This window comes from Dermacentor andersoni, chromosome 4 (assembly GCF_023375885.2).
Source record: "Dermacentor andersoni chromosome 4, qqDerAnde1_hic_scaffold, whole genome shotgun sequence".
NCBI classification, from domain to species: Eukaryota; Metazoa; Arthropoda; class Arachnida; order Ixodida; family Ixodidae; genus Dermacentor; species Dermacentor andersoni.
The window spans coordinates 179873477-180017655 of record NC_092817.1 but is presented as its reverse complement, the minus strand read 5'-3'; the positions used below and the strand labels follow the sequence as shown (position 1 = coordinate 180017655).

General features: G+C 45.9%; 2 protein-coding genes across 5 annotated transcripts; both read left to right on the top strand.

The window, feature by feature from the left end:
- Positions 1 to 24082: 24082 nt before the first annotated feature.
- On the top strand, positions 24083 to 76178 carry LOC126530652 (uncharacterized). 3 transcript variants are annotated; one of them, XM_050177912.3, is made up of 9 exons: positions 24083 to 24350; positions 37712 to 37913; positions 46151 to 46254; positions 50865 to 51067; positions 53999 to 54167; positions 62549 to 62824; positions 68021 to 68165; positions 69683 to 69952; positions 75777 to 76178. In XM_050177912.3, the coding sequence occupies exons 1-9, from the start codon at positions 24228 to 24230 to the stop codon at positions 75902 to 75904; spliced, it is 1620 nt and encodes a 539-aa protein (XP_050033869.1). In that variant the 5' UTR covers positions 24083 to 24227; the 3' UTR covers positions 75905 to 76178. The 3 variants fall into 3 exon arrangements, with proteins under 3 accessions (XP_050033869.1, XP_072144086.1, XP_054926654.1); XM_072287985.1 differs by having other exon boundaries at positions 62549 to 62828; positions 68025 to 68165; XM_055070679.2 differs by lacking the exons at positions 50865 to 51067; positions 53999 to 54167.
- Positions 76179 to 85924: 9746 nt separating this feature from the next.
- On the top strand, positions 85925 to 142877 carry LOC126532394 (uncharacterized). 2 transcript variants are annotated; one of them, XM_055070681.1, is made up of 8 exons: positions 85925 to 86076; positions 93894 to 94044; positions 99200 to 99309; positions 117787 to 117994; positions 120470 to 120610; positions 128530 to 128612; positions 134072 to 134291; positions 142755 to 142877. In XM_055070681.1, the coding sequence occupies exons 2-8, from the start codon at positions 93943 to 93945 to the stop codon at positions 142773 to 142775; spliced, it is 885 nt and encodes a 294-aa protein (XP_054926656.1). In that variant the 5' UTR covers positions 85925 to 86076; positions 93894 to 93942; the 3' UTR covers positions 142776 to 142877. The 2 variants fall into 2 exon arrangements, with proteins under 2 accessions (XP_054926656.1, XP_054926655.1); XM_055070680.1 differs by lacking the exon at positions 142755 to 142877 and adding an exon at positions 136977 to 137166.
- The last annotated feature ends 1302 nt before the right edge of the window (positions 142878 to 144179 follow it).

Below are 144179 nucleotides of genomic sequence, written 5' to 3'. Positions count from 1 at the left end.
AGAAGCATTCTGGAACGAAACTGAGCTGTAGTGGTCAATACAGTGCTCGACCAACTGTAGCAGCGTGTCATGCGGTAAAGAGTAGTACAGGTCTTTGGTGTCAACATAGCAGCCGTTGAGGCGCTTGTCATTACTCGAAATGTACACTATGATGCCACTAGAGTCTTTCACCAGAAAAGGATCGTCAGTTGCTAGCAGGTTAAGTTTCTCCGGTAGAAACAAGGAAAACACTTTCCGCCACGTCCCCCTTCTCAGAGATAAGGACTTTTAGTGGCCAGTCAACATTGTGGGTTTTTACAGTAAAAAAACAAATCCACGCTAGGCTTCTTGTCTTTGTCAACTGAGCTGGCCAACCGCTTTAGACTCGGCACGTTACAAAGCTTTTTCGCTTCCGTTCCTACGTTTAAAAACGACAAGTCATGTCGGCGGTTGAACACAGAATTAACAGCCTCGTGGGCTTTTCAGCCAAACATGTCATTGGGTAGAACAGCAAAGATCCCTTCTTTATAAGCGGTTAGCAAAGAAAGGGAATGCTCTGTAAAAAAACGCCACGACGTTGTTTACACCAGGTTAGTTTGTGTGGGGACTATTAGCCTGCAATAATAGCCTAGTGGTCTAATAGGCGCTACAAAATCTTGTGTGCCAGTGAATGGTTTGAAAACACCCTGTAAACGCATTCATACCTGTCTTCTTCCCGCAACGTTTTCGTGGAGGTTGGGGGCTCCCCAAGACTCACGACGCATTTGCGCAGTGAGTACTCCTTCGCTGCATTGGCAATGCCACCTCAAGGTGAGAACCCTTCGGGCACGTCGCCATCCGAGCCCACCGTCATCGTGGCAAAACCGCGCGACCGAGGAACCTTTTCTGGCACGGGTAATACCAACAATTTATGAATGGCTTCAACTATACGAACGGGTGAGCGCGAGCAATCAATGGGACCAGATTGTCATGGTCGCTGAGCTGATCTTTTGCCTAGTGCAAACGGCACGTGTTTGATTTGAGACCCACGAACAGGACTCCTCACTAGCTGGGACTTGTGCAAACAAAACCTCTCTGATTTGTTCCGCAAGCGTGTTGGCCACCAGCTTGTCGCGCGGAAGACTTTGCGTGCCGAATTGAGACTTGCACTGAGTCTTGTGTGACATATATCCAGGACGTGCTTGTGCATTGTCGCAAGGTTGACAAGAAGATGCCGGAAGCCGAGAAAGTCGCCCATATCCTTTAAGGAATCGCAGACGACGCATTGGTTCTCCTTATCTTTCAAAAATCTTTGACAGTGCAGGAAATCATTGCTGAATGCCACGAATAAGAAGAAACCAAAATTCGTCGCATTGCCCACCACTTTTCTCGCCTTCCCAACAAGGATGCAACATCTACCTCCAAAGACCACTGCCACCCACCCATGCCCGCTGCAGCCGACAGTATTGCGCGCATCGTCCGTCGGGAGATTGAAGCTGCCGTTCCAGTTCCGTCCCATGTTCGCGCTGCAGACGAGTCCTATGCAATCATATCCCCCATGCAGACCATTGTACGGCGAGAATTCGCCGATCTCGGACTCCAGTCACTTTGTCCAGTCAACAGACTCGCCTATCGCTCACCCGGCGTACCCGATCTAGCAAGAATTTTCTACGCTCGTCCTCGTTATCGAAATCCGGGAGAATGGCGCACTTCTGATGAGAGGCTTATCTGCTTCAGCTGTGGACACCTTGGACACAATTCCCGCCATTATCGCAGTTCTTGGAACTCGCAGCCTTGACTGAGCTTTCGAAATAACAAGCGTAGTCCCCACCCGCCCACACACATTGAAGAACACACCGCTAGAGTATCTCTGCCCGTACGACCAAACTTTTACCCTTCGGCACGCCTTCGTCCTTCCCGCTCGCCTCTAGCACATTGCCCTGCCCTTCGTAACAATTCATTATAATTCTTCCCAACATGACTCTGCAGGTTTTTCTCCGTTTTATTGTTTATAAGAAACCCTACGCTGACATTTGACACATTCCTTCCCGCCGTTCTTGAAATGTCGTCAGAATACGCCCGTGACTACATCTACAGAGCTGTAGAGGCATGCCGTATTGCCTGCCTGCGGCTCAGCACTTCGCAGTAAAGGTATCGTCGCTTCTATGATGCCCGCCACTGCGATGCCCACTTTAAGCATAGTGATATGGTTGTTCTTTGGACACCGTCACGGGGAGCAAGCCTTTCCGAAATGTTTATTTCGCCCTACTCTGGCCCTCACCATGTCTTGCGCCAAGTGAATCACGTCGTATATGAAATCACGTCTCTCGATCTCTCGATTCCACCATGTCTGGACCGTCCACCAATGTCGTTCACGTCACCCGCCTTAAACGATATCACTCGGACGATCTAGCGACCACCAGGACGGTGCCTTCGCAGCAGGAAGTTATCTTACCAAGCAGTGCGAGATACAAAGCAGAGGACAGTGCAGAAGACGACGACTCTCACTAATGTCGCGCGGACTGGCTTCCATCTTGTGTGTCACTGAATGCTTTGTGTATGCCCTGTAAATATAATTAAACCTGTCTTCCCCACAGGTGAGCTGGGCGGCGGTCGCCTCCGGAGGCGCACCTCGTGCGCCGCTATCGCGAACCGAGACTGCCATTAATAGAAACCCCGGAGCCACTAGCAGCAGCAGTAGCGCTCAGAGTAGCAACAACGGAACAGAAAGCTTGTTACAGAAGCGACTGGATCAGTTAGAATCCGTCATCAAAACACTCCAGCAGGAAAATGATAGGCTAAAGACCGAAATTACCACGTTAAAGGGGGCCCCAGCAACTCCCTCTCCTCCTCCTCTGACCAAACCCGTCGCCGCAGATGCGGCTGGTCGAACGGTCGAGAGCGTGGAGGAAGTCATGGAGGCGCAGGACGCACAGCCCGCTCCTACTAAACGCAAGGCGCTAGACCCGCAACAGACCGAGATCAAATTGCAAACGCGCGAGCAGAAACTCCGCGAGCGAGTGGACAGCCTCGAAGACAAGGTAGACGCGATGATGACGCAACAAGCGCATCAAACAACGCAACTGAACCGCGCAATAGCTCAGCAAACCGCGCAAACCGAACAGCTGAGCAGTGCAATAGCACACTCACTCAAATGGTCGCGACGCTCCAATCGCGCATAGACAATATTGAAATGCGGCTCCCGGGAGCAGCGGGTCGCCCGGTACGGACGACTGGGAAACCGTACCTTAGGCCGATACCAGACGAAGAGGTGCAGGATCAGCCGGACGGCAAATAATAATGCGAACAGTCACCATGGCTCTACACGACACCACACAAACACAACGCCCAAGACAGCGTAACACACACAGCACGTTCACAATCTGGCAGTGGAACTGCAGAGGGTACAGGAGGAAGCGGGGGCATCTTCAACAATTCCTGCGCAACCGAGAACGGCCCGACGTAATACTATTACAAGAAACCAACGACGCGGCCAAGCTGGCCGGTTACAAAGCGATCGACGAGGACGTGACCGCGGGAGCACCGCCGGCCGCTGCAACGCTAGTGAGACGCAACCTCACCGTGGCGCAACGCGAACTCATGAACGTTAGAATACCGCACGTACTGATTGAGCTTATTCCGACGAAAGGGCGCGGTCTGTTTGTATTGAACGTGTACAGTAGACCTAAAGACAAACACCGCTTTAACACGTTACTGCGAAAGGCGAGCGCGGCAGCCGGCGACAGGCCCTTAATCATCGCGGGTGATTTCAACGCGCCTCACGCGGCGTGGGGGTACAAGTACGAAACGCCGAAGGGTAAGCGCCTGTGGGAAGACGCGCAGAATGAGGGGCTGGAGCTCATTACGGACCCTTCCGCACCCACACGCAAGGGCAACAGCGTATGTGCGGACACTTCGCCCGACCTCACGTTTACGAAGAACGTCGCTGGCGCGCGGTGGCATAACACGCAGGAGGACTTGGGTAGCGATCATTCGGTGATCGAGATCCAGGTCGATGCGGGACCGCACGACCATCACCACGGTCATCGGGACGACACCAAGGGCAACCACTATCGGCTGGTAGAATGGGACGCGTTTCGCAAAGCCCGGAAAGAGCATAATCGTGGCAGCGAGGCTATCGACGACATCGAGAGCTGGACCGCGACGCTCAGGAGAGACGTTGAGGTGGCAACGCGGGAAGTACCGCAGGAATCACACCTAGAGGTGATATATAGTAAACTCCTACACATGTGGGAAGCCAAGCGCAGCCTACAAGACAGGTGGAAGCGTCAACGACACAATCGAACGCTACGCAGACGCACAGCACGGCTAAACAGAGACATAGAGGACCACGCATTGCAGGTATGCAAAACGCAATGGGAGGAGACGTGCAACTGTATGGAGAATCAGCTAGGAATGGCCAAGACATGGCACCTCCTCCGGCATCTCTTGGATCCTGAGGAGACCAAATCAGCGCACGCCCATAAGATCAACAAGCTAGTACACGACTACGAAGGCACGTCCGCAGACTTTCTAGAAGCCGTGCGAACCCGTTATGTCAAGGCAACTAGCCCCGTTGCGCATCCGGCGTACGCGGGGGAGAGTAACCCGCAGCTAGATGAAGACTTTAGCGTAGCAGAGGTGAGGGCGGTACTGCACAAGCTCAACAGAAAATCGGCGTCGGGCCCGGACGGCGTGACCAATAAAACGCTCCGCAACTTGGACGACGAGTCGATAGCACAGCTGACGGATTACATTAACGTGTGCTGGAATGCCGGTACGATACCGAGCTCGTGGAAAACGGCGCGCATAATTATGATCCTCAAACCGGGCAAACGGGTACAGATCGACAATCTTCGACCCATATCCCTGACGTCCTGCGTCGGCAAGGTCATGGAACACGCGGTTCTTACTCGCCTTACCAACTACCTTGAGGACCGAGACATGCTGCCGCACACGATGCTGGGGTTCCGTCGTGGCCTTTCCACGCAGGACGTCATGATTCAACTCAAACACCACATCGTAGACAATCCCACGCGATCCACAAAAGCAATACTCGGTCTTGACCTCAAAAAGGCGTTCGACAACGTTAAACACGCCGCGATACTTGAAAGCATACGAGCATTAGGACTGGGCGAGAGAACGTACGACTACGTACGGGACTTCCTTACGGGTCGCCATGCCCGCATAGTGATCGGCGGACTGGAATCGCAAGACATAGACATAGGTTGCACGGGCACACCGCAGGGCTCTGTCATCTCGCCCATGCTCTTTAACGTCGTGCTTCTCGGATTACCCCAGAAACTGGCAGAGATAGAAGGCCTCCACCACAGCTTGTACGCCGATGACATCACGCTCTGGGTTGCTGAGGGAAATGACGGCCACGTTGAGCAAACCTTACAGGCGGCTGTCGACGCGGTTCAGGAATATCTGCGTGACACGGGCCTCGAATGCTCCGCGGCCAAATCGGAGCTCCTGCTTTACAGACCCACGCGCAGGGGCCGCAAACCCAAGAACGCCGATTCCGCAGTCGAGCGCGCCGACAGAGAAATTAGAGTAGTCACATCTGATGGCACCGTCATCCCGCGTGTTCACAAAATTAGGGTACTAGGCTTGCACCTGTCGGCCAACGGCCACAACGGCGAAACCGTACGCAGACTAGAGCGTGCGGTCAATGAAACGATCCGGTTACTGAAACGTATCACGAACAGACATAGTGGAATGAAAGAAAGCAATACGATCCGCCTGGTACAGGCGTTCGTAACCAGTCACATAAAGTACGTCGCCTCCTACCTCAAGTGGCAGGTGGCCGAACGAACTAAACTAGACCGCCTCATCCGCAAGGCGTATAAACGTGCCATAGGATTGCCGATCAATACCAGCACGGATAAATTTCTCGAACTGGGTTTACACAATACCCTAGACGAGATAATAGAAGCGCACAACGTCGCGCAGTACGAGCGTTTGTCAAAAAGCAGAACCGGACGACACATCCTCGAGACGCTGGGCATCAGCTACCACACAGAGCAGGGCGAGAAGGTTGCGATACCCATACCGATTCGCGAGCGCATCGCCGTTTCGCCGTTGCCCAAGAACATGCACCCGACGCATCACGTTGGCCGGCGCAACAGGCGCGCGCGAGATTTGCAAAAGAAATACGGCAGCAACAAAGAAACTGTCTACGTAGATGCGGCCCGTTACGAGCGGCAACGTGGTTTCGCCGTCGCAATCACGGACCACAGCGGAACTTGCGTCGCGAGCGCGACGATACGCACGGAAGAGACGGAGGCGGCCGAGGAAGCAGCGATAGCCCTCGCGGTAGCCACCACGGATGCCGAGGTGATAATAAGCGACTCGCAGGCAGCGATACGCAACTACGCTAGCGGCCGGATCTCCCGGGAAGCGGCCCGCATTCTCCAAATTCAACAGGGCAATATTTGCCGCAAAAACGACCGTTTCCTCGTATGGACCCCCGCCCACACGGACCCTCCGCTCCCGGGAAACGAGACGGCCCGCGCCACGGCTCGAGGACTTACATGCCGAGCCGCGGCGCCCGCCGGCATTCCCGACGTCTCGCCCACCACGAGAGGGATGCGGGAGTGGACGTGGGGGGATCGCATGACCACTTTCAGAGACATCACGCAACACTACAGATTGAACAGATGTAAATACCCACCACCGCACGCCAAACTAAACAAGAAACAGGCGGTTGCGTGGAGGCAATTGCAGACACACACATATCCTAACCCGGCGATCCTTCACCTCTGCTACCCTGACATTTATCCGTCCGACGACTGTAAAGCGTGCGGAGCCAGAGCGACGCTGCAGCACATGCTGTGGGCATGTACCGGTAGCCAGCAGCAGGAGTCCCCGACTAACGGGATAGAAATGGCAGTCTCGAACCGAGGGGCGCGTTGGGAGGCGGCCCTGCTCAGCCACGACCTCGCCGATCAACTGTGGGCCGTCCGGCACGCCGAGGAAGCCGCCCGAGTCCAAGGACTCGAGGCCGTCACCTAGGCTGGGGTGCTTATGGCCCCACCCCGCCCACATCGCCGGACATTTGCAATAAAGTTTCACTCCTCCTCCTTCTCCACTTAACAATAATAACTGTGGACTGCCGATGAGCTCAGGAACGCCAACACACGAGTAATTCCCTTCAAACACCCAAGCAGGTGTCCTAAACGGGATCAGCTTCGAGGCAGGCCATGCCCGTCTGCTGCACTTCATGCTGCCCTCATCAATCCAGGGCAAACGAGGAGGCAGCGTCTTCCACGTCTCCACAATGTGGAGCAGAAAAGCTGACAAAGAGACCACGACACGCCAAGGTGAATACAAGCCCACCGACAGACGATGTTGCCGAAGACACGGGTGAGGCTGTCGCGTACAAGAAACAACGACCAGCAGGAATTACGGTCATATTCAAGCCAACGCAAGCTGTGTGCACGCTGTGGAAAGTAAACCCTGGCATTCCAGCATCATGGATCGTGTCGACCGCACGAGAAATAGTCCTCTGTCATCACTTCATTAAGGATGGCTGCCTCATGGGGAGAGTGTGGTAACTCACCGCGGCTTATCACCTGCTCACTGTCATTATGTTAGGTGGGACGGTCGCGCAAACTCGCGTCCCGTCATCGTACTCGGCCACTTATGAACATATTCAAGGAGTCCCTGTGGAACACTCTGACAAAGATCTAGAGGAATACCTCTCGGAACATGGCGTCCTGTCAGCTCGAAGGCAAGTTTCATACATCTCTGACGAGGAAGAAACCATTACAAAAGCACGTCGAAGATCAGGGATTCTAGAATTTGCCAAGGATTCGCGAAGGAGAACCCATGCCAAAACGTATGTTACTTGCATTCAGCAGCTATGCTATGAATGAGTACATGGAATCTGCGACGCAATGATACAACTGCCAAAGGCTCAGTCATATTGTACAAAACTGCAACACATTCCGCTGCAAGGTTTGTGCGGACCCCATTCACACAAAGGTTGCGCTTCGCGTGCCCAACCACGATTCGCTAACTGCGGTGGACCTCATCAGGCACAGTAAGGAAGATGCCCGAAGAAAAAGCAAGCTGCACTTGCACATGCAGTAAAACAGTACAAGAAAAAGCCCCATCGTGGCGAGAGTCCCCTATAATTCCGAGGTGGTATTTACGAGCCTGAATTCTGTCGACGGGAATGCGTCCCACCGCGCAGTGACGCAATAAGAAAGAGACTTGTCGAACCTAACATAATACAAGGTGGACAAACGCCAAAAAAGACCTATGCTTCAGCTGCTCTGGAATTACGAGAACCAACCAAGCCACTGCACAAGACCTCACAAGACCGCACATTTAGTCCACCTGCCACTGCGTTCCAGAACAACCCGGAAGTTCATATACATGCTTCGTCCCGAAAACAAGTGAACTTAATATCGCGAATTTGATAGGACTTATCCCATTAGGAGCAATCAAAGCTCTTCTTCGCGCTAATCCTGCAGTTAGCAATCTGCGTGAGGCTGAGGCTGGTATGGCTCTCGAGCCCCTAGTGACAGCCTCTTAGGCGTCCCACCGTAATTCTTCGATAAACCAGCAATTACTTCTTCGGGAACCTCAAAGCCAGCGGTGACCACACACAGTCATCTGAAATCCTGTAATATCTTAACTGGAATGTGTGATATCTGCGTTCGAATCTGTCTGATTTTCGACTCCTTTCAAGTACTTACAAACTTCCTTTTGTGATAATATCCGAGTCCCGTGTCGACCAGACCTTCGGATAAGCTGTTATCGTTTCCTCTATCCTCAGCGGATGAATGTTATCAGCCGGCTACAAGTTGGCTTCCGCAACGACGTTCCTATAACCGAGACAATTGTCTTCCCACATAACACGAACGAGTACACCTGCGGAAAAACAATCAATGGCAATCAGACGTTTAATTTATTAGCTGCCTACTTGGAGCCAGGAGCAGTTTTCGATGTGCTAAGACTGGAAAATTTAATCCCAAGAACTCCTGGTCCACACATTCTCTGTGACAATCTTAACACGCATAACATAATTGTGGGTAGCATGCGCACTTGTTCGCTAGGCTATAGGATAGATCGAGGAAATTAAACGATGCTATCATTATTTACCTGAACAGACCGCAAGACACCAGCTGCATTGATATATTATTTGTGTCAAGGTCTATTATTAAAAGACTAAGCCGATGCATTGACTTCAAGACAAGGGGCGGGGACCGCTATCGAATTCTTGTAACGGATTTTCTATTATAAATTCCTTCACTTAAAGTAGAAATACTGGCACGTTTTTAGAGATAACTCTAGCTGAAGTATTACATCTGCAACTGGAGACAGCGAACATGCGCCGACATTTCCTCATTGCATGAATAAGACATCGCGCAATACATTCCAGCACCCTGATATTGCTGCTAATGATGAAGAGTATGAGCGCCTTCGCGCTATCGGAAGACGTGTGGAGCGAAAAGCACTGCCTACTAAGGATCTTGAAGATCTGCCTGCTTCTCAACGAGTACAGTGCTGTCTAAGATGGTATCGCACAAAATAGTCTGCAACTATGGAGAGAAGTCGGCGCGCCGCTAGATGTACGTGAACCTGCGGCTAGTATCTCGCGTGTCATCAAACCATGCGGCTGCCGACCCAGCACTTATGCCCTTTCAAGGTGCTCTCATTACACGAAGGACTAACCGTGAAATAAACTGCAGAATATTACTATAGGCTTATTTCTGGAGCTGGGCATCGTGGTGCACACAACGTGTCTTCGGCTGATAGACATCCACTGCGAACGTTTATCAAGCCATAAGCGTCCCCTTCGCCATGCGATAACATTCAGCGGCTGTAGCTCATACCAATGAAAAGTATACTCCCGGCACTCATAAAGTCAACAATGGAGTTATCACGCACCTTTACCGCCACTGCCGCCTCCGACTGCTGGAAATGTGCAGTACATCGTGGACAAGTGGTACAAGGCCTGCCGAACGGAAACTCGCTAATATTGCCCCTGTCATTAAGCATTCAAAACAGCCGAGCAGTTACGCATTTTCCAGACCTATGGCTCTCATCACCTGTGCTGGGAAACTAATAGAAAAAAATATTCATAGGCGAATAACAGGGTTTCTTGAAATCCTAGGCATCTATTCCAGAAGAATGAATGGCTTTAGACAATTGATCAGCACTGGACAAAATAATATCCGTGATTTTCTCCATGAAGAGAATTTAAAGGGCCCCTCACCAGGTCTGGCCGTTTTGAGCTGACAAACGCCGTGCATAGAATCCACTGTAACGATTGTGTCTGCTAAGTATTACATTGCTACGCGCCCCGAAAAAGCTCGAATTTCAAACCGAACGCCATTTGCCTTTTTCCTCGGGGGCGCTGTGCTCCCAGCCGGGCAGTCGACGTATATCGCACATGTGCGGCTACGTAAATCGCACTGCTGTGACGTCACCCGTAGCGACAGGTGACTTCGCGAAATTTCGAGGCAACATCTGTATTTGGGTAATCTGGTGCTTCAATTGACGAATTAAAGGTGAGAAATAATAAAACACAAACCGAATTTACGCGTGTTCTTCTATTAGTTCGCACCGCAGCAAGAGAGATATATGTAATTCCGTTTTGTCTGCTTGTTCCTACGTCTTGCAGTCGCGTGCTCAGACAAAGAAACCATGCTATTTTTCTACCCTGTTAGAGGGAGCGACCATGCTCTCTGAACCACTTGTTTCTACCTCAGTACGGACGGACGAAAAAAAAAACACTTTATTGAATGAAGGACCTGCGAAGTTTCCAGCCCGGCGTAGGCCACCCGGGCATTGTGTGCGGTCAGGTAGAGCTTTTCCACCGCTGCCCGGGCCCGATGAATTGTCCATGGTTGATCGTGTAGTTACGAGCTAGTCAGAGCGCTTAGCCATCACTCCTGGGGAAGGTCCGGTTCTATGTTGTAATCTACGTATGTTGCTCCGATCTCTGTGCATTCCTTTAAGGTGCGTACATGCCGGCGTGCTCGTCCTTGCAGAGCTTGCAGCTCGCTTCTGGGTATTGTCTGGAATTTACTCTGTTTAAGTGTGCTGGGTTTCGGAAGGTACTGCTTTGCAACCTTCTACAAAAGCATAGAAAGGTGGGCGAGTTGGTACGGTAACATGATCTTGGATTGTAGCGCCAAGTGAACACGGACACAGAAAGGAGCAGGACCTTCTCCAATCTGTTTTTTGAGACCCGCCGAGTTGTTTGTGCGATTGTGGGTATGCTTCTCTTTGTTTAGTATAATGTGTCAGCATGTCTTGGCCCTTGACCAGTCGGTCCCTGTTGTCTTGTATCGCCAATTCGTTGTCATCGCCTCCTCCGTGTTCTCCGTCGCCACCACCACAGTGCTCCCCCCAACCGTGTGGTGTTTCGGGTTATTGGGCCGTCGCTGTCTGAGTTGCGGTGGGTTAGTTCTCGCGCGGCTTGGTGGGCCTTCTCGTTGAGGTTGGGAGGGGTGCTTGGACCTTTTGTGGTTACTTCCCCTATATGTGACGGGATCCATATGAAGCATTTGGTTGTGATGTTGCCGTTGTTGAAGTCTTGTGCTCTGCGTTTCAGAATTTCGGCCGCGTCGGTGGAGATTCAGCCCTCTGTGAAGTTCCTGATGGCCGTCTTGGAATTGCTGATTACTGTACTGTCTAGTTGCCGACCGTTGATTAGAGCCAATGCGATTGCCATTGTTTCTTCTGCATGCGATGATCTGGTCCTTACGGAGCCCGCAGTCACAGCCTTTCCTTTTGTGTCTACTAGCCCGCCTCTCCCTGTTAAAAATTGCGAAGAGGGAGGCACCTCGTCACCGCCAACATCCCCATTGTCGTCTCGGTTTCGGGGGTACCGGGTGGCGACTACGAAGAGCGCCCTCTCCCGCGCACCGTGATTTTTGAGGATCGTTTCCTTGTGGCACTTTGTCTTCTTGACATTGTGCACGGGGTGCGCATTCTTCGGGGTGTTTTAAGTGTTTATTGCGGCTCGGACGTTCGGGTGAATCTCCATCTTGGGGCCCTTCATTCCGTGGTGGTTATTGCGGATTTTCTCCATGATTTCGCTGCCCGCCTTGGTTCCGGAGAGTATTTCGAGTTGCACTATCCTCTGTACTTCAAGGATTTCGTCCAGCATGTCGTCTATCCCGAGTTGTAGTACCCTTTCGTTTTGTTGTACATTGTTAGCGACTCAGTGCAGTTCTGTACGCTTTTATAATGAGCGCGTTGATATGGTCTTTCTCAGCCTTGTTGCAGTAGACGAATGCCGTCACTGACGCAACGTGTCTGATTGCGTACACCTGGAAGGGGCGTAGCACGTTTCTTAATGCCCTTTCTGCTGCTGGAGACTCTCTGCATTAGCCTAACAGTCGCCATGACTTTCTTTTAAAGGTGCGTTATGGTTTCCGCGTTTGTTCCTCGGGCTTCGATCCAGAGACCTAGCGAATCTGATTTTTCGGACCATGGGTATTTCCGTGCCTTTTCTCGTGGTTGTTGTGATTCCCCTATTGTGCAGTTCTGATATTTCTGTGGACGGCTCGCCTAGCCTCCTGAGGCAATAGAGTAGCAGTTTCGATTTCTCAAGCGAGCTTTCTAGTCCGTTGCCCTGAAGGTGAATCTCGATTGCCTCCACCGACCCTTGAAATCTGTTCTCTGCCTCGCCGTCACTTGTATCCATCGGGGTCCAAATCGTAATGTCGTGTGCATAAACTGTGTGATTAATGCCTTCTATTCGCTCCAGTTTTTCCGATAGCCCTAAATTGAACGAGGTTGAAGAGCATCAGGGACACAATGGTCCCTTGCGTGTGCCCGCGCTGGCCATGTCCACTTGCATGCTCTTTTCTTCGTCCAGTTTGATTTGATCTGTTCTTCCGTAAGGAACTTTTTGATATAATTATGCGTTTGTTCGCCCAGCCTGAGTTGCGCGATTCAGTCGAAGATGGCCGCAAGCTCAACCCTGTCGACGGCCTTCTTTAGATCGAGTCCAAGTATCGCCCTGAAGCCTTGCCCTGTATAGTCTATTAGTTGCTCCTTGAGTTGTATCACGGCGCCTTGGGTAGAGAGCCCTCTTCCGAAGCCAATCGTGTTGTTGCGGTATGTGTCGTTGGACACCTGGTAGCCGTTAAAGGGACACTAAAGGCCAATAATAAGTCGAAATTGATTGTTTAATTACCGTTGCAGAAACCTCGCAACGCTTGTTTCGGGTCAAGAAAGAACTTAGTTTACGAGAAAATTGCATCTGAATGGTCCGAGTGCCTTTTTCGAAATTCAAATGTCCTGCCTCCCAAGCGGGGGAGTGCTGACGTTGCGTACGCCATCATCGCCCTTTACTGCCGTCGGTGATTGAAACGGCTCCCGACAGACGGCGGCACCGAGCCAAGACAGAGCGGTGGATTCGCCGCTGGAGCTGCTTTTTGGGCAAGTGGCGTACACATGTAGGGCGTCCCACGACATCCCATGTATGCTGAATTCTCTGCTACTTGCAGTTTATGCGAGTTTCGCGAGCCAGAAAAACCAGCGCAGCACTACGCCGTAGCCAAGCTACTGAAACGCGAAAAGGTGGGCGGCGCAGAGACTAGCGAAAACGAAAGCTTTCGACCGCCCACGTCATTGTCAAAGGCAATTTAAATTAGTTCTTTCTTCTAAAATTCAAATAGAATTAGATAAGTAGCATTTCATTTCGTCTTCTAATACAGTACAATTATGTTTTCTGCAACGAGTGGTTGGGTACTATTGACAGAATTTAACTGAGAAGTTCTTTCGTCCTCAGGCAAATGCTTGAATGTCGTGGGGGAGTCTCTAATCATGTCCTGCATTTACCTCGATTTCTCTTATTTAGGCCCTGTTCACGATAATGTTGACGCCTTAGAGACTCTGAAGCACGAACTTATCGCTTTAGCTTGACGTAATATTTGCCATTCATCATCATCGTCATCATCATCAACAACAACAACAACAACAACATCATCCTCAGCAGCAGCAGCCTGGTTACGCCCACTGCAGAGCAAAGGCCTCTCCCATACTTCTCCAATTACACCGGTGTTGTACTAATTGTGGCCATGTTGTCCCTGCAAACTTCTTAATCTCTTCCGCCCACCTAACTTTCTGCCACCCCCTGCTACGCTTCCTTTCAGTTCGAATCCAGTCCGTAACCCTTTATGACCATCGGTTATCTTCCCTTCTCATTACATGTCCGGCCCATGCCCATTTATTTTTCTTGATTTCAACTAAGGTGTCATTAACACGCACTTGTTCCCTCACCCAATCTGCTCTTTTCTTATCTCTTAAGGTTACACCCATCATTCTTCTTTCCATAGCTCGTTGCGTCGTCCTCACTTTAAGTAGAGCCCTTTTCGTAAGCCTCCAGGTTTCTGCCCCGTACGTCGGTACTGGTAAGACACAGCTGTTATATACTTTTCTCTTGAGGGATAATGGCAACCTCCTGTTCATGATCTGAGAATGCCTGCCAAACGCACCCCAGCCCATTCTTATTCTTTTAATTATTTCAGTCTCATGATGCGGATCCGCAGTCACTACCTGTCCTAAGTAGATGTGTTCCCTTACCACTTCCAGTGCCTCACTACCTATCGCAAACTGCTGTTCTCTTCCGAGACTGTTAAACATTACTTTAGTTTTCTGCAGATTAATTTTTAGACCCACCCTTCGGCTTTGCCTCTCCAGGTCAGTGAGCATGCATTGCAGTTGGTCCCCTGAGTTACTAAGCAAGGCAATATCATCAGCGAATCGCAAGTTACGAACGTATTCTCCATTAACTCTTATCCCGAATTCTTCTCAATTCAGGTCTCTGAATGCCTCCGGAACCCTACTGAACTCTACTATGGATGGATGGATGTTATGCGCGTCCCCTTTGGAACGGGGCGGTGGGTTGCGCAACCAAGCTTTTGCTATTATACTGCCTAATGTGCTACTTAGGTTAAACAATAAAAAGAGAAAAAAGACACTATAGACTACCCCACTCAAATTTTCTGATCCCCTATTTTGAACTGTGCTTTTGTACGTTTCCGTTTTTTTCGTGTCCCTACTTTTCTTCCACCAATCCTCTAATCGTCTCTTGTATAAAGGGACACTAAAGTAAAAAATCATTTCTTCTGCATCAGTAAATTACCGTTCTACAACACCAAAAATATCACTTTTACAACGATAAGACGTTTGGTAAGCCAGAAAAAGCACAAGAACGAAATACGGGTGGCGACGCCTAATTATTTTCCCGCACCTGGGGGCTGTGACGTCTTGGATTTTGATGGCATCTTCTAGGGCCTATTAATTATATATAGCGGTACAGACTGACTACATTGTGTTCTAAAAGAACCAAATATTAAACCTGGCAAGTTTCGGGAACCTTTATTCTGCCAACGCGGCCGAAATGCGAAAAGATGCTTTGGAATTTCTGACGTCACGCTGACGTACCGGCACTGGGGTTTCGGCGTGACATTCAAATACTGCTACTTGGACCATCATTTCCTCATCTAATAATCAAATTATTTTTTGAAATGACTTCCTGCAGTGTTCTCAAGCAATGCTTCATTAGTCTAAAGTGATTTACAATTTCGCTTTAGTGCCCCTTTAAGACCGGCAAGCTAGCTCCACCTGCTGGAGGAGCCGGGAAGCTACCGGCGACTCCACTGCCGCCGCACGGCGGAATCGGTAAGCAGTCGACGGCGCCACCACACGACGAGGCCGGTGTTGGGTGGCTAGAATCGGGAGGTGTGAAGACCGCATTGCCGACACCATTGCCTAGCGAGTCCTCGCTGCGCGTTCCTGCCACTGGGGGGGAGAATTTGGCGCTTCCATTGGGGGCGCCGTGAGTCTGTCAGTCTCGTAGGCCGCGGCGCTGCGCAAGGTAGCTCTCGTGGTATAGTGCAGCTCTGTTAAGCTTTTACAGAACTGCACGAGGTTTTACAGCTTGGCAAAGCTGTAAAACCTCATGGAAGAGAAAGTACCACATCAATTGCCACGGGAGGAAATGTGTCCCCTGTACATTTGGAGGCGCTGCTGTCGGAGTACCAGCTGCTCCCAGAAATCGAAGGAACAGCCTTGGACAACACTGCACTACATGTCGAAGCAAAAGAAGCCACAGAAGTTGCCTGGGACCATGTGGACTATGTGGAGAAACACAGTGATGCACGCCTGGTTTATTACATTGGTGGCTACGTAGCCAGGTAGCGCATCATTTTAACTGATTGCAAGGCATGTAGGGACGTCTGCCTTGTGATAAGAGAAAGTACCACATCAATTGCCAGCAGAAGCTTGCAAACAGTGGGACATGGGGGGGGGGGGGGGGGCGGAGGGAGGCCTTCTGTGCCCATCAGTCTGCCTCTACAACCTTATAGACTCTCGAGGGCAGACTCATTCGTGCATTTAGCACTACACGACTGCATGCAAAAGGGGTCAAGGATTTCTTGCCAGTAGCAGCCAATGTGCCCCTGATTGGCTGCATGGAGCATTCCACTCCACTAACACGATGGCTCGCTAAGTTTTAATGCATCACGTGCTCGCTTTTCGCTCAAAGGGCTAAACTAGTGTGCTCCTCACAACACAGTCAAAAGGGTTAAGCCGCGTGCATTGTAAAAAAAATGTTATGCTCTGCAATGACTGTGCTATTTGCAATAAACTCGTATTAAGTCATCAGCGTTTTGTACTTTTTGAAATTCTTTTACCACATTGCTGATATGTTGCATTGACTTCCTCCCTTTAAAGCTACCTATCCGCGGTCACTACCTGCCCTAAGTAGGTAGGTGTATTCCCTTACCACTTCCAGTGCCACGCTGCCTATCTTAAACTGCTGTTCTCTTCCGAGACTGTTAAACATTACTTTAGTTTTCTGTGGATTAATTTTTAGACCCACCCTTCTGCTTTGCATCTCTAGGTCAGTGAGCATATTTACAATCGCAAATATGTGACTAATGTGCACGCGACCCATTCAAAGCTGTTCCAACGCATTGGCCTTCTACGGTGGTTCCTATGAACTGGACTTCCGGCATGGCATGAGCGCGCCAACCTCAGCAAAAGGCGGATGCAAAAGTCCTCCTCGCTGTATCGGCTGCGCGGTCGGTGCTCGCAGTTTCTACATGCAATGAGAGCTGTGAAATACTCCACTAAATTCCCTCGGTATCTACAACGCAGAAAAAAAATACCTGTCAGCATCGAAAGCATTGAAGCTGAAAAACTAAAGAGCGACAAATCATTTGACCATCCGGAGGTATGCAGACGCTGCGAGAATCTACGGCGCCCGTGCGCTCAGCGCCGTCAAGCGGCAAGAACGCCCTTTGGGACAAGCCTCCAGGGGCCGGTCTTCACACCTCCCCATTCTAGCCACCTTAGCTGGGGCCTGGGGCAACGCCGTCATAGAGTTAGTATAAACAGCTCTAGAGGAAAAGCTGGCCCGTAAAAGTGGGAACCACTAGGGCGCCGCCCTGTTGCTACTGGTCAATGTGGATAGCGCAGTTACTATTGAAAGAGCTGAACACAAGTACAGGTCACCTTATGCTTTGTTATTTAAAAACGCAAACCGATGGCTTCATGAAGGTGATGCGTTAATATTAAGTTTACGGAAAGCGCTTGCTAAGTGCATGACTTATGTGAATCATGATGTACGCATTCATGTAATAAAAAATTACACGAATTTCGGTTTCGAATCTGTTTTTTGGAAGCGTAGTAGTTTCGTACAGTTTAGGTTTGACATGCGATCACGCGTCATCATCGGACGCTATGGCACATTCATGCCTTTTGTGTCACCGAAGCCTCGAAGTACTGTGGCATATACCTTCGCATGCAAGTAAACGAATGTATCTTCTTTTTCAGAACACGACGCGAGTAGACAGCTACTGCGATGCATCACAATCGTTTGAGAAGCGTCAGAGTAGAGAATTTCTTTACATGGGCGGGGGGGGGGGGGGGGGGGGAGAGCGGGGTTTTTATTTGCAGGTTTCCCTTCCGTAGGAAATTGCTGGACAGGCCGACCAGCGCACAGGAATTGTACTGGCAAATCCACAAGCAAGTCATAGAAACTTGAATTGTTGCACTTTGAACAATCATGCTTCTGCAAAAGCCAAAGGAGAAAAACAGCCTGATGCCGAGTATTTCTGTGCCACGAAGCAATAAAGAGGTGAGTGCCTAATATGAACGAAATCAATTGCATAAACCCACATATTATTAGCGTAGGTGTTTTATTAACTGTGTAATATTTTGAACACTTCCTTGCATGCCATTTCTTGTGGCATAACTTTTCTCGTCACAAATATGTCCAGCGAATCTACTTCCATGATCGACTCCGGGCCTGTGGGACGGTTCACTTGCACTTGATGCTGAGTCTTTTACATGTATCCATAAATAGCAGATATGCACGTCAGATCCCTACGAGCATTTTCAAAATTCAATTATTTTAGACAACAGGCACATATATGCAATACTGACATAAACTCAGATACCACTAAGCAGCTGGGGCACATTCTTGTTGGGTATACTCGCAGGTAAAATAAGTAGATCATGTGGACAGCTCCAGCTCATTTTCCTTAAATCAGTGAAGTAACTTTTTTCTCGCGCACCGATTATTTTGCTGTATAAGCAAGAGAACCCACCATGTCCGTGTGACATATCTTGTGCATCACACTAATATGTGCTTTAATTTACCAAGTCAGATTAGTTACTTTTATGGCTCATTCAGTCAAATCACACTGAAAGCTGCATTCATCAATCTTCTATTGGATTTCGCAAATGTTTAATGAAACATGCTGCCCTGTTATGCAGATATGCAATGTCAAGCCCTTCTGTGTGTTCCAAAGGTAAAATTTAAGCTCTATATTGAAGAAGACATTTCTTGTCCGAAACAACAAGCAAAAATGGTGAATGTATAGTATCAGAAGCCCAAGATAAAGAAATTTTGAGAAGTGTCGGATGATATTAAGGGAAAGAATGGTATCTGAAAATGCAAGATTCTTTAGTAGAGGTCAAGCAACTCAATTTAGGTAAAATACTCCGAAAAATTATACGAGTGATGGGATGGCAAACAATGGGTCAGGAAATGCGTTGTTTTTCTGCAAAACAAAAGCTGATGCTTGTCATTACATAAGTCATTTTAGCATCATGAGACTTCTGCTTGATAAAATCAGAAACAAAAACCAAAAACCAAAAAAGAAGACACGCAAAAATAAAAATCAATTTAATGATGCTCTGTCCACACTGGGATAAATAAAAAGAAATCGATCACATCTAATACAGACATATCAGACGCCTTGTGAAACACTAAAGAATAAATTCAGTTTCGAGCTATGTATGGCACTTGCTGCATAGATGTGGGGACCTTGTACCAATAGGGATGGTTACCAGTGCATTTAGAAATTGAAAGCATTCATGCAGACAAGGATGATTCTTCATGTTTTTCGCTACCACTTCAAATGCCTCCACCAAGTGTTACATGTACATGGACGTTGTGAAGAAGTTACAGGGTGTCTTAAGAAAGACGACGAAAGGACGAGGGGAGAAAATAAAGAAGATGGTTAACACCATAGCCTAGCCCTACTGTATATTATTACAAATTACGAAAAAGTGAGAGGGCCCAAAACGGTTGAAGAACTTCTGCAGGGAATGCGAAACGTCTACCTACCAGACTCGGGACCCCAGCGGAAGCTCATGATGACTGGTGCAAGGTGCCCAACTGCCACACGAGCTGATGAAAGACGCCCGCTTGCAAGTTGGAAGTCTTCCGCTTCTCCTGTGTCCTTTCTGACTGACCAAGGAGGCTCAAGCCAACACGAATAGTAAGATGCTGTGACAAAAAACTAAATAAAGAGGGCTTTGCTTCCGCCTGGAGGCACCAAGATAAGCTGTTTATTTGTCGCATGCAAACCTCTTGTATATATCTGTTTTTGTTGATGGAAAGGAAAGGAGAGCGTTAGTTGACAGTGGAGCAAGCATCACAATTATAAATGCCCCTATTGTTGAGACTGAGAATGTACAACTGGGACGGGCTGTGGAAGTACAAGGGTACGACGGAAGGCGAGATATTCGTGATAAATGGACATGTTTAACCATATCCTGTCTCGGCAAAAGTGTTGCTACGCAGGCGCTAGTACTCGACGGAGTACCCTATGAATTACTCCTATCGCGCCCAGCCATCGGTGCACTTCGCCTTAACATCTACTAGACTGGTGAAGTAACTACGGATGAAAAGCGGCACAATCTCAACGTTTCTTGACCTCCTTCTTCGAGGAGCCTGCGGCAGACATCGTCAGGTGAAGATGTTAAGAAGCTTTACCCGGAATTGCAATGCTTGAAGAGATATCCCAAGGGAACTACAAAGTTTTAGGCACCATTTAAGTTAGGTGATACTACAGTGGTGAGAAAAAAGCCATATAATATGTCGCAGGAGAAGAGATTATGGCTGAAGAACGAGCTTCAAAAGATGTTGGATGCACAGATAATTCATCCATCCACGTCGACATTCACGTCGACCATCGCTTTTGCACCTAAGGAAGATGGAAGCCTCTGACTCTGCATGGATTACAGGCAAATTAATAAGCAGACAGAGCTTTTTCCTTTTCCTATGCCACGAATAGACTCTATCATAGACGAGACGGGTGGCTGCAGAGCGTTTCCCGCGTATTGATTTATGTATAGAATTTGGGCAAGTTCCACATTATGAAGAATACAAGAAATACTCTGCCTTCATAACGCCTTTTGACATCTATGAGTGTAATCGACTGTCGTTTGGATGGAAGAATTCATCCTCTTGTTTCCAGAAAATGATAAAGGACGTCTCGCGACCGCTTCTTGGGAAGTTTTACAACGCGTACATCGACGATATAATAATTTACTCTCGCAATGAGGAGGAGCACTCAGAGCATCTTGCTTGTGTACTTCAAACACTGAGTGATGCGGAGCTCAAGATTAATGACAAGAAAAGTGAGCTTTGCCAAAGAAATGTTGTGTTTCTAGGTAGAGTATTTGATGGACCAAGCAAGACAACAAAGCAGGAATCACTCAAACTAATATCAAAATTGCAGAAACCGTATGACCTACACTCTTTGCGGGTATTTCTCGGTTTCGCGGGACATTTTCGGGCTTTCATTAGAGATTATACCACGAAAACAAAGCGCCTCACAGAAATGACCAAGAAGAATCGTCATTGCGGTGGAGTGTGGTTCCGTTTATCAAAGCCTTGTGAGCATCATGTCGCCTGACTCAATTCTGACGCTTCCAGGCTTCAAGTTGCCCTTCGAGCTGAACACCGACGCTTCTCATTGCGGCACAGGCGCAGTGCTTTATCAGGAGGTTTCAGAAGCTCCACGGAGCGGGCAACAAAAGGTCGTGGGATATTATTCGCATACATTCTCGAAAGCACAACTGAGTTACACGACTACGGAGAAAGAAGCTTTGGAAGTCCTAATGGTCGTGCGCTGATTTAGACCTTACCTGGATGGCAGGAGCTTCACGCTCTTTACCGATCACCAAGCCTAATATATCCTTAACCTCGCAGAGCCTAGAGGAAAAATTTCGCGGTGGGTGAGTGAACTCCAGCAGTTTGTGTACGTGGTTCATCACGGACCTGGAGAGCACCTGAAGGATGCAGACGCATTCTCCAGACTCACGGTAACCACAGATAAGGAGGCTGTCCGCGCAACTCTGCTGTGGGATAGAACTGAAGAACTGGAGTTCCACGATGGAAAGATCGTTGTCCCGGAAACAATGGTGCCTCGAACCTTGGAACTTTATCATGACTCCCCGGATTCTGGCGGCCACGACGGGTTATGGCGAACTTATCGCAAGATTCTTCAGCGTTTCCGGTGGAAACACTTGAAAAATGGCGTCCAGCGGTACGTCCAGCTTTGCCATCAATGTCAAGTCCATAAAGTAAAGTACCTTCAGAGAACAGAAGAAATGGTCCTACCTCGAAATTCTGACTTAACGTTTGAAGTCATCCAGGTGGCTTTTGCAGAGCTTAAGAGAAAGGCTACAGGAGTAAGAAAAACACAATCTTTCCTAGTGCCAATAGACCAGTGCACTAGAATAGTGGCCACACGACCGGATAGGGAAGATGCAAATAGTACGATTGCCCTTTTGAGCCGAGATATCTTTAATAATACCAAAGTAGTAATATCGAACAATGGGCCAGCATTTGTAAGCGAGCGTCTGCAAGAGTGGGTGAAGGAACGAGGAGTTGTTTTGCGACGCTGCGCGCCCTATCATCCTGCAGGAAATGGCATGGCTGAAAGAATCACACAAGACTTGAAACAGTTTATTTACATGTATCCCAGTTTCAAAGGCGGATGGAACTGCTGCTTGGAGGCCGCTGTAGCTCATCACAATCGGTCGCACACTGCGAGTATTGGCTGTAGTCTCTAATTCGCAGCATTTGGAAAGACACCGGTGCTCCCTGCTGATCAACAGCTTGGTATTTTGCAGTGCAAAAAGGTGCTCTCGAGAGAGTTGGTTACGTCAGCCGCCTGCAATTGTGCGAGGAGCGGAAAACTGAAAGCTTACCAGCGATACCGCGAAGATATGAAGAGGCAGTTCGACCACCGCCACAACACGTGGATACGCTGTACACAGCTGAACAATTTAGTACTCATCAGAAAAGGTCTTCTGGGTAAGAAGCAGGTGTACATGGGACCGTATCGCGTGGTACAAACTGCAGTGCAAAAAGGTGCTCTCGAGAGAGTTGGTTACGTCAGCGGTGACGGCGTGCTCCAGTTTGAAACCATTGGGAACGCATTTGTGTATCATCCCAGGAGGGATGAGTCTTCAAAGAGGGGTAGTGTACGTGGACGTTGTGAAGAGGAAGTTACAGGTTGTTTTAACGAAGACGACGAAGGGACGAGGGGAAGATAGAATAAACTTTAATGTCCAACGGAAAAGGTGATCTACCCACCCCCCGACACGCAGGTCAGGGGGCGAGTGCCGCCGCCTCAGATGCAGGCTGGGAGGTCTTGGGTCCCAGCAGCCTCTTCAGGCAGTTGGACGAACCGGGGCTGGAGCTCAGAGTCAGAGCTGCGCAGCAGGGTCTCTCAGGTGTCTCTACTACCTATTTTGTGTGTTCCCCCGGGAGAGTACGGACATTCCCATATTATGTGGTCGAGGGTCCCTCTCGCCCCACAAAGATTACATTTATCGCTCCTGGCCTCGGGGAACATGTGGTTCGCCATAACCGGGTGCGGATATGTATAAGTTTGTAGTCGTCTCCACGCGACTGCTTGTCTGTTGTTTAATTTTGGGTCTGGCGGGCATACCAGTCTACGAGCCAATCTATAATGCTGCGTGATCTCCCCATATTTTAGCCTGCGCTCTCCGCTACCTCGGTCATCGAGGGGCCCCGTAGCGGCTCGGCGGTAGAGATCTCGAGGCAGCTCGTGGGCCGCCTCGTTGCCGGGGATGGCTTCGTGTGCCGGAGACCAAATTATTTGAATTTTTCTATCTAGCTTTCTCTGGCCTAGGATTCTGGCCGCTAAGGGCGAGATCCTTCACTTGCTAAAATTTTGTATGGCAGTTTTGCTGTCACTGAGGTGAGGGGAAAGAATAAAGAAGATGGCTAACACCATAGCCTAGCCCGACTGTGTATTATTACATCACAATGCTGCACGTAGCGATACTAAGGATCTCACAGCAACACCTGCAGGTAAAAAGCAAAAGCAGTCAAAGTGCTGTTGAATTCTGGACGCTATGTTTGAAAACTTTTAGGCAAGAAGAGTGCAAGAAGCAGACATAAGAACTGCATTCCTGTCAGAAATGTCAGACATTCCTGACATTTGCAGTTGTGAAATATTCCTGCTGAGGACCCAAGTCTTTCTCAAACATGGCAACAGCGCCAATACAGGCTGATAATGTTATGTGTCTCCAAAACAAGACGTGTATCGATCCAATATATATAACCATTGTCATAAGTAGAACAAGACAGGGCTCTAACCAATGTTTTGGAAGCGTCGCAGATGAGTTATGACGCTTGCTATATTCTGTCAGTCCCACATAGAGCGATAAAATGGAAGCTACGTGTGCACACTGGGTAACTTCAGAAAAGCTGAAGTGGCGGTAATCCGCAAGGGAGACCCAGACACGCTCAAGAAATCTTATCAACTGGCGCAGCACGGCATGCGGAGCTGTTTGTGGAGCAGTAAAACCCAGGCTGCGACGGAGGCTCGCTGTCCGCACTTGCCGGGTGTTTCAGGCCTTGGGTGATGCTTCGGACCCAGTCCTGCCGTAGAAGCTTATAACAAGTTTGTTTTGCGCAACGTCAAGCACGCACTTCAACGCGGTGTTCAGTCATGAAAGCTTTAATTAAAGACGGTGTGGTGTACTCCCCATTTCCGAGCGTAGAGATACCCCTGTGCTCGGCATACACAATCGTCAAGCAAGTTCTTGCCAAAAATCCTGAACGACTGGCCTTGGTGAGTGATCATTGACTCCTTTCGAAACTTCAGCGTGATAAAGAAGATATGGGGCCGTATAACGTAAAACTATTCCAATATGTTTTTATTCCAATCTCCTGAAGTCAAATTTGCTTAACCGCCGACGCAAGCATTGGGCAGTCACCCGCAGGGTTGTCCGAACAGACCAATCAAACGCTCTCCTCGATCATAGGAGGTTCCTTTTGTTTGCTGGAAAAACGAATAACATTGCCTACACTTAGCGGCTTGTCTGATCTAATTGGCCCACAGGAGGCGAGGAGCATGCTCAAGTGGAGAGGGATTATATGGGGCCGAGCCACTGCATTGAATATCGATAGCCGGATGAAGAGGGTGCGGCCGGCGTCTACGATTGGTCCGTGTTCTCTTACTTAGCTTGCGGTGGCTCGTCGACAATCGCGGCGGCATGCAATGGAAGCTTAAGAATGACGCTAAAACGAATCCTCAGCAAAGAAAAGTTGGCAGAACGAGGTCGTAAACGTGCCAAAAGTGCTCTAAAACGTTACACAGCCACGCAAAAAGATTTATTATCCGCAATTAAACCCACGCTATCCGGCAGGTGCGAGTCGCCAGTGCTTGAGCGATCGTTAGCAGCAATCTCTTATTCCTTTCGGAATTGGGCAGCCTGCGGCTATTCAGAAGAAAAGTCAGTTTTGTTCGGCATATTAATGCATCTTTATCACGTACACGTCACTTTGACGCGTGAGTTCTTGCGGTTTTGTGACGTCGCGTGACAGGCAGGTGAAGTGGGTGCAGCCCGAATACTTTTAACCAATAGCCGAGGGCTAACGGCAAAAAGGCGTCGAATCAGAAATAACTGTCTTTCTTTTTCTGTAAAATCATGCATAATCAGTGTGTACACATCATATCAGATGGGGAGGTATCGCGGTTTTCGTGACGTCGCGTGACAGACAGGTGGAGTGGGGGTGGTCCAAAAAAGTTTTTGACCAATCGCGATGGGCTGATTGCAGAATTGTAATAGAAAAGTTTGGAATAGTTTTACGTTATAGCGCCCATGGAATTCAAAACATGGACGCCATTCACGATGCAGTCGGCCCCTGCTACTTCGGTAGCCTTTGAACATTGTTTCTCTTTTTACACAAAGACGTTTGTTACTTGTTTGTTATTATTGGCTGTATGTTGAAGGAACAGATTCGCTTGAACACGTGTGCCCACTCGAGCGTCCTGACAGGCGCTTTGCCGTAATCTTATATGTCCCTACCTTGCAGGTGCATTGCCCTCTTGTAGCTTACCAGCAGTGCGCTGTTTACACCACGCGTTCCTTTCCTCACCTGCTAGTGTCATCGGTTGGCCCATGAAAGGCTACCTGACGAAAGCTGTGCCACGGCATAATGTTAGGAAACAGAGTCGCTTGTGTTGCACCCATGGAAAATTATTTCCTGAAATACCTACCGCAGTCAATGGATATTATTTTTGTATAAACTATATCTGCGAATAATATTACAGTGGAGCATTATGAGTTTTAAGTTTCCAAGCATGTGACGTGCTTTCCCGAGTTAATATTTTCGCTCCAAGATTGCTTCATTTTTTTTGCAATTATACACTTTCAAGCACCCTTCCCACTACCCGGCGTCTCATATGGTGGTCATAGTAAGGAAAGCTGGCAGTGGTGCTAGAGGCGTCGCAACACCATCGAGCACACTGAAGGAAAAGCTTTGCCGTTTATAGCATGAGAAGTGTACTGTCCGTTCCACTAAGACCACTGCATGCACCAGAGCGTCGTTTGCAGCTGCGAACCAGGAATGCTAGTGCTTGTTTGCGCGACGCTCATGATATTGTAGCAACACATGACTTTTTAGTTTTTTAGCCGGCAAACGCACTGCGTGTCCGTCCCCATCAATGACGATCTTCTCACTATCCGCGCACGGCATGCACATCGTCAATTTTATTCACCACCACCTACAGACGCCAAGGCCTTCCGACTGCCACGACGACTAGCTTGCTATTCCCAGCGTGCCCCAGCTTTCTGCACTACAAGGTCAACGGATCAAACTATGATCACCACCTTGTGAGCATCCGCTACAACGTTGTCCCTTCTGCTGTCCAGCCTTCCTTCAGCGATTCGACCTGTCCCCTCCGGAACACGGCCGAATCTCTTACCCTCACCATTTCCTCTTTCTGTACTCACTTTTCCTTTCCTCTCAATTTTCCCTCATGACGCAGTACCTTGCTTCCCTTAAGGGTTCCAGGACTAACCGTCTTTTCGTGTTCAGGAGCATTTACCGTCATTGCAGTGGAATCGACGGCGACGGCAACAGCGAAAATGTGCCTCGAGCAATGAAATTATTTCGCAGATGTGATCCCACAATAGAAAAACTCAACCTACCCAGTTTATTCACCGCAGTGCCCACAGCGTGAAGATCGCCAGGAACTGGGTTAGGGCACCTGCGACTGTTTTCTCTGCCTCTCCCACTTCCATGCTTCTTGTTTATGTCGAAACGGCATTAGAGGGGGAAGCTTACAAGAACGTCGTGCATTTCACTTGCACACGCCTTGGAATCGGAACGCATGTAGCCACGCCGATCGCCGTCTTAGCTTTCTGGTAAACTTGCTTTGGCTTACCCATTCAGGCTAACACCAAATTGCAGGAAAAATGTTCTGCCCAGTTTCTTTCGTTTTTATGCGAAGCATATTAACGTAGGTTTCGGGCCTTCGCGCGACGCCCGGCGGTGGCCACCATTGACCCTGAAGTGGGGTCACGTGACATGACGTCACGTGATGACGTCACACAGGCTGCAGATGGGGCCTCATATCGCGCCGTCGGTCGCCTCCCGGCGGTGGCCACCATTGACCTTCAAGTGACCTTCAAGAGGGCCACGTGACATGACGTCACGTGATGACGTCACACAGGCTGCAGATGGGGCCTCATATCGCGCCGTCGGTCGCCTCCCGGCGGTGGCCACCATTGACCTTCAAGTGACCTTCAAGTAGGTCACGTGACAAGACGTCACGTGATGACGTCACACCGGCTGCAGATGGGGCTTCATATCGCGCCGTCGGTCGCCTCCCGGCGGTGGCCACCATTGACCCTGAAGTGAGATCACATGATGTGACGTCACGTGATGACGTCACACCGGCTGCAGATGGGGCCTCATATCGCGCCGTCGGACGTCGCCCGGCGGAGGCCTCCACGCTTCGGTTCGCGCCGTCGCGCGCGACGCGGCGGCGGCGCCGCCATCGCTGCATCACGTGATATGTGACGTCACGCCAGGGATGAAGCGGCGCGCGCCCGCCGTCGCGTCAGTCTCTGTGCCCGCAACCGCACCAGCGTCTTTGCGCCGGGCGTGTATGCGGTCAAGATGCCTCCAAACGCTAAGGATACGCTAAGGTTAAGCCCAGTGGATGCGAAGCATCCACTGGGCTTAACCTTCATAAGCCTCCAATTTTTTAACACGAAAGCGTTTTATGCCTGGCTCCGCCGAAAATGTGTCCCGTGTACGTACGTGCCGGAATTACCATGGCGCTAGTTGCCTGGAATTCGCATGAAATGACGGTATTTTGTGGCTTTGTGAGCTGAAAGCAAAGTGGTTGCAGAACGCCACCAGTTGGTGCTGCTGTCTGCGAGTCATCTCGGTGGACCACCTGGGCGGGCGGCATACAGGGTTGGTGGCGGGCTTGTTCTTTCTGGGGTGACCAGAAAACCAATAGGACGCGCGATGAGGCATGAAGATGTACGTTGAGTGGCACCACATTTTAGATAGCGCTATGGGCCGCGCATCGCAGAAAATTTGTTCTTGGCGTCAGCGAAAATTCCCGTATGTATTTAGGTAAATCTTTATGCCACGCCTTGCTATATGACGTGCGGTATATGCCGGTTATGTTGCCACACCTTTCCATCATTAAGGTTGGTCATACCTTAATTGGCTTACATGCTTGACAAGGTTATTCCTCGTAATTTTGAGAATGTGCACCCACAAACAAACGCCATGAAAAAAAAAAAAACACCGACCGCATATGCCTTTTACGTAATACCTTGACGGACTTAAATAGTAAAAGAAAGAAACAATAACATCAACCTAAAAATGATGCCATTTTTTTTTTGCGTAGCTGCGCACGTTTTTGCGTAGCTGCGCACGCAAGAGGGCACGTTTCTACCAGAAAACACGCCCTCGTGCATGGCGTTTGCCGGCAGCATTTTGCGGCAAAAATTACGGTTACATAAGCTGCAGTTGACGAAAAATGTGACAAGCAGTCAGGCATTTTTCAATGCCATTGCACTCCACTTTTAAAGGCGAAGCGTCCTCCAGTTTTTCATTTCCTTCATGCGGGTGCTCTCGCGTCCATGGCGGGGCTGGCGTTCGTGGGGCGTTGCCTTTTTAGTGGCTACAAAGCGCCATGCGATACCGCCTGGCGGCTTCCGGACTGCTCTTTCGGCGCCCAGCAGCCCTGGCATCGTGTCCTTAGTATTATCGTCATGGCTTTCGCCCTTCCAGCGAAGCTATCACTCAATCAAGCAAAGCTTGTATTGCCGCACTCGCGTCGCTGTCGGTGTTGCCGTACTAAAAGATCCAAGCCACGCGAAAATTAGTATTGCTCGTCAGGCTGTGAATTCGAGCTACCGACCTCCTAGTTGAGAGACCACCACGCTAACCGATTCAGCCACTATCAGTTCATCGCACGTGATCTTTAAATCGGGGTTTTATAGGCATGAAGAAGGGGGGTAGACGCAGCGAAAGGCGCGAGCGAATCACAGGCCTTCCGGAAGAGGGAAAGGGCGTGACCACGTGTTGGCTCGCGTCGCGCCGCCATTTCTCGCCAGTTCAGGCCCGGCAGTCAGATGGGGAGGCCGCGTTTGGTTCGTTCTACCGAAGAGCAGGCTGCGTTGAAGGAAAGGGAGCGAGCCGCGCGTCATGCGTTGGGCCGAACAACAGGCAGCGTTTCATGAACGCCGCCGGGAACTCGCTCGAGATAGGGCTCGTCGTCGACGTGCGGACCTCGCCGTGAGGGAGCGCAAAGCCGAGGCATTACCACAACGAAGAGCCGCGGATCCCGAGCTTCGCTTGCACCCGTCTTCGCAGTAGTGGAATGGAGGACAATTTATTTATTTAGTTATATTGATAAAGTACTGTTATGACTATAAGGGGACTTGTATTTGTGAATGTGCAACGAAGCTTCCGCTTATTTTTTGAATATGCGTTTTGCGTTTGTGTTATGACCAAGTCATCTAAAGAGGGAGCTAGGAATTTTTTTCACAATGTGAACTTCGAATGCTGAACCCTTATGCATGTATTTGAGGCGTTTTTGGGGTATTTATTCGGGACATGTGCTACATAAGATGGCGTAGGAGAGGGGGAAGAAAGCGGCTGTATCGCGGCTTGACAATGCTTGACATAACAAACAGTAATTTCAGCCAGTACAATAATAACAGACTGAATTCCAAAACTAAACATACCTGCAACAACTTTCGGTACTGTAGGAATCAATCCCAAAATATTTTCCTAAGGTTTTCCTAAGACAGTAGCGATAGATATATTTAGTCTATGATTATTTAGCGTTGAAGGAAGAGCATATTTGAACGTTTGCATACTACAGTATGTGCGGGGCCGTGGCACATACGGGAATTCACAGTGTCGGGTTGTGTAGGGAATTGGATTCCTGTGTAGACTCGAAGTTTCGAATAAAAAAAGCAATTCTGTACTGAAAGTGCTACTTATACAGGCAGAGAATGCACATTGGCTAAAGAGCAGTAGCATTGCTAACGCGTAAACTGGAGTATAATGGTACGGAGGGAACTAAAAGAAAGGTGTGTAGGCAATAAGCTCCTAACGCGCCCTGTTGCAATGTTATTAATTTGTTCATGTTAAATAATGAGGCTGCTCCCAACGCCAAGTGGAAGTATTTTAAGTGTGACTGAAACAGAGAAAAACATATTGGCCACTTAGTTTGCGGAGGCAATGTACTTTAAGATCTTCCTAAAGTACCTAAGTTCGGGATAGTGTGTCTGCCAAGTTTTTCATGTGCACATCCCACAACAAAAGTTCGCGAAAAGTGATACCAAGGCTTTTAACTTTACCAGCTAACATTGCTTCCGAACGTAAGAGCCCATTCTACTGTGTACGACATGATTTTTTTCCTCTGTGTTAGGAGACTCTGTTATGAAGGTGGTTATTAAATGTCCGTTATGCCCAAGCGATGGTTGCCCAGGTCACTTTGCCTGTGAGGCTGCTCGCGTGAGTTGCTGTAATAAATTCGTATCGTCTGCCTAAATAACGGATTCGACTTCGCTGTCTATGTGCACTAAATCAATGCCGCAAATATTTATGAATGGACCTTTATGAAGTATCTTTACATTGAATATGGCCGGTTTCTGGTCGTAACATAGACACAGGCCGTAACGTCCCCTGGAACAGGCTTAAATACATCTATTTTTTCGCACGTGTAAGTACGTGCTAAATAAGATCAAAAAGTCGAACAAAGCTAATCGATGGATCAAACACGACTTTATCCAGAAAAAAGAAACTAAAACTAAGAAGGCTACACAAACGCTCAAAATCAATCCCGTTCACTGAACTAGACATAGGCTCAGTGAAGCAGTTATCGATACAAAACCTAAAATTACGGCCGGTAAAGCAAACTATTACACGAGAATTGTTCCCAATTTTTTTAAGAACACGCCGCAGAAATTTTAAAATTGCCGTGACCATGATTTCTTCTAGCAATTATTTCCAATCACATTTCCTTCCACCCATGTAGCCGTGTGCCCGTAGGCATACGACTACAGTATATATCCACTTTATATAGCTAAGCAGGGGTACTAAACCGTCTAGTGAAGACAGACACGATAAAAGCTGCTGGCTGAGGCAATATATCCAACGTATTTTTTAATATGTTCAATGAACCACTAATACTGTTACCTAACCATTAACAAATTTTTAAGAACGTGTACCCTTCCTGCAGATTGGAAAATTCCCAAAATAGTCGCAGTTCACAAATCTTGAAACGTTTCTTAGGTGTCCAGACCGTTTACTGTTGGCGTCAGGAGTGGTAGATGACGTTCAAGGAACAGAAAGCTTCGACATTAACATTAACTGGAAAGAAACAAATATCTGACTGAATTTACATTAATAATGAGAGGCCTCTAACTAGAATTTTCGAGCACAAGTACTTAGGTCTAACGTATCACGTGAGCTCTGATGGAAAACGTACGTTAAAAAATTACATCGAGCGCGCTAAAGTGGCTCTTTTTTTCCTGTGAAAGAGCCTTCGTCCGGCGTCACTAGACCCAAAGCTACTATCTCACGGCGTGATTCTTCAACTATCCTTGAGTGTGCTGAGATTCTTTGGTTTCCTTTCACTAATAAAGCTATTGGCCAGGCTGGAAGGCTTGCAGAAAAGGGCATTAGAGTTTATTTCAAATTATTATGGATTAACGACTAACGAAACATATTGGTTTGCTAACCTTACGAAGGTGAGATAACTGTGCAAGACTAAATTTCAGTTTCATTTTTTTCACGGCGACATAACCTTTCACACATTCATGGTTATGTGTTTGGCGCGTACCAGACCTTTTAGGGCATAAACACCCTCACAAGATTGTTGAACACAGGTACAACTCAAAGTGTTTTAAATACTCTTAGTTTGATTGTGCAATCAGAGAGTGGAACGAATTAGGCCCTTGAATTACGGTAACTTTGACTTGAAAAACTTTCAAGTGTTGGCCGAGAAAGCAGTACGTGCCCATAGGTGAGGATCAATAATTGACACCCTATTTTTATTCATTTTTCAACGCTAACATGTTCGTCTCAAAAACTGTGCAACGTTTCTTTCTGTATACTTAGTTTTATGTTACTTGCTTTTGATTCTGTGTTTTTGTATTTAGGTTCTGTGTATTGTGACAGTTATCTTGATGCATAATTACCATAACTCTGTATTGCATTGTGTTTCACAGTACCTGTCCTAAGTCTGTTTTACGCTTAACTCATGTATGTGTCCTCCCTGCTATGATTTCGTTTGAGATTGGCGGCATACATAAAAAAATATATTTATGAAAAGTCTTAGAAAAACAGCTTTTTTTTCACCCAATTTAAGAAGGGACACGATATTGGCTGATTTCCGCTCCGGAAGATGATGTCTGAAGTGAATTACGTGTTGAAAGTGACATTCAAATGAACTGCACACCAAATAGATTAACGAATCAGAAAGCTCTCCTCAATATTCTCAGGACCTGGGCACTTCAGTTTACCGAAGTTTACTTGCAGAAACAGGATACAATTTCCACTGATGACAATATCACTCGCAGAACACTTCGGTTAGGTATTCGTAAGAGATGACAATGAATTCGAATCTTGCGCACACACGCAGTGGAATTTAAGATTCAAATACTTATTCAGATCAGTTTCATCATATATGGTTGTTGTGCCATCTGATTTAAAACGAGGTGCAGTGGTGTTTACTGGTGAGGCAAAGCACCATAATTGGCGGCCTTAGTTTTAATTTATCATGGTAGTTGAACACAAGAAGTGGAAGTGCGTATCAGACATTCAGTTTTTTATTGTACTGTTTGTTTACACATACATTGTCTGGGATGAAGGGGCCGAAGGAAGGTGTAAGTGCCTAATGAACGCCTTCTTAACCGTACATAAGCAGCTTTTAACAACGTTAAAACGAATATACCTCTCATTATTTACTGCGTTGTCCTGCTGGAGCAAGCGACGAACCCGTCACAGCAATGACCGTATAAGCTGTGGTTCACCCAGGATTCACCCAGGTTCACTCAGGTTCACTCAGCACACCTTTACAGTGAGTCATAGACACCCAAACTGATATATAATTATCAGAATCACAATCAGTTTATTCATGACAAAATGGGGATAATTACAGCATATGTACATACAGAAGGAGGTCCCGTAGTTAAAACTTAAATTGGACCTCCTAAAGTGTTGAAGCGTTTAAAAAAGCTAAATTTAGAGCCTATGTATCCGTTGTACATGTGTGATCAGCATGCGTGAAGTCAAACGACGTTGTAAAGTTAGGTCATCGTTGTTAATCAAGGAGCAAGGAAACGATATGTGCATTGCTTTGTGTGTAACACATTCTGACCATTATATCACCTGGAAACAACGTTAGGCCGAGCGGGAAACTGGGAATAAATAGATGTACAAGCCAGTTATGATGCAGTGAATCACTAGCGGTTTTATCGAAACAAAGCATTACGAAAGAGAAATGACCTTTACACAGATAGAAATGTCACAATCGTAAAAATTCAGGAATCGCCAGGCAATTCCCGGCGTGTTAAAAATTATCCATCGGCAGTAAGCCTCGGGGTCAACGTCGTTCTCGTTCTCGTGGCTGTGATTTCCAAATTGAATTTCCAAAGAGGAACATCGCGGACGGGATGAGACGGGACGGATCACCAGCCATTGTAGAATATTTATTCATTTAGAACCTACGCTAAGCAGCTTCAGCATCCCTCGAGTAAGAGATAAAATAAAATTTGACGTGTCGGCTAAGCAGCAGCACGACGTTGCCACCCTCGCCACTAGATAATTCATTCCTAGTTGCTGTGGTTGGGTGCATACAGAGCAAAACACGCCAGCATACAAACAGATTTCCCTATGAAGAAACGACAGAAAGAAAGGAGGAATACTGTTGACAACATTTTGCGTTGATATAAAAGACGTACAGATTGCTAGTACTTGGTGGTTCTCAGCGGAAACTTGCTCCTGCTATGACAACAGAACGTTTGTCACTACGAGTGGCATCTCGCATTAGGGAGGGTAGGCTAGCGTCCCAATCAGATCTGGTGTTCCATAGGTAACGCACCTCATGGACGTGGCATACATTATAATATAACCTGCAGTTGCGCCGTATGGTTTCCTGCGTGTGACGCATAAATTTGGCAAAAAAGCCTTCACTTATATGGCAAACACATTGTTGGAGCTTGGTGACATTTTTCAACTGCTGCACTTTATTGTTGTAATCTAAAAAAAATACACTACGACCAGGCACGGCCACCCATCTCGGACTTTACTTATACGAGGGCAGCGCTCGTTTCGCCTCGCGCAGCTTTCATGAGGATTCGACGCGTGCAGAGTACGAACCAGTCAGTACAGTATGGTGGGTCCAATGATTATATGTACCCACAGACATGGTTTATGAGCCAATTGCATTGAAGAATGATTGGCTTTAAGTAAATTTCAGCTGGAGTTTAGTCTGCGATTTTTTGTTGAGTACAGAGGGTTATGTTTTTTTTTTTTGCTAGAGATTTTTTATTATAATGAATGAATAGAATTTATTGATAGGAAAGACAGAGAGGTCGACCTGAGCTAGTGCGCTCTAGTCTGCTACTCTGCACTGGGGAAGAGGGAAGGGGAGTGAAAGTATTGGGATGGATGATGATGACAAGAGAAGTGGTGAGTGCGTATGTACATGAGACAGTTGCCTCGCTAGAGCCACTCGTGGAGCTTGGGGTCCTGCAGGAACTTCAACAATACTTTTGTTGCGCGCATTCAAATTGCAGTGTCAGGCCATGGGCCGAGGATAGCTTCCTCCGACAGTAGTTGTCTGCCAACGCTGGCTAGGAAACTGTCTAACGTCCTTCGCTCCAGCATATATGCTGGGCAGTCGCAAAGTACGTGTTGCAGTGTTTCGGGCATCTGGCAGTGTACACAATCAGGGCTGTTCGATTGGCCGATGAGGTGTGCGTAGCGACGGGTGAAAGCAACGCCGAGCCGAATCCTGTGTAGCAATGATGTTTTGCTCCGTGTAAACTTCGGCGGCAAACAGAATTTACCGTCTGGGTCAATCGTATGTAGACGTCTGTGAATGTTATCAGAGTGGGCTCTGTAAGCCTCTGTAAGGTCCTGCATGAGTGCCTTGATCATGGAGTTCGTGTCAGGTCGCGAGTAGGCAATCCGTATTTCATCAGAGGAAGAGGAGGCCGATCTTGCCTCACTGTCAGCGAGTTCATTACCAAAAACACCACAGTGGCTAGGCACCCATTGAAAGGTGATCACGTGGCCACTTAACTCCGCACTGTGATAAAGTTCGATGATTTCCAGCACGAGCAGATAGTATGGTCCTTTCTTTAAAAAGTATTTTAGCGCCTGTAGCGCTGATTTGGCATCGCACAATATCGTCCATTTATGGGGTGTCTGCGTTCTCATAAAACGGACAGCCTCCCGTATTCCCGCAAGTTCCGCAGCCGTAGATGTCGATTTGTGGTCTAATCGAAATCGTTGAGTAATTCCAAGTTGTGGGATGACAAATGCGGCCGCTGTGGCAGATGGCGTGACCGAACCATCGGTATGTACTTGTACAGTCCCACTATATAATGTAAATATATGGGACAGGGTGAGCTGCTTCAAGCCAATGGAGCAAACGTGACATTTCTTCCTAATTCCGGGTATCTGAAGCCTCACTAGTGGTCTTGGCAATGTCCATGGAGGTGTCGCGGGGATGTCGGTGGCCTGGAATCTTGCAGGTACAATGCTTGCGTGACATGCAATAGCTTTAGAAAAAGCACAGTGAAGGTTGGTGCTTGGAAGTGTTGACAGTGGATGGTGTGTTTATTATAAAGGCTACGAGCGTAGTAGCGCAGTAGGTGCTTTCTTAATAGGAGCTCCTGGTGAGGGTGGGCACACTTGGTCACTAAGAATTTAACTTTCAGAGAACTAATACCGAATTTCTGGTAATTCATTATTACAAGAGTCTAGGGACAGCTCTCAAAATGGCAAATGCGGAGGCAGTCACATTTTAATACACCCATACTAATCATATCTCGAAAATTGCATCTAATCGGAGGTATTCATTGTCGAATTTAAATGCTCAATCTACGCAATATTGAAACTGAGTGCGACCCGTCACGAAGGATAGGATTCGGTTTCAGTGATGGCATGTTGTGCCTGCTTGGCAAAATGTGCCGTATCAGTGCCTGCTTCTTCTCGGCACGACATTCAATTTCGAAGTAGGTCCAGTTTCGTTGAACGGCGTTTCCGTGTTTTGCAATAGCGGGGTGCCCTTTACTGCGCGCACTCTGCGCTCGGTTCGTATTTCGGATCTATAGAGGGTTCCAATTCGAAGACAATCATCTCGTAACAGGTAAGATTTTCTAGACTTCTAAAAAGATTTGGATGTATTGTAATGTGACTTCCTCCAAATTTGTCATTGAAAGATATGCACAGCCGTGAGAAAAAAATTAACGGAGAAGTTCTTTCGGGAGTTGTATAAGTATGCGTCAGCGTTGTGTGCCTTGCTCATCTCCAGGCAGCCCGGTGTCATCGGTATTATGAAACTTGATTCGACCAGCATAAACCCTTATCAACCCTCATCGGCCGTTATCAACCTTATAGAACATGATCCGACCCTATCGACTCTTATCGGTCCTTGTCAAAATGGTTGTCCAACGAAGCTCTGGCAAAATCATTAATTACTACAATTGCTTAAGGAGGTATGCAGTGCTTCATTGATGGTTCGGATGCTTATATTGAGCTTGATATTTATTGAAGCGTATGCTGTTATTTGTGTTGTATGGGTGTTTTAAATGAATGCATGCACTGTTCGCTTTACTATGCTGAGCCTCTGCCTTACGTGGGTATGCGCCGTTGTACTTTTCATTTTATTACGGGTGTATAACACATTGCTTGCGGTATGAACCATTGCATTCGATTGTCAACCATCGCAATGGTATGAACCATTGTTCAGGGCGGTATGAACTATTGCATTCGTCTTACGTGATGGACGGAAAAATTTATAGTTGGGTAAGCATACAAATGCTACGCATGTAAACGTCGCTTACCAGTGCTTGGTAATTACGCCTCTGAAACTCGCGTTAATGGCGGCAAAGAATGTGCTCCTTAGCTAGGAATTTCTCTGATAAAAAAAAAAAAAAACATTACGTTCGCTAAGCACTACACCGTTTTATAAAAAAATGATATCGTCTAAAAACATATAAAGGAAAACACCACCTACATTTCTCGCAAGTTGCGTTTGCTTTACATTGTATGTTTCTTTTTCTACTCTTGTGCATTCATTTATTTTGTACTGTTTCCTTGCCTCACTGATGCAGTGAACCCTTTCCTAGTAGCTTGATGAATGCTTCACCTGTCGTAAAACATTACACAAGAGGGGTAAGGCTAAGTTTTCTATCGCTGCTGTCTGACCACTACAACTTAGAACACCACCCCTAGCCCGACTTCATCCTGCCTAAGGAGACATGAATGCTATTTTTTTATTGGCTGAATGATTGACTGAGAAGGCAAAGACAGTCGTACACGCTGCGTCATTAACGTTGAATGTACGTAGCGCGTACAGCAGAGTCAAGCGATTCATGAAACGACAACTTTGCACGGCAATCTCTCCATTCTCTTGTTCTCGTCTTGCAGGTCGATAATGACGAACATCTTACACGACGCGAGTTTTTCCTGCGAATGCAACGCTACGCTACAGGCTTCCAGCAGCACGGCGTCTCAACGGGTGACCGCGTCTGCGTTCACTTGAGCAACAGCGTAGACAACGTGGCTGCCATGTACGGCTGCATATTTGCCGGTGCCACGTTAGTGCTGGCCAAGACTTCACTGACAGAAGGTGCGTTCTACGAAAGCTAAATCTACGACCTCAATAAATTGAAATTATGACGGTTAATATGCTAGCATTAGAAGTACAATATCCCCGAAAATGCATGTGTAGGAAGTGTGGAAAACCGGTGGCGAGGCAAGGGTATATACAAGGCGATAATTTTAAACTTTACGTAATTCTTTAATATGGCCTGTGGCAGACAGGATCATTTCTTTTTTCACGAGCTAGAATATTCAACGAGGCGGATAAGACTAGCACGATAAATCAAAACGCAGATCCAAGTAATTAAGGGAAATTCACTCAATAACTTCTTCAGTAATTTATTTACGGCCCATACTGAAATTTACAAATTGTAGCCGGTGAGCTTGCATGACTTATCCACTTGAAACTGGTTTCCGGGAGGACGCCTTCTTGAGATATTTTCCCCATAATGTGGAACGAAACAGGTGAGAATTCCAATTACTTTTACGCTTTAATTCATAAACGAGCCTTTCGCTAAAAAAGCAAGTGGAACAAAACTAAATTTTTACGGCAGGTTTGATGGAGCATATCTCCAAAGTAGCGTCATTCTCGAAATTAATTGCAAGTGGATACGCCTTGCAAACTCACCGCCAATAATGCGTAAATTACAATTTGTGTCGTGAAGGAAATAATAGAAAAGAAAGTTAGCTATTTTTGTTAATTGGTTGAATATGTCTCAATTTCTCGTGCAAGCGATGTCCGCCTCTCTTAATAAGAGACATGATTAGAATGATGTTTCCTGCCACATGCTATTTTTAAAATTACATAATGACTTAGAAATGATCACCCTGTGTATAAATTGAAAGAGCGCAGGCACACGTCTCAAAACAAAACTTTTTATTTCGACGTTTCCGCCGGGGTCGGGCCTTCATCAAAAACCTTAATGAAGGCCGGAAGCGGCCGGAACGTTAGAATTGAAGGAGGATCGACATTTGGGCGAGTCGGTACTGGTTGAACTTGTTGAAGGGGCGGTGCAAGACAAACGAAGACAGAAGGCGATCTTCGTCGTCTTGCGCCGCATCATCAAGACGTTCAAATTGAATATAATTTATCAACAGAAGCTCAACTTCGCAGTTATATTCAGCTTCTTTGCGCAATAGATTCCGTTGGTGGATTAACCGCCTCAAACGGCTGCAGAGAATTCCCGCAGCTCTGTCTTTTATAAATATGGGTACAGAAAAGAAAGAATACGAAAGAAAAATGAGGCAGCGTAGAAAAGAGAAAAAAGAAAGTCGTAAATAGAGCTGAGGGCTAATACATTTCTCGTTGGTTCTAGTGGTACTATCCATGAATTCCCGGAGTAGCGCCCCTCATCATTGGCGGAGCTCGGGTCGTTGACACGTTCCTCAAAACGAGTGTCATGGGGCCATGACGTCAGCGGCGGAAAAAAAGAATGCGGTACGCGTGCGACTACAAGCTAGACGAACACGCAAGCTGTATTGTGGTGCTCTGATCAATCACAGGTGGTGTTTGTGGATTCAGACGATCTTGTAGCTTTCTTTATTATGCTATGATGGTTAGGATCGTCACGTTGCAAGGCGTGTGAAGCGAGGAAGATGGAGGAGAGAGTGCATGATTAGGAAACACACGACAATTATAACAGACGGCACGTAAACACGACTAAAATCTTCAACTAGAACCATGCATGCAAGGCTGTTCGTAAACAGGGAAAAAAAGAAATGTAGTCTCACGAGGTTGCGGTTGAAGTCAGGAGTGTGGAGAGTGTCGTAGAGTACTTGAGGTGGAACAATCGCTGGTAGAGTGATGACCGGCGTGGAAAAGTAGACGCAGCAGTACGGGGCAAGAAAGGGGGACGGGCCACAGCTCTGTAGACGGGAATAGGCCGCTCCGAGGTCTCGTGCAAGAACACTGCCCAAGGCGCTCGTTTTCGATGACGGACGCTCTTCTTAACCTCGCGCGTAGATGCGGGTTCGAGGTTGCAGCAGGCCGCTCCGAGGTCTCGTGCCGTGCAAAGACCCGAGGCGTTCGCTGTCCCGAAGACGGACGCCCATGTCGAGTGAACTTCACTCGCAGATGTGGGTTCCGTAGACCCTGCGGCCCTAGTCGTGCCGGCGTTCCAACGATCTCCCTTGCGCGAGCCCCTTTTTCATTCGCTGCAAGCGCCTCCCTTGTGTTTCTTTTCCTCTTGTTGAGGACAGCCACACTGTCGTCTGCTATTGCGTTCCTTACTTTGTGAGTACGTCTTCACATATGCTTTAACTGCCTTCATTCTCATAAATTTGAAGGCACTCTACGCTTTATATGTTGCGATGGGCTCTGCGAACCCGCACAGCTTTTACTAATGGCAGTGGTACAGCCTGTCGAGGGGATCAAACCGTATCACTCTAAGGCTCTGTACGCGTTGGCTTGCCCCGGAGAAAGCTGTAAGGGCGTTCTATTCCGCGCGTTGATTCATGCATCCTTGGCGTAATGCTTTCAATATCGGGCTTTTGTGCTTGAAGTCCTGAATTTGAATCGCGCAGTCGGACAATTTTCATAACATTTATTTATTTATTTATTTATTACGCAGTCCTTTGTCGAAATTGACAAGTTTACAAAGTCTCGAAGCGGTTTGAAGCCACAAGGACGAAGTTTAGGCAAATCCATCTACAACCCATCATTCTCATGCTGCTTGAACCACCGCGCTTGCAGCTCCCGGAGACACTAGAGCCAGAGTTACATCAAGTATGTATTGTCTGAAGCTCTATTGTCGAAAGATTACAGTATGTGAGGCCCGAATTATGCACTACAAGACTATGTATCCTGTGGCATGATTACCATGCTTCGTAGGATCACGGCTTTATGACGTCAGTGTGCAGCTGCGCAGTCGATAGCGGTTTGAAAGCTTAGGAAGCTTCGCCTTAAATATTTTGAAAGGATGTGTAGAGGAGATGGCGTCGTGGTCAAATTTTACGCACAACTGAACGCGATAGAAGCTTGAGATTTCCGCAACTTGGGCTGCGTATACTTGTATGTGACAACAACTTAATGTTGTAGGTTTGTACAGACTACGTTCATATGTTGCTCAGAAATTCATGATTTTTGAGATCTCGCCGTCCGTAAACTATTGGCACCGACTATATACGTAACAATTTTAGAACAGGAAGATGGATAACATAAAGGTAATGAATGAAACTCTATCTACATTGATTGTTTAAGAAACAATTAAGTGGTAAGTACGGTAATAAGTAAGCAGGCTGTACAAAGAATCAAGTGACCTAATAAAGAAACGACAAAGCATGAAAGCGTCAAGTGACAGAATAAGCTGACCCGTCAATGCCAATAAACTAGGACAAAGCAAGTGGTAATAAAAATTGAGGAAGCAGTAAAATATGTTCGCAGTGTAAAATCAGTGAAACGATAACTTGGCATAGGGAAGAGCAAGATGCATACAGTGAAAGATAAGCAGAGCAATGTCATCAGCATTTTCGATGATATAGCAAAGGCAGGACAGGACTTCCACACTGAACTATACTGTACACAGATGGGCTCGCAAGCTTGATTGGATGTAGTAACGAACAGTATACTGAAGTTCCATGTGTAACTAGCCATGAAATTAAAAGGACTTTGCAAGACATGTCCGGGGAAAAGTGTCAGGGAAAGATCAAATAACTCTCGATTTAAGCGAAGATGACGCGAATATTATAATTAAAAAGCTTGCGACCTTTCATACGCAATGTCTCAAGAGCTGAAGTGTACCAGAAAGCTTCCATAATGCCAACATTACACTAATCCATAAAAAGGGAGATGTTAAAGAATGGATGAATTATAGGCTTGCTAGTTAACGTATAGTGTTGTATAAAATGTTCACAAAGGTAATTAATTCCCAATCGGATCAAGTCAACACCTTCAATCGACCAAGAGAACAAGCTGGCTTTAGGAAGGCGTATTCTACAATGGATTACATCCAAGTCATCAAATCAGTTAATTGAAAAAAATTTACGAAGGATAACCCACCGCTTAGGCTTCCCTAAGTAGACGGCACCCTTCTTACCCGTTAAAACGAACACGCCAAGCATGAGCAAGCCGCCTTTCACAAATCTAATTTCACTCATCTAAGCGTCGGCGAGCCTGTCTGAGGCATTTCATCCCTATTTATACTACTTCTATTCTATAGGTTACGGAAATGAATTTCTATAAAAGAGGTAGCAACAGTAAGGAAGTATGGCGCTATAAGCATAGCTGAGTTGTATAAAAGTTACTATAAAGGCTTGACAATCATTCTACTTCTCCACGAGTGGACCGGACCAATCAAGAAAGTGGTCAGGTAAGGAGACGCTATCTATACAGTGATGTCTCTCATTCTCTCTCTCTCTGCAATCATATTCAATGCATGTTGACAAGCAGAATTCTAGCTGTTAAACTAGGAAGGACTAGAAGTGCGGATGAACGGTGAATATCTCGGCAAACGACGGTTTGCGAATCACATTGTCTGATTCAGCGGCGCTAGTGATGACTAGCAACATATGTTTCAGCACCTTAGCAGGGAAAGTTATGAGTACTATTGAAATTTGAGATTCAGAAGACAAATGTTATGTTCAGTAGCGTGGCAAGATATAAAGAATTCACCACTGGGAGTCAGCCTCGAAAACCTGCGAAAGGGTAGCTTTATTTAATTTAATGTAGTACAGAGGACGCTGATTACGAGAGGAAAATTTACGGAAGTACAAAAATTAGTTGGGACATATACGGCACGCATAACAAAATCTAAATTCTAAATTAATGGTTTACCTTGTTGTGTTTCCAATAACATATATTGATCCTATTGCTTTTGACAGTGTTAGTTATGTAGGGTTTATGGTGCTAAAGCGACTACGTCTATGATGTGCCAGACTGTCATATATGGTGTGATTTCTAACGAGCATGACCAACATAAAGTACAGTTGAACCTATATTATTCAAGAATTTTGTTTGAAAAATCAATAAGGAATTAGATATTAACAAGCCAAAACTCATTTGTGAATCTCGGGAACACGAGCACCTTCCAGTCTACAAACTTAACAGCACTACTCCTGAGCATGTTTCGGGTTATCGATGCCTTGGCGTCAGTGTTTGATCTAATAAGAAAAAACACACATCAGTATAATAGTTATTATTGCCAATCGGATGTTAGTGTACCTGCATCAATATTTTAATGAATTTGTTATGGCAATAACACTGCCGCTTTCATAAGCCTTGTTGGCTCTAAGTTTGAGTATGCCGCTGCTATTTGTGATGCTAAATACGACAACCAAACTATCGCTTTAACTGTTTCAAGTGCTATATCACTCGCTTTATCGTAGCTAACTGTTGTCGCACAGCTAATATAACACTGAGAAAAGCCAGTTTATCATTGTCCCAATTATCACCGTGCACGTAAAACATTTTTCATTTATGGATGCTTCCCAATGTGTACTATTATCATTTCTTACACGCGGAACTCATCTCTGCGGTTACGTAGCATTTATTAGGAGTTAACCACGATAACAGACTTGAGTGTGCGCCCTGTAATACAAATACCTTCTTGCATTTTTTCATTCAGCACACATCATCAGAGTGGAAACACTTGCCCTCTAACATTGCTTTTATCACGGGTTATCGCTTGTTCAGGCCACTTATGTTCGCGCTTTTACATTGGAATTGATTAACCACATAACCATGTCCATATATTGTGCTATTAATATGAGTTCTTTCCAATTTTTTTCTCTTTGTTATCTTTATTGTTTTGTGGCTGTCGGAACTTTCCTGTTCTATTCTTCCTTTTGATGTGCAAGTCACCTTGCTCTCATTAATATTTCATGTTATACCTTCACAGATTTTTTAATTGCTGTTCAATATTCTCTAACGAAATCACCTTTATAATGCTTTTGAGTTTGAGCGAATACAGAACAAATAATTTAATAGACAAATGACCGGCAGCTTAGCCCTATCTTTGAAAGGTGTACACTCATTGCCATCTACTATTATTAAGATATGGAACAGAAGCTTTGAAATTAAAAAAATAAGCTTAAGGTGAAGTTAAGAACCGCTCAACGAGCGCTACAAACAAAAATCTTAGGTGTAACTTTGCGGGGCAAGAAAACGGCGGTGTGGATTAGAGAACAAACGGGGGTAGCCGGTATTCGAGTTGACACAAAGAGAGAAAGACGGGGAGCTGGGCAGGCCACTTAATGCGTAGGGCAGATAGCCGGCGGTACATTAGAGTTACAAAATGTATACCAAAATAAAAAAAAAACCGTAGTGGAGTACGACAGAAAATTTGATGGTGAAAATTTACAGGCATAACATCAGATCAGCTGGCGGAAGACAGGGGTATTTCATGTCGCTGACACAGGCTTCCTCTCTGCAGTATGGACAAAAAATAGGCTTCTGCTGATGATGATGGTTGTGGTAGACTTAGCAACCATACAAGCCTTACTGCATACAAAATGTTTGAGAAACTTAGCAACAAATGATTACGGCATGTTTCGCAATTAACTTCCAATGATGTCTTTCAATCCCGTGACAGAGCTGGGAGAGCGACTTGAGGGACGTTTAAGACATTAAACTTAGGTTCTAAAGCAAGCAAGTGGTTGCAAGTAGACATATGCACACCAAATCGTCTTCTACAATACACGTGTTGCATATTGTAGCGATACGCTGCTGTGCGTACTTTAAAATGAGACGGAGGCTCACAAAATCACCCCTTTGAGACTTCACCGTATGCTATATATACATTCAAATTTTCATCAGTATTGCATAATCGCCTGTCCTACCACTCCGGTTGAAAACAGAGGACAGGAAAAAACAAGAACAAGCATATTTCACTGTGAAGGGCATAAAGAGGTGCTTTGAAGATGCAACTTGAGCTGTTTTAGTTGCTTGGCAAACCTTGCAGTCCTGTAAAGCGACTCAGACCTTTCAGGGCACTTTCTGTCTATAACTCACACTCTTACACCCCTCACGGCTCTTAAGGTGTAAGTTGTAGACGAACTAGCACCCTTAAGGCCCATAAGGGTGTAAATTGGTTTCCAGTGTGACACTATCGGCCCCACCTATTACAGCGGACAGGTAAGCACTGTCACGAAACACTCTGTAGTTCCACACCTTCGGTCGTGCGCTGATGCCCCTGATGCCCCTTACTGATGTCCCTTACTGGTTGGTCTTGCGTTCGCCTCAGTTAGAGAGATTACACGTCTGCCCACGATCCGGTGATTACGAACTATACATTTGACAGCTGCCGGAAGAAATGTGCAGGTGCAAGACGTAGGCACAGTCGACTCAGTGGAAGTCGCACAAGTCACGTGGGTAAGATTCAATGAAATTTTAGCCTAAATTGAGAAATCCCAGATTCCGATGGCTCAGATGATACACACAGGCACAATGGCATAAATGTGGCAGCCCGGCACATAGCAGTTAGCAATGTACAAAACTGCAAAATATGTGATAGTTCTTTCACGGCTGTCTTACGCGTAATTTCGGTCACCGTCATTATAATTGTTCAGGGAGGAATCAGAATCACTGCTCGACTTTAACGACAAAGAGAAACTTTCACCGACTAATCTACGCTGCCGCAACTCTCACCTGTGTCCCCAAGTCTAGCCGAACATGACAAACGGCTTAGAAACGAGTATTCTACAGCGAAGTCATATTCGGGCAGGAAATTTGTAGGTGTATAGTGAAGGTACTGCAAAGGTCATCACATACACACAACTATTACGGACAAACAAGCAGCCACACATCCTCTTCGTAAAAAAAAAAAAAAACCGAAAGAGAGCGTTAAGACTGCTTACGTAGGGGAATGCAACAGCATTATAGTCCCTTCAGTGAAAAGGTTTCGATTGATGTTTTCCATTGGCAGGCAGCGCGCTCCTTTTAAACACCCATAACGTGGCGCCACCTCCTGCCAATCGGCTTTGCCGTCACGTGCTCAATGATGAACGCCGTAGGCAGCACCTTTGGTAAGCCAGATGGCTAAGACGTGACGTGTGCAATGACCCGTGTACTAGGCACGCCTTTAGTGAACAAGAACCGTGGAGCCGCCGTAGCGTCTTTGCGCTGTCGGCCATTTTTTGTACCATCACTCAGCCACACCGCCGCCGCCGCCGAAGTATGCCGAAGTATTCTCTCGTAATGGGGCATGTAATGCTTGCGCAATAATAATAAAAATACTATTATGGGCTGTTCTCGCTAAAGCATATTTTATCTATGGACAATCCTGAGTTTTAGTCAAAGGGTCATTTATTTATTGTTGGTTTTTCTCGCAGGAGAGCTGCACTATCAGATCAACGACAGCAACTGCACGCACGTTTTGTCCGATGTCCAATTCACAGGGAAAGTGAAGAAGACAACAGCGTCTCTACATCTCAAGGTGCAGCAACGAGCGGACTTTGGTTTCTCGTTTCTCAAGATTTCTTGGCTGCCTTAGCTGGTCACATCAAATTATCGTGCGCAGTGGTTATTGCCTTGTGTAAAACTCTTCCTTGGCAGTGCTTTATATGCCACCACGCTTGTGTCCGGCAATGCACCATCTCAAAAAGAATCAAACATAAGGGAACTGCATACTGGAGCCACAACTTCAGTTGATGTCAATCGTGCGGAGTAAGTAAATTGATCTTTATTTACGGGAATAAGAAACTGCCGCAAAATGTGGTCTTGAAATAGTTTTATTTTCTGTAATGAAAATGTCAAACAAAACTTCATCGCATTAAAATGCTTACGGCTAGTTGTTTCGCTTACGTGTAGTTGGAGCACGAGAAGTTGAAAATCAAACCAAGAATAAAAAAGCAACAGAAAATTCTAGAAAATAAAATGAGGTAACCGAGCACCCACGAGATAAACCGGTGCACAGTCATTTGAACAACAGCGTAGGTGAAAACAGCGTGTAGGTGGAAACAGTCGATCTCAGTCACTTGTTTCTGAAGAACAATTTTAAACTTCTGAGATATGCTGAAAACAAGAAATACTTCTATAAAGAGCCATGGGTAGCGAGCACTACAATATAAAAAAAGCCTGCGTATATGTATGCCCATTAGAGCAACCGATACCTTACCGATAATAAAGCAGTGAAAGCGAGTTCTCAGATCTTTCAGAATGATCTGTTCAATGGCCGTGTTTAGGTTGATAGATCAGCGTCGTCCTGGTCATACGGCTCTCTTTGAGGCTCCTATTTAGGCGACTTTTCTGGATAACACCACGAGCTTGAGCTGGCGAAGCAGTAGAAACTGCTAGCTCACTGGCATAACACGACGTGAGATTATATATTACTGGCTGAAAGATAGGACATGCAAGTTGTCTTTTTCCCTTATGTATGCGCAAGATAACCTGTATATTTTGATCGTTTAGTAAAACATTGCTGTCACTTCGTTGGTGCAGCGCACGTTGTGCTGCATTTACATTTGATACCAACTGTGCCATCGCACACCAGCCTTTACCGTCGCAAGAAAACTGTTCCGCTAATTCTGCTAACAGCTTCGCAGCCAATATCATAGTTTATGTTGTGCAGAAGCGTTTGCGGTAAGAATAAGTTTCCGAATGACAATATGCAACAATATTCCTATCACATGTCTTGCACGTGAGTTCAATGTACATTTGGGTATTGTGCACCGTTTTAGTCTCCGATAGAAATTAAACACAAACCAACAATATATTGCAGATGGAGCAAAGCACTACAGCGACTGGCCACATCGAATGAGTCAAAAGAAGCTTCAGTGTCAGGATTGTAGCCGAGTATATCAACATGAGATATCGCGTAAATTTGGAAAATACCGTGATCCCATGTCACCATTGCGTTGTGTTAGAAGCAAGCATCGTGTTGCGTTTGAAGCAACTAATAAATTTATGATTTGCTGGTGCGAAAACAATCAAGTCGAAGCCCTGCCCGGGCTGCTTGATGGAATCTGTCAGTTTCTTGTTCTACCACCATAAAGAATTATTTCGCATTTTCAGTGCACACATGAACATTTTTACATTAGACAAGCGTCAAATCATATAGACCTTACCATACGCTCATGCACTTCTCGCGATCAGACTTCCACTTGTGTCAAAGGGCTCCTGTCAGAAAGTGTGCTTGCACATTCCTCATCCTAATCTAAACAGCGACAACACCAGCATATACAAATAGTATAACGCCACTACATGTGAATGCAAATTAACTTTTTTCCGCTGCTGTTGCCTTCTTTTCTGTTCAGTCATTCTCAAGGTAGCCACGGAAAGAACAACAGTGGGACAGAGGAAATTATTGTATACACGATGAAACACAACTATACGTTAATAATTTGCGACATACCAGTGGTGCTCTTTTTATAGGCCATCTCAACACCGTTTCCTAGAACTTTGAGTGTCTACATTTTCTAGAAGACAGGAAACAATTGCAAGCACTCTCTTGAAGACCTTAGCCAACTCACGCAGATCATCGCCACATCGCGAAAACCATGTCACAGTATTCTAATAGGCTACGAATAGCTTGAACAAGACTATACGAGAGGGATCCGAAAATAACCGGAATCGTGCCCCTATGCATCGCGCACTTGTAGTACAAGCACCTTTGCAGGGCGAGGTTGTGCCTATAGGTAGGTATATGAACTTCAGCGACCGTACACGTCTAGTTTAACTGGTATAATCTTTAATAGAACTTCTGTATTCCTTTGTTAAATTATTCATAGGCAGCGTCTAGCTCACCAATTGAAGCGTAAAGTGTATATACCCCAATTATACTACATAAGTTAGCTCTCTTTAGTTTTTGAGCTTAAGCCTGTCTGCAAATTTTATTTTTAAAGGCGATTGCTACGTGGTATTGACGGTCAAGAACACCGTAGCAAAACTGTCCATGGCGAAAGTAACTCTTTATTGGGAGAACCTGTGACCAGAAAAACGGGATACACTACAACTACGATAGCAGCGAATACACTCGGCGATCGTCAAAAATTTGATCTGCCGGTCAAACGTGTAGGCTTTCACACGAGTCATCGGCATTTCTAGAGCTGTCGCTGGTGCGAGCGTGCTATTTCAGAAAGGGCTACACAATTTGCGTCGCACATGCATGAAATCGCACCACACAATCGTCGGTGACAACAGACAACAGATAGAACCATCGACAATTTTCCAGTAAGTTCTAATCATGCAGGCGCGACTTGCGCTGAACGAGGTAAATTTGAATTGTTAGCGGGTGAAACGCAGCCCCCAAAACAGGATAAATTAGCACACGCGTCAATTTCCACTTCTTAAAAAGTATTGTCCCAATGCCGCAAACAGGAGCGCAGGAAACTAAAGCTACATGCAGAGAAGAGAAATAACAAACAAACAAAAGAAGTTTCGTTGTTTGTTAACGCTAGTAGAAGGGCTTAAGGCACGCAACATAGATTATTTCAGGTGGTGGTCGGCGTCGCTATGATTGCGAAATGCCGTCTGGCACAATCTCATAGTCGAGTGCGCCAATACGTTTGATGATCTTGGAGGGTCCGAAATAGCGTCGCAAATGTTTCTCGCTAAGCTCTCGTTGGCGTATTGGGGTCCAAATCCAGACACGGTCGCCGGGCTGGTACTTGGCGTAACGTCGCCGAAGTTTGTTACGCCGGCTGTTGGTCCTCTGCTAGTTCTTGATACGCAGGCGGGTGAGCTGTCCGAATTTTTCAGCGCGCTGGAGATAGGTGGCGACGTCTAGTTTCTCTTCGTCCGTGACGTGCAGCAGAATGGCATCGAGAGTCGTCGTCGGCTTTCTGTCGTAAACCAGCTTGAACGGCGCGATATCCGCTGTTTCTTGCACCGCCGTGCTGTAAGCGAAGGTTACTTACGGCAGGACGGCATCCCACGTCTTGTGCTCGACATCGATGTACATTGCAATCACGTCGGCGAGGGTCCTGCTCAGCCGCTCTGTAAGAGCAATTCGTCTGCGGGTGGTAGGCAGCCGTGCTGTGGCTCGTCTGGCTGTATTGCAAAATGGCCTGGGTGAGCTTTGCAGTGGAGGCTGTTCCTCTGTAGGTGATCAAGGCTTCTGGTGCACCATTCACAGCAGGATGTTCTCGGCGAAACATTTAGCAGATTCGGCTGTACTACCTATAGGCAGAGCTTTAGTTTAAGGTAAGGTACTCAGGAGCCACGACGATTCACTTATTTCCAGACGTTGACGCCGAAAATAGTACCAACAAATCCATCGCGATCTGGTGAAATGGTCGGCAAAGAGGCTCAATCGGCTGTAGTATTCCCGACCACGTTGGCGGTCAGGTGCTGCCAGTAATGTCTTTCCTGTATCCCCGATAGCGTCCGGGAGAATCCAAGGTACCCAGTGGTCACGTAAGGCGTGCAGTACTTGTGGACGGAGTGCTGAGCGAATAAGAAGAAGCTAGTTGGTGCGGACTGCTGAAAAGTTCTTTACTAGGACTTAAATTTTCAGGGAAAATGAAGGCAATCTTCGCCCAAATGCCATAGGTACGACGTCGGTCTTGCCTTCCAAATACTTGTAGGCTTCTTAGCTCCGGGTCTGCTCGTTGCTGTTCAGCGAAGTCCTCCGCGCTTATTGTTCATAGGAAGGCGCCATCTTCCTCGTCGTTTTGCTGCGGCAGGTCAATGGGGGTGCGCGATAGACAGTCGGCATCAGAGTGCTTTCGTCCGGTTTTGTGGATGATCGTTATGTCGAATTCCTGAAGTATGGAACTCAATCGTGCGATGTGCCCGGTAGGCTAGGCCATGTGATGCGTAGGCTAGATAAACGATGCACCATCAGAGTTACAGAATGAATGCCAAGGAAAAGGAAGTGCAGTCGAGAATGGCGGAAAATTAGGTGGGATGAGGAAATCAGGAAATTTCTAGGCACAAGTTGGGGTCAGCTAGCGCAACACGGGACAATTGGAAATCGCTTGGAGAGGCGTTCATCCTGCAGTGGACATGAATATAGGTGGATGATGATGATGATGATGACGATGATGATAATGTCCCTTATCGAACAGGTAAAAAAACCCTCACTGCATGCTGCATCTTGCGCAGGGCTTGTTCACGATGGGCGAAGCTGACGGTTTTGTATCAGCGGCACCCTTCAAAGACATGGATGAAGCACGTTTAAGGGAATGTCTCATCAGAGACCCTCGAAACTCCGTGATCGCTATTATCTACACGTCTGGCACTACAGGACTCCCCAAGGGAGTCGAGTTTACACACTACTGCTTCGTGGCCAACCACTGCATCTCCAAGTGAGCTTTGGTTGGCGCTTGTTGCCTTTTTTTTGGTGGCAGTATGCTTTACGACATGAATGGGACACTTGTTGAGAGTTTTGTAAAGGGTATAAGCCAAACTGCTATTAGACTGTGCATGCAACTCAAGAACATTCATGAGCGTTGTCTGTTTGACTTGACACAAAACTTCATGTAGGCTGCATATAAACGTATGTTTGGTCAGGCACGTACGCCCTTTGAAAAAGTATAGCACACTCGTGCGACGTTTAAGAAACACGCGCCGATATCCAGTAAATCTGTTTCTTTCGAGCAGTGTCATTAAGAACTGCAGAGACATGCAATTAAACTAACACTTCATAATGTAACCCGGATCTAATACACTAGACCACTTGCCGTGAGAAAAGATTCACGATGTTTGTTAATGAGCTCCCCACATTCAACTTCTCATGCAAATTTTTCATCATGTTTTCCCAAATTTTGTTAGATTTTATCTCGTTGAAATTTAGAGTTCTTCCAAAGGCAGCTGGCTAATTTCTGCATCGTTCACGAAACACAATTATAACGTTCGGAAGCACTCGCGCATGTCATTCATTAACTCGCACACTTAGAAATTACATTAATTATGCACGACAACCAGCCTCTCTTGTTAACCAAACATAATCGTGTGACGCGCTTGCCTCTCCGATGATACCCGGAAAATATAATCCAAACTTCGTATAGCATGTGAAAATTGGGGGAAAACGAGGGCTTAGTAATTATTTTCGAAGTTTTCTAATCAAAATTGAAAAGCTACAGTGACTCGACAACTGCAAATGAAATGTCCTCTCTCTCTCTCTCTAGCCTTTTTCAGTAAATGTAAGTTTTGTGTCGTGTACGTTTCTCTCTGTACAGTCGGAAACATAGCGAATAACGGATATGAAATGTTTACATAAGCGGCACTAAATTTACATATATTTCAATTCACGTGAGCATTTTTAATGTTCACCTTGCTATATTTGTGAAATGCATATATAGTTCGCCAAGGGCTACGGCATAAATTAGGTGCCGTTTATAAATCACAAATATACGCTTCGGAGGGCTTGCACGCCTAATTTATTGCAAATGCCTTATCTGTCCGCTCACATTTCGAACTTAGTCTGCGCAACATTCACGTCCTGCCCCTTGTTTTAACAAATACTGAAGACATTGTTTATTTCTACGAATGGACCGGGCAATCAACTCGAACGTCGTATAACGAAGAGAAATATGGTAAAAAGAAACGGTTGTGTAATTATTACGAAAGCTCCAATTTAGGCCACACAAAAAGTAAAGTTTCACCACAGCTAACACTCATACCTCTATTTCCAGATAATGAGAACTCGGCACCACGTAGACTTCTTTTCGGGCTGCGGAAAATGTTGCCGATAACGGCCGTATGACACGGTGGAGCACTGGGCTAACAAATTTTTGACATTGTTTGCTATTACCTGAAACTTTTGAAATTGCCCACGAATCACTCATTAATATACAGAAATGTAGCCATAACCAAATTAACCTCAAAATATCACCTGAAGTCCCCTTGAAAATCTCAACTTTATCTCAAACAGAGTTCTTTCAGAGCATTGGTAAAATTTTGTTCGGGGTACCGAAAACACTCATGTAAAGCTCGGCAACGCTTATGCATGAGTTGTCACAAATGACATCCTTAAGCTACAACATCAAACATTCTTGTACACCTCATGCATGACATGTCCAAAATTTTATTCAAGTATGAAAGGGCTGTCAGTTTAGGTTGTCCCAGGACAGTTGGGAAACTTTCTTTCTAAAGAGGCAGAACACGATTGTTTACTATCTTTATTGTGCCTTTAGTGAACCCAGACACTTCAAAGTTTGTCTGCAAATCACCCCAAACTTATCCCAGATTTCGACAGAATATAACCTTCGTCAGCTTCGTGAGTAATATTGTTTTTCAGGACAGCGTCAGAAGACGTGTATAAAACATTTCTAAGCGCTTCTAGTTACACTAACAGCTTCGCTCTAAAATATTTCACAGACGAATTTTAACATAAGCGATAGGTCATGGGAAGTGTAAATCGCAGAAATCAGAATGCTACTGCAGAGGCAGGCGAAATTTTAAGATCTAATGAGGAGAGTTGTGTTTGTTGGTGCACCTTCCAAAGCTGAGACCAAGTGTACTTTGTTTTGAGCGTTATTATGCGTGATAACTAGAAATAAGTTCTTCTGTTCATTAGAAGTACTTTTCAGAACCGCTTTGTGAAAAACAACAGAGCGGGCCCTCGGCCGCGCAGTGTCTTATAGCTCGTTAGAGGAAAACCAGAAACGGTGGAGAGGAGTACTGGAGAGCTCGCTGATGCCCTTCGAGAGGTAAAATAGTCAGTTGAATGGTTTAATTTGTTACAAAAAGAAGTAGGTGTGGTTAGGGGTAGAGGGAAATAAATATTCAGATAGCGATGGTACTTTAAGCGACACTGAACACCCTGAGTAAAGAATGAGCTACCCACGGCGCCGTGGCCGAGTTCGTAAGACGGTCGCTTGTAGCGTATCACCGGAGTTTGGTGCTACGGCCATGGCCACAGCAGCTGCAATGCGTAGTTGGTTGTGCAAGAGAGTTATTTAGTGAGTGTGAGTCAAGACACTTAGGTGCAGATGCGTTGCCTGAATCCTACTGGGAACCTATGAAGGCATTCGTGCTTCCTCATCTATTAACAAAGACGTCAGCTGGCTTGTGAATGCAATTAATTATCAAAGTAAACAGTTCGGCGGAGGCGAGCTACCAGATAGTCAAATGAACAAAATAATGCAATGCAACAGCGAAATTTCACCTGTCCTGCCGCTTAATGCCCTAAAATTACAATTAGTTGTCTACTTACCACGCCCCCAACACATGTTACCACACCTACAAAGCGTAGCGTGAGCATGCTGTCTGAAAAAAAAATTGATATGTTGCAGACCTTGCGTCTCGTACGACGACAGTGACACCTTCTTACTCCCGGCGCCCATCACTCATGGATCCGGCTTCATCTGGGCAATGGCGACAGTGCTCGACGGAGCAGTCTGCGTCCTGACGCCACCTCGACTCACTCTGCCAGTGTTTTCCGAGATAGTCGAGAAAAACAAGGTGACAGCCGGTTGACCGTTTCTGGAAAGACTGCCGAGTCGAAATCGTTGTAATGTTCCCCTTGTAATATGTGCTGTAAAGTAAAATATGTATCTCTTGAAGCATTGATAAATCGCGGGACCTAATTTTGGGGACTTCTAATTTCGCCATGCTTTTTTCTCGTAGCGGTTAGTGTACGCCCCGAGCACTTGATAATTATTAAATGCGAGGCACTTGGCGAACATTTGTCACTTTGAATCTATCTATCTATCTATCTATCTATCTATCTATCTATCTATCTATCTATCTATCTATCTATCTATCTATCTATCTATCTATCTATCTATCTATCTATCTATCTATCTATCTATCTATCTATCTATCTCTGTCTGTCTGTCTGTCTGTCTGTCTGTCTGTCTGTCTGTCTGTCTGTCTGTCTGTCTGTCTGTCTGTCTGTCTGTCTGTCTGTCTGTCTGTCTGTCCGTCCGTCCGTCCGTCCGTCCGTCCGTCCGTCCGCCTGTCTGTCTGTCTGTCTGTCTGTCTGTCTGTCTGTCTGTCTGTCTGTCTGTCTGTCTGTCTGTCTGTCTGTCTGTCTGTCTGTCTGTCTGTGTGTAATCTTACGCCGACCCAGTGGCGGAAGTAGTCTACCTGCTTGGGCCCCTAGGTATGTGCTTCTTTCATTCCTGATGAAGCCACGAAACCAAGCCTGATGCCATTAACGCTCAGAAATCTATTAGGGAGAGCAAATAACGCTCCCGCACACCTTTTTTGATGTACCGTGGCGCTCAGACATTTCTTGTACAATGTAGGAGAATACATTGTAAAGAGAGAGGTTCACGGTTAGGTACTTGTGTTCTAACTTTATCAACTTGAATTGCATAAAGAAAACCTGTCCGAGCATTCGCACCGGCTTTATTAGGTGCCTGCGACTCCTTTAAGTACACGTTCAGTATGTATGTATGTATGTATGTATGTATGTATGTATGTATGTATGTATGTATGTATGTATGTATGTATGTATGTATGTATGCATGTGTATGTGCGTGTATGTATGCATGTATGTTATCTATCTATCTATCTATCTATCTATCTATCTATCTATCTATCTATCTATCTATCTATCTATCTATCTATCTATCTATCTATCAAGCCGCCTACACCTTCGTGCTCTCATGGTCGTTTCGTTAACTTGGTATGTACCAAAATTGGCATAGTATGACAAGAGTGCATGACGAACGTAAATTGAAGGTCATGACATGAAGAACATGACATGTGTGTCATGCAGGTCACGAAACAGCCGCCTACTTCTTGGTGTTCTTGAGACTCAGCGTAGCGTTTAGGCAAGGAATCGTTTGTGCCATATAGATGAGTACGTCTGGGAGTAAGAGTGAAAGGGGTTTATTTTACATTTTTTTTACGTACTGAAACAATTCGTCAGATTCTAGTCAGAACTCACACGTCTGCAGACGGACGTCAGAACACGCAGTGCCCCCTCTATCTGCACCAAAGATCCGCTTTTAAAACATTCTTCTTCCCTAGTTCCCTACAGAAGGGAATTCCATGACCTTTTTGCGGCCAATCATAGTTGTCGTATAGATTTCCTCACGCGCTAATTTGGAATGTTGTATCGTGGTTCCTTTCTTGCGATGTCAACAATGATCACATCACAAAGCTGGCTTCGCATTGGTGGATGGCCATGTTTGTAAAAATCTTTTTGGTTTTGTCGTTACCCCTCCCCCCCGAGTATCTTCTAGTATTTATTCCGTTGACAAGGGAATAAAGCGATAGTTGCAAGTAGCGCTCTGGTGGTGTGTGTTTTTCTTCTGTGTGCGTTGTCCAAATGTTGCGCAATCAAGCCTCTAATACATCAGCGTCATTGTAAACTTTTCACATGCTTCGCAATGAGCTCTATACAATATCCCAAATTATGAACGCATCACCATTGGTAAAACGGTGGCCCCCTACCAACTGCTAACGGAAATGAAAGCACTTTTACGGCTCGGTTACGTCCATAGCTGTGCAAAATGAGCGGAACTTGCAAAGTATGTATCTTTTGCTTATGGATCACTTGGACTCCAGCTCACCAAAATTCTACTCAGCCGGGGCTCTCCCGAACTCACTCACTAGAAGTACATCGAGGCATGTCCACACGGCCTGGTTCTGGCTCTTTCTAGGTTTCTCCTAAATTAAATGCATCAAATGATAAAATATCTCCATAAGAGACTGCAGATCAGACATAACACGGATTAGAAACGGGGAAACATTTATGAAAAAGTACTCACAGAGAGAGAGACAGATGCAAATGAGAGAAAGGCAGGGGAGTTAGCCAGAGATAAAGCCTTCGGTATGCTATCATGCACTAGGGGAAGGGAAATGGAAAGTAAAGACAGAAAGAAGAACGGGGGTACAAAGAAAGGCGTGAAAAAGAAGGACGGGATCATTGAAGTCTTTCTAATATGCCACTGCCACGTAAAGAGGTCAACAAAGCCTTGACCGAGTTTCGGTGTGAGGACAGTTCATGTCGGCATTCCAAGATTGTCTGTTCTGAATGTGGCCTGTTGTCAAGTTGGGCCAACACAGCCGCTAGTGACAGCTGGTGCGCGCTGTATTGAGGACAGTGGTAAAGTACATGTTCTATAGTCTCCTTGCCGCCGCAGTGACTGCAAACCGTGCTCTCGTCCACATCGACTCGGAAGGAAAACGATCTTGTGAAAGTGACAGAAAGCAACAGTCGGCAATGTACGGTTGTCTCGAGTCGAGAGAATCCAGATGGGGGTCGTAGTCCAAGGGACGGGTCCAGTCAGTGCAGACGTGTAGGCTTCAAGCATGGTGTGTTCCATAAAGATCTTACGGCTTCATTGGAAAGCGCGCGAATTTTCAATGCTCCATCTGTTCTTGAGAATGATATCGAGTCTTGCAAGCCCTCTCCTTATGCAGATCATGCTGCTGTATTGGTATGTTCATTGTCCATTATGCCCCAGTGACTTGGAATCCACTGTACATGGTGTCATGTCCTTATTGGTATGTTCATTGCCCATTATACCACAGTGGCTAGGAATCCACTGTAACGTGGTATCATGTCCTTGTTAGACGAGGCGGTGAAGCAGCAGTCTGATTTCTATAAGTAGTTGTTCGTGGGGTCCGCGGAAAAAGGCAGAAACCAAACAATGAAGAGCAGCCTTTCAGTTATTGAGTACGCTCCATTTCTTGGGCAGTTCATCAGAAATTACTGGAAGTGCACAATGAATAGGAGCGAGTTACGCGGCAGTCGATGTAGCCTGGTGAAGTAGTCGAATCTTCACGATGGAGGTTTTTGCAGGAAAGATCACCGATCCTCTAGACCCATTCACCGTGGTTGAAGCGCCATTATATAAATGGTGACGCTCGCTGTATGTCTCGTACAGCAAGACCAGTGAAAGCTGCTTGAGTGCTGGTGACAAGTATGTGCTTTTCTTCGTCTTCCTGGTACCATTAGTCAAACGTTTGCTTGAGCCAAGCACCATGGAAGAAACGGAACTCTCGCTGAATCTGTATAACATGAGGGAAGGTATGCACGATAGGATGGGATTGTCCGACGGAAGGAGGCACGTGGTCGATGCTTTGGCAGTGAGGTTAGATGATGGGCAGGGGCTCGAGCAAGGTGGTTTACGTGTGCTCTGAGCGCTTCCATGACTGTATGAGTCTTGGCTAGGAAGTCGTGTGCAATCCCGATGATTTCAGCTTCTGACGAGCATGGCGGAAATCCAAGACACTTCCTAAGTGCCTGGGCCTGGACGCTTTCGAGTGTATAAGTATTAGTTCTGCAGGTGTTGGTCAGCACAGGCAAGCTAAGTGCTCACAAGGGTCCTAAACATACAATAAAGATCCTTATTTCCTATGCATCACAATAGAAAATAGAGTGTACAGAAATTTGACGCGTGATGTTGGCAGTGCTGGCAGTATTCTATCTGAGGGTAAAATGTCCTAAATATATCTTTAAAGAAAGTCAAAATTTTTTTTTGTCTGTGAGCAAGCGCGTGCAGCGCGATGTTGTCTAAGTGGCGCGCGTGTGCGTTGTTGGCACCGTAGGGTACAACTCGGTCCTTTATTTCTGGCCCTGCGTTATATGAAAACCTCCCTCGCGACCAAAAGTGGACGTTGCTAAAGTTGAGCACGAAGAACACTTTACGTGATGCCGTTTCTTAACTACGATTGACGATATCCGGCACATGGTATGGCTCATGATCTTGCTTACATAGCCCAGCTCTTAGGCGCCTGTTGCTGCGTTGATATTCGGCATGTCTCCTCGGCATGATCGAGCGAACACGGAGCGCGATTGAACGAAGGCGATAGCGAAGAGATAGTGATGTAGAAAGTGCAGAAGAAGACTACAGTGAGAGCATGAGGCGGAAAGCGGGGGACAGTGTGGCGAAAGGGTGAGGAGAAGAGCGGAAGACAGCGATACGCGAAGAGATTGCGAGGAGGAAAGCAGAGGAAGCCACCTTGAAGTACCACGAGATGGCACTCACGTCCGCGCATCCGCACTAGCGGTAGTGTCAGAGGTACAGGGGAAACCCAAAAGAGAACCAGAAAGCTAGCCTTCGCGTGCAGCATTCGTCGCAAGCGCTTCCCGGTAAATGGATCCGCTGTAATGAGTGTAACCAAAAGGGATGGAAAATTGTATTTACAAAATATATATACTCTGAGAGATGGTATACGCTATACGCTATCATATACGCTAGATGGTAGAACAATAACAAGAGCGCTAGTCTGATCGTCGTCTTCACCGTCTTTCTGGCGCATTCGTCCATGCTCGGCAGGATGCGTTCTTCAGTGCGCGGGAATAGCGCATAACAATATTACGATTGCAGAAGGTGCACTTGCCGCGAAGCGGCAACTGTGTGGGCAGTCTATATGCGGGTATACAGAGTGTCCGCGCTAACTTTAGCCAGGATTAAACAAATGTGCTTCTCAACAATAAACCATATTCGCATTATCAATCAGGTGATAGAGAAATGTGCGGAATATAACCAACCCTTATATATAGCTTTCATGGATTACGAGAAAGCATTTGATTCAGTCGAAACCTCAGCAGTCATGCAGGCATTACGGAATCAGGGTGTAGACGAGCCATATGTAAAAATACTGAAAGATATCTACAGCGGCTTCACAGCCACCGTAGTCCTCCATAAAGAAAGCAAGAAAATCCCAATAAAGAAAGGAGTCAGACAGGGAGACATCATCTCTCCAATGCTATTCCCGGCGTGTTTACAGGAGGTATTCAGAGACATGGATTGGGATGAATTGGGGATAAGAGTTAATAGCGAATACCTTAGAAACTTGCAATTCGCTGATGATATTGCCTTGTTTAGTAACTCTGGGGACCAATTGCAATGCATGCTCACTGACCTGGAGAAGCAAAGCAGAGGGATCGGTATAAAAATTAATCTGCAGGAAACTAAAGTAATGTTTAACAGCGTCGGAAGAGAACAGCAGTTTACGATAGGTATCGAGGCACTGGAAGTGGTAAGAGAACACATCTACTTAGGCCAGGTAGTGACCGCAGGTCCGTATCATGATTCTGAAATAATCGGAAGAATAAGCATAGTCTGGGGTGCGTTTGGGAGGCAACAGCAAGTTGACATTATCCCTCAAAAGAAAGATGTGTAACAGCTGTGTCTTACCAGTACTCACGTACGGGGCAGAAACGTGGAGGCTTAAGAAAAAGGTTCTACTTAAATTGAGTACAATGCAACGAGCTATGTAAACAAGAATGATGGGAGTAAAGTTAAGAGATAAGAAAAGAGCAGATTAGGTGAGGGAACAAACGCGAGTGAATTACATCTTAGTTGAAATCAAGAAAAAGAAATGGGAATGGACAGGACATGTAATGCGGAGGGAATATAACCGATGGTTCTTACGGGTTACGGACTGGATTCCAAGGGAAGGGAAGCGTAGCAGGGGGCGTCAGAAATTTAGGTGACCGGATGAGATTAAGAAGTTTGCAGGGGCTACATGGCCACAATTAGCACATGACCGGGGTAGTTGGAGAAGTATGGAAGAGGCCTTTGCCCTGCCGTGGGCGTATCCAGGCTGATGATGATGATGAAACAAATATGCAAATGCCCCGTAGCTGGACCGAGAAAAGGTAATGTTTTTTGCCGTCGATTGGAGATATTCAAACTATTTTTCTTCATCTCACCTAATTAGATAAGTAATCTAAATTAATAAACTTCTCAAATATGTTAATTGGATGAAAAGCGTCAATAAGAAAGTTGTAGAGCGACATGAAAAACTCCCGATACAGCCTTAGCTTGCTCAATACGTGCTACAGAAAAGTTTTTCCGAGCCTGAAAGAAGCCCGCAAATGCACGCAAGATTGACGCACGACTGGCTGCTCGAGGCACAAGTGAATAGCTTTCTTCGGCTACTTTAGTCATTCTCGTGGTTAGCCAGTCGGTGCTTTATGGTTGGACTCCATAAGGAAACAATTAATCAGAACCACGCTAGAACACATGCTATGGGAATGCCAGGAACTGATACAGGACAATGCGAGCGAAGCCTCCATCGACAGCCTCCGTGCCCGATGGCAGGCCGCGCTGCTCAGCTCGAGCCTGGAAGAACAACTCTGAGCAGTCCAGTGGGCCAAGGAAGCCGCCGAGGGGCAAGAACTCTTGGCCGTAACCTCGGCGGGTGCCCCAGCCTACTAACGCGCTGGACGCGAATAGTTTTGATACATATATATATATATATATATATGTGTGTGTGTGTGTGTGTGTGTGTGTGTGTGTGTGTGTGTGTGGGTGGGTGGGTGGGTGTGCGTGAAGTTTTTTACAGCGTGCTTGATGGCATTTGGAGTAAACATCCACGTATAAAGTTAGGAATTCCGGCAGACATCATTCGGATAGTTCGACCAGCTTGATTTGTGAGCCTGACACACTGAACCTTGTAATTTCTTTTGTGAAGCACGATTTGTACACCTGTAAGAGATCGAACTAGGTAATCTACTTTAGTGAACTTTTAAAGCGACGCTTTCTTTGCCTTTTCCTTCGACTTCTGCACTGCTGCTGCTGCGTTCTTGCACACCGCGTCTGGGAGTTGTTAAGGGCGCGTGTATACACATTGAAGGAGCGTGGAAGAGAGGGAAGTCGATGCGATAAACTTGTTTGAACCTTTCCACCGCGTGGCGTGTGCCCAATGACGTTTGGAGCTCCCTGGGTGTTGCCAGTTTAGCCTCTTGGTAGGGGTAATTATACGTAGCCTTCGTGAAAAGTAAATCCAAAGGTGGTCTAGATAGAACTGTAAAGAGGGGGCCGAAAATGGGCAGAAGCGACGCAGTCATGAAAAGAATGAAAAACAGCCTTGTTTCTCTTGCAGTTTCCATACAGGGGGAGATGCCGTAAGAGGGAAAAGATGACATGATAACGCAAGGAAACAGGCGTTGCAGGAAAAATGAAGGTGCGGTGCGGTATGCTTCTGCTATTTCTGAAAAATAAACACCACGCAAATTAGCCAAGCAGACAACTGACGCAGGGTGTGCAGAAGCAAAGCCGCATTAGAACACCATAGGGTCCAGATGACATTACGCAAGCGGTCTTACGTCTAATCAACACTTCTGGGAATGCCGCGGCAACTTGGTGGCTGTGTCGTTGCTCGAGTTCTGGGGTCCAGGCCTGGCATGGCAGCCGCATTGCAATGGAAGCAAAATCCAGAAACGCTAGTGAACTTGGATATAAGTGCACGTTAAATAACACCAACATGTCAAAATTACTCCGGGGTCCGCCACTGTGGCGAGCCTCGTAATTCGGTCGTGGTTTTGGAACGAAGAGCCGCATAATTCAATTACAGTTTAACACTGCTGATACAATTCAATCTGCACGTCAGGCAATGATGACGCTCAAACCTCTCAGAGATTATGAGCAATGGCGCACGACAACCCCTCGAGCAAGCACGTCTCTCGGTGTGTTCTGTGTACTACGCAGACAAACGGCAGTGGTGCACGGAAGTTAACGTTTAACGTCAACTCACCATTCTCGTATTATACATAACGCTCAAGAAATAACACGTGCACCGACCAAATCTACGCAAATATTGTCAATCAAAGCAAATGGAATAGATAGTTTCGCTTACATCGATTTCCACAGGGCGTGGGATCGCCGTTATTGTTAAGTTTTATATTGGTATTGGTAGCCCAACAACGAAAGAGAAGAAATACTTTCAGATAGCCTGATATACTTGCCGCCAGCAATGTGCGGATAATCACCGGTGATGACATCCTCCGAATGGTCGTCATCCAAGTAATGTTTCTTTAATAAGGACTCTCTTGCTCTGGCATGAGCCATGTGCGCGGCACCCTGTTAACACCTGCTGTTAATCTGATGCACCAGGCCTAATGACAGAGTTCGTGGCCTTCTTCCGCGCAGGTGACCGCAGCCTTCTTCTTCACGTCTTTCCTGCACGTGTTGTGCACCGAGATGCTTCGCACCGGACAGCAGCTGGCCACCATTCGTCGACTGTGCGTCAGTGGCGGCAACCTGGCCCAGGCCACATACGACTCTGCCTTCAAGGCGTTCGGCAGCCTCGAGTGCCTCGTAAACGTGTACGGCATGTCCGAAAGTGGCGCCCTTATCTGTTCGCCCGGCATGCGCGGCGCCAGGGGCACGGACCTCGGATATCCGGCCTGCATGACTGAGATCAAGGTGCGTTCACGCTGATTATTTAGGGGTCTGGCTTGAAGTTACCCTCGATCGCCAGACGGCGTTCCAGCGCATAAGCATTTTGAGGAGCAAATGTGTGCCTAAGGAGGAGGCATGTAGGTGCTGCAAGAAAAGCTCAAAAACGACGCTACATCGCATGGAAATTCGCAGATGTTCATCCATCGAGACTCGTGAGGATACACATTCCAGAATTGTTGGAACAGAAAGAAGAGGGAACGAACATATATGGTCAACAATCAATACAAGGAAGATATGATTAGATTATTGGTGGGCAAAAAAGCAGGGAAGTGGCTGATGAAACCGGAGTAATTGGAAGTGTAGGTAATGGTACACATTATTGATAAAGGTTATAATACTGAACTTAAGGCCGAGATCAGATATGCAAAAGACTGAATAATGATAAATATAGCCAAATCTTATTTAATAAAGCAGGCTAGATGACCATACGTACGCGCGCCGTTTCAACGGGCATGGCAGTAAACACCATCATCATCATCGTCACCATCACACGAAATGCATATAGAATTTTCATTTTAAGATCAAACGTACCCTTCTGGGACCTTTCCGGTGTTTGGGACATAGTACTTGTCTTGCAAATCTAAAAGAAATTGATGGGGATGCTTTCTTTGCATTTTCTATGTTTTCGTTAAAGAGGAAAAAAAACTACTTCAACACATGTGATATTCATTCGAAGCATAACGATTCCTTGTGTAGATTAAGCCATACGGACGAGACGTATTCCGGTAATACAGAACGTCTTAAAGCAAGCCTGACTGCCCGGTTACGTCAATTTTTGCAGCTAACAAATACAAATGTCACCGGCGAGGCGGCGTAGTGGCTATGGCACTGCGCTGCTATGCCTAAGCGCGTGGGATCAAATCTAGGTCGTGGCGGCCGAATTTCGATGGGGGCAAAATGCAAAAACGCCCGTGTGCCGTTCCTTGAATGCGCGTCACACAACCCCAGGTGCTCGAAACCACTCTGTATTCCCCACTACGGCATCCCTCATAATCATGTCGTGGTTTTGGCACGTAAAATTACAGAATTTAAATTTTTACTTAAAAATTCAAGCGACAGTTAGCGGTAACTGCAAGGCAAATGGTAAGTCCGGCTTGCACTGAGTTTTGTGGTATCTGTAAGTGGTGATACAGTGATTGAGTTATCATTATAATCACGAGCTTATTATTAATCATCAGTTTTGCTGAACGAAGGCTTCTCCCAGCGATCTCTAATTATTCCTGTCTTGCGCTAGCTGATTCCAACTTGCGACAGCAAATTACTTAATTTCATCACTCTACCAAATTTTGTGCCGAGCTTGACTGCCCTTCCCATAGCAGCTATTTTGCAACTCCTATGCTGCACCAGTAATCTATCCTACGCATTACGTAGCCTGCGTAGCGGCATTTTGCTCCTAGTGCCAACTAGAATATCGGCTATCACCGTTTGCTTTCTCAACCCCCTCGCTCGCTTTCTGTCTCTTAACGTTACGCCAAACATTTTCCGCTCCGTCGCTCTTTGCCCAATCCTTGACTTCTTCTCGAGCTTCGTAGTGTGTTTTGCTGGGGCAGTTTGTGCATGGTGAACGTATAAGGGGTTCCAGCAAGCATGGACGCGAGCACAAGTAGAAGGAACGGACAGGACAACGCTGGTTGGCGGGATCCGTAGAACAGGAAACACGTAGAAAGGAGCCCAAGGTAGAAGAAAAGCAGTTTAGTAGCGTTGTCCTGTCCGTTCCTTTAGTTGTGCTCGCGTTCGTACTTGCTGGAATCCCTTATACGTTCTCGAGCTTCTTTGATAACCTACATATATTTGGCCCCATAGCTACCACACGTAGAACGCTATGACTGTACATTGTTCTTTTCAACAACATTGGCAAGCTTCCAGTGATAATCCGGCAATACCTGCCGTATGTCTTCCAACCCATTATTATTCTGTAAATATCAGAGTTCTCTGTCAGTAATTTACCTAGACAAACGAACTCACGCAGTCTCTACAAGCTATATGGCAATCGTAAATTCTGGTTTCCTTCTCAGGGTATTGAAAATGAATTACCGTTGTCATCTGAATATTGTTCTTCAATCCTACTGTCCCACTTTCTTGATTTAGATCTTCAATAATTTGTTGCAATTCATTCCCAGTGTTACTCAAAAGGACAATGTCATCTGCAAACCGAAGGCTTTTGAGATATTCACTCCTAAGCCTTGCCTATTTAATAGCTTGGTTACTTCTAAGCATGCAATTAATAACATTGGATAGATTGTGTCTTATTTTCTGACTCCTTTCATCAGAGGTAACCGTCTGCTTGTGGAGAAGCAAGTTGACTGTGAAATCTCTTTAGATATTATGCATGCGATTTGCGTTTTCATCCCGTGCTCCTAGATTACGCACTGCCTCCATGGCGGCTGGTATATCTACTTAACATAGTTGTTCATAACAACTGTGACTGCCCAGAAATTTTGTGCAAGCTTGATGACGCTCGTCTGCTGATTCGTCGCCACCTACTCAAGCAGCATCCAGATCAGCGCGTCGCAAATGGAACGTTCCCGCCCCGTATTCGTGGTCGAGGCTTGCCTCGTCGCGCTAGAGCACAATTGCTCAAGCTGAGGGTTGGTTGCGTGAAAGTGCACGAACGTTTATACAGACAAGGCCGTGCGAAAAGTCCATTGTGTACGTCTTGTGGCTGCTACGAGACACTTCAGCACCTTATATTTGAGTGTCCCGCTTTCAGTGCGCAGCGCATGTCGCTAGTGAGAAACTATCATCTCCTTGGCCTGCGGTGTGCGACAGTCGAGGAATGTTTATACCCCAGTGGCTGTGCATCTAAACGTGATCAGGCCCATCGCGCCCTACTAGCCTTTATAGAACTAACTTAGGTTCACGTTTGTAGCATGAACATTCGACATTCCGTAGTAGCGTGTCCTTCAGTGACCGGTCCTACTGTGTGTGATCAGTACTGTACCCTAACGCTTCTTCCTTCGAAGATGGGAGGTGGCGGGTTCAAACACCTTATAGTGTACATTGTGAACCGACTACCGCTGAAACGGCGATTACGTGCAGCTTTACTTGGCGTCTCATCATGGAGAACACAATTAGCCGCATAGCGAACTAGCCATGGATATGGTTGATAATTGTGGAGGCTGTTCGACTCGGCGTCACTTTAATTCGGGCTGCAGAGTTCTACTTTAGTCTTTAGATTTGTCCTGTTGCAGCGTTCTACTTTGGTCTTTAGATTTGTCCTGTTGCTCTCCTTTCCTCTTTCCTTTTTTCCTCCCCTCCTTCCTATCTTCCATTTCTGTGTCGCTGTCATCTCCCTTCAGAAGAGTAGGCAGGCATTGTGCCCCTTCCGGTGGCAGTTGCCAGCCTGCTCCTCGCTTTCCCTTTCCTGATACCTGTGTATATGTGTATATGTGTTCAAAACAAATAATAATAATAATAATAATATCTACTTAATCAAATGCCTTTTTCATAAACTATCAAAGCAAGCCTAATATGTATATACACTGACTATGCCATAAAATTATTTTGAGTTAGTAATCCAGAAAGGCCTAGTTAAAAAGTACTTGACTATAATGTTAGGGAGGCTAGATGTCAATAACCAAGAAAAAAAACATGATTTCATGGCCTCCAAGTCTCCATTTCATAGCTTCCAAGTCTCCAAGTTTGTGAAAAGCCAAATTTTTCACAAAATGCATTATGGCAAATCAATAAAGATTTTGAAAAGTAAAGAACCAAGCCTAGTGATACGAGTAACACCAACTGATGAGTGAACACACGGTAAGTTGTAATTATTTACCGACGGGAATAGGAGTCGAAATGAAAGAAAGGCTTTTACGCAAATAACAACTTCGGAGTAAATATGATTGCGATAGCACTTATATGAACAGTCCAGACACATTTCTACCGTCAGCGTCGCCGTCGCCGTGCTGTTCCGTATAAACTCCGAGGGCTATAACACTGTCGCTGCGCGCCCTACGCTGTAGTGCGAGTGAAAGTGTGCGAGGGGAGGCGGCGATCGCGGCTCAATCTCGCCAGCAAAAAGGGAGCAAAGCGGGGACGATGCACGCCTGTCTCGTCGCGCTAGAAGCATCCGACGTTGCGAGGCCCCAGGGAGAGGTCAAGGAGGGGGGCAACGTTCTACTCCAGCGGCATCTGCGCACGTGGTGGCTTCACGCTGTCGCGCGTCCGTACCCTGAGAGCAATCTGCGTTGGGGGCAGAGTCCAGGCACGTCAGCGGCTCGTAGCTTCGTGCGTGCTGTGTGTTCTGGGCGCTGAATTTGCGTTGAGGCAATAGACAGCACGAAGGTCACTACGCTCTCTGCTGCTACCGCGTTTCCTGACGCCAGGGTTTTGACAGTGTGTGTCGGCGGTCATAGAGTGTTGCGTTCATGTTTTATGTGCGCGCTGACACCATGCTTGTTCATTTAGTTAGCAAGCGAATATTTACAAGTTGGTACGGCCGATAATAGCACTATCCTTACATCGTATATCTGTCTGGTAATTTCCTATCGCAATCGATGCTTCAGCTTTCGGTCTAAACTGCGACTTTCTTTTTATGTAGAGTAATCTTTATTATCAATCGTTTGTGTGGAAGATAAATCATACTATCTGACTTCACCCAGGAATCACTCACATTGTATTTCTTAACGAAAAATTGCAGTTTTGGCAATGAACCCGCTTAGTTAAGGGAGCGGTACACATAAAGCGCTCATAATTTTGCCAATTTCGAGATATGCAACCTCAGAGCACTGAGGAAAACGGAGTGGCATTCCATTAAATATTTTACTGAACAGCCTGCCTCGCGCAATGCGGGACAAAATACCATTCTTAGAGTACGAATATTATCAAACACGGCATATAGTATGCGAACATGCCTCGAAGAATTTCACGTTTTAATTCCACAATTGCAAATTGTAATATATACTAAAGAGAAATTAATCTTTCGGTGTATATCCTTCGCGATTATATTTCCTCATTTCCGAAGACTTTATTGGTATCTCCTACCTAAAAGCATATTTACATTACATTCACATTAAAATTTTGTATTAACAGTACAAGGCCAGTTAATGAGGACGAGTCATACAAATTGTTGGAAGTCTGGAGCTCTAATTTTTAAGTTGCAGAAACATGCTTTGTGTATTGTGGAGCATGCGCATGTATTTCGGCTTCCCGCTTCCGCAGGTAGTGGACATCGTGTCTCGTCGGAAGCTCGGTCCCAACCAGACCGGGGAGATTTGCTTCCGCATGCCGACTGTCATGCGTGGCTACTACAAACGGCCCAAGGAGACCGCAGAGTTCTTCGAGGGCGAAGGCTGGTGCAAGTCGGGTGAGTCGCACAACATCAGCCTCTAGTTGAATGAATTAACTTAAAAATGAAGTTTATTCCCCGAATAATGATTTTGATGGTTTTTATGCTGCAGTCAATTTTTACTCGTCATTGCCTCGCACGCCTGGTGCATACAAGCCGCCTTTACCGCTATGCTCTAACAACAACAAAAGAGTGAACACAAGTGCGCGCAGCATGCTGGACACAAACGACCAAATCAGAGAAACGTGTCGTTGCCGAAGACTCTTGCAGGGAGGAAGAAACACAAGTCATATTAGCAGAGGAACCTACTTTGTGTTTATAGCAACACAAAGGTCTATCTAAGCCTAAGAATTTGCGCCGGTTTGGAGATGCGCGCTCCCTCAGTTTCATGCCTTCTTCTGCCATCAGTTACAGTAACACAGTTACTTGCTACACATTGACGTAGCTCATTGCACTGTCTCCCAAAAGAAACTGTCATTATAAGTTTGAAGTTGCACTAGGAGAGGGGGGAGACAAAGGGAAGGCAAGACAGGGAAGTTAGCCAGTGTAAGTACGGGCTGGCTACCCTGTGCTGGGGAAAGGGGTAAAGGGAATAAAAGGAGAAAGAAGAAGAAGAGAAAAACGGAAATCGGGAAATTCACGCAGTACTGCAATACTATACGCACTACAACACTCAAAGACGGTCGCACAATTCGCTTGTCCTTAAAAACTTTAGCAAAGCCCTTAAGGCCTTGAGTGCTGAAGCCCGTCTGGACAAGTGTCCTAGAGCTTTTTTCTCTGTAAAGGGACGATTGTCCAGTTTTTCGAGCGCTCTCACGAGCACTTTTCTTGGCACTTAGTAACGGGGACCATCAGAAAGGAGGTGCTCAATTGTCTCCTCGCAGCCAGAGGTGTCGCAAGTAGGGCCTTGTGGCCATTCCAATGCCGAATGAATAGGAGTTCGTGAAAGCCACGCCGAGCCACAGGCGGCACAGAAGCGTTGCTTCCGCTCGTGGTAACCCTGTTAATAGACGGAGTTGCAGACGTGGATCCAATCTGTGGACACGTGCGTTCGTAAATTCATTGGTGCTCGACAGATTCGGCGTAAGCTCGCGGGCGACGGAGCGACGACTTGTGGCTGCGTCTGTTCGTGACAGTGGTGTTGGTATAACATGGCCACCATCGTGGGCCGATGGGGCGGCATCATCCGCACTCCCCTACGTTTGTTGGTGAATTTCAACCGACACTCGTCTCAAAATTTAGCTCACAGTGCGTTGATATTTTTAGGTTTTATTACTATCTCCAATAACATCAGCTTCTTTTTCATCTTTTTTCTTGTGCTACCGCGGAGCTCGAAATTGTGTGTTTGATAACTGAATAAATTCCTAGCCGAGTCCTTTCAAGCGTAGTCTCTGAAGCTGTTAAACAAATTTTGTAAATGCCTTCTTCAGCTTACTTGTACCTTAATTTTCACCCCTTTTATTTGAGCTCCGTGTAAGGGCTCCACGCGGGACATGCCTATGTTTATAACCTTCCTGGTTTTGCTCACTCTTCAGGAGATGCCGGCTATTACGACGAAGAAGGGCGTTTCTACTTCGTGCAGCGGATTAAGGAGATGATCAAGTGCATGGACAACCAGGTCGTGCCTGCTGAGCTGGAGGAACTACTACTGCGAGAATATTCGCAGGACATCGCGGAAGTTGCAGTGGTTGGACTCGAACACGCCGAGTATGGAGAGGCACCCGCCGCCGCAGTTATAGTCAAGAGGCGGGGCGACAAAAATGAACTCCGTCTCCTTGCTGAAAGAATCAAGAAAACCATCGCAGGTATAACGTTTTTTTTTTCACTAAAACCTCTTTAGAGCGTCAAGCTATAATATTCACAGCACTCAATCAAGTCAAGTTTGCAAGTGCCGAAATCGGCTAGCTATTATTGGAGCAAAAACTGTATATTTAACTTTTTTTTATGCTTGCATCAGACAAGTGCAATTAGAGAAGATGAGTAACTTTGCAAGATGGCGATAACACCGGAAATGTTTTTGTGAGTGTTGATTGTGCACGGCAGTCCCAAAAGCGCTAACTAGGGATTTATTAAGGCCATGGGTATTTTCAAGCTGAAGTCACCCAATGTATGAAATTTTAATGATTCGCGATGAAGCAGAATTATTGTAAGGGTAATATTTGTGGACATTTTCCCAATAAATTCACATGTGCTTCCTCATCTGCTTAGTGGATCTTCGCGTATGGCATCTGCATTCTTATGGTCAGAATGTCTTGCTTGGAAGCAAAAAGTTTAAATTCTTGTCGTAGCCTTGTAGGAACAGGATGGCTTTGAGCGGCGATTGCTAACTAACTCTGCCGAAGTCACTACATTCCTGTACCGCAGTACACTTGGTATAGGGGGCCCCGTCATCAAAGCCGCCGGAATCTAGAATATTAAAAAAGTTTGTCAGCAGCCATAGTTTGAAGCGGGAAGGACAAAGTTACGGCAGATTCATATACCATAACCGTAATTGCCATGCTGGCTCAACCACCTTGCTTGCAGCTCGTGTAGACACTAGCGCCACTGTTCCCTTTGTAGTTGTATGAAACTCTATGGCTAGCGCCTTCACGAAATTACGCGACGGCGGACGCATCGGCGTATATGGCTGACAGCTACCATCGCGAAGAGCCAGGAAGCCTATCAAAGCGTCCAGCGCAGAGTCACTCGAAACCCGGATAAATTTATAGTATACTCGATTGCGGCAGCTTCTACTCAGTTGAGACAGCAGACAAAGGTGACGACCACCATGGTGGCGACACCGTGACAAAATAATGGGCAGTTATGCGAAGAAAGCGCCGCTTTAAAACAGCAGCCGACTGCGCTCGCACAACGATGGTTGGCGTCTGCGTTCCGGGCTTCGGCACCACGTGGTTGGCCGTTCACGCAAAGCGAGGTAGTAGCTTACAATGGCGAAAATTCCTAATGAAACTGCGGTTGCTGAATATGGCATAGCAAACAAAAATACAAGGAAAGACGAGGCAAGGGGATGGGTTCACTTTAAATGTGATCTTATTGCAATAATATATATATATATATATATATATATATATATATATATATATATATATATATATATATATATATACATATATATATATATATATATGCCTCAAGACACATCGAAATCGTCCACAAAGATAATACAAAATAACTAGATGCATATCAAGAAGGTAAGGCATGAATGAAGCGCATGTTTTGAAGATTTTTGATGTGTTGCTTCATTCATAAACCCACCGACATCGCTGTCGAAGTTGAGATAACGCACATGTCACCTAGCCTGCGATGTCGCATCGCGTGTTTACACGTAGCTCCTCTGGACAATGCACTGGTCAAGCGAGGGCTCGCCACCGGGATTACTACAGTGAAAACTGTAGTTATCTTGGTAGTAATGCCACGCTACGAACATTGTGGTTGCGGTCTGAGTCAAGTGGAAATGCATTAGCGCTTGTTCGAAAGCAGCTGGTTCCGTTATGTGGGCGGACAAGTGAGCTGCGAGAGAGGTAATATTACAAATAAGGATTTTGAAGAAATACACCTTTGGTTTGATACACATTTCAAGGACTGCTTAACAGACCAGGACAAAGACCACGGGAATGTTTCAGAACCAACCCTGTAAATTGTTATGGACGAAAACAAGGGGAACCGATGGAAACAATTTTTGTTAGTCAGAGCCACGTAAATCGAAGGAAAGCGCAGGGCACCTCTACTGTGTTTCTTTAATTGAAGTGTAGGAATAGTAAAAAAAAAACGTAAATGAAAGTGGTCTCAAAGAGGACTTGTCGGTGGGAGTCGGGCCTACATATTCCGTAGACAGAGAGACTCATGTGTAAAAAAGTTGCAGGAGGATGTTAAACGGATATGAAAACTGCATATTACGGAATATTAGACCATGAAAGAGTCTTGCAGCTGTTCTAATGCTGCCTGTGAGGAGACATAAATAAACAAAAAAACATTCGCGCAGAATACATCTCAAGATGCCTGTCCACTGTAGTGCCATTAGCATCGAAGCAATGCATTTCTACCGCCAAAACACGTCAGTTATAATCCGTTTACAGAAATGGGGCTTCTTTATTGCTGATTTTTTTTTTGGACACACTGCGCGATTTAAGGCTGCAAACGCGAAGTCCACGCGAAGTTACTTGCGTGGCCTCCGAGTCTGTGCCGGCAGCGCGCCGGTGCGCAGGAGCCGTGTGCTGTAGCCGATTTCTTCCGTCGCGCTTCCCTACACAGACACGGTTTTTCATCTGACGGCACCGCTGCGAAGCCCGCGCATTGCCTCCGAAATGCGTGGCGCCATGTATGCGTGCGAACGCTGCAAAACTCGTCACGTATGAGGTGCATGAATTGTTTTGATGTACGATTAACCATTCCTAATGTAAAATCCCGCAACAGGTGTATTTTGAGTTACATAACTAACTAACTAACTGACTAACTAACTAACTAACCGACTAACTAACTAAATATATAAATAAATATCAATGTGACTTAATTGCATGATGACTAGCCTAAGCTCATCAACTAGAACACGCTTTGTAAGCTAAAAATTACAATGTTCACTGAGCCAATATTTTTTTATTCTTCCTTAATTTATTGCGTTACAGCAGAGGGGTTACAGGAATGAATAGAGCGTGCCTTAATTTACGCAGCACACTTAATATTCAGTCTGCCTTTTCCGATGGTTTACTGTTGAAATGAAAAAGGGGCTCGCGTCAATGTTCTTTTTTTAGCGTGGTACTCTAGAATCTGCTGACATGATCATTAGAGCTTGAGATATACACAGATGCTCCTTTAGATATGTTCCTTTGTTGATTACAATCTTGCCAATTTATAATAAATATAAAAGGTTCCGTGTTAGCTTTCCGCGTCCGACGGTATGCGATTTTCAAGAAAGGTCATCTTTAAGAGCCAGTCAAGTCTCCTTCCTTCCGTATCATTGGAGAAAGGCCGTAGAAGATCTCTTGCATTTGCTCTAGAGACGTAATGAAGGCAAATTTGGTGTCGCCCCAAACGAAAAAGCTATTTTCCAAAATTTGACAGAATGCAAGTTATCTAAACCGTATTTTTGAGGATTCACTAGAGAACATCGCAAGCTTCGCTGAATGAAGTTTGATACTTTACCAGCTCTTCCGAAGACGATACGTACATGCCGCTTTCATGAGCAGTCGGACGACATTATTGCCTCAAATATTTATATCTGCGCTCTGTTTCATTATCAGGTTATTTAAACACTACTGCAATTGAATTGGTCTCCTCTTTATGCTAAAGGAAAGCTGCTCACTTTTCTATATTTAAAAAGAATTAAGGAGAAAATGAGACATTCACCCAATCGTAGAAATTGCTCCAAAGGAACCACATACGGCTTCCTCGAAAGGACACCTCGCAGTTGAAGAAAAATTTGTCCTGGTCCGGGGTACGAACCCGGGACCACCGACTTTCCGGGGCAACCGCTCTGCACTCTGAGCTAACCAGGCGGTTAGCAGATTGCAGGGCGAAGCCGAATTTGTCAAACTCTTGCCTTTGCTTCGAATTGTTGACATGGATGGATGGATGGATGTTATGAGCGTCCCCTTTGGAACGAGGCGATGGGTTGCGCCATAAAGCTCATGCTGTTATACTGCCTAATGTCCTAGCTACGTTAAAGAAGTACAAAAAGGAAAAGAAACACACGATGAATTCCCATAACCAAATTTGACTTCGCCCTGCCATCTGCTGGCCATCTGGTTATCTCAGATGGTAGAGTGGCTGCCCCGGAAAGGCGGTGGTCCTGGGTTCGAGTTTCGGACCAGGACGAAGTGTGGACCATTCTAATGGCGTTGTCCTCGCTCAGTCCCCTGTGCCTATTCTTGATGCGCCGAAACATTCGGGTCGCGTTCGCAATCGCGATCGTGATGCTGTCCAGCATTACCCAGTTGAAGCCTTTACTTTGAATGATTAGTCCTAGAATTTTTATTTTGTCAAGCGTAGGTATGCGATTTCCGACCCTGTCGTGCAACTCTATGCATGGATGTGGTATCTGCGCCCGTCGTTGGACGGGTGCAGATGAGTAGCTCGGATTTTCTTAAAGAGCAGCGAGGTCCCACTGGGGTGAGATGGGCCTCGGTAACCGAGATGGCTTCTTGCATGCGAGCTTCCAATTCCGCATCGCTGCCACCGGTGCTCCAGATGGTGACATCGTCTGCGTATATGGTGTGCTCCACTTCGGCAATTTCTCCCACTGCGCGAGGGAGTTTTGTCATCGCCAAGTTAAATAAGAATGGCGAAAGCACTGAGCCTTGCGGTTTTCCCTTATCGCCCAGATCAAAGCTCTCCGAGACATGCTCGCCTATGCGGAGAGTGGGCGTTCGATCTTCCAGAAACGCCTTGACGTAGCGGTAGAAGCGTGTTTCGAGATTTTGGTCAGATATGGCTTTGAGAATGACTTGATATTGGATGTTGTCAAAAGCTTGCTCCACGTCGAGTCGTAGAAGCGACTTGGTGCCTCGAGTAGGGGCGATTGAGCAGGCTTTTCTTGATTCGTAGCATAGCGTCTTGCGTTTAGAGACTTGGCCTATAGCCGATCATATTGTAGGGGAAGAACTTTTCTTCTACGTATTCCGAAAGTCGGTTCAGGATGACATGTTCGGCTAGCTTTCCCAGGCAGGACGTTAGTGAGATCGGCCTCAGGTTTGGTAGCCCCAGCGGCTTGTACGGGTTTGGGATCAGCAACGCGTTGGCATGCTTCCACTCTGCAGGTAGATGGCCGGCTTTCCAGGCTTCGTTGATTTGTTGCGTTAGGAACGTGACCGAGTTGTCCTCTAAATTTCGCAGAGCCCGCTTTGTGATACCGTCGGGGCCTGCTGCAGAGTTACTGTTGAGTTCGTGAATTGCGAAGCGTACTTCGCTTTCTGTGAAATCCGTATCTATCTCTGAGTTTGGGGCACCGTCATAGTTCTTCCTTTGAGTCAAATCCAACATTTACCTATATATAAAGACAATTACATGTTACTAGAGCTTTTTTTGTCTCTCCGGTAGCAGTCACTTCACGGTAACTGTTTTAATTTACGCCTCACATAGGCTGAAATGCAAATATGTATACGATAGACACGATAGAGACGATACCACAATCTACAGGTCGAGCGTGGCTTTTTTGCATTTTTGGTTCTTAAGCATTGTCCTAGCACACAGCACGTTTAGCGACTCTCTTTAACCCCAGAAACCCAAGGAACATTCCGTTTGAAGAAAAATTACAACGTGTTTGCTTTAATGCCTTGCATACAGAGAACATTTTTAGAAAAATAGTAAAATGAAATCAGGTTACTGAACTATCCACAATTGAAGATTGGATCCAGCGTATTCAAAACACTACTGTGGGCTCTCCGTTATGTTTCTCGCTCATAAACCATAACATTAATGTATCTAAGTTAGATTATCAACAGTGATGTGTTGTGCTTACCGAAGCTCAGATTATCCGAGAGGGCTCTCAAGTAATGACATGTGAATGTTCGTTTAATAAAACGTGTTGCTGTCCTGTGTAATGTGTCGAGGTGGTTCTCAAACACTCAAACAGAACATTAATCTTGTGTCGCCCTTGTTTCAAGGATGTTCGGTATGTACTACTGTCGTTTTCAGAAAACCTGGCCGTGCACAAGCACCTTTATGGTGGTGTTTTCTTCCTCGACTCACTCCCCAAGACGGAGACGTCCAAGGTGAACCGCTCTGTGCTGGCCCAACTGTGTGCTGCGATGGCGCCACTGTGAAGAACAAGACTAGCTTTTTTAGGAGACATATCCGCTAAGTGGGTGACAGGCACATCAAACTGCAAAAATGAGAAGAGACACTTCGGCGGTTCTCACGATTTGTGTGAAAGCAGCAAGAGTGGAAGCGGAAATAAAAAAGAAACAAAGAAAAGACTTGATGTAAAATTGTTGTAGTTCTCGTTAATATTTTTTTTCAATGCACCCTCACTATAATAATGCCCTCTGAGCGCATCAAGTGATCTCAAGAAATAATAAACTTTAGTAAATAGAACAAGTACGCGTTCAATTCTCTTTAAAATCATAATACGCACTATCTTGTGAGATTAAGACAAGCACTCAGACAGCATCGGAATTTATACCTAAAGAGCAAACGTACCGGAATAGGTAGATGGGCGCTCGTGAAGCGAAGCTTCTAGTTAAATGCCCTGTGCGACCTGTGCATACCGAAATGCGCCTTAACTTGAAGCCCATGGGGCGACTTGGTCAAAAGAGCGACTACCATGAACGCGCCGAAGGATACGCAATCGGCGTCTTGAGTACGTTCACTACAGGCGTTATCTAGACCAAGTGAAGCAAGGGCATCAAGTTAAGGTGCTTTTCTTAACACCTGGGTAAGAAAACAATAAGAACAAGAATAAATTTCGTTTGCATATTTCATTACTAATGCGCGCGAAATTAGTGTTGAAGCCATTCAGAAAAAAATTTACGACAATTTAATTTGTGACGAAACGCAGATGTCTGCATAAACAGACACTGGTTGCAAGACGAGCGCAGTAATGCCATGTTTTAAGACGATCGCAGTAACATAATTCCTACTCATTTCGAAGCCCGTACTTCTCACGCTTAATCGGCCGATTCTTAACTAGGTCCGTTGAGCTCCCAACCATTTATGAAGCATTAAATTTCTTTAACTGGTCGGGGAACTTCCTACTGTTTGCAGTTCACTAGTTCGCTGCAGAGATGCATGGCGGCAACAACGCTAATGGCGAAATCTTGGGACGCAGTGTTTAACCAGGGGACCCAACGTTATTACAGCAGTGACACACCATATCCCATGTAATTGCTGGTGTGAAGCCTTGATAGTGACATAATTATATACATGTAGTTCTTTTAGGCGTGGCACTGACTAGAACACTCGTGGGAAGCAAAAATTTGTCAAGCAGATTGTATTTCAATAAACCGTCACAAGGTGTGACTACCAGTTTAGTTACTGGGGTCCGTGGCTCCGCTAAGCGGTAAACCGCTCACTGTAAGGATTTTGGGAAGAAGCTAAATGTGTACATTTTCTCGTTGGAGGGTTTCAGGTTGTCGAACTGAAAGTCTGGGTTGGGTTTTGATTAGAGTTCACGTTTTTTTGTTTGTTTCAGGCACAACTTTAAAACCACTTCGGCGCTTTTCGAAGCGTTTCATTGTGGTTCAAACCGGTCGAAGAATAAAATATTCCAGTTTCACTGGTTTCCATGAAAACACGTTATACTCACGAAAAATACAGAAATTTGACAAGACGTGTTTTTGGCAGAGTTGGTTCATAACCCGGCATAAATGAGGAGAGCGCCAAAGTCCGGTACAAGAGAGATAACAACGCAACCGTTTGTGCAGCGTTGTGCGGCTTGTGGTGTTCTTTGCCTTGTCCACAACTTTCTTGCTCTTGTGCTGTTCTCTGCCTTAATTCGAAGAAATTACCATGGCGCAGCGTTCAGACGCCGAGCCTCAGGACCTCCAGTCCTCTGCTACATCATTAGCGCTGTCCCACGGACCCCTTCCATTTTCTTCGGGTACTATCACTTGCGACGTGTCAAGGGCACAAACATGCCCATTCGCTCCATTCCGACTCCGCCATCAAGTATTTCACAAGCTACACGGCGGAAGCCATCATAGAGTTCATGCCATGCAGCGTCTAATCGCTTCTCCCTTTGTGTGGCCGAGTTTAAACTCTGACGTGCGCTGCTGGGCTCGCGAATGCCTCTATTATCAACGCTCCCAGACGGCAAGACACACCAAGTCGCCAAGTCACTCCTTTCGTCCACCTGAAGCTCTGTTCGATCACATTCACACTGACATCGTTGGCCAGCTGCCATCATCTGGAGGTGCACGCCACATGCTCACTTGCGTAGACCATTATGCCCGCTAGCCTGAAGCATTTCCTCTCACTGACATAGCGGTACTTATAGGGACTTCCACATTTCTCAGTGGCTGGATCTCGGTGCTATGATGCCCCAGCGTTGTTACGACCGATCGCGGCCGACAGCTCGAATGTGATCTCTTCCGCAAACTCAGTGCTTCCTAATTGAAGCAAGGTTTGGGTACGGGCTAGTTGGTATTCCATGGTATCAATCGTCACTTACAGCGCATACATAGACGAGGGACTCAGCTATGGTGACTTAGCAAGCCATCAATTGTATTAACAGACAAATAACTGGTTTTTCTGACGAAGCTCATGCGCTCTCGTTCATCTTAGGTCATGAATTTTGAATTCAAGCTCATGTCGGGGTGGTGCTTTGTAGGGGGCGCTTTTGTCTTGGTGTCTCAGTATATATATGTATGTTTCTCAAAATAAAAGTAAGTGGGAAGTCAGCGCTTGTCCTCGTCGTCCTTTTTTGTCCCTCATCTATGTATGAGCTGTAAGTGACGACTGATTCCAAATTGAGCCTTGTTTCTAACCGAACCCTTATTTCTGTTTACATTCTCTTTATTTTACTTGCTGTCCTAGAGCTGTACGTTACCGTAAAGGTTTTCTTGCGCGAACACATTATACAGATTTTCGGAAAAACAAACCGAGACAAACATGCCAAATGTTGGCTTTGATCAACTTTAAGCCTTAATTTTTCCATTCAGGTGGTACCACGTTCGGAGACCTGGATTGGGAAGAATTGGGGATAAGAGTTAATGGAGAATACCTTAGTAACTTGCGATTCGCTGATAATATTGCCTTGCTTAGTAACTGAGGAGACCAATCGAAATGCACGCTCACTGACCTGGACAGGTAAAGCAGAAGGGTGGGTCTAAAAATTAATCTGCAGAAAACTAAAGTAATGTTTAATAGTCTCAAAGGAGAACAGCAGCTTACGATAGGTAGCGAGGCACTGTAAGTGGTAAGGGAATACTTCTACTTAGGGCAGGTAGTGACCGCGGATCCGGATCATGAGACTGAAATAATCAGAAGAATAAGAATGGGCTGCGGTGCGTTTTCCACGCATCCTCAGATCATGAACAGCAGGTTACCATTATCCCTCAAGAGAAAAGTGTATAACAGCTGTGTCTTACCAGTACTCACGTAAGGGGCAGAAACCTGTAAGCTTACGAAAGGGTTCTACTTAAACTGAGGACAACGCAACGAGCTATGGAAGAAAGAATGATGGGTGTAACGTTAAGGGATAAGAAAGGAGCATATTGGGCGAGGGAAGAACGCCAATTAATTACTTCTTAGTAGAAATAAAAAAAAAGAAATGGGCATGGGCAGTACATATAATGAGGAGGACATGTAATAACCGATGGTCATTAAGGGTTACGGACTGGATTCCAAGGTAAGGGAAGCGTAGCAGGGAGCGGCAGAAAGTTAGGTGCGCGGATGAGATTAAGAAGTTTGCAGGGACAAGGTGGCCACAATTAGTACATGACGGGGGTAGTTGGAGAACGATGGGAGAGGCCCTTGCACTGCCGCGGGCGTAACCAGACTGATGATGATGATGATGACGATGATGATGAGGTGGCCTATATAAGTGTGTCACTCAAAGTGCACTAAATTGGCTTGTTCTTGGGAGTCCGATTTCTGTGAATACTTTATTGTTGTTTGAACTAGATTAATTTTTTTCATTTCGTCTCCACAACGCCATTTTGTCCTATCCGCTAATCTTCCGTACCACCAGGTGAAAGCCAAGCTCAGTTGCTCTCGGGCTCATGTAGTCAGCACACACAGCGTGTTATGTAATGCAAATTTCGTCAGTATGTGAGGGCTCCACTGTGTTGCCTGGTTGCAAAAAAAAAAAAACGTTGTAAACATTGTCTTTTCTGTGTTCCTGTCGTGGGAACACGGCAGGAACGCGGCAGAATAGAGTCGTGCCAGTGAAGTTGTAGAGTACTTCTTTTATTACAGCCCCTCGTTTTAAACGCATCCCACCAACATCGCAACATAAAGAATAAGTTGGAGCTGTCCTCGAGCAACCTTGCAGGGGTAGAGAGCATAAACCGGCAAACACACGTGTAAGCTATAAACCTCAGGAACACTGATAACAGGGCAATCGTTTTTTTTTATAGTTCCTGACATACCATCGGTTTGTTCTAGCTTGTGTATCCCAGCATTGACATACCCTTATCAATTGCCTGTTTTCTTTGTATCATGCTTCTTTTCGCAATAGCATGGATATGTAACTTCGCAGGAGAGACAGAAATGCGCGGCGAGAAGGAACGCTGACTTTCATGAAGTTTGTAATCATATTTCCAAGAATATCGTTATATCTTATACCGCTATTTTGTGCAGAAAAAAATGCACCGACTATTAAGATGCTGCCTAATGTGAACACTGAGCGCCGCTTCGCAGGTGCTTTGAATTCTATCGGTTGCGCGGCTTATTGTTCAGAAAGAAAGCGCGAACGAGGAAACGCGTGCCTCGCGCGGAGCGCATTCACATGCGGATTCTCAAGTGGCTACAGCGGAGGCGAAGTAGCGCATGTGGTGTGGGTCCAAAACACGCGCCAGTGCTTTGTTTTCATATATAATACATCACCATGTACGGTAGATCACCATCTCGTACTTTCATGCGGCACTCTGCTTTCCTCTTCAGCCTTCGCCATACACTCCTCCTCCGCTTTCCGCCTCATATTTACACTGTTGCCTCCTCCTCCGCGTTTCTCTTCACGCTTTATTCGCTGTCGTTGTTACCCATCTGCGCTCCGCGTTCACTCTTTCATCCTCCACCGCGCTTGTTCGCTCGGCTACGCCGAGGTAGCGCTATGTTTCCATATATGGTATATCGCCATGTTTGATATATCGCCATCTCGTAGTCTCGTGTGGCACTCTTCTTTTCTCTTCACCATATACTCCTCATCCGCTTCCGCCTGATGTTTTCACTGTAGCTTCTCCTCCACTTTCCTCTTGGCGCTGTCTTCGCAATCATCGTATTTCATACCAAGCCGCGCTCCACGTTGGCTGTTTCATTGCAGTTGGGGGTGCACAATACAACAGATGAGATAATTGAGGCCCACCTATTAAGCCAGTATGCCAGATTGGCAGGAACGAAAATGGGACGCAAGGTACTAGAGGACCTAAATATCAGCTGTCCTTACTGTACGGCAACAAGACAAGACATTCCGAAACAGTGGAGGGGCAAATTCGTGACACTGCCCCTTCCTAAAAACATGCACCCAGAATATCATCAAGCAAGGAGGGCAAGAGCCAAGAAGATGGACCAGATCTATTCTAAATTAGAGGGAGCCTTCTTCGTGGATGCTGGAGGTCCGGTGGGAGGAGTCTCTGCAATATCGGTGGTGCATCAAGGGCAGACGGTCAATGGACTTTCTGTTCGGCACGGGGAAATTGCAGAATTGGAAGAGGCGGCGATCGCCATGGCGGCTTCGCATCCTAGTTCAGAATAAATCATTGCAGACTCGCAAACTGCATATAGAAATTACACGCGCGGCCGAATTGCACCACTAGCTTGCAGGATCCTCAAACAATCTGGGGTCTTCGCTTCGCGCAAAGAGCTGATTTGGGTGCCAGGTCACGAGGGTGTCGAGGGAAATGAGCGTGCACACGCTGCCGCCCGAGCTTTTCTCCCCTGGGGTCCCTCCTCCTCCCTCCCCGAAGACTCGGACATCCCAGTGCCATTAATAACTTATGCAGACGTATTACAACACTTGCGCTTATCGCGACGAAAATACCCGGGCCCAACTAAGGGATTAGACAAATCAGAAGAATGTCATTTACGAAGGTTACAAACCCTGTCATTTAATAACCCAGTCAAGCTACATGCTATTGAGCCACAATCTTTTTTGGCCGAGAGTAAATTCTGCGGGCAGAAAGCAGATTTGTACCATATGGTATGGGCCTGCCAAAATAATATTGCCTTAGAAACTATAAAACAGCCAACGTGGGAAGGATGGGAGGCAGCCCTGTCCAGCTCAACCCTCAAGGACCAGCGAGCCCTCGTGGAAAGAGCTAGGGCGACGGCCTTAGCCAACGGAATTCCGGAATAAGAATCCGACCACACTTCTCCTAACTACCCTCTCCTTTCTTTTTCTTTAAATAAAACGTTTTCATCATCATCATCTTCCAGCGTCCTCGTTCGCTCGATTAGGCCGAGGGAGCTCTTCGTTTTCACATATGGTATATCACCATCTCGTCTTACCATGCGGCACTCTGCTTTCCTCCTCACGTTTCGTCATACTCTCCTCCTATGCTTTTCGCCTCATGCTTTCGCTGTAGCTTCCTCCTCCGCTTTCCTCTTCGCGCTCTCTTCACTATCACCATCTTTCATACCCCGCTGCGCTCCGGATTCGCTCTTTAATCCTCCTCTGTGCTCGTTCGTTCGGTTACGCCGAGGGGCACCGACGCTCAACGACGGAACAGGCGCCTAAGCGCTGCGCTCTAAAATACGCACATGGAAATATACTTAAGCATTGTTAACACCTTTGTGACTTCTGTGTGAAACCTCTTACTCTTACGGTGAATAGTCATTAAATGTCCTCTAGAAATGTAAACGTCCTTAGTATGGTTGAACACGCCAGCCATCAATTTACATCTCTGTCAAGATTTGTCAACAACAGGTTACTTATAGTGAATTATACAGGCTGATCTAGAGCGGCGTGGCGAATCTATTAGTGAGCAGCGATTTCCGGTACGGGGCGACCCAATCGAGGTCCACAAGCGCAAAAATAAGCATACATTGGAAGTAAGTGCCGTGGTAGTTCGGACCCAAATCTGGCTGCCATATCGCATTTTCACTTCAACTTTCAGCTGAAAACAGTCGACCCAGCCGGTCAACCAGGAAGTGACGACAGCGCATACATGGAGTATCCGCGTACGCGAGTACCCCTCCAAGTACCCCTCGAGTACCCCAAGTGCTCCGTTGTGGAGTGCGTTGATCGAAATTGACCAGTGGGAAACGCAAACTTCCTGTATATCGACCAGTGTAATTTAATTTCTCTACAACGGAGCAAAGGATGAAAAAAACGAAGCGTGCTCCAGATCAACCAGTGGAATTCACGACAAGATTAGGCACGGCACATGAGCCGATAGACGCACCCCTTTTGGAATTAACACCCTGTCATTCTAGCATCAACGAACGTAGCTTTTCGCTATTGGGCAGTTAAATGAGAAACCTGTGTACCTGATGTCTACCATACTCTCAAAGTATATGCCCCAACCTAATCAGTCCATTATTTGATACCGGCAAGCAACTTTTTAAGCGTATAGCTTCCTTAAGCTCTTACGGCCGTCATCGTGGTAGGTCGACGGTGTTACGATCGGCCTGCGGGAGTGGCGTCCTTCGGAGAAGTGACCTTCGAACCCTTGCCGACCCGCTGCGACAAGTCGCTTTGGAAAACTGGTGACGCCTGCTAAGTTAACCGACCATTCACCTCCTTCGGAGAACTGCAGACCACAGCAAAGTTAATCAACCAAGCGCCACCTTCGGAGAGTCGGCGACGCCAGCAATGCTAGCCTCGTTCGGCGAGCCGAGTATTTTACTTGATTCGCTGTCGGCTAAACGGTCTACTTGGAGCAAGAGGAATCCTGGAAAAAGGGGGTCTTGCGGTGCGTCTTCGCGGGCCCCAGAGTTCGTCACAGTCTGCTGACAGTCGTGGCGACTACCTGGGAAGTCAGCTCTGGAATCAAGAGGCACCCGCTGTGTTCAAGCGTCACAACCCATGTGTTCGAGGACCCGCTCAACTCGGTGTGTTCTGGGAATGCAAAGTGCAGAGATGGGTGTGTGAACTCTTCCCCTCAAAGGCGGGTCGACTTCGCCTCCAATGACTGTGGACGGTCGGATGGGACGAAGGTTGGACAGCAGTTTTCCCTTACCTAGGGATCTAGGGAGGACGGAGGGTTTTGAAGCAGCAGTTTTTCGGCTGCTTGCGGTGTGCTTGTGCTCGTGCGCTGTCTGCTTCGTCTTGCGTGCTCCATTTGGGAGTCATGCTAGACTGTTGTAATGTATCTCCAGTCAAAATGTAAATATTGTAAATAAATCCGGTACTCCTAGTTCTCAATGAGAGCAAGTTCCTCCCTACAACAACGTCCCAAGCATGGGTAAGTTGGACGACGGCACGTGCCAGCTACCACTTATTTCATGCCCGACTACAACACGTACAACTGGTAGCAAGCGATGGCAAGTCCCTCCCTTCAAAAAAAATCTAAAATCTTACAACTGGTTGACAGCGGTGGGATTATCCTCCAAAGTCTTACAATGGTCTGACGGTGATCGCAATTGGGCAGGGAATGCGAGAAAACGCGCCTAGGAGGAAGACGTGTTCTCTCGGGTAACCGACTGTCAAAGACAGGCAAGGAGGGGACCGTCAGGCGTGAGCTCTCGCGTAACAGAATACTGAGGAGAGGTTGGAAGAAGGAGGGGGATCAGTCGCGCGTTGATCCTGGGAAGCCGAGGGAAAGAACACCTGCTCTCGGGCAAGCGAGAAGCGGGGAGCGCCTGGAGGGCGTAGAAAAGGAGGCGTACGCTTGTTGGCTGGTTGCCCGTAGGTGTCCAGCCTAGTGGATTCTCGCCCACGAAACCTCAACCGCACTCGCAAGCGGGCGTCCATCAACGGCTGACGGAGTTGATGCCGAAACACGAACTAGAGGAAGTGGACGCGTGCGCTCTCGGTGAGTACAGCGAAGAACGCCGGAAATACGAGGGAAGACACCGATGGGAAGGGCGCGTTCTCTCGGTAAACCGCGTTGCGGAATTTGGCAGCTAACAGGGGAGGGGGTACTGTCCCTCGCTCGCTCGCTCGTTCGTTCGTTCGTTCGTTCGTTCGTTCGTTCGTTCGTTCGTTCGTTCGTTCGTTCGTTCGTTCGTTCGTTCGTTCGTTGGGGTTATTTGCTTACATTGACAATTATCGCCGATGGTTTCTGCACATTTTTTTTCTATTCAGGCAGGCAATATTATAACGAAATTCCTCACATTGAAAAAAAGAAATACGCTGAGTGTACCGAGCAAATGTTTCTTCGTAGAACCGAAAACATTTCAGAGTTATGGACGAGGAAAGGATCGCCCACTTAAATAGCTTGAGCGTATATTTTACGAGAAGTGCTAGGTGCTTCTGCGGCAAGAGCTCGAGATGAACCTAACCTCTCAAAAGCAGAATCTCTGATTGACTGCGTCTTCCAAATAAGGCTTATATCCTAGAATGAACACTTTGTTATTTTCCCTCATTAACCTAACTACTTAGCTCAGTAGTTGCACTTCACGTCACATTATTTTTAAAAGGTGCGACATTCTAACTGCATGGTTCGGTTCGGGTCACACAATACACCAGGTATTGTGTGGCACTATACCTCGTGGTCGGCATCGAACACGCTACCTCGTACTGAGCACTGCACAGGAATTGCTGTTCAGCTACTGGTGGAATTCCTGAGGCAGTACTTGTTGCCCAAAGCGTAAGTCTAAGGAAAGCGAGGGTGTACGGTTTCGAAATAGGACGATATCTCATGTCTAACGTGAAGACTTTGGATGTGATTGTTTTGCCGGCCTTGCCACCGGGAAGCCCGGGTATACGCATTACCACTTGCGGCATAGAAACCGGCAGAGCTGAGGTAAATTGTGAGCAGGAAATGGGCTCTATAATTCTGGAGTCTGTCTAGACGTTCCTCTTTGTTTCATTTCCTTTGATATGAGTGAATATATCTCTTATTTATTGCATCGCAGTATCGGTTGTGGCTGAAAGGCGGTTATCCTCGGCGCCTTGGTTTCCGCACTTCACCTTTTCTGGCTAGTTTATGACAAGAAGAGTAACTTAGATCGCTTCTCGCACCTTCATATCAAATGATTGAGCACCTATAGAGAACAAACAGCTGGGCTATATACTTCACCTCACATAAGCTCCAAAGAAAAGAGCAGCATCAGTCACGACGTCGTTTCTGCCATTGAGTCACTTCCGCAGACAGTGGTTCTTGCGTCTTCGAACACTACTCTTAAAAAGTGAAAATTTGCATTATCTCTAGCGCTTTCAGGCGTAGTCGTCGTAAGTAATTTCGCCTCCTTTACGTCGAGTTACCCAGTTACAATTTCTGAGCAACACAACCATTTGCTGCGAGGCGGCGACGATGCTCATCGTAAAACCTCCGTATTCAGGAAAATTCTCGTATTTCGCTGCTGTGATTGGCCATCGACGCGACTTTCGCCTCGCTATCTCATGGATTGTTATCATAAGTGGCGACACCCTCAACGTGCCAGTCACTTAAAGAACTCGTTCACCTATGAGAGCTTTGCGAACAGCTATACTGTGATCTCGTCTTTTGCAATACTTCTCAGTTTGGCTTATCACCAGAGTAAGCTTAGTTTACAATGAAAACAGGCCAATTGCGATGTTTCTTGCTCATCTAGAGGCCGGAATTTGTGGCACTGCAGGAGATCTTTACAATCACATATTTTATGGTCGGCAAGTTGCGAAACAGCCTGGTTTGTCAAGAGTACAAACGTGGCTAGAAAGAAAGTTGGCCTTGCAGTTTTAGTTAACCATGTATTGAGGATATAAAATCAAATCTCAATGAAATAATGTTGATAATATGCGCAGCTGTTATTAGCCATCGCAGCAAAAGAAGAAAAGCGCATATTTCTGCAATAAGGAGTAATTTATTTATTGTTCCATTTTGTGCGGGGCACATACACAATGTACCCCGCACTACACAGATAAGTGAAAATGAGTGTTCCTACCTTCAAAGGTATAGGAGTCTTTTCACTTTTCTGGCGTAGGCTGAAATGATAACACTTACTAGTAGGCACCAATTTAAAACTATTGTTGAAGGTCATAATGATAATGCCGCAGCGACTTCCCTCCGCCTTAAGTTTCTTCCATCTTGCTTCATAGGTGACGGCTTTTTGGGATACTTGGACACTGTTTAACGTCCTTTATGAAAAGAGAAAAGCTAAATCTATCAATCATGCCCAATGTATGAGTTTTCTTTACCTAGCTGTGTGCTGCTTACTGCAAACATCGGCAAAACACAAAATAAGATACAAAGGAACAGCACTTTGGCCCCATCGTGCAACTTAATTTTAACCACTTCAACCGCAATTACTCTGACACCATGGCGAGAAAGCTGGCTATGCAAAATATTTGACTACGTGTTTTTTTTTATTTCACACTCAGTTTACCTGCGAAATGTGAACAAAATCACTTTTCTTCATTATTGCAAAATGTTAAGACCTTGAAACCAAATGTAAAAACGGCCACTAACTGGTACATCATTGCGTTGTCCATTGCGACGGGTTACGCAACTTAGCCCGTCTGTCCGCTATTTAAACCGGTGGTTAGCTGCAGAGCAGTCACACGGGAAAGAGGCGCAGGATATTGACACCCTGCGCCACTGCCATGCGAAACTAGTCGACATTAGCGCGACCTGATGGCTACGGCATGGATAAGCTGGGTGGCCAAAGTTCAAATCTGACGAGGGTGGCCGCGGCAGCAAGTGGGCAGACGACAGTTGGCTTCTTCCGGAAGTACGTAATTATTATCGAAGTTCGAAAGCAGGTTTTTGCTTATTCCAGCCTCTTTATAAAACTGCGTCAATAAACATACAAAGTAACAGTAGGAAGAAACGCACGCATCCAAAGGCTCTTCTTCATGTCATCTATTGACCAATAGCAGCCTCGTATGTGAATGGGTTTATTTATTTATTTATTCATTTATTTATTTATTTATAAATACTGCAACCCCGACTTGCGGTTTTAGCAGAGTGGAGTTACATTTGTTGGGTTTTGTAGATTGGTCAACAACAGTAACAATAACAGAAATACACGTAAAGCAAGTACTTATTTTGGCAGTGTAAGCACAGTGATGTACCGGAACCAGCACACGAGCATATAATAAGCTTAGCGCGACATGCGAGACAAGTCACTGCGGTAGGTATACAGGAACAAGGATTATGGATGGTTGTGAGAAGACCTGCATTAATAAGTTTCTTTCCATTTAGTTATTGCCCTATAGAAATACTAATCTTAAAAGTGCTATTTCGAGTGGAAAAAGGAGTTATGATCAAGACGTGTCTCTTCCTCGTGGCGTATCCTGTAGAAAAAGAAATTGTCTGCGATATGTCAGCGTCATAATAAAATTAAACTAACCGAAAAGAACATTTCAATCTAGAAACACGATTTCCTTGCGTTAGCGTTAGGAGGTTGGCTTTTGATAATAATGATGGGATCGAGGTTCGCCATAAATCTATTATAAATAAATCCCACCACTCTCTTTTGCATTTCTTGAATTTGGTTAACATGTTCCTGAGTGTACTGGTACCAAATTATAGATGCATAACCTAAAGTTCGCTGAACAATTGCCTTAAACGCAATCAGGCGAACAGCGGGAGTAGAAAGTTCGAGAGCTCGTCTTAAGGAAAGAGTTTATTGTTAGATGATCTACTTACAGCGTTTGTGTGTTTCGTCGAGCTAAGGTCATGTGAAATCCAAAGACCAAGACACTTGTAGTGCTTCGCTTACAAAAGAAAGACGTTACAAGCTGAATATGTGTAATGAAGAGGAGTACGTTTATGGGAAGTTTTCATTAAAACGGTCTTTTCAAAAGTAATAAGCATTTGGCATTTATCACACCAAGCAAGAACTCTTTTGAGTGCTCCGTTCAAATGAATTTGATCTTGCTCGTTTTTTATTTACGATTAATGGATGCAGTCATCTGTATATAACTTAACATTTACAGCTATCTCTAGTATTCTATGCTTTATAAATAAAGGAAACAAAAGAAACAAAAGGGCCCCGAACACAGAGCCCTCAGGGACACCAAAGTCAACTGGTACTGTGTGAGACTGGGATCATTAAAGGATATAGTGTTTTCAATTTTAGAGATAAGCAGAAATCCAATTTATAAGCTGAGAGCTTCTACACATTAGATTTAACATACCGAGTAGTTTACGGTGAGAGACTATTAAAAAGGTTCAGTGAAATTCATAAAAATTGCATCAATCGGTTTTCCGGGATTTATAGCTTAAGCAAAATCATGTACGGTAGTTACTAATTGAGTGCAAATAGAAAACTCATAAATCTATGTTGTGTACTTGACAAAATATTACACTTATCTGAAAATTCCGAAATGTGCTTATGTATTCCATGTTTAAGAATTATATATGAAGTGGAAATTAAGGAGATTGGGCGACAATTAGTAAGGTCATTTGTGCTTCCACTCTTACGAATGGGCTTGACTCTGGCGGTTACCCGTTCACATGGAACTGGGCCCTCATTAAAATATTTAGAGAATAGAACCAGAAGATACCTTGAAACCTTTTAGGAACTCAATCGGTATTTTGTTGCAAAAGTAAAGTAAAAGTTGCAATCGGTAGTTGCAAAAGTAATTCAAACAACCCTGCTCACTAATTGTGCTGTTAGATATAGGTGGACATGACACATCAAAACTCGTAAGGACTGCGTTGTCCTTAGTGAATACTGATTTAAAATGAGCATTTAAAGCTTTAGAAATGACAACACAGTCACTAGTTTCTGCACCGTTAATTGTGAAATCATCACTGGTGACAGTATTTGCGGACATGAGACTCCAGAACTTCTCAGGAGACGACGGTATGAAAGTGGGAAGCTGCTCCCCTAAATAGCGTTCCTTGTCAACCGAAACATTTGTCTTCTTTTGTGAAGAAAGTCCCAATACTCGCTGCTGGAGAGAACCCACGGCGTTAAAGTTGCGTGCTTTATTTTTTAACCGTTTTAGTCGTCTTTGCATCGGCAACGTCTCCCGCGAGATCCAGGGGTCCTTTTCTTTCCATTTCTTCGTCTTTACAATACGTGGAACAAATCTTTCAATGCAGTCATTTATGAGATCCCCAAAGCTATTTCATAAACCTTGAATATCTGCATTACTACGTCCAAGAAGGGGTTACTCATGACGTCAGCGACGGTGCCGCCGAGCCCACACAAGAATAGATGACCGAACAAATAACTAAAATTTGAATTAGGCCCTTTAGATTTGTTACCTCAAAGTATTCTAGGCATGGCAGTAATATAGCGCTCCGCATTCACGCTCGAATGACAACTCTTGCTAGTTGGCAAACGGTAGTCTGCTCATAGTTTCTTGTATTTCTTGAGAACCACATAAATACAAGAGGGACTATCAGAAGTTTTTACAACATCACTTTAACGGTAGTCTGCTCATAGTTTCTTGTATTTCTTCAGAACCACATAAATACAAGAGGGACTATCAGGAGCTTTTACAACATCACTTTAAATGAACTAATAAAAAGAAATGAGACAGGCCATTCTCTTGTTTTCTGTAACAAGTTTAGGCAACCATTTTTTCCTTCAGTCAACAATACGCAAAACTATTTGAGAATTGACGTTGCCAGTGTTCAATTGATTGATGTAACTGCCTGTCCAAGCTATCGTGGGCGAACGTCTTTAAACAGGGAGGCTATACAATACTGTTTCATTCGTAGCCGCCTTGTGCAAACCGGCTTTCTCTCTTATCACTCAAAAGCTAGTTGGGCGAAATTATTTATCTAAATATTAAATACTTCAATATTTGCGCCAATTAAAATGTCAAGCATACCATAGGAGGCATTCCCAGTCACTACACTTATCCCAGTTTCTTTTCTTTGCCTTTCAATATTGCATCCACACGAGCAAAGAAGAATGCGGGGCGAGCGCATGCCCTCGTATCATGGGCGCGCAACAGCAGTGCGCACAAAAGCAGTTGCAAATGACTAGCACTACCATCGGTGCCCGTTTCGATGGCCGCCTAAATGTGACAAGGCTGTGGTGTAACGGGAGCTATACGCAAAACATCCCCGCTTCTGCCGTACATCTCACTGCCGCCCTAAGCAGGTACACAGTCGTCTAGTGCAAGGAGAAGCCGACAGCTACACGACTGCTGTGTCCGATTTTCGTGCCCATCAAGTCCCGCCATTCCGTACAGTTAGTTGCACTAGCATGAGCCTAGAACACACCCAGTTGCGCCTAGCATGCGCCTAGTTTCGCCTAGTTTCACCTAGTTGCGCCTAGCATGCGCCTAGTTGTGCCTAGCATACGCCTAGTCACGCCTAGTTGCGCCTAGCATGGGCCTAGTAGCGTCTAGCATGCGCCTAGTTGCGCCGTGTTGCACCTAGCATGCACCTAGTTGTGCCTAGTTGCACCTATCATGCGCCTATCATGCACCTATCATACACACAGATCTGTGTGTATTATATGCGCTATAGGCGTGCTCTGTTGACTAGATCGCGCTGATCTGTGGGTATTTAAGCAGGTGGTTCTTCAAAAATAAAACCAGTTGTTAGAAAGCGCTCGTCCTTGTGTTGACCCTATACTTAGTCCCTGTTTGTTTGCGCACAAAAATTTTAAGATGGATCTGTTCCAACTAGGCCGACTCGCAGTTGTACCTAGGTCACATTTATTGCTGTCTTCGGCATTCGTAACAGCAGTCACAATATAAGCGATGCTCACCACTCCAACGTCAGCGAATAACTTTTACCACTGTTCATCGGCAATGCAGCGGCCATACAGCGCGCCAAAAATGTCGCTGCTCCATGGCGGCAATGCTTCTTGTCAGTGGCTGGCGCCCGTTAGGAGTCTTTCTGGTAACTGTATCAAGCGTCACTAGCGACTCAGACACACAACAGGCTTGGCAAGCGCTGGCCACCAAATCGGAGAGTGTTATAAGGTGACTATAACGATGAAACAAAGTGTGACACGACCGTTACAAAAAGACCGCATCGGAGATGCTCTTCCCGGCATGCTTCTTGAGAGCTACACAACGTAGAGAAGATATGACTGCACTCATGCTTGGCTGAAGCTGAAGCGCGTTTGATAATGGCATCTATTTATAGAGGGCAACTAAAAAGAATAATCAAGCTACAGTTCGGTCAAAGTGTCACATAATCGTATATCATGATTCTTAGATGGTTTAGTTTAAAGATGTTGCTGTTCGTTTGTATTTGTATATTTTCTCCCTGCTCATTTGGCCGGCCGCCATTGCGGCCTCATGCCGTGAGCGCCCGTTCATCTCCCTACGAGACTTTGCTAGAGCGGCAGTCATCCGCTGACATGTGAATGTAGCGGCGTCTTTCTCTCGTGTTAGTGAGCGGGCACAGGTCGTGCGCGTCTGGCGTTCCCTAAGGAACCCGACATTTGCTGCAGTTTAGGAACCACCCCTCTTAAGCGTTAGAAAGGCAAAAAAGAAATCAAGAAGACACAGTGGCATAATACAGTGCACAAAGCATTTTTCTCTACTACAAAATAGTTATTACTGGGCCTGCTCAACGCTTTTATTCTGTCGGTCGTCGAGCTTTTACCGTATTCAAGCTTGCGCCCGCCTGCACCCTTCAGTGTGCGTCCTGCTGTCAAAGGGTGTCGTGTTTCAGGAAAAGATTACAAACGCGACTAGAGCAAGCATTCATACACAAAAAAAATAACAGTAATATATTCTGTAGAAATATATATTCAATCACAATAATGCATCTGCGTTTAGTTTTTGTGTGGGTCGGTTTTATACCACAGCCTAAAATGCCTGCAGTGGTAGTGGGGGGCTTTCCATCACACTGAACCGCAGTTATAATTTATGCGACATCATCGTTCACCACAATATTGTCCGACCAATAGATGAAAATACGGATGCCGCCGAACATGAAAAGGTATAATGCAACCTTGCTGTACGGATTACGACTAGGTGGGGCCTTCTCCCGGCGCTGCCTACATCTCATCGACCACGCGGACAGTCCGAATTGTTAGGAATGCGGTATTCCTGAGACGACAAAACACTTGTTGTGCATCTCTCCGTGATTTGATGTACCGAGAAAATAGCTGAAAGACATCTTCTCCGAATTTGTCGTTGGACAATTAACTAAAAAGATTCCATTGCGACCTTCGCCTGATACTCGTAATCAGCCTGATAGCCTAAAGGCTCTAAGCAAATTTTTGTATGAGAGCGGACTGGACAAGAGACTTTGAAGAGTTTTGGAGCGTGCTAGATTTTCCCCACCATCTTCATCCTCATAATCAACGTCTTCTCTATTACTTTCGGTCTACACCCTTTCCCCTTCCCTCAGCGCCGAGGAGCAGGTCGGAACACTGATTCTGGCCGACCTCTCAGCTTTTTCATCATAATCAATACCTCTCTCTCTCTCCGATGTATTTTTAATATTGCTGTAGCTTGCTTTTACATTCTACTGGCCCCTATGCTGTACGCGTAGTTGACCACTGAACTGCCGCAGGCTGACTTCAGCATGCGGTCGTGCAAGATTTAATTTTTTTTTATATTGTGAAAACAAACATTCCGATTGGCATCAATACCAGCTTAATTTATTCCAAACTGCCTCCATCCTGCTGCCACACACCATATTTCACATGTTAGACCTGGCTGAAAATATGTCAGGACTGTAATGCGACACAATAATCAGCAAACTTACCATCTATACAATAAGTCCCCTGTGCCACGAATTGTCACTTTCTTTTAATAGATAGCAATCTAAAAGTTATGAGACATTTGGCGTTGCAGTAACGTTTAAAATAGCTACTTGGAGTTACTTCGATATAGCTACATCGAAATAGCTACCTCTAGACCCGACGGAAATGAAAAAAACCACAAATAACAAGTTGGTTTAGTAACCTAGCAACGTTTATGTTATAGGTTATTTGCAACTAAAGGTAAACTTAAACCTTACTGCGCTAAGAGTGTATGGCTAATTCCAGTGTCTGCTTTAAAAGTTACTTTATCATCAGAAAATGACACTCATCAAAATTGCAATGCACTTATGCCGTCAATATGTATGAAAATTTTTGTCATCCTTGTTCCTTGTTATGACGCTGACTTCATTTGTGCTGTGTCCCCAACAGGAAATAAAGGTCGAAAAATTGCTGAAAAGGAACGAGAGTTGCCAGAGACATGGCTGTGAGCCTAGTAAACCCGAAACTCAGCGTGTCTGATTCCCAGATGGCATATTTAGAAGAAGCGAGGAGCCGGACTGGTTACCACGTGTACTATCAAGTAAGATTTTGGCCCAGCAATTGAACGCACAAGCTGAACTTATGAGATGTTGAGAAGGGCATGTTCATGAGTGGTTGCTGACGTCATCATATATATAAATTATGGGGTTTTACGTGCCAAAACCACTTTCTGATTATGAGGCACGCCGTAGTGGAGGGCTCCGGAAATTTTGACCACCTGGGGTTCTTCACCGTGCACCTAAATCTAAGTACACGGGTGTTTTCGCATTTCGCCCCCATCGAAATGCGGCCGCCGTGGCCGGGATTCGATCCCGCGACCTCGTGCTCAGCAGCCTAACACCATAGCCACTGAGCAACCACGGCGGGTAACGTCATCATAAAAGGCGGATACAATGCTTGATGTTCACTTTTCACGTGAAACGTCTTTCGGTTCGCTCTGCAGAGGCGGTGGCTTACTAAAACCGCACGTGAAGAAAGCACGAGAACTTAATAATTTCTTATCTCCGCAACCGTGATACCCGCACGCCTTTCGCTCGTATCGTTGTGCAGAAGACATAAGATATCACTCGACCATGCATGTTTCGCCTACGCGAATGGCGCGATTGTTGCGCAGGGCAGGCCAGAATAAGAACTAAGTTTAGTCTCGAGCGTGGCATTCGAAAAAGGCACACTTCGGCCGTACATTTACCTATCCGAGAGGGAGCGCTCGCGTTCAAGTGATCTCGCTTTTCATGAGCAGATGCAATCCATAATTTCTCATCAGTAGTTGTAACGCATTCAAGTGCGCAATGTTTTTCAGAAACTTGATGGATGCCCCATCGTGCAAGCGCCCCTGCGTTTGACACCTGAGTTCCAGAAATGGCGTGAACAGACCCGGGTGGCAACACAGAGAGATACCCAACCTCTTTGACCGCGCCGAATAGTGTCCGTTCTCTATAGGGAGCGCAAGCGCAGAATATGCAACAATGTGCGAGCACAGCAATCTTGCGCAGCACAGGGCAGTGTTGAGCGTCCCCAGTAGTGGGGTCGTTTCAGTTTCCTAGTACCAAAACACCATATGTAAAAAAAAGGAAACCGGGCCCACCGCGAATAGAGAGGCAGCACGATTGCAAAACCAGACCATATGACACACAAGCTCAAAAATAAGTTAAGATTTTAAGCTATATAATTCGTGTAAAAAGCTGCCTGTTTTGTGGTAACAGTGCAAAAAGTGCTGCAAGCCGTTGTGTTCCCCTTTGGCACCAAACTGCGCCTCTGGATGAAATGGCTTGGTGGCAAGGGTCATTGCGGCGAGAAAGGCAACTCCGCCGACTACGCGCTCTCTGTACTGTGCAAGTTGTTTTTGTCTTAAACCTCGATAGATATTCATTGATAACTCATTCTCAAAAGGGTTTTGCATCGAAATTTCTGACTGTATCTAGAATCTTACAGATATTGGTACTGTACTGTACAATACGGAAAAGGCAGCATGCCCCGCCTTATCTTTGAAGTCAGGCCAGTGCTCCTCAAATCATTCATAATGTGTTCGGCCGAGCGATCCGTAAAAACAAGCGACCGTTGGCATACAAAGTCAATTTACTGAAAATGACCTGATCTTGGACTAGTTGTTTCATAGTAGCAAAAATCAAAATTGTAGCGTCGGAGATGCTACAATTGCAGATTTTTAGATGGCTCGTGAGCTGGAAGAAAAGCTTCGACACGTACTGACGGCCCCGGGCGGGGAATATATCGGTTTGAATATCAAAGGGCAACACATCGGAAAATGCGGTAGAAGTGATGATCTCGGCAGTAATGTCCTCTAACAGCGTCAGCTCAAGCAACATTGTGGGTCTGCCAACAATACTCGGAATTTAGCGGAACCCTTCGGATGGCGCCAACACTCTTAGAATATCGACATAAATGAAGGCAAAACGCACGTCGGTAACCGTGAACTTCACCTACGGCTTGGAAGTTGTGGTTCTAGGAAAAAAACTGCTCCCGCCTAAAATCCTTTTGCGAATACGGGATCTAGTTTTTACATTGAATGCGAAAACGGTTTCTTGTTACTTGCATATTTAGTATGTTTGGTATATCGCATTCTTGTGACCCACGTAACACGAGTAGTGTCCTAGGACAAAGTGATCTAGTGTCGTCTACACTTTAATGTACATAATGTCTTACAATAAAGGTCCAATAACCACTTGAACTTTCCGCCCGGCCCTCATGTGGCCTGCGCACGCACGTACGGTGCAGCAGAAAGGCAATATGCAAAAGGCACAAGCCCACAGTTTGTTGAAATTTGTGGATCTTCGTTCTTGGGCCTCTCATTAAGCCAATGCAAAGAAGCACGACGACAGGATCCTGTCTTATCAGAAGCTCTCATTAGGTCGTCAGCACATGCTAAAACTTGTTTGTGTTGGCTTTCTTTCGTTAACACAAAAAAGAACGTCGCAAAAGCGTTAGAAAATTTACGCACACGTATAAATGAGCTGGAAAATTCCATCAGAAATGTATTTTCACATTCACGTAACACCACTTGTTTACTCTCACTACCCAAACACCCAAGGAAAATAATGTACCCTCTCAGAAACTGTGCGAAAATTGGTGCGGAAAGTCAGCTCGTATTACGAATTTCGAATATTACGAATTTTGCGTTTATTTCGACAAAACTAGTTTTATATGGAACGCATGTAGCTAGACGTTCCTTTACATGCGAAAGTGATGGAACACGCCAGCACACCGCGATGCCAGGACACTGCGACGCTAGGTTACGTGGACGAAATACACTGTAATATGACAACTAACCTTTCATGAACACGCCTATGTTGCTTATGTCGCTAAAATACGTACTACAGCAACTTCCACGACAATGGGCAATCTTCATAGACTCGGAAGCAGCACTGCGAAACGTTTTCATGTAAAGCTATAAATCAAGCAACTACATTTTGCCCTAACTAGCTACATTTGCAAAATAACCTAACTACATTTAGCCTTAACTCGCGTATAGTAGGGTGAGTTAGGGCATAGTTAATTAAGATATGGTTAATCGAACTCACTGCCTATGGTGGTAGTGAAGGATACGAGCACTCGACCTTTGGTGGGAGTCGAACCCACTAACTTTGGTGTTTATTAGGGCAAATCTAATTAAGGCGCAGTTAATTGAGACTGGTTCATTTAAGGTACTCGAACCTACGACTTTAGTAGGAGTCGACATTCGACCTCTGGTAGCAGTCATATCCACGATATTTGGTATTATTTATGTCAAAGTTAATTAAGGAACTCTAACCCACGACCTTTGGTGTTAATTTAGGCCATGCTAATTAATGTGCAGCTAATAAACAAGGAGTTAAAAATGGCCTCCAAACTATCGTCTTTTGGCAGTAGTGGAAAGCATGAGCGTTGGTAGTAATTAAAACGTAGTTAAGACACGCTTCATTAACATCGAGATAATTAAGACACTCGACCCCACAATCTTCGTAGGGGCGCGAACCCTCGACATTGCTTTTCATTAAGACGGAGTTAAACTGCGATGACTGAAAAAGCACAGGTGCTGTGCGTTGGTGCTAATGATTTCGAAGTCATCCGCGATGGAATAACTAAGTGCCCCTTGATTTTTTTCACATTCAGCCTCGCAGATATGCAGCGAAGTGAACTAGCCGCATTTTGGCTGTAATGTCATTCGCAGGTGAACCACGGAACTATAGGTATTGTGAGATTCGTTCAAATGTTTAGGAGCCAATTTCGCAGAAGAGTGGCAATGCGTAAACCGTTTTGCGCCGGACGGCGAGCCCAGCAAATTAGTGTATCATTTGGCTTGAAGAAAACGAAAGTGCCAGGGCAAGATATCTAGGGCCTGTGAGATGCAAGAAGATGTGAATGAACCAGGCAATATAACGCAAACTGATCGCGAAGGAAGTGCGGCATTCTTGGAACAATTCAAGGAAAACAAATTCAACCTAGACTTCGAACTCAGCCTTAATTGCCTCGCAAGAAGCAGTGAGGGTGGCGAAGGCCCCACTTAGTTGGGGCGGTGCGAAGGCATGCGATGCACATTTTTTTCGGCGAGGAGACCGCCAACTTAACTGTCCACGCTCCCCGTACTTCCGAAGCACTCCAGCGCTTTTCTCTGATGAGGACGACTTCATTTGTGACAGGGCGCTGAACAACCGAAATGACCGCTTGATATTTCAGCATGAGCCGGAGTTCCAAAGGTCGTGCACAGCACCTCTGCGATGCTGGTGGCGGCTGTGGTGATCGCTTTGGGTTAAGTCACCGCGCCCCACATTTTCAAATATAGTCTGAGGATGAGCTCTGACTGTTATGACTACGCTTTGAAAGCGGCTACGAAGCCCTGGATGTACAAGGCGGCCGTTAGAAGCAGACACACTTTCCAGTGGCGTTCACCCCCGGTGCACAAGACAGGGCACACCCACTCGTGGCTTTGCGACAAGGTGCCGTCTCACTGAAACTCCCTGATCGCCAGCCTATCGCTGACAATCCCGCAGCGCAGCTCTGCACGTCGCGCTTCTTCATTGTAGAATGAAACAATTCTGGAGTTTTACGCGCCAAAACGACGATATGATTATGAGGCACGCCGTAGTGGAGCACCCCGGATTAATTTTGAGCACCAGGAGATAATTAATATGCTCGCCAGGCAAGCAACACGGTCGTTTTCGAATTTCGCTCCCATCGAAATGCGGCATCTGCGGCCGGGATCCCGCGTCCTCGAGCTTAGCAGCGCAACACCTTAGCCGCGAAGCCACCAGAGTGGGTGTGCCGTCTTGCTGGTCTTCGAAATTGTGGCTTCCCCTCATTTTCGACTGCAACCCGTTTGAATATTACGTGTGCGACGTCCTTGAGGCAAAGGTCAACGGAAAGCATCGATGCACCAAGGATGCCCTGAAGACATTCGTAAGTTGGGTGACAATGAACTTTGGTGGTGACGAGGTCACCATCGAGGTTCACTGTCACTTATTCACGGTGAAAAAGTGTCACTTTTGTAGTTTTATGGTTGCTAAAATGTTCCCTAGCGATTTAATTCTACGCTAGAGAAGGTCCTGGGGGCTGACTAAGATTATTTTGTGATGACCTCGCATATAGGTTATTTCTATGAAGTAGTTCTCGGTGTAGAGATGTGTCAAGCACTTTACATGTATTTAGGTGACTCTATGCGGAATCGAAAGGACACAAATATCGCAATTGTCTTCGTTTCGCAGGGTGATGGCGAGTCTACGACTAATAGGTATGTGCTCCCGCTGTCCAGTACTGCGAGCACGTACTCACCAACCATTGTCCTCGCCGTAAACATCGCTGCCGGATTCAAAACGTGCGTTGTCACCTAAGCTGACTTTTATTGTCTTGCTGGGCTTTACGCCTCGTGTAGATTGTTTGCTCATTTCACGAGGCTGCATTTATCTCGGGCTGTGCGTAGGTGTTTCGGAGAGCAATAGTGATAAAACAAATGACCCTGGAAAGGCAAGAAGGTTAAACGGATGAGAGATAACTTTGTAGTGTCAAAATGTTTTGTCAAGATTAACTATTGGATGGACACAAATGCATTAATAGAACTGGTGATAACCGCGAAATTACCCGGTGACTCTATGAGTGGAGTGACATATTTCAAATGTATCGCTAAACAAGGCTACTATTTGTAGCACATGGGATCACACTAACGTACTAATACGCTAATGTACGCTAATGGGCGGCAGAATGGCACCTTGAGGAGGAGGATGACGTTTTCTCGTTATACCCTTTTATATGGGTGCGGATGCAGCTATAAAGCGCCCGAACCTCAAAAGAACAAGATTATTTAACTGTCCAGCGCCATATATCGATTTGTCGCGAAGCGCCTAGAGCCGTGTTACTGACGGTACGGCGAAAACTAAGTGGCTCGCTTGACAGCATAGCTCTCTCAACAGCACAGCGAAGGTGCTGTTTCCGCCTTGCTTCTTGGTCCCCTCCCACTGCTGCTCGCTGCTATAAGGCAAGCAATGGTTTAATAGTGCTACGTAACAATAGCACCGCCAAAAAACAATCTCGGTATTTTCGTTCTGGGGCGCTATAACGTAAAACTGTTCCAAACTTTTCTATTCCAATTCTGCAATCAGCCCTCCACGATTGGTCAAAAACTTTTTGGACCGGCCCCCCCTTAACCTGCCTGTCACACGACGTCACGAAAACCGTGATAGCTCCCCATTTGATATGACATGCACTAACTGATTATGCATGATTGGATTTAACAAAAGAAAAATGGTCGCTTCTGATTCGACCCCTTTTCCCCATGAGCCCTCCGCGATTGGCCAAAGTTTTCGGGCAGCAACCACTTCACCTGCTTGTGACGCGACGTCATAAAGCCGCAAAACCCCACCGCATCAAATTGACTTGTACGCGATAAAGATGCATTAATATGCGAACAAAACTGAATTTTCTTCTGAATAGCCGCAGGCTGCCCCGTTCCGAAAGGAAAAAAAGATGGCTGCCACCGATCGCTCAGGTACTGATGACTCGCACCGGCCTAAAGGCCATGAGTTTAATTGAGTATAGTAAACGTTCTTGCGTGGCCGTGTAACGTTTTCGAGCACTTTCGGCACGTTTACGACCTCGTTCTGCCAACTGTTCTTTGCTGAGGATCCGTTTCAGCGTCATTATTAAGCTTCGGTTGCATGCCGCCACAACTTTCGACGAGCCGCCGCAAGCAAGGTAAGGGAAAGCGGACCAATCGCAGACGCCGGCACCACCCTCTTAATCCGGTTATCTATTTTCAGTGCAGTGGCTCGGCCCCATCGAATCCCTCTCCGCTTGAGCGTGCTCCTCGCCTGTTGTCAGCCAATTAGAGAAGACAAGCCGCTCAGTGTAGGCAATGTTATTCCTTTTTCAAGCAAACAAAAGTGACCTCCTATGAACGAGGAGAGCGTTTGATTGGTCGGTCCAGACAACCCTGCGGGTGACCGCCCGATACTTGCGTCGGCGGTTACGCAAATTTGACGTCAGGAGATTGGAATAAAAACATATTGGTATAGTTTTACGTTATAGGGCCCCTTCTTTCGGCAGTTGGCGCAACGCAGTGTGCAAATAAAATAAAATTCGCGCGCTAAACAGAGGCCGACATTGATGAGGCAGCGGGCCGGCTGCTTCTAGATATCGGTCCACTTTATTTTTACTGCGACTAGCAAAATAGACGCCTCCCCACCTAAAAAAGAAATACGTCTGTATTACGTATCAGCCCGTCAGCTTTGTTCAGATGTGCGCTTAAATGCAATGCTAGCTTCGATTCGAAAAGTGTCTCAATATGTCTGTGAAGCCTGCTGTCGCAAATGTTTTGTATGTCAAAGGGCTGCTCTGTTATACGAGCACTTCAAAAGCACTTTACCAACTCAAAAAATACATTCTGCATTAGAATAGAATACACAACGGGTTGTTGTAGCAAGGCCGACATTTGTGCGAGTTGCTAAGGTTCCATGGTGAAGTAGAGGACAACCTTCGGTTTGTATATGTCAATTGTGCTACCTTACTTCATCATGGATGGGTTCCTCTGCCACAGATATTGCTATATAACCGTTTTCCGCCCTTCTCCAAATCGGGTAAAAATAAAGAAAAAATGTCTGACGAGTCAGTACAATAATGACGAAAGTTGTATTTCAACTCGTACTGCGGAAAAAATCGCTTTGACAGGTTATTGTGCCGGAGCAGATGGAGCACATTTTATTGCCAATTATTCACTTAAAGGTTAAAAAAGCAGAGCAGCGATTCGGTCCCTCAGAACACCGAGTGAGCAAAATGGAACAGTGGTTACGATGTTGGCTCACCCTATTGGCTGCTGAACATATTTACAGCAGCTCACTAACGGTAGAGACAGGTCAAGACCTCCCCCCTCTATGCTGTAACTGTCACGGCTGAATCGAACGCGCGTTTGTTTTATTGCGATAGAAGTTATGCGGACACTCCTGGCACATTTTGTCGTCAGCGTCGCCATGGTGCTCCGTGTAACTTCCATGGCCGATAACACCACCGCGGCGCGCTGTATGGTTTATACGCGAGTGAACGCAGACTCGAATACTGGGCATGTGCCAGCAGGTATGTGCCACTGTTAAATGAAGGTATTTGACGCCAGCTTGGGTAACTAAGTATGGGCCACTAAGAATGTGCAGCTCTACAATCACGAAAAAGACGGATTAAATTTCTCCGATGCTGAGTGGAAATAAGCCCACGTCACAAGGATTCCTCGAGGACAGGAACCCCACGCCACAGATGCGCTGGGTACATGCCGCTTTTCAGGGAATGCCTTTCGCGCTAACGCTTTGCGCTGGCTCTGCGCTGCTCTTCAATGAACCGCTCGCGATCTTGGAACACTCAGTATGGGCCACTGAGTGCGCGGCAAGCGAGGGAATGGGTCTCAACGTTTGCGGCCACCGGCATGCCACACTTCTCGTCTTGGAAGCAACGCGCGGACTTATGGGCAGTGCCACTCGACGGCGTCGTGTGTCCAGAAAGAAGTCAATTTATGACAACTCAAAGGGAAGCTCATTACTTTTCGAATGAAGATCAGGATGCCTTAGAACATGCACCTATAAAGCGAGATAAAAGAAGAGAGAAGAAGCATGTGTTTGCCGAGGTAAAGCTAGGGAAACGATGGAGCATGTTTTATTATAAGGTGAAGACGTCTGCCCAGTGGTCGATTGAGGCACCACTGGCCTCCTTGAAGCCCTTGGGTTCAGCGAGAGCACGGGGAAAGTAAACATGTCCGCAATAGGTATTGGTAAGGGGCGATTGGAGGATTGGTGGAAGAAAAATAGGGAAACGACAAAAAAAACGGAGGCTTACAAAAGCAAAGTTCAGAATAGGTGATCAAGAAGTTTGGTTGTGGTAGTTCATCATGTTTTTTTATTTTTATTTTTTTAACCTAGGTTGCACAATTGGCAGTATAATAGCAAGAGCTTGGTGGCACAGTCCACCACCCCGTTCCTAATGAGACGCTCATAACATCCATCCATCCATCCATCCATCCATCCATCCATCCATCCATCCATCCATCCATCCATCCATCCATCCATCCATTCATCCATCCATCCATTCATCCATCCATCCATTCCGTCCGTCCGTCCGTCCATCCATCCATCCATCCATCCATCCATCCATCCATCCATCCATCCATCCATCCATCCATCCATCCATCCATCCATCCATCCGAAGAGTGAGAGAGTAGCCCGGTTGTTGTATGGCGCGTTTTCCAGCGTTCGCACGCACCAGCGCGCCATGCATTTCGTAGGCGATGCGCAGGCTTCGCGGCGGCGGCGCTAGACGGCGTCGAGTGTTGCTAGGGAATCACGAAAGAGGAGTCCCGCTGCAGTACACGCCTCGTACATAACTCGACTCGAAGGTGGCGATAGATTGTGTCGCTAATATAGATTCAATTCTAACGTATTACCGCCTACAGTCATCTTGAGATAGGTCCTGCCGCCATTTTGTTTTGCTCTGGTATCAAGACTCCGGGCTAGTGGACTTAGCCGGGCGCTTACAGGGCGACTCGCGTGATTGCATTGTGCTGGCAGCCAAATCGTCTGTAAACACTGAAGTCACAAACTTAAAGTCACAAAAGCACTACCAGAATTAAGCACCGCACAAAACCCGAGCGAGTGGAAAAAGAAGCAACGCCCAATCATTCGAAAACTTCACGCGTGCTGTGCTGAACGCAAGAAAAGAACGCGCAGAAACAAGTCCTGTCCTTCGACTTGGGGATCACGTGTGCTGCATTTTCGTAGCTCATGCATGTGGCAGCTGACTTGCACAATTTCAGTTCACCTACACGAAGTAATTACTCGACGCCAATAGCGCAAACACAGTGCTGATTAGTTGCATGCGTAGAGCTGTATTACCAGCCTTGACGAAGAGCACTATTACTACACCTTTTATTTTATATGCGAAATATTTTAGTAGCGCGAGAAGTTATTGAGGCGCAATCTCACGAGTGAAGCCACTGCCAAGACAGAGCTGTCCCCTGTTCCCTCGGCTGCCGCGGGCACCTCGTTCCCTTCGTGAGCCTTCTGTACTTTCATTAGGATGTTTCGGCTGATTTCTGCTATCGCGCCTTTTTTTTTTGAAACCGCATGAATCGTGAAACTTTGGGACTTGGATATGGCAAGCTATAGAAGCTTTGAATTACCCGCTGCTAGTGCAATGCGGAGTGTCATGTCTGTCCATAAATTTGTGTTATTGAAATGCCGACAAAGTCAACATGGAAGATCTTGCAGAATGCTTCGCTCGAAGCGTAACATTTCCTTGGCACTTAGTTGTGACGGACATTACATTTCAAACGGCACAGAAATCTTAGTGTTGGTGTGAGCATTATTAAGCCGTGCCAGAAGAATACTCGCTGCGAAAATTTCACTAAGATGCGTAGCGCTCTGATGAGCTGTTCTAGTGCAATGGCTCTACTGTTATATATATATATATTGTAAGGAAGATGACGAACGTGCGCGCAGTCAGCAGCATCGGCAGCATCAAGCGCGCAGCAGCGGCTCGAGCTCGAGAACTGTGCTCGGTGCATCGTAGAACCGGCGGTCGCTACGAACCCCAATAAACCATCTTTATAAGTGGTGGAGGTGCGGGGTAACGTTCCATTCTAATATCCTGGAACTCCGTTCTCGGACGCTACCCTCTGCCATGCCGGACGCCGACCAGCAGACCCTTCCATCGTCACCCGTTCCTTGCGCTGGCACCGTTCGCCAGCGGGAGCCTCCCATCTTCAGCGGAACAGACGACAATAACCTTGAAGAGTGGCTGTCGTCCTACGAACGGGTGAGCGTTCGCAACAAATGGAATGACTCGGACAAGCTGGCTTACGTATCATTCTACCTCGCGGGCGTGGCCAGTCTCTGGTTCAGAAATCATGAAAGGGATATCCGAACGTGGTCGGCGCTCAAGACGTCAATTACAGAAGTATTTGACCGACCCGCCGTCAGGAAACTCCGAGACGAGCAGCGTTTGCGTACACGCGCACAGGACACGGTTGAGACATTCACCAGCTATATAGAAGATGTTCTCGATTTGTGCAGGAGCGTGAACGCTGCCATGACGGAAGCGGAAAAGATCACGCACGTCATGAAGGGAATCGACGATGACGCGTTCCAAATGCTTCTGGCCAAGGACCCGCGCACTGTTGGTGACGCCATCAGCTTGTGCCAGAGCTATGATGAATTACATAGGCAGCGAGCTTTGCAGATTTACACAGAACATATTGTGAATTCGTATCAAAGTTCCACCCAAGAAACTGTCCGTTGGTTATGAAAATAAAAAAAAGAATGGCAAGAAACATTCCCCTACTTTATTGTGCTGCCCCGCACATGGTGCAAATGAGCTAATGTGTACAATGTAGACATTCTGTTCTTTCATCAGAGGTTGGTGCAAGTTGCACCGACACAATGAACATGCATTCGTTGCCTAGAAGCTACTGCATGTTGGAAGTGGTGTTACAGTAGACATGGCAAATGTTCTCCCCTACTTGTGTCTTGAGCACCATACGAGGTAGCATTTAATTTCATTGCCGTGTACCTGTTCAAGCAGTTACTGATTAAGAAAGGCAAATATTAAATGACTTACTACTTCAACCATTCCGCATGCAAGATCAATACACTAATTGCAAAGCTTATCAGGGGGACGCAATCACTGGGGCCCCATGTACTAGGGGGCCTCAATGCTTGCGTCCCCTTAATCTAGATCTCTATACTCGCTTGATAATCTAGTTTTTTTTAAATGAAATACATGTACTGCGCACCTCTTTGTTAGCCTATACACTCCTCTTTCTTTTATTTATTTAGTACATACTGCAGACCCTTTTCAGGGTCCAAGCAGGACAGGCATATGTTCTTAAAACTCAAAAGATACAGAACACAATGAAAAGAAATACACATAAAAATGAGGAGACAAATATTGCAAACTATTAAGATGTCATAACATGGTTCCAATCGGATATTGTCCGCGGAAAAAAGGAATATTTAAAACAGTCAGTTTTCGCAAAATACGGTGTCAATGAGTGAATGTGATGATGTCGGGTATGACGTGTGGTTAGAGGGGATATGTACTGTGAAGGATCCAAAGCAAACTTATGGTTAAGTAAAGAATGAAGAAACTCAAGGCGATACTTTCCTCTTCGCGTTTCAAGTGTTTCAATATTGTTAGCCGCCATGAGGTCAGTGGGGGAGTCGGTGATTTTAAATTTGGAATAGATAAACCTAACAGCTTTTCTTTGAACCCTTTCTAATTTATCTATGTTAAGTTTAGTGAATGGGTCCCAAACAACCGAAGCATACTCGAGCTTTGGCCTGATGTAAGTGTTATACGTTAGAAGTTTTACGTGAGAAGGTGAATTTCTTAGTTTATGCCTCAGAAAACACAGCTTTTTAAATGCAGAGGAGCATATGTTATCTATATGTGAGTTCCAGGAAAGACGGCTTGTGATTGTTACACCTAGATATTTGTAGCTATTAACCTGCTTTAGTGTTGATGATCCGAGTGTATACACGTGGTTAATTGGGTTCTTTTTATGTGTTATTTGCATCGAAACTGTTTTTTCAGTGTTAAGAACCATGGAAAACTCGCTGCACCAATCAAGAACATTTCGAAGACACTGGTCAAGTTCGTTTTGATCGTTAGTACACGTAATTTGCCGGAAAATGACACAATCATCAGCAAACAAGCGAATATGAGTTCCTGGAGTAACCACATTAACAATATCATTTATGTAAATCTGAAAAAGCAAAGGCCCCAAGACGCTTCCTTGGGGCACCCCAGAGGTGACTGGGAGACAACTGGAGCTGCACCCATCGACTGAAACAAATTGCACTCTATTCGTGAGGTAATCTTGAATCCACGATATTAAAATGTCTGGAAGATTAATGTTTTTTAGTTTTTGAATCAGTTTTTCGTGGTGAACTTTATCAAATGCTTTGCTGAAATCCATAAATATGGTGTCTATTTGACCATTCATATCCAGTGTTTTAGCAAAGGTGTGTACTATTGTAACTAATTGTGTTATTGTAGAATAGCCCTTTCTAAACCCATGCTGAAAGTCGCTTAATATGGAGTGTTCTTCAAGAAATTTGTTAATATGTTTAGCAATAATATGTTCGAGCATTTTACAGCATGCGGAAGTTAAAGAAATAGGACGGTAATTTTGTAGTAATGTGCAGTCACCCTTTTTAAAGATGGGAACAACTCGAGCAGTCTTCCATTCAACCGGAAGTTTTGATGACAGCAGAGATTTTTTGAACAACACAAAAAGAAACTTCGCAATTATTTCGGCATAGCGTCGCAAAAATACATTGGGTAAATTATCAGGATCAGAAGAAGTTTTAGGTTTCAGTTCTAAAAGCAAAGCAAATACACCAGGGAGGCTAACAAAGTCAACCTCCGATACAGGAAAATTTGATGCGCTTTGTACAGTTTGTACACCTGCTTCAGAGAATACGCTGTGAAAAAAATAATTAAAATGGCGTGCAATGTCAATCGGATCAGTCAAAGTATCTCCCTCCGCTGTTATTTTTGAGATATGTTTCTTGCTGTCACTCAGGAAGTTCCAAAATTTACTTGGGTCATTTTTAACAAAACTGGGTAATGTTGTGTTAAAGTAGAAGTCTTTTGACTCACGAACCGCACGTTCAAGATTATTTTTAAGCGTTTCAATCTGACTTAACTGGTGGTTTTTTTTCTTAGATCTTTTAAGTTTTCGCTTCAGTTGAATAATCTTCCGCGTCATCCAAGGTGTGCGTTTGTGAACTTTTTTGCGTTTATTCGGAACGAAGGCATTTAGACAATATTGACACATTTCGACGAATCGCTCCCACAGCTTGCAGACATCGTCATTATCATCGGAGCTCGATAAACAAGTTTCCATATGATCAATCACTGCGGCATCATCAGCCCTAGAATAATCCTTGAAACAACCAACGTGACTGGCTTTTTTGTTGTGGTAAGGGGACTTAACTAAATCTATCGATACGCTTACGAGGTGATGGTCTGAAATGCCTGTTTCGACCGATACAGTATGCATAGAATATTGACGGCTAGCAAAAACTAAGTCTAGTATAGAGGAAGATGAACCTTGTACACGAGTAGGTTGATTTACAATTTGAGCTAAATCATGAGTAAGCATGACATCAAACAGAACGTCTGCATTGCTCCCAGACTTAGCATCGCCTTGTAAGCGGTACCAGCAAACATCTGGCAGATTGAAGTCACCTATTAACAGTATTTTCTTATTTTGGAAATGAGACATGTGATGTTGTAGCTTAATAAGATAGTCGGGTGCGGCATCTGGTGGCCTGTAGCAACCATACAGGATGAAAGAATGACCCCAGCAAGAAATTTTTATGCAAAGGCATTCAAGGTCAGGAACATCATATACAAGGTCGCATTCTACAGAGTCTTTTAAGAGAATGGCTACGCCACCACCCCTTGAGGTCCTGTCCTTGCGAACAACTTTATAATGAGGAGGAAATACCAGGTCATCTGCTAAGTCCTCATGTAACCAAGTTTCCGTCAGGACTGATATGTGTGGGTCGAACTCCAGCAGTTTAAGTTCAAGCGAGTCTTTCTTGTTTGCAACGCTGCGTGCGTTAATGTTAACTATTCTCAAGCTTTTTATACTAGATTGGCCCGTGTTACTATGGCAAGACAGGCTATCTGTCTTAGTGAAGAAAGAAGCTGAGGTAAATGAACCACTCACTTTATCGGTGAGCGGTTTCGCAACTGCGTACAACTTCGCGTCACGGGCCGACTTGCGCCGATCCCGTCGTTTTTTTGAACCCTCACTTTATCATTTTTTTCGCAGTCCCAAACGTAAGGAATATTATTGATATATAACTTATCAAACACCAAGGAAACCCTTTCTTTTTTATCTCGGTTCGGCTTCGCGCTATCCCATAGTTTCTTTCTTAGTTCACGAACGTTCTTTGAAAAGTCTTCGCCAATTGAATAATCTTTTCCTTTTAGTTTCTTTCCGTTCTTGAGTATCACAGTTTTATGCCTACTGTCTAAAAGCTTTAAGATTACAGGACGTGTTTTGTCAATTGCCGGTTTACCTATCCTATGTATCCGCTCAATAGGGATAGGGTCGAGTCCTAAAATATCATGAAAAATATCTTTTTTAACGGTTTCTTCAAGCGATTCATTTGTTTCCTCTTCAGTTTCTGGGATGCCATATATGATCAGATTTGACCTCCTACTATAATTTTCAAGCTGTTCAAGCCTTGCTTCAAGCCTTTCAATCGTTGTACTCATACAACTAACCTGTTCTTGGCAGGACGTTACTCGGCTCTCAAGCCTGGACAGGGCATCTAATTTGTTCTCTATGTTCAGTAATCTGTTTTCTTTCATATCTTTTATGTCGACTGCAATATCATTAAGTTGTTGTAAAATTCGGGTCGTGTCAGGGCCTGGGTTCGATTCAATGTCTCCGGCTAACAATAATAATTTCCTCAGACACAATGTGAAAACCTGTAGCAAGCAATGTGGCTTTCAATGTGGCTGTGCATTAGCTAGCTAGCTTTTCACTACATCAATGGGACATTTGGGGCATGCCCAATTCAAGCAAATAACTTTACTTTGCTGTTGCTCACTAACTTCATGCATCCTGTGCAAGCTTTTTTTTTTATCTATGGAAACGAAGAAAAAGAGAATGCATCAGCAGCAAACGGTCTCAAGGCAATCATTCTTGATCGTCACCATTGCTGAGGGAGGAAGCATGCCTGTATTCACTTTGACCACAGGCTGTACATTGTTTAAATGCTGATAGAGGTATGGATAAATGGTGAAGAGGCAGGAGATTGGCCACCCAGGCTTTTATGCATGGGCATTGCTGCCTTATGTGCACCGTAAACGTCTGTCATCTCTTAAGACATGAATGAGATAACACTACATCTATTTGCTGGGAGATTTTTAGCACCAACAAGAAATGAAAAAAATTAAGTGATTTCATGCTTATATAGGGTGTCTTTTCAGCAATATGAATTATTATTTGTTTTCATGCAAACAGTCTTCTCTTTAAAACATATCTGACAAAGATCTCGGCCTGAAGAAGTAACTATGATATGTACATATCACTTTTGTGTCGTTCATGCTTGTAATCAGTTCCTTAAGACGTACTGGTGGGCTGGTTGCTTAGCCGTGATGTAATATGGCAGCGCACTTTGAAACAATAACGTAACACAGAATACTATACTAGCTCTGTGTGTGTGTTGCACAGTGCTCCTGTACGTTCATTCTGTGTTACATCATTGTTTCGAAGTGCACTGCCATATTATATCATGTAATAAATGGTAGGCTCACTATTACCTTGACAGCTACTAAAGAAACCTCAGCAGCAAAGTGCAACTAAGTCAACAAGCCCTTGTTTAAGATTCACACGCGTTCTCGGTGATGAAGTGACTTGTCAATCAATACAGCTGTATTCATAGATAATAGAACCGACTGTATAGGAGTATGTTAATAGATAACGTTGCGGCGCTTCAGCGTGCTACGCTGTTGCTACGACAGATCCCTTGTTCATTGGCTTAGATACACCGGTGTGTTCTTAGATTAGATTATGGGGTTTTACGTGCCAAAACCACTTTCTGATTATGAGGCACGCCGTAGTGGAGGACTCCGGAAATTTCGACCACCTGAGGTTCTTTAACGTGCACCTAAATCTAAGTACACGGGTGTTTTCGCATTTCGCCCCCATCGAAATGCGGCTGCCGTGGCCGGGATTCGATCCCGCGACCTCGTGCTCAGTAGCCCAACACCATAGCCACTGAGCAACCACGGCGGGTCGGTGTGTTCTTGTACGCAGGTTCTTGCAAGCTGTTACGTACAGGGTCTCATCCCGTCCATGAAAGGAATGCGCATTTGTTGTTGACAGAAAACTGACTCAGTTTATCTTCTACAAAAGACGCAGACGAGAGGCGCAGGTGTTCGAGGGGGCAAACTCTCTATCCCCGTCCGGTAGACGAGACGGGGTGGGGTCGCTTCCTGTTTCTTTTGCACTGGTGCTTTGTCCAGCCAAGGAGCGGTGGTGCTCGCTTGTACACAACACTTTTCTCCTTTCTGAGGTGGAGTCACCGTAGCGACCCGGAGGGCGTCGTTCCCGCTGCGGGCATGACTCTGCAGTCGTGTTTGGCTCGGTCTCAGGGGCAGAGCCAATCTCTGGATTGGTCACTGATGATCACGAAGGCTCCAGCGTTCCAGTCAGTCAGTGGCGCCGACTGTGTATTGCGCATGGAGCACACTTCCAACCATTTTCTGCATGCGTCCACAACAAGTAGCATCATTGTGCTTTCTACGGCACCAACGAAGTCTGCATGAGCTGTGTCCCAAGGCGTTCGTGTGCGTTCCCATTTGGATACTGGTGCCCTTTGGTGGTTACAAGTGGTGCCCTTTGGTGGTTACAAGTTGCACAGGTTTTAGCGAGCCGTTCGACATCTGCATCAATGGCTGGCCACCAAATGTGCGATCTTGTGCATGCCTTCATGGCCACAATTATGTGATGGTTTGCAGGTGCGAGTTTAAGAAGGTAATTCCGCGCCTTTGTTGGAGTTACCGTTCGGGAGCCTCTAACAAGGAGCCCTTCTTGTACTGAAAGTTCCGTCTCCACTCTCCGGCACGATAAAAACTGTTCTTTCGGCAGTTTACAAACTTCGATGTAACTTCCATCACTTGGGACAAAACCGAGTCCTCTTGAGTCATTCGTGCTAGTTGACGCGGTGAAAGCTCGAAGTTCGGCGTGGCAGCCAGCATGAGCACGTCTCCCGGGGGATAAGGCTCATCAACGTGTGCCAGTAGTAGAAGTCCGCTTAGGGCATCTGCATTTTGGTGCAGTTAGTGCGTCTGAAGTTGGTGTACAGGCCAGGCCTGTACACCAACTTGTAATCGTACGTTGCCAGTTTAAGGCACCATCGCGGCAATCTTGATGAAAGGACCCGCGGTACTTGCTTTGTTTTTCACTCACGATTCCAATCAACGGCTGGTGATCTGTTATCATGGTCACATGGCAGCCAGCTCTGTGCTTAGGAAAACGACTGATGCCGGATATTACTGCTACACATCCTTTGTTGAGCTGGGAGTAGTTCTTTTCGGCGGTTCCCAGTGTTCACTAACCGAATGCAATGTGCGTCTCGGCAAATAGCGTCTTCCTGAGCGAGGATGGCACCAACGTCGTGCGGCGATGCGTCCATGGACAAAGGGAGGGGTTTCGTCTCGTCATAGTGAGTGAGCACTGTAGATCCATTGATCATCTCCTCAAGCCCCTCGAAAGTGGCTTGGCGCTTGCCCTTCGACTTCCAGGGCGTGTTTTTTTCTAGGAGCCTATACATTTGCGCCGTGACCATCGCTCTGTTCTCCAATGAGCACTCGTCAAATAAAATAAGACAAAGAAAAGCCCTTAGGGATGGCTTGTCAGATGGTTTGGGTGCTTTTTCTCGGGGGTGTGAACACCATTGCCGTCAATTCGATCTCCCAGATACTGAACTGACGTAATTTCGAACCTACATTTTTCTTTCTTGAGGCGTAGGCCTTTCTCAGTTAGCTTTGATATAACCTGATTCAGACGCTGTGCCTGCTCATTTGCACCATTCCCGTTGACAATGATTCCGTCAAGGTAAACACTAACCCCTAGAATTCCAGGTAACGTTGTCTCCATCATGCATTGGAAGATAGCTGGTGTGCCGAAATTCAGAACGGGAGGCGTTCCACTCTGAATAGTCGTTTTGTGGTGTTCACTGTGAGCAGTGCTGCTGTTTCATCGTCAAATTCAGTTGTTGATATACTTCATAAAGTTCCAAGATTGAAAAGAGGGTTCCACCATGTAGGTTTGCGAACACTTTATCTTTAGTTTGTAGCGGGTACGATGCCGTCGTCGCTACTGCATTAACAGTACTCCTGTAGTCACCAAAGACGCTGAGTGTACCATCGGTCTTCCGAACAAGTACTAATGCAGTTGCCCATTGGGTATGCTGCGTTGGTTTTACGATAGCTTGGCGACGTAGACGATCAAGCTCGTGATCCATAAGTGCTTTCAGCGCCACTGAACTCGGGTGAGCCTTGCAAAACTTCGCCATCGCACCGTCTTCGAGTTCCAGGTAAACAATAGGACCCGTATTGCTGCCAATATTTTCCTTGAAGACGTCTGAATGTCATCCCAAGACCTCTGTAATCTCTGGTGTTGGCTCTCCAACGTGGTTGATCCCTTTCACCTGAATGTGAAGTGCCGAAAACCAACTCTTCCTAGGAGGTTGCACCTGGTGCCCTTCATAACCAACAACCGCAGCAGGTAGTCCTTTGATCTCAAGCTCACACGACCTTGGGCGGAGCCCAGGATGTGTAATTCTTCACCTGACCATGTGCACAAGTTGAGTGCCTCACTTGAAAGCCACAAAGTGTTTTTCTTCCACGTCCGTAGTCCGTGTCCTCGCTTATCAGGGAGCATGCCACACCTGTGTCCACCTAAACCTAGACTGGCTTTCCTTCCGCTCTCAAGTCCACGAGGAAATTGAGGAAGTGTGTACGTACACTCACTGTGTGCAGCTTGCAGCAGGACTCACTGACAGGTAGTGGGTTGGCGCTGTGTGTCCGTTGCTGCTTGTTTTAAGAGCGTGATTCCGTGTTTTTCTTTTTCTTCGAGATGCCGGCACGCCCGATGTGACCTTTCTTGGAACAGAAACTCTATTGAATTTGTCGGCTGCCTTGAATTATCATGTTTCAGGGTCGTTGAAGCCGTCGCATCGGTAGCAGTGTCGTACTGAGGTATGCTTGCCTCCTGGCTTGATTTGCGACGTCCTGTTAATTTCCCCTGAGTTTGCCACTCCCTTGCTTCCTCACTGATGCCTTGACGCACTTGACGCACAGGGCTGTGCCCAGCGCGTCGAAATGTCAGGCCTTTTTCTACGAACAGTCTCGCCGGAAGATGTTCGTCCCAGACGCCGCAAACGAACCTGTCCCGGAGTATCACACCTTGGGGCGGCATAGTTGGATTCGCTGCGGAAGCGGTCGTTTGGGTGTCAGGCGAAGTCGTCGATATTGTAGCCGAAGGCGCACTCCAAATTTGCAGTCGGCTGTCGAGGTTCTGAGGGTCGCAGCTCAGCTGCTGATCGACTCGTCTGGCCGTTGGCCACGTCTTTGAAACACGTACCGGCTCTAAAGCTCGGATATCCGGATGTTGAAGTGCCACCTGAGAAGTGTCGCTAAATCATTGAAGTTGACTTCTCCCGGGATCGTCGGCGCTATCAGCGCGCACACAGTGTTCGAAAGTGTCGGCTCCACAGAGCGTGAGGAAAAGTGCCCGCTTCTTCGCTTCGTCGCTGACATCTCTCACCATGAAGTAATTGTCGAAGTGCTGGACCCACGATTCCCAAGATTTGCCCGAGAAAGGCTCGAAAGCGCCGTGCATTTGCCCTGTAGCCATGGCCTTAACTTCGAAAACTTATCCGCTTCGCAAATCCTGCCTCGTCGCCAGTGTTATTTACGGGGTCTGGCCCCCTCGGTGAAAGGAGCGCGCATCGGTTGGTGGCAGAAAACAGACTGAGCTTATTTTCTAGAAGAGACACAGGCGATAGCTGCATGTGTTCGAGGGGGCAAACACTCGGTCTCTGTCCGGTAGCCGAGATGCTAAGGGCGACGGAGGATTCTCAGAACTGGACTCGGGACTGGGTCGCTTCCTCTTTCTTCCGTGATGGTGCTTCGTCCAGCCGAGGAGCCGTGGTGCGTCACTTGAACACAACGCACGCTTTTGCCAGCACAGCTGCAAAAATTGCGCCACCGCGCCGGACACAACCGAGCACATAATGATGTATGTTGTTGCAACATTACGTGGTAGCAATGTAAAAAAAAGCACGACATAAAGGCATCTGTAGTCATGTTAGAGTGCCGCACACACAAATACCACGTTGAAAGCGGTAACAAAATATCCAAAACCAGGGAGCGATCAGCGCGACGACACCCCTAAGCCGCTGCAGCAGCAGCCGTATTGATCACTATGTAATGATGACGGTATTAGTTTTGATTTTGCCAGGGCCACTTCTCAGTCGTATCGTTGACAAAGCCACTGCTCTTATTTTAGTCGCATCGTTGAAGGTACAATTTCCGTTCTCTAAGTTTATATAGGTGTTCTTTGGTGACCGGCTCATTTGTGACACGTTGTGCTGTCCTTCTGGCACTGCCCAACTGATCGACGACGATGCGGATCCATAGCCGATTCTAGCGTCCGAAAAACACATCGCAGGCGTAGGCGAGCATTCCGTCGAACGCTTGCACGGGCTTAACAGACCGTTTATAGTGTCCTTGTGTATGGTGTCGCTCCCACACGTACTCAGTGCTTCCTCTCTCCCTTTCTTCCTCTTTCTATTCCCCTTTCCCCCACCCCCAGTGTAGGGTAGCAAACCGGATGCTGTTCTGGTTGACCTCCCTGCCTTTCCTACCCTTGTTTTCTCTCTCTCTCTCCGTCGAACGCTGACGGCGTTCACACTGATACACGAAGGATAGCAATTAGAGGACGCGTTTGCTATTCGCTACTGTCACGAAGGAACTATGGGGAGGCTAGAGAAAAGGCGCGCGCTCTCATGCAATCGAGTTGAGAGGATGGGCCACAAGGACACGGGGGGGGGGGGGGGGAGGTGTAGGGGGGTTGCTGGTTCGTTCAGGATCCACGCACATGGATCAGTATTGTCGACCGTTTCTACATGATTTCTCTTCAAGAGGAACGAACCCTCTCAGCAAAAAACAAAAAAAAATATTGTGTGTAACAGACTTTTTTTTTTCGCATTGCTGAGTGTTCGTTTTACATTCAGCAATGTAAGCTTTAGTAAAGCATTCGACTGTATGACTTTTGAGATTTTATTGAATAAACGACCTTTCAACGGAATTCACGGTAACGCTCTTGAGCTATTTAATACTTAGCTAAGCAACAGAAACCAGTTAGTGTACATTGGCGGGGCGTAATCCTCTTTTCTCAGCGAGTTAATTGGGGGCCCCGCAGGGCAGCGTATTGACACCTTTCCTATACATAATGCCTTTAGTAATGATATTGTCAATACGGATAAGACACGTTTCATTATACATGTGGATGACGTTACTTTACTTATTTCTGGACAGACCGCAGATGAGTTCACAGTAAGATGTAACTTATTTACCTGGCTACTCTCTTGGTCTCTTTCTAAGGGGCTACAGGTTAATCTGCCAAAATAAAGATGTGCTGTTCTACGCGAAAACTAAGCTTCCCAATTCAAAGAACGAAACATGCATGGTGGGCAAGAACAGAATTTGTTGACGAACTTAAGATGCTTGGTGTCACACTTGACTGTTAGCTTTCCTGGGACAAGCACATTAATAAGGTTTGCAAAAAGCTTTCATCTGCAGCAGGACTGATATCACGCTGTCGCGCTCTTCTTCTTGTGCGCATTAAATTTTATATATATTATGGTCTTTTTCAATCACATCTTACTGCAATTTTGTTTGGCCAACGAATACTTCTGCCAACATCACCAAGATTATGACACTTCAAGAGAGGGTAGTTCATCACATAGCGAATCATACCTACTCCACGAATACAGAATATGCTTTGCGCGCATATTGTTCCTGCAACATATATGTACGAATTTTGCATTGTAGCTTCCTTCCTCTTCTCATCGATTGCATTTCGGGAATTTCTAAGCAGATTCGCATCATGACAATTTCAAAACAAACATGTTAACACTACGAGTGATCCTACGTGGTTCCTCCCAGACTTCCACGCAAATTATAAATTGCAGATGTTAAAACACAATTTACCTGTATAATAAAGAAACTTGCCGACATTCATCATCCCACTTTGGTTCAACTAAGACAATATTTTTTCGTGGACAATTCATTTGCCATTTTCCCTGTGCTTAAGCTGCCAGTATTTTAGTATATTATAAACGTTATTGGGTATCCTTGTTTACTTTACTTACATTATTGTGTATATTCAATGTTGTGTAATCAGATTATCTTGTAGAAACTATATCCATTCTTATCGCTTTGTTCTGCTTTATTTTGTATTTCGGGTTTCAGTTTGAGTTTATTCTATTCATAGCTTCATCACTGTCTGCTTTACCGGCATAATATATACACTATTGCGTAATTGCCACATTTGTAATATATTCAGCCTTTTGTTATCCCTTATAATATGCTTTCACGTTCCTTGGCTAGTGACGACAGGTTGAAACTACTGCCTCATGACGGCTTTTAGGGCCTAGTGAAGCTGTTTAGACCAGCGTTTAGCTCTAGCACGTATTTCAAATTTGTATTTTGTAAAAAAAAATAAAGCAGTTTTGATTTGATTTGATATGTATCTCATCAACAGATGTTTCGCCATACCATGGACAAAGCGATTCTTTATCTGCCCTTAGAAATATATGCACATACCACAATTTTAAGAGCCTGAGTGACACTACTAATGGCAAGAAATTGACAAAGGCAAATGTCGCGAGACTGCTCAGCGCTTAGCAAGTCCATTTGTACATGCGATTTGCAGCAGGGGTACGCGTCCGATAGATATTTGATTCCTCGATCGGCATTGAGGAGATTAATTTTTTTCTTCTTGGGATACAAGTATGACAAGGTGGCCGGCGACGACCGGGTACCAGAAATGGCAAGACGCATTGAGCATCCTCCGTGATAAACTTTAAGCGCTGTGAAACTATTATTCAGTAAAATGCACTTACTCAAGAATTGTGTTCAATATAGGCGATTCAATATTAACTGCCAATGAACATGACATACGAGTATACGCTTGCGATTTCACAATATCGCACCACCAATGCAGGTTCGAGTTTCGCCTATTCGCTGGCAGTACATCTCGCCACATCGTGTACCAGTACCCAAACCCGGATGTGAAGGGCAGTAAGCAACCGATCGCCTGGCGCAAGTTCAATGACCAGGACCATCCTCTCGAAGCGCCGGTCGCCAATACCCTCGTGCGCTCGGGAATGCGCATTCTTCGCATCACCTATGATGAAAACCTTGATATACAGGTGACACTAAAGAGACGAGAACAAAGCATTTGCGCAGGATGTCAGCAGTGCGCAATTTTCGTACAGGTTTCCTAGTATAACTGCGTTACTTTCTGACGAGTACATAAAGCGAAAACAGAAAGCCTTAACCGGTTTCTTCTTTGGTTTATGTCTTTGTTGCTATGCGTACTGCTATACGTTGAATCATGCGGAACCAATGAGCCCAATCTGTGCTGCTTTCGTAGCATTGTTTGTAATAAGTTTCTATGCTACTTATGCTTTACTACAAGAAGCCCGATAAGGTAAGGTATTAGTCGCGCTGCCTTGACAACGGTTAGAAATTTTATATCACTGCGAGGCTCCAAGGTATGTACTAGAAACGGATACTATGTCAGCAGCAATTCAGGGTGCGAAGGAAAAACACGACGACGATGATATAAAACAAAGAAAAAGTATGGTGGAGGCAACGGTTTCAGGAATATGAAGGCATTAACATGATCCGCATTAAATTCTCGAGTCCCCAAAATTAAGGAAATGCGGCACAGAAAACCATGGACGAAACACTAAATTATTAAAATTGGAAGTGAACTTAAGCCCCACGGTAAGCATGGAAGCAATTGGTACAAGATAACTAAATGTCGCTTTCGAACAGATTGAAAGGAGGAGTCGTGTGGCTACCGAACATACTGGAAAATAAAGAATATGCGGTGGAATTGGGGGAGCAGCAATATATGCTCAGTTGCTGTAATTGGAGCTCGTTGAGAAAATCACAGACGTATTAAAGAATATATTTAATAGTACCAATCTAATCGTAGGCACGGCTTTCAATGTCTTTCACGTGAGTTGTAAAACATCGAGAATGGTGACAAATATGCGAGTCAATCCCAAGTGACGGAAGAAATAAGAAAGGTCCGTGATGCTTGGCACAGTGAGTTGCTGAGGATGAAATTAATTTCGGAATCATCGAGCGCTTACCTGCGCGGCCGGACGGCGAAGGCACGCATGTAACAATCATCCGCACTCACGCATCTAGCAATTCGTTGGGGCAGCCAATCAACGCTAGCACGCATTCTGCGGCGAAACCTATTCTAGTGCGTGTTCTACGGATGTTGCAAGTCCGCGGCCTGCACCTTTCCATGCATTGCCAACATCATCCGAACTGGCGCTGACCCACTCCCCAAAGGACACAATACCATCGTGTCTACATCGACCCCCTCTCCACAGAGATGGTGAATGTCGGTCCCTGATGCTTTTTCCCTTCCGTGCCGAAATTTCCAGGTCTTCCACGTCTTTCTGTACCACCGCCTCGTTGCGTGCGGCCCTGCGTTGATCGAGCAAGGAAACTTGCTATGTGGAGCTAGCGACTAGTTGCATCTCAGCGCCTTTACCATGCGACATACCCTGCACCCCAAGGTCTCTCGATGTCATGACCTCGAACCACTGCATGCCACCTAGAAGCGCCCACTGCGGAACTCACGTGAAAGACACCGTTGCTGCTGCGCAGACGCAACCTCCCCTCTTGAATTGGTGAACTCCTCGCGGGACAGCCCCGCCTCTGATTGTCGTGTGTTGAGGTATGGTATGGATATCAGGTCGGGGGCCTACTCCATATGTCCATGCCATGTGGAAGATCAATGCGTGTTTTCCGCGGTGTAAACATTTATGTGGGCTTGTCGCGTGGTACATACCTGTGGGGAGACTTGTTGGTTCGAAGTCGCCACCAAATTGCTCGGACTTCTTTTCACCTGAGAGTGCAGCTCCAACCCGGCTGACAAAATAGAGCTGGTGATGCGGGCGAGAAATGCCGCCACGGGCATGTGGTTGAAGCACTAAGGAGGCCTCCCACTGCGCGGAGGAAGAAAAAGGCGCGCTGGCTTCATTCACGTCTTGTTCCGAGAAAAGTTTAATCACAAACACTCCCCTCGTGCGAATTACCACGCATTACGCCTTCGACTTTCTGCGGCAATGATAGTATTCTCTGGCGCTATCTGCATTGCCAGTCACAGACCATTACAGCCCTTGTCTCATGATGTCGCTGGGATCACAGGGAACGTCTTCATCCCATCACCATGCTGGAATGCCACAAGTGTAGCTCTACGTTTTTTTTTTCGCAAATGTAGGAAAGGTGGTATGATACGTCCGCCACCACCACGTCGCCTTAGCGTAACTGCAGCTATGAGCAGGGGAAACTTGCTTTGCTTCAGTTTAACCTTCTTTAGAAATGTATATCGCGTTGAGAGAACTTTTTTAAGATCGGAAAGCATGTTTATGCGCGTTAATTATAACTGGACGCACTCAGCAGCGGCGGAGCAGCAAATGTGAACGGAAACAGCAATTGTTTCTGGAAGGAAAGGGTGTCCGAAGGGCATGGTGTTTCTTAGTACAGTAGGATTCCTGTGCAAAAAGGTGTGGAAATACTGTTAAGCAGTAATAACGATTCTTCGACGTCTCGTAAAATTTCTAACTTTTCTTACAAATTTCTCCCACTTCCTGCAGTTTTACATTGATTCTGAGCCTTTAATGGGTAAACGGCTGATTTTCATCGACCAACTGAACCGGGTGAGCATCACGACGGACAACGGGTACGTTTTCGAAGGCCACTACACGGCTGAGGATCCATCTGGCCCTTTCGACCTGGTAAGTCTCGCAATTCCTCTAAAAACTAATTTTTTTTTCTACGCTTTCACGTCATACATTTTCGAGCGTCACTTCAATTTCCACCTACATCGCATAGCTCTCATTCACGTTAATGTTTATATTCGCTCTCACTTGCTAAATGTGCGCAAACAGCTTACAGCCATTTATTTAGAAGGCTCGCAAAATAAAATAGGCGTGTCTCGTTTGCTTGAGTCGTCCTAATCCATTGAATGTACGCCTCATGGGATAAAAATGGCGTCATAACTACGATTTTTGTTCTCAGATGGGAAATTCGCCTTGGCGGTATATAATTTTCGATGTACTTGATGGTGCGAACAAACAAAGTAGCGAGAGCGAATCCTTGCCGTTAGGGCCATATTCGCCCACTTTAGCATTCCACCGCAAGTAAAATGAGAAAACGCTCCACCATTTCACAGTACAGCAGCAAAAGAATATGCGTAATCGCCGGGTTTCACTCACAAGATATCACCATCGGTGCAGCCAAAGGCCAATGAAGATGCTGACTGATTTATGCGGATGTTCAGAAAACATTTCCATGACGGCTAATTCGAACAATAATTTGGAGAAACGAGTTAAATATGTTTGTGATATCACTATGCTCCGCAAAGCAAGAAAGAGCAGCAAGGACCCAATATGAACTCTCGTTTAGTAGACCCACGAGTAATCATCTCGCACACTACTCCAATGCGAAGAGTACGCTTGTTTTCATAGAGTATTCCGTGTTATGCACTATGAAATAGAGGAGCCAAGGCAACTGATCAGTAATGGACCGGATTGGTCCCTTTTAATGGAACGAATAATGATGATGAATGACGGTCTACAGGATGGGCGCAAGATCTTCTTCTATACAATTTTCGGCAGTATTTCCATTTTTGTTTCACATGATCACCTGATCAATTTTTTTTAACCGCATCATTATAAATCAAATACTGAAAAATAAAATGCTTCATGCCATAGAACCACGTCTTGAACTTGGTGTTTGGAGGAAAGAGGCACCGGTCATAGTGTTTCCCGTAGTTGAGAAAAACAAAAGCGGTTAACCAGAAACATCGTCATAACAGGGGCTAGATTTAAATGCCTTTTATATCTGAATGGTGGCGAATCATACGTACATTCTGCAGATGATTTTCGACATCTAAATTTGCAGTGGAACACGAGCAAATGCTTCTCACGACAGTGCGAGATGACTTTATCAATTTCGGTTGTGGAGTTCCCCACCTACATTTTACCTTCATAAATCTGGTTTTTCCAAACTAACCTCTGCTCTTTTTGTAATGAACCAGGAACTATTGACGATTTCTTTCTTTGTGGCCGCCGTTCCTCCCCCCTTCGCAGATAGTTCCTCATATTTCCAACTGGAAATCAGGGTCTAGCACTTACAAAACCGAATATTTAAGGTTGCACTGCTCGGCGTAGGCAACTCCCACTGCTACACGTAAGATTGAACAGGACTCAGGCAGTCACGCTACGTTTACTGCAAACCGGGACGTACCCCACTCCGTATTTCATAAATAAAATTCACCCCGAAAGAGAAATTAGGAAAGAATGTAACGTGTGCGATGGCATCATTGACATCAGACACATGCTGGCGGGCTGTCCAGCGACTCTCGCCGACACCGAAGAAAAATGGCTTTACTGGCACAAGATGGCATCAAGCTCTTCATATCAAGGTCAACTACGGGCTGTCCAGAGGGTCCACGATGACGCCATAAGGCTCGGCCTGGCGGTGCCGATGTGGACGCGGCCCGCCTCGGTCTGAACAGACCGGGCTTCAGGACACTAATAAAGCTTTGTGAATGAATGAATGAATGAATCCTGAGGTTGCCGCACGTGGGGAACTTTATTTTATTTTATTTTTTCCTAAGTTTATGTGTAGACCCTCTATAAACTTGTCTTATCAGTTGTTTGCATAATTCTTCGTTTTGCATGTTTGCCTTTACCCGTTTTAGTATTTTGTTGGCTTTACTTTTCAATAAATTCATTGTGGCCAATCCCCCGTCGGGGGTACGAGCCATGTTTCTAGGCAACAATAACAACAACATCATTGGTGTGTGCCAGTGGTGCTGAGAAACAATAACTTCGTGGGCTGCTCATTTCAGCCACCGAACGTCAGATGCTTCGCTGACCATAGGCCGCACAACCTTGTGTTCTTCCTCTTATGTTTTTGGAACTGCTAGCGCAGGCTAGACGTCCTCAAGTGGCGTGTGATTTTCACCTACATATTGTTAAATTTTGGTGTGGCCACTATAGACGGTAAACATATCCTTCGCCTGAGAAAGGCACAGCTTCAGATGCGGAGGAAGGGGCGGTAGTAGTGAGTGCATAGCTTATGATGCCACGCGGAGGGCCTCTCAGATCACGAAGTTAATGGCGTAGCAGTGCTTAAAGTCGGGACCAGTCGGGACCAGGGCCCAGTCCTGCTTCATTTTTGGGGGACGGGCTCGCCCGCTCTTGGCAGGTCAACAGTAGCATTGCTGTTCGACAGATGCTGCAGGTGCTTTTATTGCCAGTGGTGTCTTGCGCGGGGCAATTCTAACTGCAAAGTTTCGATTAATTATGTATTCGCGACGAGCAGGTTGATGTGGCTGTAGTGAAGGCTGGTTCCGAAATGTCAGTAAAATCGTGCTATTTTTCTTACGGGCTTCTGTTATTTGACCGGTTTCACTGCCGCATCCTGTAATTAAACGCTTCACTCTGATATATATATATATATATATATATATATATATATATATATATATATATATATATATATACCAGTGACCACCCGCGGCCACCCGTTAGGGGCCCCCCTCTACTGAAAGGACACATTCAACTTTGTGGCGTAGGATCTGTCATGTGTCTTCGGCGTCATTCACGAATACGAATCAACCCCAACTCGCTCAGTTCTTTATCTTATGAGATAAGCCTTGTGCTTCAAAAGCCAAGGTGCTGTACGACCACACACAGCCTGTTAGCATCGTGCTCCGAAAGGGGCGAAAGTGAGTACCAATTGATTCAGTAGTACGTGAATTATTTAAAATAGAAAACACTAGGTTAACCAGCCATTCGGAGCGTTAAGGCTGAACGCCCACACCGAAAGTGCTGAGGTGACGTTGACGTAACTCCGCCCATGCTAGCCTAGCAGAAATGAAAATCGGGCCAGTTGACATTGGCCAGACATGATATACTCTTGAGACACATAAGAGAAAAGGCGAATGCAACAGACACGTGAATTGCTGCACTCACAAGCATTCACCTGCTTATATGACCCAATTTATTGATCCATAAAGCAAGTTCACTTCGCCACAGCAAATGACGATTGTGTGGAGCGCTCCCACATGGGAACGCAAAGCGTTAAAAAAAATCGAAGGTGCTTAAGCTTCACGTTTACGAGTAGAACGCGATAGCATTCAAAGATCTCAGACTGCTTCTCACGCTTCCAGGCAAATGGAGCTTATGTGACCGTAACGTCTACTGGGAAACGCTGGTGGCGAACGCTATGCACGAAGGCGAGCTTTCTGGTAGAAACGCGGCCTCTTGCGTCGGCCGATCTAGCTGGTAGGGCATAGCCACACCAAAGAAGTTGCACCATTGTCAGGTTTATGCTATTGTTTCGCGCTTTTAATATTTAAGTCTGGGAATATTTAACATAAAAGGACATGCGCTGTCGGTGTTTTGTTTCATGACATTTGTTTGTGGGCTGTCATTCTCAAAATTCTTCAAAATAACTTTGTCAAGAATATAGGACATTGTATGAGCAACTTTAGTGATTGTATGGCATGGCAATATATCTAGCATATGCCGCATGTCATACAGCAAGGCGTGGCATGTACACACACCTAAAGATACACGGCCGTTTTCCTTCGTCGGGACGCCTACGCCGACACCGGGTTTTCTGCGACAGGGGCCGTTAACACTGTAGCGTTAATAAATCAACGTCAGTGCTCAGCAGTAAATAAGCAGCCACTGTATATGCTTATTCGTTTATAGAGCATTTGCAACATAATACTTATACGATCAGCCGGCACGAGCAAGGACAAGGCGCTTTGATATTGAACGCTCGAGTGAAGTGCTGCACTTTTAGAACTGTTAAGAAGGAGAAAGCGGCAGTGGCTTGTACACTCTTAATCAAATGTACACCCTCTGGGGTGTATATGTGCCACGCAACAATAATCATAATCTGTCTTGCTTGCGTTTCCTTTCTTAAAAACGCTGCGTTCGTTACATTCCTGTCGAGAATGATCTGTCATGCTGATAACGCGCATACCGTTCGTGACTTGGAGCTACCGGGCTCGCAGCGATAAAAGAAAAAGAAATGCGGGTAAGGCAGATGACGGCTATTGTTGTGTGGCCAATATACTCCCCAAAGGGTGTTATTTTGCTTAACAGAGTAGGTTTGACAGGTTTTGTTGGCAGAAGAAAGATGGCAGTTTTCATAAGCAGGTGTAGGCTGATAGCATTCGAATCACAACGAAAATGAGTTCACAATAACACGGGACTCTACGTTGAGTCATATTTTGATTGATTATTTGGAGTAGTGCTGCTATCAAGGCTACTCAAGTCGACGCAGCGAAGGAAGTTTGACAAGTACACTCACATGTGAGCAAGATCAACAGCTGTCGCCAGTAAACTTTCTGTTCTACCGCGTCTGGATGACACTGACAGCGAAATATGCTCGCTCAAAACGACACTGACTTGCCCACCTTGCCTAACTTGCCCAGCAAAACCACGAGAACACCTCATATGACATGATGTGCATGCACTGATTATGTGTGATTGGGCCGAATAAGAGAGAAATAAGTATTTTTGGTCTTACGATCTTTTTAGTCATTAACCATCGGTTATTCGTCAAAATGTCTTGGACAGTGCCCACTTCGGCTGCCTCACACGCGGCGTAAAAAAAGAATTACCACGTCCCAATTGCTTGTACGTACGTATGATTGGCGAATATGTAAAAAAAATTTGAATTTTTTTTAACTGGTCGAAGACCGTCAGAAGAGCCCAATATTAAAAATATAGAAGGGGCTCCATTATCGACATTCCACTATTTTCATCGAGGTCTCACTTAGTCGCGATGTGTACAAAATGGTGCTAATGGCCCCGTTTTGCTTTGCCAAGGTTGTGCATACTTGACGTTTTGACTACACTCTTACACTCTCAGGCAAAGTTACAACTCTTGGGGCGTATCTCTGCCGCACAACAATGCACTCTAAGAAAAGTTTACAGCCTTTGGAGTGTATATTTGCCACACAACAACAATCGTCATCTGCCTTGCTTGCGTTTCCTTTCTTGAAAACGCTGCGCCCACTACTTTCCTGTCGGGAATGCTATGTCATGCTGATAACGCGCATGCCATTCGTTACTGGGAAGTATGCATTCTAAAAACAGTTGCACCATTTGGGGTGTATATTTGCCGCACAACAATAATCGTCATCTGTCTTGTCCGCATTTCTTTCTTTAACGCGGCGAGTTCGGTACTTTTCAGTAAGAAACGGCATGCGTTAACAGCATGACATAGCTTTCTTGACAGAAAAGTAAGTTGAATGCAAACAAAATTGAATTTCTAGAAGCGAGAAGAGCATTAAAACAACGCTGCAGGTCACCACTCGATGATTGCGTTGCCGGTTACGTACATTTCAAGTCAGGAAATTGGTATAAACTTAGAGGCAAGAGTTCTACGTTAACTGGCCCTAGATTTCCCGGTTACAAGTGTACTATCCTCGAGAGAGAGAGATAAAACTTTGTTATGTCCTTGATGGGGGTTCAGGGGTGGCGGGGGTCGGAAGACTAGCCCCCAATCGCCCCCTTCATCAGACGGCGGCCAGTCCTTGCTTTCTGGCGGCGTACGCGGCCATCCGGACGGCCCAGAGCTGCTCCTCTGGGTCCAAGCTGAGCAGCAATGTCTCCCACTGCTCGGCCGTAGTTATGCGTGTGTTAATGCGGGAGGTGTTGGTGGGTGAGGCTTTGGGGCATTGCCAGATAATAGGATCGAGGTCAGCGTGGGCCTCGCACGCTTTGCAGAGTGGGGAGTATGCATCGGGGTACATGCGGTTGTAAAGCACGGATTTCGGAAAAGTTCGTGTCTGAAGGAGTCGCCAAGTGGTAGATTGAGACTTATTCAGTGTTTTGTGTGCTGGGGGGTAGCGTAACCACTCGCTGCGGTAGTGCAGGAGAATTTCTCTCAACCTGACCATTCGGTCCCGCGCGTGACCGCGATGCAGAACAGAGGGCTGGTCGGGATCGGAAGACGCAGGAGAAGGATGATGCACCCGTTGTGCGAGAGCTCGGGCGGCATCGTGGGCGGCTTCGATTCCAGCCAGACCCGAGTGACCAGGGGCCCAGATGATCTGCACGCGGCGTTGCCTTGAGGGAGGAGTGCCAGAGAGAATCTCCTGCGCTTGGGGTGCTATCAGTCCTCTTGTGTAGTTACGAATGGCCGTTTTTGAATCCCTTATGATGCAGTGTGCATTGGTAGCCGCGTAGGCCAAAGCGATGGTCGTTGTTTCTCCTACTTAGGGTTGCGTGGTGAATATTGATGCGGCCGCGGCGAGGCGGTACTGCGAACCCGCGACTGCGACGACCGCCGTGGCGTTTTGGTTGGGGTATTCTGCTGCGTCCACGTAGGTTACGTCAGCGGCTTGGTCGTAGCGCTATTGTAGTCGTTCAGCTCGTTCTGCACATGGCTCCGGATTGTGTTCATGGTGCATATTGCGAGGTATGAGTGGGATGACTAGTTGAGCGCGAATGTTAGGAGGGATGGGTATTTTTGGTCCGAATTTGGTGGTGTAGGTTATGCGTAGGGTGCCTAGAATGTGCCTGCCCGTGGTGGAATTCGCGAGTCGTTCGTACTGGCTAATACGCTGCGCTTCAATAAGCTCGTCTATGGTGTAATGAATGCCGAGGGCGTCCAGTTTCTCGTTAGAGGTAGTGATGGGAAGATGTAGGGCTTGTTTATAGGCCCTATTGATCATGGTGTTGAGTTTGAGCTCGTCAGTTGCATTGAGGCTAAGGTACGGGGCGACATAGGTGATCCTGCTCAGGGCGTAGGCGGTTACCAGGCGTATAAGGTTGCTTTGTTTCATGCCGTGATGTCGATTTCCGATGCGTGCAATGAGGCGAGTGGTTAGGTGTACATGATTATCTAATTGCTTGAGTATCTCCGTGTTTCTGCCGTTTTGTTGGATGCGTTAGCCAAGGTGTCTCAACTCTTTGGCATCGCCACGGAAAGTACGATGTCTTGCCATCAAGACTTTCCTTGTCGGGTTATTGGGATATGCACTCGTCATTCAGGCCTCATAGTTTTTTTTCTCAACAATTAAGTTCGAGTTGCCGTATTTTATTTTTTATTTCATCATTCATTTTTACGAAATGGTTATTACTTGATTCTAGATTATCGCTGCTCAAATTTTGTGTCACTTATTTTACATTTCTTTCTTGTATTATGTAGGACTACCTTGTCCTTTTCTAGGCCGCCAGAGTGGGTTTGAGCCACTGACTATTTGTCCCCCTCCCCCCCCCCCCCCCCCCGACAAAGGCAGCTCGGTCGGTGACAATTTAGTCGGTGGTATTCAGGCAAATGCCAATAATTCCCAGACGAGTGCTGAAGTCGCGCGTTCAGTGCATCACTTTCAGGACCTAACAGCCCGTTGGTTCGTGGCGTTCGTCTTGACACCCACAATCTCATTTATGAATAGTAAGGAACGTGCCAACAGCTGTGGGAATTTAGTCGCGATGATTTTCCAAAGACTCCGATGTGAATTTTCATGAAATTCTACTGCGTTAAAGGTGTACGTATATAAATGCGCCGAGAGATGCTGGCCGAATTGTTGAAGTTTGTAACAAAATGATTTTTTTCTATAATAAACACATACACCTACTCTTTAGCTGTTAAAAGAAACTTCGTCTTGTCTTTGCAGAGGGGTTTCGAAACGTCGGCCACGCCGAAGCTCGCCCCTGGTGCTTACATTGAAATCACTGGAATCGCAGATGGAGGCCCCGAGTAAGTCCTGGTCAAACACCACTTCTTTATTAGGAGCAAAGCCACAATCCGCCCCATGGTATAACATCCGTCTAAAGCGCCTGTCTAATAAAAAGAAGCGTCTGCACAAATTACCCAGAGGTTCACCTAACATAATCCGGTGGACCAAATACAATCTGGTGGCAGATTAGTTTGTAGCCGCATTTAAAGAAGACAAGGATCACTTTCTTGGCCATACCTTGCCATCAATGCTTAAAACCGATACCGAAAAATTCTGGCGCGTCATTAACCCCAAGGCTGTTGCCATGATAACCTTGATGGAGAGCTCTGGAAATTTTATTCCAGCTAATGAATGAGCGTCCCCACTTAAAGATGTTTTCGTGAATAACTTCTCATCAACTACAGACATTACACTTCCATCTACGCACGACTACGATTACCAATCAATGTTTCCCATAATCATTGAGCCAACAGGCGTCGTATCAATTATCTCATCGTTAAAAATTATCTTCGGCTCCAGGACACGATTTAATAAACGCGAAATTTTTGAAAAGCACTAGCGGTTACTCTTCCATTTTTCTAGCAATGATATTGCACCAGTCTCTAGATAAGGGTTTTTTGCCTGCTAAATGGAAGATAGGGAAGGTGATCCCACTCCATAAGTCGGGTGACAAGCATTGTCCATATACCTATCGCCCTCTCTCGCTCACTTCCAATCCATGTAAGATGTTAGAACATATACTTGCCTCTAATCTTGCTACCTTTCTTCAATTTAATTCATTCTTTTCACCATCGCAGCATGGCTTCCGCAAGACGCATTCATGTGAAACACAACTAGTTTTATTTACACATAAGCTAAACGTCATTCTTGACAACTCTTCAACTGCCGACTAGATGTTTTTTAGACTTTGAGAAAGCGTTTGACAAAGTGTGACATAACCTTCGTATGTTTAAGCTGCATCGAATTAACATTGATCCCAGACTGGTTGCATGGCTTGAGTGCTTTCTTTCTAACCATTCACAGTTTGTCTTTGCTAATCACTCAAACCCACAGCCAAGCAGAGTACAGACCGGCGTACCTCAAGGGTCGGTGCTTGGTCCCCTCCTTTTCTTAGTTTACATAAAGGATCTACCCTCTTGTGTTGCCTCTAACATTCATTTATTCCCCAATGATTGCGTAATCTTCAGGGAAATAATATAGGACACTGATATATCTTCTCTTCAAATCGACTTTAACGCTATTTCTACTTGGTGCCAATCATTGCCAATGGAATTGATAACAAAAAATATAAATTTATGCGCTTGTCCAGAACTTCTAACCAGCTTCCTTCTTACTATGTTACTAATCTCCCCTTAGACTCTGTTTTATCGTACAAATATCTTGGTATCCCTATTACTGGCAACCTCTCGTGGTCCGTGCACGCTTCTTATGTAATTAAATACGCTAACCGCATGCTGGCAGACCTAAAACGCAATTTGTCTAAGGCGCCCTCTTCCCTAAAATTAATGCTATACAAGTCATTAGTCCGCCCAAAGCTCGAGTACGCAGCAGCACTTTGGGATCCCTTTCAGAAAAACCTAATTCACGCATTAAAAATGGTACAAAATAACTCTGCTCGTTTCGTTTTTTCTAATTATAACCGAACTGCCAGCACTTCTGTAATGAAATTAAACCTTGATTTGTCATCTTTACCCTCTCGGCGTAAAGACCTTAGACTTTCCCTTTTTCATAAGATATTTCATCATCCTTCCCTTCGCGATGAACTTATCTACCCTCCTCAATACGTTTCATCAAGGTTAGATTACAATAACAAAGTTGGAATTTCATTATGCCAAACCAATGTCATGTCTCATTCATTCCTTCCGCGTACATCGGCTGAGTGCAATCGCCTACTCGCTTCAACCGCTACTATTGTTGACCATGAGCACTTCATGGCAGTATTAGGTAAGATTGTATAAACAGGAGCCTTTCAATCATGTTCTTGTACTACCGATTGTATCACTGTTTTGTATTACCGTAACACTGTATTACTGCACCGTATGCACCATTTTTCATTTTATTAGCCAGCACTATACAATAACACTCAGATAGCATTGTATAACCTAGAGCCATCTATTTCTGTACTACTAACCATTTTCCTGCACTGTAATTTTTCTGTATTTGATGTAACCACTCCCCTCTTTAATGCACCTGGCCCTGACAGTACACAAAATAAATAAATAAATAAATAAATAAATAAATAAATAAATAAATAAATAAATAAATAAATAAATAAATAAACAGAGCTCATATATGCCTACTCTAGTGATTACGTCTCCTGCTCACATTGCACAAAACAACAGCCTAAAATGCGCAACGGCCAGTAAGACTGTATCCGCATTGTCGCTCATCCTTGGAAACCTCTGAAGTGACCGATAAAGGAGAAACTGACGTAATATTGAAGAAAGCCCGCGTGATAGCAGCATTCTGCCACTTCATTAGAAACAAAATATTCTTCTCAGCCTTTTGGAAGAGGACGTTTGCGCCACTGGGCTGCTTCTCATTACCTCTTAAATATTTGCCTCGTTTGGCTGCACTGCATAGCTTTGCCCACTCTCTGCAGTTTCCCTGTAATTATACTCCGCGCCTATGGTACCACGAGCATTTCCCAGCCTATATGTAAACTCAGCGATGATGGCAGGATTAAATTAAAATGTAGGCTATCTCCAAGGTTGCTTCTTTTTGCTTATTCACTGCATAGCGGATAGATTGAACTACGAGTTAGGCCTCGCTAATTTTGTTACGCTAGCGCTGATGCGAATTTCTGCGAATAGATGAATAAGCGAACACATACGGCTCATTTTCCTAACTCATAACAGCTGTTCACAGTTGAGCATAGTGCCACATGCTGTACATGTGCCCAAAGGAACTAAGAAGCATATTTTTAAATCGCGTGACTGAACGAACGCAGCTGCTTTTGCTGGTGGATCAAACCAGCGAGTACCTCGCCGTGTCCATACGCTAGCTCTACGCATTTCAGTACAAACCAAATTTAAGAAAAGGAAAGTTGTAAATTTCCTGCAGCCTGTGTAACTCTTGCAACTACAGCTGTTGTTTTTGTTATAGAAAGCAGCGAAAATTTCTATTGAACACCGTATATACCTAGAAGAGGAGGAACTCTTCTTAGCAGTATGCGAAACAGCAATTCCACCTTCAAGCCGGTTTTCTTCGCCGTCTATGCATGCAACCTTTAATTGAGGACGTCCGTTCCAACTTGGCATGATGAACTTTCGAGTAGCCATGCCATTTTCAGTTTCTGCGTCAGAATATCAATAACAACCAGTTTTTTTACACACAACATTCACAGAATTTTCTTTGTCGTAACTTTTGTTTATTGTAGGATCCTTTTTTTGTTATTTGCATTAACACTATTCGGGAAGCCGTTTGCTTCGGAGGAACGAGACAGCGCTTTCGGCGGCGCGCCGCACTGTCCTCAGCGTAAACGCACGAATGCAAAACCATTACAACTTCTGCCTGGCTTCTGTTCGATCAGCTGTCGAAAATGCAACTGTGTGTGTGCCAACGCACTACACTCCGTTCGCGCTGCAAAATGTGGAATGATGCAGAAAAGACGTGCGCAGTAGTTGGCTGCAAAAATAGGGACTGGCATAATAGGAAATAAAATGAATCTGTGTCACCAAATTCACGGCTCGCTGCTACATAAGGACTGCTTGTGCTGCCGGCCCTTTTTGAGGCCTGTGTTTCCCTTTACATGAGAAAACCTGACTCATCCGCGAGCGTTGTATTGCTAACACACAAAGAAAGGACTTCAGCCCGGGAACGTTGGCAAGAGTGAGTATACCGCTCTTACACAGTGACACAGACAGCAGTGCCGCTTGCCTGGGATAGCAAGGTTCTCGCAGATTATCTACACGCATCTAAACCTACTGACACGAAAACTTACGCCCAATCTATTGCTAATGTTTCAATAATACCTGAATGAGCGCATACTTCAATCAATGCGCGGAAGCATGGGTGAAGACGCGTACACTAAGACACGAATGTGTGAAGCTGAACGTTTCATGGCGGTCCAAGCAGTAAGCGAGTGACTAGCGACTGTACGCTACAAGCTATTACAAAGTACAGAACATCTACTTTCGAAGCCTTGTACGCAACAAGAGCACGTTTATCGCTACTAGGCACACCACGGGCAAATATACAGAAAATAAACAATTAAATAGTCACCGCACCGAAAAACTTTACTGCGTCAGAAACTTGAAAAGCCGCTGCTTCAGGATGTTTGCCAAGTAAAGAACGAAGATCATAACACATGGATCTTCATTTAATTTAACAGAAGAAAGCGTGTCTACCTTAGAATACACCTGTAGCCGCGCATTTAGTATAAGCATTGTATGCGCTGGTCACGCTGTGTGGACAGAAGTTGATCAGCTAAGAAAGCGCTTACCTGTCCGCCAAATCTGTGGCCAACGCTTCGTGTTGTTCACTCAGTCACCGTCGACAAATCTGTTGAAACAAAGGTTTGCTGCGTGCCATCGGGCATCATGCACATCGATTGTAAACAAAGAAGCAACGGAGGCAGCTGGGACAAGCAATGTACGCGTCACCACGTGATCAAGCATGGCGGTGCCCACGTGATCGCTGCGAATAGTGTGCATATTTTCGAGCATAAAACGTTCCCTGAAAGAATCATTTTGACTTATCCCTGGATTCCATTTCAGACTAAATTTCATGTCTGAATTGACCACGATTCATTCGGCCACGAATGAACGAGTAATATATACACCTACTTTTACTAGTGGGATAACTCGATATTTTCGATCCACCACAGCGAACACGTACCACTTTAACTGCAACGCAACAAATGCGAATGACTGCGTCGCTCTGTTGCGAAAAATGCTTTCCAAATGGTATTTACACTTACGAATCCCATTTATTCTTTGTTCAGTCCGATAGCAGGAACCTTTATAGTCAGAAACCAATTCACATCGATTGTGTGCAGATATCGTGAGGCCTACTTTAAATTTCAGTTCACAAGATCGCGCACGATTCGCGATTTCACGGCTGCTGAAATATGCGCTTGACAGGTGCACAGGCCAACCCTGTTATTCATATTTGTGTTGGACAGTGCACGTTACGATTTAGCGCGCGGAGGTTGCGTCAGATAACTTCAAAGGTTGGCGGCCAGAGTGTAAATTTTGAAACTGCTGATGCTGCTCCAGTTGGCGAGAGCATATTAGCTCAGATGCCCAACAAAGAAAAAAAAAGTCTTGTTTTTTCTGCTCTTTAGGACGAGACCAAAGTATAGGAACCACCAGTGGTTTTGCACATCAGGGAATCTCGTGTGATGTAGTAAGCGCCGAAAATATTTTAAAATATAATCTCTTTAGCAACAGCTTCCGTCTGCATCAGCCGCCGCGCCAGCGACATTGGGTAAGTTGCGCCGCTGAGATGACACCTTGCGCGCGTTCCTGTTACGCAGCGTCCATCTTATAGTAAGCCAGAAGGGGTATCCCGACCAAGAGCCGCAATCAAGGTACGTCGCCAAGATGCCGACCAACAAAGTTATCACATGGTTGGTTCGCTACTACGCGAGGAAGCTGACAATCGACTCGGGGGAGAAGGTTCACGTGTACGAGCACAACTTCCTGGCACCTGCTCGGTTTTGTGTGAAAAATTTCACGGTTTACAACATTTTGATGGTAAGTAGCCTTGTCGCGTTAATCTTACACGACTCTGCTGCTTTTCATTCCAAGTGTAAAGTCATAAATGGACAGGACACATCATTTGCAGTTAGTCTTTCCCGCACTTAAAAGGAGACCTAAATTGATGTTATGTTCCGTCAGTTTAACTACGATGTTTAATGGCATCTATGGACGGAAGCAGAATCAGTTTATTCTCGACGAAAACTGAGATAATTACACAAGTATATACGGAAGGAGATCCCGTACTCAGAAATTGAACTGGGATCTCCTGTGCATGATAAGAATAATAATTTATACAAACAATGACAACGTGCAAAGTTTATCATAAAAGCTTTCAGGAGACAAGACATTAATGAACAGAAAGACAGCAGGCGAATGCATTAAACAATAACAAGGCTTTGGATTAGTCAATAATAGGGAAAACTTCAAGGAGAGCTTATTAAAAACGTGAAAATGAAAATGAAAAAAAAATGCGGAGAAGAAATACAGACAGTTAAAGTTATATATAAAAACCGTAGTACACCGAAAAAGGAAAGTTGAAGGAACCTAAAAGAAAGTTCTTGAGTTGTGCATGAAACCTGTGAGCTTTCAGCAGTATTCAAGGAAATTGTAATGTGTTCCGAAGAGATGAACGTGAAAAGTATAACTGCTCGCCGTAGTTGGTACGAACGCAGGGTAAAATGAAGTTCATGTTCCCTGTAAATGTAGTATTGTTCATATTATTCAGGGATGTATTCAGGAAAGTGGCCAGGTTATATTTTACAAAATCAGTCGCATTAAAAATATTTGGTGCATGTGAAAACTGCTTCGCGCTAATGTTAAGAGGTGAAAATGTTGTTAGGTGAAAGTTTATTTTGAATTACTTGCAACTACGTTAGTTCACTGATCTCTCGAACGCACAACTGAAGATATTGTGTTACTAAAATTGGCGTTGTTTGCGGTAAACACGTCCGGGAAGAACTTGTTACTGCGCTTCGTGCCTCTCGATGACTTCAAAAAATGTCGTAACGTTATCAACGTGTTGGTGGCGCTCATGCAGCTGGCACTAGCGAAGCCGTGTGACGCTTTGATTTCGTTGTATGATTCTGCGCAACGTCGAACTATTCCACTACCCAAGCCCAAGGCGCATGAGCAGAAGCTCGCACGAGTTGCGGCTCGCATTGACCAGATTAGCACAAGGTTGCGCTGCGCGTTCAGCATTGTCATCTTCCAGTTGAAACATCGTCTTCTGGCGCACATTGTCCCGAGTATTTGAGATATTGGTACCTATACACAAGAGCACACCTTGTTGCTGCGCCCATCTTGACACTTTGTTGCAACTCACTATGCTTAGGACCCAGGAGCAATAACTGCCACTGTACGAGCCAAATTGCTTCAAAGACTCGATCAAATCTTGCAGGTGCCAATTGATCTGGCAGCGAATATCAGTGCATCAATCAGTGCCAATAAATGTTATTTATTATTTGTCTTTAATCATATTGTCTATGGTGGTGGACACTTAATGTTTTCAGAGAAATCGTTAGAACCCAGTTCCGCGGCTTTAGTTCCTATTTCGGTTAGTGATGTAACGTCTAGCTTCGCTGAAGTTTTCGAAGACTGATTAGCTGCGAACACCACTGAATATTTGAGTGCTCTTTACCAGTCCTTTTATTTCGCAACAACAGGTGTACACAGATGGAAACAATACATTCCTTTTAGTGCGAAAGCTCTAGTCCAACTCCTAAGGTCAATCTCGGTGCGCGTGTGACCTTCAACCGCCGGCGCGCAAGTATGAAGGTGTGACGTTACGTCGCGTGATCGTCTCTGGAGAGGCGTCGCCGCTGTGCTCGCTCGAGCCTCGCCGCTGCGTAGCATGTGACTAGGCGAGTGTTTAAAGGGCTAAATAGAGGGCGACGCAACGCGAGCGTGCGCACGCGTTACAGCAGGTTGGCGAGAACGACAGGGTCTATAGTTCGGCCGACGGTTCGACACGTGCAGCGTCGAACGACGCTTGCCTGCTCGTCTATAACTTCGGGCTATAAACGCGCTTGAACGGCTGTTTCGGCGGTGCTTGGTCGCTCAGTCTCGACATGGACGAAGCAAGCGCCTGTGCGATTGCGTAACACCTTCGCCGCAGGCGCCAGGCCATAGAGAAAGACATTAAACAAGAGCGGACACTTCCACAGAGCCCAGCAGCTGAATTGACTGTAGTGCATCAAAGCCGGTGATTAACTCCTCCCGGTTTCGGGAGCGCGCGTTTTGAACGCTATCTGGCACGCGTTGCGCCCACTGCGCTAATTGATGCGGTCTTTTTTTTTGCTTGTGCTGCTCAATCGCGCGTGGTGTTGGAGTGGAATGGTTTCACTTTGTATTGAAAATGGTTGCGAACTATTTTTGCGATCCTGAATCGAATCTGTGACATGCGCAATTTCATAAGTTAGACGCAAGACACCTTGTAAATGAGGAAATGTCTATTTCGCTCTATAGAAATGCTCGTTACGGGCTTTCTGTGCATTCATACAACGTTGTGGCACCAGGTAATCAGCAGTAGTTCCCGTACGATGCTTCACATGACGACGTCAGCTGAAGAAAGTAAATTACAAGCATCTGTCATTTTCGTACTTAGACCTTATAGGAACACTGTGTGTAGAAGCGAAACGTGCGAAAGTGGTGAAGGAAGGAAGGAAATCAACTTTATTCAAGGTCCTGCACGCCACGAGGGCTTCGGGCTCTCATGGAGTGGGCGTCTCCCATGACGGAACCGGGAGGTTCAGTTTCCTGGCGGCGTCGTGGACCTGCTGGAAGGCCCAGAGTTGGGAAGCGAGTTCTTCGCTCCGGATTGCTTCTTCAAACGTGCGCTTGTCCGGTTCGGAGTTTATGTGAGCTTGCGAGCACGGCCAGAGTAAATGATAGACGTTAAGGGATGTATTGCAATTGGTGCAATAAGACTTGTCGTAGAGCTCAGGCATTTTTATTTCAGAATACTGCAGGCCATTGCTTGGCCCAAGCATTAAGCATGTAGTGGTGTAGTCTGTTTTGCGTGGGGTATGTGTCTCTCTGTAGCCTTCTGAGCGTAACCGCTTCAGCTCGAGTGAGCAATCGGTGAACGGGAAGCGGTGAATGGGCAGCATTACAAACAAAAAGCAATTCGATTTTACATACCTGGAGCAGAAAATACCCCACTCGTCCCACACCGTAACAATAAAATATAAAGAAAACATTATTTCCAAGCATTCCTCCATTCCCAGACATCGTTTTCTGCACTTTAGGAGCACAAATACACGGGCGACTGCGCGTTTGCAAAACAATTTGGTCTCAGCCCGCGCGGTAATATGCTACATGCAATGAGGTGGCCACAACACGGCTCACAGCCAGATCATGCTAGACGCTGACAGAATGCATTCTACTCGCACGCAAGAAAAATGCGGGGGTGCAAAGCGCTTTTTTTTTTCAGTTTTCAGAAGGCGGAAATTTTGAGTTCTTTGAGCTCCTCAGCGTTATATCTTCCACGTTCTGCCGCCGAAAGCAACAGAATTCACTGTTACCACTCTTGGCAATCGCTCGTCGCGTCTTTGACAAGCGTGAGTACCGAAAGAAGGTGCACGTTGTGGGGACACAAAAAGCGTCACGAATTTGTCCCAGCAAGATTCAGTACGCGCGAAACTAACTGCGTCACACGCCCGAGCTGCTTTTCGCTAACTGCGTCACATCGCAAGCCGTAGCCACTGTGCTTAAATAGTACCCTTAAAGGTACCTAAAGTAGTTACGATAATGTTGAGGGCCCGAGAAAGGGCCAAGACTGGTCCCCTTGTCCCAGTAAGATTCAGTACACGCGAAACTGCGTTACACGGCCGAGCTGATTTTCGCTAACTGCATCGTAAAGCTTAGTGCGGGCAGCGTGCCTAAAATCTACCGAAATAAGTTAAAATAATGGTGGCCTCATAGAAAGCGTCGCAGACATCTGCCACTACGAATGATGAGCTCTAATTAACTACGGTTTTAGAGGTTTTATTACGTAAAATCCTAAATTGCTTGAAATGCGCCGCAGACTTTCAAACAAAATTTCTCGCCTTGCCGTAGCCAAATAGTGCAGTGGTGCCGTATATAGGTGCAGAAGGAACGCAGGAATACGCCGGAAGTCCAACAAACAATTCTAAATAAAAAAAAAATTCACAGTTCCGCCGGAAAAGCAAAGCACCGATTGCAATAGCTAATTAGTAGATAGCTGTACTAAGTAAGGGTAGTAGTCTTATCGGCCGTATGAACTCGTAAACATCCGCTAACTAACTAAATTAACAATGATAGTATAGGTAAGCGTGACTCAACGAGGACGTAGAAAGAAACAGACACACGAAGACATTGCTGTCATTGCGTGTCTGCTTCTTCCTACGCACTTGTTCAGTCATGCTTAAACATTCTGTCATGGATTCAGACCAACTAGCCCGTCAACGTGTGTTAACTAAATTAACCAGCGCGGTGTCACGCATGCACAGGTAAACATGTACACACATCAATCCAGTATCGCGGAAACTGTAAGAATTCTGGACTTAGGAATCGCGGCACCAGCCGCGAGCCAATTGACCTCCCTGCATCTGTCGCTTCAGGGCGTACGAAGTATCGAAAGAACAGCCCATATGAAGCTATCGGCACTACGCGCACTCTGAAAACATCGCAGATAGCTTTGAAGATGAGGCCCGCGGGGGCGCGCACTTTGGGCACGTCGCAGGCAGCTTTTAAGACACGCGAGCGCCAGTAACGCGTCCCTACGGCGTCCGCCAGAGGCGTCTACTGCGGCGTCCGCGATTCGCGTGGCCAACGCCGCAGCAGAAGTCGCGGTTATCTCCACTCTGTACGGAGCGGCGGCGAGGATGACATCGAGCCACCGTAGCAGCCGCCGGAGAACGCCCCTCCTGCCTCGCGCGCCACCGGAGAGGGCACGGATCCGGGCTGCGTTCCACGCTCGCGCACGCGAGATCGAATCACGTTCGCCGGACCCCACAGGGGCGCCTGCGTCAGCAGGCGTTTGGTGCGTTGCGACACCACGTACCCGAGCACACGAGGGTTGGCCCCTCCCGCCTTCTCCTTTCCTCTCTCTTCATCTTTTTCTCCCCACACCCCTTTCCCCGTGCAGTGCTGTTGAGGTGTCCTCCTGTGAGAGACAGTTACGGCACTGCACTTATCTCTTCCATTCTCTTTAAAATCACTTCACACCCACACACGCATTCACTCATACGGAAACTCACGGCGACGGCGACGGCAGAAATCCACTTGCAGTGTCCATAAAATTGCTATCGCAAAAAAAGAAAGACAGGCAGACGGGTCGTTGAACAGGCCAACGCTCATATCTACAGCCGCTCGCTTCGGTGGCGTCTCTAGCGCATGGCACATGCATCACGCATACCTGGTGTGCCGTTAGCTTATTGCTCGGTAACGCAAGAAAAATACGTCACACAGTATAGGCTCATTTATACGCAAAACTTTTTTAGCTTTAGCATCAAAGAATACAGAAAGAAGAGAACGTCCGTAAGTTTATTTCGCATTCTTTTTTTTCCGATGATCGCGTCAGCTAACGGATGGGGCCAACAGTAGGGGTGACCTGTTTCCTCTTGCCAGTTTTCGCCGAATGTCCCCTCTTGTTGAATTTCTTTCTCTATGGCCACGCTGTGTCCGAGCACCCTGCCGATATAGCTCGACGGGAAGAAGCACTGAAGAACCTCGTCTTATAATGCTTTAACAGAACTTTCGGTCGTATAGCTAGGTTCAAGCCACGATGAATCGCAGCCACTTTTTTTACCGTTGCTGATTTAACATCTAGATTTGCTCAGCCTTGCAGAGGATTAATTAGCTGTGACCACCAGTGAACGTTTGAGTTCCCGTTACTAGTCCTTTCATTTGTGTACTACACGTTCCCACACTTGCAAACAATACAGTTATTTGTTAAGTTGCTGATTTAACCTCTAGCTTTGCTCAAACTTTAGAATGAATATTAGCTGCGACCAGCTGTGAATGTTTAAGTGTCCCTTTACAGTTCTTTCATTTGGAAACAGCAGGTTTCCATAGTTAGAGACAATGCACTTCTCTTTATACGGTCACTGGTATAGTGACTAGCTTTACTCAACCGTTCAGAGGATGCATTAGATGCTACTACCAGGGAAGTTTGAGTGCTGCGAATTCTTTCATTTGGAAACAACAGATGTCCACAGCAGGAGAACCCACCGAACTTTACAAGATGCAAAGTTAATGACAGAATGGTTCGCAATCACAGTACACGCAGCGGCAGCCGTCAAGGTTTCTTGCCAACATTATGAAAAATCTTCGCTGCAGTGCTGATGAAGACGAAGGTGATTTAGCGTTCGCGGGAACGGCAGGAAACCACAAAAGACGCGATGCCTCTCTTATTTTCCCTGAATTGGGCGCACCCAGTGATTAGCGTTTGGGAGTTCTTCGTGCCCTGTGTCAAATGGGACAGGACTGCATTAATTAATAAAGGAAAAATGAGACATCCACCCGTTCGCAGCAATTGCTACAAGAAAAACCCATGCTGGTTCCTCGAAAGAAAACGCTCGGAGTTGAAGGAAAATTCGTCCTGCTCCGGGACTCGAAACCGGGGCCACCGGCTTTTCGGTGCCGCCACGCTACGATCTGAGCTAACCAGGCGGCTTGCAGATTGCAGGGCAAAATCGAGTTTGTCAACAACTCGAAGCAAATGCAAGACTTTTGACGTACTAGTTCTGCGGAGACCCGGAAGGTGGAGAGAAGTGCTTCTCTCCACCTTCCGGGTTTCTTCAGTACCTTTACGTCAGGAGTGCACTATGTCCATAACCCGAATTGAATGGTGAGGCAACCTCTTTGAAAAGTTCCAAAGCCAGGACAAGAAGGTAGCTTACCAATTTTTTTCGCTTGCGTTACTTTGTTTTCTATTATCGGCACTCTTGATGCGCGTTCGATTCCTCATCGTGCATTCGCTCTAAGGAGGCGCATGCGCCGTTCGAGCGCGGAGGGTCAGTGGGTGTCCAAAGAAGCGGAATGCGTCTGGATGGATAAAATAACAAAACAAAATGAGCGTGCCGTCATCACTCCGCTTAGCCGGCTCGCTGGCGAAGCCAGGATTGCGTTCTAGGTTCCGCTGTGGTCATCGTCGTTATGAGCATGCGTATTATAAGCTCTCTAACGTCACTGCTCATCTGCTGCTTGCATGCACTGGTATGAGCGGTACGGTAACAGTAAACGTTAAACTAACGTTTACTAATATTTCACTAGGCTCTAACACTCGTTAACTAACTAAACGATGATGCATCCCGTGTATCGTCGAGGTGTGACACGTGGAAGGCGGCTCGTGGCGCTACTGACCGTGCCAGCATCCTGAGACACCTTGTTGAGGCCAGGGCGCAGCGACTTTTTGGCCAACAGCCCTTAGCTTGATTGCCACGTCACGTGAATATGTTGCACCCGCGTGTAGTTGGAGCGCCACCGCCGAGTTCAAGCGCAATCCTAGCTTTGCTATCGCTATCAGTGCTTCACCCTTGGGGCACAACTGCACATGTATAACACGCCTTTCTGTTGTTACTTATTTTGCCATTTCTTGATCTTCCTTTTTTAAGGTAATAATCATCGCTCATTTGTCTTGTTGCTCTTATGTTCGAGGGAGTTCCACTTGGAGGAATAAAATGGCAAAAGTAGAATTCACTCTGTCAGTTAAAGTCATAATGAATTTACATGTTTAGAGGAACCATAAAAAATTTCGATAGTACCAGCTCTACTGAATTATACAATACGGACTGGCAAGAGCTGGAACTGTTGGTGGTCAATATTTGTTAAATGCGGGCCGCCCACTGCCAATTAACTACGTTGCAGGACACCGCTGTTAAGGGAGTTTGCCACTCGCTGGCCCCGTTGTTTGTGTCCTTGCCTTCAATGATGCGATGAAGCTGCCTTGACCGGGCATTCAACTCTACTCTCTGATACACCACAGTGGCCGTTGCCTAGTGTCTCACTTTACTGTTCGGGGACACAAAGTTTAATTTTTTATTCAAATTCTATGCAGGCCCACATATGGGCATTACATAAAGGGTGTTACAATAAGTCAATGATAGCTACAGTACACGCATTTAGACAGATAATAATTATAGAATAACATAAGAGCACAAGCGAAAAAGAAATGCAAAAGCAGAACAACCAACTCAATGTGTATCTAAAAATAAGACAACACGTTCAAAATCTTCGAGACCGATATGACCATTAGAATTGGCGCGACGAAAAAATCAAGGTTACTTAGAATGCATAACTGAATAAGGAAATGAGCATCGAAACACAGATTCTATAGGAGATACTAGCATGTAAATTCGTGTTTTGTTTATGTTTGTACATTCATACAATGTTTCTGCTTTGGAGACAGACGGCTCTACGTACTTCTTGAATGATTATTTGCTTAAACGCTTTGTCATTCCTTACCTTGGATGCATTTTTTTTTTCTTGTTGCAGGTGACGAGTTCAAACCTGTAAAAATATAAATGTGTTGGTCCCCGTACCGAAGAATGCCAAATTTATTTCATTGGTTACGGAAAGAACCACAATAAACACATTTCTGGTTATTCTTATAACACTCTATAATGTTTCCGTGCCTTTTGCACTTATCTTGACATTCACTTCTGTCTGCTCACGCTCAGAAATTTAGGGCGTTACCTGTTTGGTTATCATCTGCGCAACCTCACGTAATTGCACCAGCATAACTGAATAGGCCGAATCTTGTCAAAATGATATTTCAGAATGGCGCCCGAATTCCAATAACATTTATTTAGGAACGTCGGGAGGGTACATACTTTTATTAACCTGCGTATTTAGAGAACTTAGTCACTACTACTTTTCTGCCTTATAGAATAATTTTGGTCAGGAACGAAACACCATAAAAACGAAGTAGGAAAGCTACCAGCAATTGTCGTAAATGGTGATATTATTAGAAGGGTGTTCCATTTGAACGTTGCTATTTGATAGCTGATGAAACACAGGTGGACTGTTAAAATGTTTTTTATACGTGCTGTCCACTGAATTACGCTGATTCAATGAAATAATCAATCGATCACTCGTATAATAAATGAATAATTTCTTTAGTGTGCCAGAAACAAACAATGTATCGGTGCTAGCGCATATACCGGGTATATGACAGTGGCCACACTGCTTCGGAGTAAATGCCGGATTCTGATGCAAGCGAAGCAATCGGTTTGCGCAGCCTTATTGTTTTTAGTAGCTACGGTGACGCAGAAGTAAAGAACTACTGCAGGGAGGCGGAGGACAACTCAGGGACGCCAGCTCATTTGGTTGCTGACATTTTCCATGAAGACGAAGGGCATCTGCGAAGCGCGATCAGCTCAAACAGACGAACTTGTAGGAAGACGTTGCTTAACCATGAGAAAATACAACTTATGCCAATAAATTAGGTGTTTGCTAGAGTGACAGCAATGATACAAAGCACGGTCACTTTCGCGACAAATGCCATCTTTGGCAACATTGTGTCGCAGTCGTTGTAACTTTGTCTATATGCGCTTAGCATTGCTTTCGGAATACGATTGACGCGTCTCGTATGTTTGTCTGGACGTGGTAACCTGAGGTCGCATTCTGTAGCGGTTCACAATGGAAGCGGTTCGATATGGCTGTTACGCGATTCGGAGAAAGAGAGCTGAACGTGGCGGTGCAATGGGGCCAATCAGCGAGCGGCGATCTGCCGGAAGGTAAGCTCATCGTTTTTGTCATCGTTTGGGACAATATACGCATTGAAGGATGTTGCTAGTTCGAGAAAGCATATTGATTTGCATTACATGTCGCACGTTTATTTCCTATAACAACTGTGAGCTTGAGACGCGGACAGCCACTGGTGGTTTACTTTCATATTGCGTTGTTTTATTCTGTTGT

Bases quoted from the DNA above. Each gene is read 5' to 3' on its own strand.
- LOC126530652 (XM_050177912.3), top strand. From the start codon at position 24,228: ATGAAAGCTTTAATTAAAGACGGTGTGGTGTACTCCCCATTTCCGAGC. The intron at 62,825-68,020 runs GTGCGTTCACGC...CCGCTTCCGCAG, and splicing joins CCTGCATGACTGAGATCAAG to GTAGTGGACATCGTGTCTCG. The intron at 68,166-69,682 runs GTGAGTCGCACA...CTCACTCTTCAG, and splicing joins CGAAGGCTGGTGCAAGTCGG to GAGATGCCGGCTATTACGAC.
- LOC126532394 (XM_055070680.1), top strand. From the start codon at position 93,943: ATGGCTGTGAGCCTAGTAAACCCGAAACTCAGCGTGTCTGATTCCCAG. The intron at 94,045-99,199 runs GTAAGATTTTGG...TTCGTTTCGCAG, and splicing joins GTTACCACGTGTACTATCAA to GGTGATGGCGAGTCTACGAC. The intron at 99,310-117,786 runs GTGCGTTGTCAC...CCACCAATGCAG, and splicing joins ATCGCTGCCGGATTCAAAAC to GTTCGAGTTTCGCCTATTCG.